General features: G+C 45.2%; 1 protein-coding gene across 2 annotated transcripts; it reads left to right on the forward strand.

Moving 5' to 3' along the window:
• Nucleotides 1-28,138: 28,138 nt before the first annotated feature.
• On the forward strand, nt 28,139-109,042 carry COL6A3 (collagen type VI alpha 3 chain). Of its 2 annotated transcripts, XM_082659023.1 has the most exons (44): nt 28,139-28,181; nt 39,536-39,653; nt 41,171-41,788; nt 47,043-47,645; nt 51,266-51,850; nt 53,529-54,128; nt 55,410-55,982; nt 57,408-58,016; nt 60,716-61,321; nt 62,674-63,288; nt 64,524-65,123; nt 65,766-66,103; nt 67,194-67,272; nt 68,274-68,419; nt 69,987-70,079; nt 70,591-70,644; nt 71,754-71,825; nt 72,971-72,997; nt 73,088-73,132; nt 73,252-73,305; nt 73,759-73,821; nt 74,420-74,485; nt 74,920-74,973; nt 77,169-77,204; nt 77,804-77,866; nt 78,361-78,423; nt 79,732-79,794; nt 80,683-80,745; nt 82,186-82,236; nt 82,426-82,461; nt 82,942-83,004; nt 84,257-84,319; nt 85,585-85,617; nt 85,699-85,735; nt 85,839-85,850; nt 85,948-86,441; nt 88,063-88,159; nt 88,779-89,477; nt 90,670-90,772; nt 93,263-93,804; nt 95,186-95,464; nt 96,497-96,595; nt 107,331-107,495; nt 108,251-109,042. In XM_082659023.1, the coding sequence occupies exons 2-44, from the start codon at nt 39,566-39,568 to the stop codon at nt 108,289-108,291; spliced, it is 9,690 nt and encodes a 3,229-aa protein (XP_082515149.1). In that variant the 5' UTR covers nt 28,139-28,181; nt 39,536-39,565; the 3' UTR covers nt 108,292-109,042. The 2 variants fall into 2 exon arrangements, with proteins under 2 accessions (XP_082515149.1, XP_082515150.1); XM_082659024.1 differs by lacking the exon at nt 41,171-41,788 and having other exon boundaries at nt 28,140-28,181.
• Nucleotides 109,043-144,179: the final 35,137 nt, after the last annotated feature.

The raw sequence follows: 144,179 nt of genomic DNA on the forward strand, positions 1-144,179 counted from the left end.
ATAACACCACATGTGAACACTTAAAAGGAATCGTAGAAATAAAAGAGCAGACACAGGATAAAGAAAAGGGGTGGGGGACAGTGGACCAGAAACACTGCATTATTCCTCAGAAGTGCTGACATTTTCTGTTTGGGGCTGTTGCTTAGTGAAATTCCACAACTGGGGCGTCATTCCTGCTGAATTCAGGCTTGTCCAGAAACCTCATGAGACCAACGGCTTCTACTATTTTAATATATGGGTCAATGGAAAACAGTTGGAAATCTGGTAGTTGGTTAAAATTTCACTGGCCAGGCCCTGTTTGAATAGACACATTTATACTTTAGTTGATGCTCAAATAAATTACACCGAGAGGCAGTTATAAAATTTGTCAGACAAGAATTTATTTTGGGGGGTGGAAGGAGTGGAAGACCCAGCAGCGTGGAGCTGAAGGGGCACTGGAAGACCACTGCCCCGCCCCCGGCCCCACTGCATGGCTGCTGAGGAGCTGAGGAGGGGGCTCCACGCTGAGGACAGGACTGAGACCCAGCCTCAGGTCTCAGGATCCCAGCCGTCCCCCTTCTGTGACAGAGGTCACAACCGGAGGCCTGAAGCACGTGTTTTGTTTCAAAGAAAATGTGCCCCAAGCTTTAAAAATCCAGATGTCACACAGAATGAGATCTCCAGCTTCTCCTGAAGACCTAGAAGTTCCGGCCGCATGGGGCTGGCACCCCTGCAAGGCAGTGGGATGGTCTCCTTTGGTCCCCTGGTTCCCACCTTGCCTTAACCACATGGAACTGTAGAACTGGGCTGTGGGAGAGCATTCTGGAGAGGGGTGGCAGGAGAGAGAGGGAGGCCAGCATCTAGGAACCCCAAACTTGTCCGTGGGAGGTTTGTACTGCACGTGGACATTCATACGGATGCACGAGCATATATGTGTATTCATGTTTGTCTATGTGTGTGCCTATCTATCTATCCATCTATCTGTCATCTATCTACCTATCCTGCAGATAAAACTGGTAGATCTGGAGCCAGCCTGGGAACCTGGGCTCAGGTGTGTGGACCCCCTGGGTGAGAAGAGCTGAGGGTGATCTCCTTAACCCCCCTGGTGTGCTAGATGGAACCTGTGGGGAAGGAAGGACATGGCCAGCCCGCAGCAGCTGGGCCTTGGCCTGAAATCCTTCAGGGCTCCAGAAAGCTATGGATACCTCGACCAGCACTTCCAGAGAGGAAACATCCCAGTAAAGATTGTACAGAACTGGTTTCTGAGAAACTACTTACTATATTTAATTAAACAATAAATCAATTAATATAATAATATATATTTAACACTTATAATTGTATAATATATAGTATAAAGTTATATATATTGTATTGTATCTTATTATGTATAATATATAATAATATAATAATTGATCATTTATATCCTGACGTTTTTCCTAAAGCAACTGAGGTTCCTTAGTGTGCACACGCATATCCTTTTATAGAAAGCATTTAAAATAAGAGAAAAGGCGAGATCAGCAGGAAAAAAGGGTTATAAGATAAAGACCAAGAGAGGTAATTATTTTTTGAAAATTAGTTATAGAAGGAACCAATCACATGGCTTCTGAGACAAACTTCTTGAAGTGTCAGTCTGTAGCAGAGTCTCAGTGATGCCTTTTGGAGCTGGGCCCTGAAGCAGCTGAGGGCATGTAAAGAAGGCTCTTGGTGGGGTCAGGCTGACAGAGTCCAGGAAGGTGGCTTTCTGTCCCTTGGGGTGAGGTGAAGCTGGGCTTCCAGACTGAAGAGCCACAAGTTCCGTCACCCCTCAGAAGGTGCCCCTGAAATCGTCTGATCTCCTCGGGTGGCCTGAAGGAGGGGATAGCTTGTCGTGCCACCGTAAATTCCTTTTATCAGGTTGGGATAGTGAAAGTGATGTTTAAAAACCTGTACGTTTCATCGCACTTTGCCATAACTCATGGCAGAGCTAATGGAATAACATACGTTAAGGTTTCACCGTCGGCCTCGTTCAGTTTCGGTTCCATATTCCTCTTTCTGACACATTTCCTAACAGGATTGTCGGGAGGATGGATCACTCCAGGAAAGAAGAGCTGTGAGCTTTTCAGGAGGAAAGCTCTCTGTACCCTGGAGACCGAGATGAGGAGGAAATCTAATCAGCAGAACAGCTGACGCTGAAAGTGATTTGAAGTTTGAAAGTTCTTTTTTCTGCCGGCACATTGGGCTCCTCTCTGGCCAAGGGCAAGGGGCAGCCCTGGTCTGGGGGCACAGAAGGGCTCTCCCTGGATAAGGGCTGTTCTTTGCTCTTCCTTCCTCTTTCCTTCCCTCCCTCCCCTACGGGTGCTGTAGTATTTTTATTTAAATAACACCATTACATGCCCACAGCATTCCGTTACGCAGATCAATTCCAATCATTTTGACATTACTCACTTAAAACAGAGATGTATGACAAAAATAATCCAAATTACAGTCTCACTTTTTTGGGTCTATTCCTGTGTTTTATTATATTTTAAGTTCTGCCGGGGCTGGGGCCGTGTCATCAGCTCCGAGCCGCCACTGGCAGATAGCAAAAATGCCTGGTAAATACTTAAGGATTAACGACGCATCGTTCTGATGCGCCTGCCTGGACCCCTCCTCTCAAGGATCCCTCCTGCAAATGATCTCAGCAGCTGTGGTGTCTGGAGAAGGTGCCAGCTCTCTGCATTCCTTCTGAGGGTCTGGGGAGGGCAGGACATGCCCGCCTTGGGATGTGAGGCCTGCCTTCTTGAGGGAAGCAGCCTCCACCTTTGTCCGGCAGACACAGCCCCTCAGGCTCCTAATGGGATGAGGGAGGGCAGGGAGGGAAGCTTCTAGAAGACACCGAGGTCTTTGGGGTCACTGTTAGGTTCCAGTGGCCTGATGGAGATGACTCGTGAGGCCTGGTCCCCCTGCAGGGCTTCATTCATTATCTCCTGGGTGATGTGGGGACAGAAGAAGACACAAGGATGAGGACAGCTGGCAGGATGGGAGCATCCCCAGGGCCTGTGAGAGCCTCCAGGTGTGGCCGGTACAGAAGCATGGCCATCCTGGGCACCATGAGTCACTTATTCCAGGTCCAGTTCATCCCAGGACCTGCCACCGCCCTCACGTTCCTGCCATGCAGAAATGCTCATAGACCTCTGCACCCACCATGCAGCTCCAGGGCCCCTGTCTGCTCTCACTGTCCCCTCTGCCTGGAATGCCCTTCTCTGCACCGCCTCCCCCTTTAGAAAACTCCTATACATCCTTCTAGACCCGGTTCGGGTATCTTCTCCAGGAAAGCTTTTATGAGCCTACCACCCTGGGGGCTTGTCAAGGATGCAAGTCCCGGAAATGACTGAACTAGGGGTGGCGGGTGGCACTCGAGGGGAGCTAGCCTTTTAGTAAGTCCTCAGGTGATTGTGGGGAGGAGCCAGGTTTATAATCGCTGCCCTGCTCAAAGTTGCCCACAAAGGCCACTCGAATTTATATGCTTATTTTTGGGGTAGACTTAATCAGTTCTTCAAACTTTCTCCCTGGAAACGAACTTTCAACCTCAGATACTGGATAAGACACCCCCAAATGAAAATTCTGGACATGAAAAATCGGTACCTAGCTGGTTTGACTGTGATGGTCTCTAGGAGGTGAATGGATGGACATTTGGTGTCTGCCACATGGCTCAGAGCAGGTCGCCTACTTGACACAGAGTGGAAAACAATGGGCACCACAAGGGCTTTCTTCGGGCAGGGGGTGTCCTAACCTTCAGGTGTGTTAACGCACACATGTAATCTGTACGACACCCATGTGGACAAGTACTTCCCATCCCTACTTTACAGAGGAGGAAACAGACTTGGGGAGGGTCAAGACCTGGCCCCAGGTGGCCTGGTGCAGCTGGGATTTGATACAGACGTTCGGGCTCACAGCTGGTTTAGGGCTGGCTCCCTGGAAACAGAGACCGAGATGGATTCTCCTGCAAATGACTGATGAAGGGGAGGCCCAGGGCACACCTGTGAGGGTGGGAGGATGGAAGCAGGGGACGGGGGAGGAAGGGAAGCCTCGATGGGTTCAGGACGTGCAGCCACGCGGGCTTTCACCGTCGAATCTGTCCTGTATCGCTTTGCACCCCTGCCTCTGTCGGTCTCTGGCTTTGAGCCTCCCCTCAGGAGTAGGGTGGAGGGGAACAACTTCCTGGCACTTCTGGGGAGGTGGATCCCATTAGTCAAGGGCAGAGAGAGGTGCAGGTGAGAGAGGACCTTTCTCAGCCACACCTGCAGCCGCTGGGAGATGGGCTTCCACAACCCGACACAGGGACCCCAGGGGCTGAGCAGGGAGCTCAAGGTGTGGCTGTAAGAGCCCTTATCCCTGAGCAGTGCACAGCAGTGTCACCCATTCCAACAGGTCCAAGCCTGGCCAGCACAATTCTTGAGAGGGGAGCGCTTCTGGGGTTTTTCCTGGGCTCCAGCATCTTGATTGTGGCAGCCAACAATAGGTCTGATCACCAGGCATCTCTACTGCTACCTGGAGGGAATTAGAAGTGATAAAAGGATGTCCTGAGACTTTCCAAGCCCTTCCTCTGTGCTGAGGGCCGCCTTGTGTCTCTAGCCCTGGCAGGTCCTGGCACAGGCGAGCCCTCAGGAAAAGCTTGCTTGTATGAGTGAATGAATGAGTGAATGAAGGAATGACGCCTCCAGGCTTGTTGCCATCAGGTCTGGCCTTGCTGCTGCTGGGGAGGCAGGTCTCGCTTTCTGCCCCTTCTCGGTCTTTCTGGGCAGGACTGCAGCCCACCCACCCCCTGTCTCAGAACTCGACTGGCAGATTCCACGTACGTCCGTGTATCTTTTCAAGTGTTCCCTGTGTGTTTCCTCAGGAAGCAGGGCTGCTGTGTGGGTGAGGAGTGGTGGGGCAGCTTCTGCGTCGTCTCAGCTCAGCGCTGGAGGCGTGAGGGGAGGAGAGGGCGAGGTGGGGACCCACGGGCATGGTCACAGTTACTGTTGACAGCATCCGGGCTGTAGCAGCCGGTGGAAAAAGGATTTCACCGTTGCCTGTAAACCATGAATCAGTGGCCGCTCTGGCCAACGGCTTCCTCAGTGAGTAGCCCATTCATTCTGCCCCGGAGGGAGGGCTGAGGGGGCACTGAAACGGTGTGCCTGTGCCAGTTCTGGTGAACGGCTGTCTGTCTGTCTGTTCCGCTCCAGATGCTTCATCGACCCCAACCCGGTGCTCGGCCCCTCCCGGTGTGTGGCTGCGGTGGGCGGGTGGGAGGTGACCTGGCCCTCCTTTGCTTGCTTCCACACTTACTCACTGCCCAGTCACCTTCCGGTGTCCCCACCCACCTGCTGATCGTCTCCTGGTCCTGCGACAGCCTCTGCAGGGGCGGGGAGCCCACCTTCCTCCCCGTGGTCTCCCATCTCTCTCCAGCCTCCCCCTAAAGGGTGCCTGGCACTCCCCGCTCCCTGTGCTGTCTGTCAGCAGGGTGCTGGGTGCAGAGAGGGGAGAGCCCGTGTGCAGGGCACAGAAGTGACAACACTGGGAGTTGAGCACAGACCCACTGGCAGCTCCCTGTTAGGGGCAGGGTGCTCTGGGGGTGCAAGGATGGCTGCCCAGAGGAAGTGACCATCAAAGGCAGAAAGGCAGAAAGGCAGAAAGGACAGAAAGGGGCTGTGAAATGGCAAAGCTCGTTACCTGTTACACCTGCTACGACTTCCTGGGGCCTTTGAAACTCTTTCATTTTCCCCTCTCCACCACCCCCCACGATAACCCTGTGAGACCAGAAAGATGGAACAATTACTCTCATTTTACTAGAGAGAAAACTGGAGCTCAGATGGGGTAACTGGCTCAAAGTCCCGTGGCCAGACAGTGAAGAGCTGTGTCTACCATCCAAGCCCCCTTGTTCAAGCCAGAGGTGGTGCCACTGCCCTGCGCTCTGCCCCACATTTGCTGACTGCCTGGTTGATGCACAGGACCTGTGTTATTCTGTCCTATTCTATTCTATTCTATTCTATTCTCCTGCCACACCTCCCCCAAGCTCTAAGCAACCACTAATATTCTTGTTTCTATAGATTTGCCTGTTTGGACAACGCATATAAATGGAATCATACAATATGTGGTCTTTTGTAGGAATGTAATTGCTGGCTCATATGGTAACTCTATGTTTAACCTTTTGAGGAACTGCCAGGCTGTTTTCCCAAGTGTTCAATAAATTGGTGATTTTTACATTCTTATCAGTAGTGTAGGAGGGTTCCACTTTCTCCATATTCTAACCAGTACTTACCATCTAAGCTATCCCAGTGGATGTGAAGGGGTATCTCATTGTGCTTTTGACTTGCAGTTCCCTGAAGGCTGTGATGCTGGGTATCATTTTATATACTTACTGGCTATTTGTACATCTTCCTTGGAGAAATGCCTGTTTAGATACTTTTCCCATTTCAAAATTTAGATTGTCTTTTTGTTATTGAATTTAAGTGTTCATTATATATTCTAGATACAAATTCCTCATCACTCCTTATGATTTGCAAATAGTTTCTCCCATTCTGTGGGATGTCTTTTCACTTTCTTGAAGATGTCTTTTGAAGCACAGTAATTAAAAAATTTGATGAGTCCTATTTATCTGTTTTTTTCTTTTGTTGCTTGTTCGTTTGGTCATATCTAAGGAACCACTACCTAATCCAAGTTTGCGAAGTCTTGCGAAGAGAAAGACCCCTAGTCTTTCTCTAAGAGTTTTTTTATAGTTTTAGCTCTTAGATTAATTTTGAGTTAATTTTTGTGTATGATGTATATGATAGGAGATAGGGGTCAAAGTTAATTCTTTTGAATGTGGATACCCAGTTGTCCTAATACGGATGATTGTAAAGACTATTCTTTTCCCTTGGAATTGTTTTGGCACTTTTGTTAAAAATCAATTGAACATAAATGTAAGGGTTTATTTCTGGACCCCATTCTATTCCATTAATCTATATGTCTGTCTTTATGCATGTCCCATACCATCTAAGTTTTAAAATCAGAAAAAATGAGTCATCCAGCTTTGTACTATGTTTTCAAGATGGTTTTGGCTGTCTGGATCCCTTGCAAACTTCTATGAGTTTTGGAATGAGCTTGTTAATTTCTACAAAGAAATCAGCCGGGTTTCTGATAGGGATTGCACTAGGTTGGTTTGGAGACTAGCGCCACCTCAGTAGTATTGAGTCTTCCAATCCATGAATGTGGGCTATCTTTCCATTTATTTAATTCTTCCTTAATTTCTTTCAATAATATTTTGTAGTTTTCAGAGTGTAAATTTTGTACTCCTTTTGTTAAATTTACTTCTAAGTATTTTATTCTTTTTGATGCTATTGTTGATTGCTTGGGATTATGTGCTTAATCATGTCATCTGTGACCAAAGAGTTCTATTTCTTCCAGCTCAATCTGTGTATCTTTTATTTCCTTTTCTTGTCTTATTATATTAACTATGACTTCCAGTGTGATGTTGGTAGGAATGGCAAGGGAAGACATCCTTGTATTGTTCCTGATCATAGGGGCAAAATGTCCAGTTTTTCATCACTGATTATGATAGCAGTAGATTTTCTGTAGTTTCCCTCTATTCCAAATTTGCTGGGAGTTTTTTTGGTTTTTTTTTTCATGAATAGGTGTTGGATTTCATTGAATGCTTTTTCTGCATCAATTGGTATGATCATATTATTTTTCTTCCTTAGCCTATGGATTTTCAAATGTTGAACAGACTTGCATTCTTGAAAGAAATCTCACTTGGTTATAGTGTATAATTCTTTTTATATAGTGTTGGATTAAATTTGCTAATATTTTGTTGGGGACCTTTGCATGTATGTTCATGACAGACATTGGTCTCTAGCTTTCCCTATAACCTTTTTATCTAGTTTTGGTACTAGGATCCATAGAATTGACTTAATAGAATTAGTTCTGAAGTATTCTCTCTGCTTCTATTTTCTGGAAGAGATTGTGGAGAATTAGAATCATTTCTCCTTAAATGTTTGGTAGAATTCACCAGTAAAACCATTTGGAACTGGTGCTTTCTTTTTTTTTGTAAAGTAATTAGCTATTGATTTCATTTCCTTAATAGATATAGGCCTATTCAGATGATCTGTTTCTCCTAGTGTAAGTTTTGGTAGTTTGTGTTTTTCAAGGAATTGGTCCATTTCATCCAAGTTACCAAATCTGTGGACATGAAGTTGTTCAAAGTATTCTTTCATTATTCTTTTAATGTCCATGGGATCAGTACTGATGATACCTCTTTCATTTCTGTTAGTGGTAATTTGTGTATTCTTTCTTTTTTCCTGGTTTTCAGCTTCTAGCTGGCTAGAAGTTTATCAATTTTATTGATCTTTTCAAAGAACTAGGCTTTGTGTTGATTTTCTCTATTTTTTTCCTGTTTTCAATTTCATCAATTTCTTCTCTAAGTTTTATTATTTCCTTTCTACCTAAGAAGAAAATTAAATTGCTTTTCTTTCTCTATTTTTCCAAGGTGGAAATTTAGATGATTGATTTTGGATCTTTCTTCTTTCTTAATATATGCATTTAGTGCTACAAATCTTCCTCTAAGCACTGCTTTTCACTGCCTTGCACAGCTTTTTATAAATTATACTTTCATTTTTATTTAATTTAAAATGTTTTTAATTCCTTTTGATACTTCTTTGACTCATGTTATTTAGAAGTGTGTATAATCTCTAAATATCTGGAGATTTTCAAGCTATTTTTCTGTTACTGATTTATAGTTTAATTTTATACTTTGTATGATTTATATTCTCTTAAATTTGCTAAGGTGTGTTTTATGGCCCAGAGTCTATCTCTGTGAATATTCCATGTGAGCTTGGGAAAAATATTTATTCTGCTGTTGTTTGATAGAGCATGTTATAAATGTTAATTAGATCGAGTTTATTGATAGTGACATTCAGGTTACCTATATCTTCACCTATTTGATTGATTAATTAATTACTGAAAGAGGGGAATTGAAGTCTCCAGCTATAGTAGGGGATTTGTCTATTTCTCCCTGCAGTTCTATCAGTTTTTGCTTAGTGTATTTTGATGCACTATTGTTAGGTACATACATGCTAAGGATTGTTCTCTCTCCCTGGAGAAATGACTCCTTTATCATTATGTAATGCCCCTCTTTATTCCTAATAATATTTCTTGTTCTAAAGTCTGCTTTGCCTGAAATTAATATAGCTAACCCAACTTTCTTTTGATAAATGTTAGCATGGTATATCTTTCTCTAACCTATTACTGTCAATTTACCTGTTTTTATATTTAAGTTGGGGTTCTTATAGAAAATATATAGTTGGGTCTTTTTTAAAAATACACTCTGACAACCTTTATCTTTACTTGGCACATTTAGACTACTCCCATTTATTGATATAGCTGGATTAATATCTACCATGTTTGCAACTGTTTCCTATTTATTGCACTTGTTCTCTAGTTCTCCTCCCCACCCCCATCCCCGGCCATTTTTATGCCTTGTCTGGTTTTAATTAAGAATTTTATATAATTTAATTTACTTTCTTGCTTCAGGATATCAATTACACATCTTTTTAAAAAGACTTATTGGTTCTTATAGAGTTCACTGTACACATTTACAGATAATCTGCGTCCACTTTCAAATAACACTATACTGTTTCACAGGCAGTGCAGGTATCTTATAACAGAGTATTTCCATTTCCTTCCACCTGTCCCTTATACTGTTGCTGTTATTTATTTTGCATCCATATGCTATAACCACCTAATATATTGTTTCAATTATTACTTTGAGCAGTTATCTATTATATCCATTAAGAATAAGAAAAATAAAATATTTTGTTTTACTTACATTTGTTCTTTCTCTGACACTCTTCCTTCCTTTATGAATAAACAAGTTGTTGATATCTGGGCCTTATTAAGCCCAAGGGATACTCTCTGGCTGGTACTGGAAGAACATTAAGAAAGCCAGGTACTATGGAGACAGAGGAATGGGGAGCAAGGGCTAGAGGTGGTGGAGCACAGCAGTCTGAGGTTATGGGCTCCAATGGGGCCATGGGGCCAATTTTGCTTTGTTGGGTGCTTCCCTCCTGGGATGTGGGTGAATTAAGGGTACTGACAACCCCCAGCATCCTATGGGGCTGTTGAGCAACCTTTGCTAAAAGTGCTTGCCAAGTTTGGGACAAACTCATGCTTATTTTGGGGTTAACGGAAGAGAAGAATTTTGCTCCCAACTCTATACTTATTCTGACTTTAATTTTTGTACATCAGACTTGGGCTACCTACATGTTCATTACCTGGGAGACCTGTGACCCCAAACGGTCTTCTTAAAAGCTGCATCAAAACTTCAAATGTCTTACTCCTGGATATGAACCCGGGGCTAGAAAGCTAGCAAGGAAAGGCAAAAAAAAAAACCTCATTTCTTTTCCCAGGAGCACTGCAGGGATTTGACTCAGAGCCACTTAGGTGTTGCAGATGACATGAGGAAAAAACCAGGGTTGAGTTGTTCTGTGAAAGAAAAATCTCATCACAGTGTATCTTCTGATGAAGATTTAGATAGTGAAAAGCTGTCTACATTTGGAGGCTGAAAATAGGCAGGATAGAGAAAAACTCAATGTTCTTTTCGGGCAGTTTGTGGTTAAGGGTGAGAGAATGTATCAGCCCACAGGGAGAACTGCAGAAAAATGAGAAAGTCATCAAGAGGAACCCTGTGACTTGCAGGGCTGGGGAGCCTGGAGCCTGAGTTCCAGGGCTGGCTCTGCAGCCAGATCTTCCTGTGGCCTGATGAGTCTTTTCTGGCCTCGGTTTCCTCACCTGTACAATGAAGAATTTGTGTTAGATGCTCTTTCAGGAGACCTTCAATTCTCAAATCCCCTAATGCTATGGATTGACACATTTTGACGTGAGGGAAGGTTTTCCTTTCTCTGTTGCACCAGTGGTTTGAACAGACTCATGGGGCTAGACTGAAGAGCAAGTTGAGCATAAGCATTTGTCTCCTTTGCTGACCGACAGCATCCAATTAAACTGTGAGGAGAAGTGGTTTTGTTTGGCAAGGCATTCGTTCGCACACCAGGAATTGAGGAAGCTTGATTTTCTTCCAGCTCTATTCCAGAACTAATCTCAGCAGACATCAGGATATTTTAAGAGGAGGGAGAAGGGAGGAGTTTTGAGAAAAAGTTATGAATGGAGGAAGAAAGCACAATGAGGGGCTGGGGCTGTGGGACTCTGTCTGATTCCCAAGCACCCTTAGGACTAAACTCTGTATCAAGTTGATGTCTTTCTTCATCTCCCCCCTTGGAAGAACGTATAGGGGCCAACTGCTTGGGTACAAATTTGTGCCCTACTGTTTATTAGAAGTGTGAACTTGGGCAAATGTCTTAACTGCTCCAAGCCTCAGTTTCTTCATCAGTAGATGCCAGTTATGACAGTGGTATCTTATGGGGTTGTCACGAGGTCAGAGGAGGCAAAGCATGTGATGCCCTTGGCGTTGGGTCTGTTCAATGCTGGTCATTATCACCTGAGGGTGCAGACATCCCCACAGATCTCTCAGACCCTATAGCAGATGAGGCTTCCTGATCTCGAGCCCCACTGTTCAGAGACTGGGCCCCCCAACAGCGACCCGGAGAGCTAAGCATGTGCTGATGACAGGGACACAAAATTGGACGTATTTAAGGAAAAGAGAAAGCACAGACTATCTGATGACAGGGACACAAAATTGGACGTATTTAAGGAAGAGAGAAAGCACAGACTATCTTCCACCATCTTTGGAGTACATACATACCTGTTGCAGTCATACTACTATCCTAGTCTAGTAGTCAGTTCTGCTGTGATAACAAACAATCCCTAAATCATAGGGCTTTCAACATTGATGTTTATTCTTTTTGTCATGTTGCATAAAAGTGGCTATGGGTGGGCTGTAGCAGCTCTATTCCATGCGTCCTCGAGCTTGGAGAAGCAGCTTCTCTCTTGGACACACTGGTTTTGTAGCTGATGAAAAAAGAGTTAGAGGGCTGCAGAAATCTGTGAGGCATTTCTTCTATATCATGTCCTCACACACTCCACTGGCCCAAACTAGTCATGTGGTCTAGCTTGACAATGGGATGAGAATTATAATCTGCAGGAAGGTAGATGCTGTAAATCAATGACCATTGGAGGGAACGCATACTCTTCTACTGGGGAAGATGATGAATATTAGGGGGACAATATACTCTACCACACCCAGCATGTTTTCCTCTCTATCTTGTAAACAAGGGAAGAAACAGAGAATACTGGGAATTTCAGATAGACTTTAAATGGTGGAGTGGGCTGTTCATTAGATGGAACCTTTACATTTAATGCAGTACCTACTGCTTACTAAGCGTTTGTTGAGTTAAATAATGACACAATACATATGTACCCGAGAAAATCACTAGTAGCTGTTTTATGTGTGTTGTTTCAAATATTTTGAAACACAGAAGCTGCAGTGAATTTCAACGATAAAACAAGGTACATTTGGGGAGCAGCTCTCAAGATTACCTTTTGACCTTCTTTTCTAAGCAAGGAAAATTCCTTGGAACACAGAAATGGCAGTTCATTTAGAATTAATGAAAATAAGATATTTATAGCAATGTTTAGAAGGGTTTGGAACCCTTCCCTGAATAAGCCTTTTGTCTTAGAAGACATTAAAGGCACTTTTTGAAGACAAAATGGCATGGCACAGCTAAAACGTCTCAGTCCATGTAAATATCAGACATGAGTTGTAAACAGCCCTGCTCTCTTTGGCATGCAGCCATGCTCCATATGCAGTACCCCACGCTACGCCATAAACATTCGCTTCAGATCACCAGGGAGGAGCTTTGCTGTTGGTTTGTGATGAGGTTGGACTCTGTTTCACAAAACACAATGTTTTAATCATGACAGAGGCTCAGTTGTAGAAGCATAGATGAGCGAAAAGCCTTTTCGATGAAGGTTCTCCTTGCTTCAGCCTCCTATAGGACAAATCCTTGAAGCTGAGACCTCAGAGACGGTGAAACATCCTTTGGTTATGTTCAGGTTATTACTCATAGTTACCTGATAAGGCTGTTTATGAAGTTTTGGATTTTAAGAAAGTGTGTCAACACTTCTTTTTTTAAATGATGGAAATGTGTATATAAATTTATGCCCCGAAGTTTTGAACTTTAAGCCAAAAAATCCATTCCTCCAAATCAAAAAGTAGTACTTGGGGACATATTAACTTGATGCTGGTGTTAGGGATCCTGCTCAGAATTTTCTACCCTTTAATCATCTTCAGAAATTTTGGAAACCAAGTACTAAACCTAGAGCTAAGTTACTTGATTTTCTTCCTGATTTTGTTTTTCTCTCTTTTTCAAAAAGGGGAGAAAAAAATTTTTTTGTAACAAACTAAACCCAGCAACCCTTTGTCCTACCCTCTTCCTGAAACCATTTTAACTCTTTTTTCCTTTCTTCTGATACTTGTCTCCATCTACGTGTAATGCTTGTACTGTTCTTCTCAGCTTTTTCATTCACAGGTATCTTCTGACTTCCTTCCGTGGAAATGAGTGCTCAGCTTTCTTAGGTCCACCATTCCCCCTCCCTACTGATAATTTTATCATGTGTTTTGCTTAAACAGTTCTTCCGTGTTTACATTTTTAGGAGAGTTACTAGTGACCTCTTCTTTGTTGTGCTAGTCTCTGTACCTATGCGTATTTCTTCCCCAAACTCCTTTCAATAATCACCCAACACAACATGAATCTATCTGTTTCCTAAGTTCCTGGGGGCCTCCCTTTTGGACCCCACCTTTTGTTCTCGTCCTGGCCCGTTAACTTCCAAGCTGGTTGTACAAGCTCTTGTTTTATACCAACTACCTGGAAATGCCCCTTTCCTGCCCTTTCTGTTAGATCCCTGTCTCCCAGAACCCTTGTTTCCCTCTTCCTGGTTTTCTTTCTCATTTTGGTGGAGCACATCCTTTAGTAGACTCCTGAGAAAAGGTACTGGAAAATAATTTTCTGAAATCTCGCTTAATGGTGTCTTTGCTCTTACCTTTGATTAGTTGGGTGTGGCATTTTAGGATGGAAATATTTATTTTTTTCCAGACATTTAAAAATTTTTTTAACATTTTAATTAATTAATTAATTAATTAATTATGGCTGAGTTGGGTCTTTGTTGCTGCGCATGGGCTTTCTCTAGTTGCGGCGAGCATGGGCTATTCTTTGTTGCGGTGCACGGGCTTCTCATCGCGGTGGCTTCTCTTGTTGCGGAGCATGGGCCCTAGGTGCACGGGTTTCAGTAGTTGTGGCATGTAGGCTCAGTAATTGTGGCTCATGGGCTCTAGAGCTCAGGCTCAGTAGTTGTGGCGCATGGGCTTAGTTGCTCTGTGGCATGTGGGATCTTCCCAGGTCAGGGCTTGAACCCGTGTTCCCTGAATTGGCAGGTGGAGTCTTAACCACTGCACCACCAGGGAAGTCCTTTTCCAGACTTTTGAAGGCATTTCTCCATTGTCTCCTTGTTTCTGGTATTAGTTTTGAGAATGTCTGATAGGTCTTCTGATTCCTAATCCTTTGTGCAAACCCCCAATCTTTTTGCCTTTTTGACTTTCTATAAGTTTTCAGGATCTTCTCTTGATTGTCAGTGTTTTGTGAAATGTGGCAAGAATGTGCCTTGGCAAGGATCTTTCTTCATTCATTGTTTCATTCATTGTCCAGAAACTCAGACCCTCCAATTCTGGGATTTTTTTTCATATTATTTATTTGATAATTTCCCCCCTGTTGTTTTCTGTTCTTTCATTCTGTGCTTCTATTTCTTAGATTTTGGGCCTCCTGGATGGGCCTGTAATTTTCTTGTCTTTCCTGTTTTATTTCCTCTCTCTTTGATTTTTGTCATACTGGCTGAGGGATTCCCTCTTGTTAATTGTCCAAAAACTTCTATCGAATTTTTTAGTTTTGCTATGATATTATTTTGCATATTACCACAATCAAGCTAATTAACACATCCATCACCTCACACAGTTACCATTTTTTTGTGTATGTACTGAGAACACTTAAGATCTGTTCTCTCAACAAATTTCTAGTGTCCAATACGGTTTTATTAACTATTATCACCATGCTGTTCTGATCCTCAGAACTTATTCGCCTTATAAATGAATTTGCACCAATATCTCTCCAACATCTCCCCATTTCTCCCAACACCCAGTCTCTGGAAATCACCATTCTACTCTCTGCTTCTGTGAGTCAACTTTTTTAGAATTCACATATAAGTGAATTTTGCTAAGGTATTTTTAACTACTAAACGCTTTCTTAGCCAGTAAATATTAAATATTCTCATTTAAAAGGTAGCATCCTTTTCTTGTTTCATGGATGCAATATCTTTCCTTGGATTTCTATGAATGCTCACCATTACTCTGTAGAAAACTTTGCTCCCTGCATTATCTTTGTTTCCTATAAGTTTAATTAATTTATCTGTGTTCAGGTAAGGGGCTTGTTGAATAATGGGTTCCACAGTGGTGTGAAGACCTGCCTATCTTCTCAGACTTTTTTCTTGGTCCAGTGAATTTCGTTACGGAGGAACTTTCTGGTTTTCTGTTGGGAGGGTGTAATGGGTTGAACTGTGTTTCCCAAAAAAGGGATGTCCAAGTCCTAACCCCCACTGCTTCACAATGTGACCTTATTTGGAAACAGGGTTGTTGCAGATGTCATTAGTTAAGATGAGATCACAGTGGAGAAGGGGGACTCATCCAATATGACTGGCGTCCTTATAAGAAGACAGACGCACACAGGGAGAAGCCGTGTGATGGCAGAGACAGAGATTGGATAGAGAAATGCCTGGGCACCAGCAGCTGGAGGAACAAAGGGGGGATCCTCTCCTAGGGGCTTTGGAGGGACCGTGGCCCAGCTGACAACTGGATTTTGCACTTCCAGCCTCTAGAACTGAGAGGGAATAAATCTCTATTGTTTTAACTTTACTTACCACGTCCCCTCATGCTAGTTCAGGGTCTCGCCCTTGCCCTATTCTGTGCCCGGTGTCCGTGGACCTGGAGTTCGTTGCTCTTGGAATTAAACTTCCCGTTCCTCTTGGGGTGAGGAAGGCGTGAGTCTCATGGGGCAGGGATCTGGGGCTGTGTCCTCCTCACTCAGACTCCCAAGTAGCCTCAACTCACTCTTGAAAAGTAACTGGAACCTCCTGTTCCTGAAGGACCTGCCTCCGCACACCAATGTCGCGTTCTCAAGTCCCGCAGCCAGAGGTCACATCTTCTAGGAATCCCTGAACCTTCCCAGACGGAGACGAGGGCGCCCTCTCCTGGCCTCCCCAAGCATTTTCTCTGGGCTCCCTTTAGGTCTCACCTGGACCATAAGATCCGGGAGGGAAGCCTTCCTGTCCGACGCATCCCAGCTCACCTCCGCCTCCCAACAAAGCGCTTTTCTACACAAAGGCCCCTCAGCACGTGTCTGCTGAATAAATGAAGGAATGGAGATGACCTGAAGCTAAAGTGAGGAGACATTTGACTTTATGACTAAGGCTAGGATTGTTAAAGAAAGAACCAGTGCACCCATTCTTTATGAATGGGAGTTTATATCTCAAAGCTGGAGAAATGGGTCAAAATTAGTGTCGTCTGATAAGTATAAGACCAAACATCTCCTCGCTAGAATTTTTGAATTCCAATCAACCGCAAAAACTTCCTTGGCCGCTCTCACAGTCGGGTTTGCCATCCTTAAAATGAATCAGCTGAGCATGGTTTACAGCTCACGAAGTTCTAGGAAGAATGCTATAATTTTAACTGGGCAATTTTACACAGATTTTCCTAGACCCAGCTCACTGCTGGCAGATTACCTCTACTCAGTGCATCTTCTTATTCCCCCAAACGGAGCCGGTTAACACGTTCCCCCAAAGTTACTTATTCAAGGTAAATATAACATTCCTCTTGTTAGGCAATTCTTTGCAAGAACGTGTATTGTTACGAGGTGTTTCCCGTGCACTTAAATTTGAAAACTCTCTTTAGGATGCAAAGCCCTCCCCCGTGTCTTCCTGGGTGGAGGCTTTGGAGAATCCACTGAATCTCTAGTTTCCATGGCAGGCTTTTGAGTCCATGTGACACTCAGTGACAACACTTTCTGTCTGTTTGATTAGAAAAATGGCTTTAAGAAAAATCAAAGAATTAATGGAAAAGAATCTGAAAAAGAATGTTTATATATTCAGATATATATCTGAATCACTTTGCTGTAAGCCTGAAACTAACAGAACGTTGTACTCGGCTATACTTCAATTAAAAAAAGAAGAAAAATCAGGGAAAATAAAGACGGGGTACATTTTTATTGCAGCAGATGTAATCATAGAATTGCCACGGTCATTATTGCAACGGACTGACTGATCTGCTAGCCTAGGACTTAAATTAGAAGGTTGCCCTGTGAACAATTTTTATTAGTGCATCAGGCAAGACTCTTTTGGTGGCAAGTCTTGAGATCCTAACTCGAGTTAGGGTAAAAATGAATAAGTTTTGGCTCACATAATCAAAGGGAGAGTTGGGATGGGTAGGATGAGACCAAACAAGGGTGTAGGCTCAGTCTTGGGGCATCTGGAGCCAGGAAGCTGATGGCACTCATTCTCCTTCTCTCCTCTCTTTTTCCTTCCATCTGGCCGCCTTCCTCCCCATGGCAGGAAATGTGGCAGCTCCTGGGATCCTGAGATGGGCCGGCTGTAGGAGTGAGCTGGAAACCCCAGGCAAGGGCTGTTTGGACCGCTTGTGTCACATGCCCATCCCTGCATCAACCAGTGGAGGTGGTGCTGGCAGGTTCTGCAGGAAGATGGCGGCTCCCTGTTGAAGCACATGATGAAAGCAGGGAAAGGGCCTTTCCCACAATAAGAGAAGCACCGGTCTAGACAAATGACACAACAGATGTCCCTCTACGACCCGCAGATATTTTCCTTTGTAGCCTGCTATACTTTATTTATTTTTAAAAAATTTTTATTGGAGTATAGTTGATTTACAATGTTGTGTTAGTTTCAAGTGTACAGCAAAGTGAATCAGTTATACATGTGTCCACTCTTTTTTAGATTCTTTTTCCATATAGGCCATTACAGAGTATTGAGTTCCCTGTGCTATACAGTAGGTCCTTATTAGTTATCTATTTTATATATAGTAGTGTGTGTATGTCAGTCCCAATCTCCCAGTTTATCCCCCCCACCCCCCTCCCCCTTATTACCTGGTAACCATAAGTTTGTTTTCTACGTCTGTGACTCTACTTCTGTTTTGTAGGTAAGTTCCTTTGTACCATTTTTAGATTTCCACATATAAGCAATATCATATGATATTTGTCTTTCTGTGTCTGACTTACTTCACTCAGTATGACAATCTCTAGGTCCATCCATGTTGCTGCAAATGGCATTATTTTGTTCTTTCTTATGGCTGAGTAAGTATATATGTACCACATCTTCTTTAGGCAGTCTGCTGTATTTTAGTAATTGGAGGTGAGGTGTCGTTTAGCTTTAGACTCAAAAACTGCTGCAACGGCATTATTTGAACAGTAGACCAGAGTGGTGGGAGGATTGCGTCAATGCACACGTACCAAGTACATGGGGAGCAGGGCGAAGGGCAGTGAGCCCACCATGTTTTCCGTCCTTGCCCCTGAGACTGGGGTTGGGTGGGGCTGAATCTGGAGGTGGAGAGTCCGAGTTTGCAGTCCGGGGCCAAGGAGGAAGTAGAGGCTGGAAATCAGGCCGAGGCAAATGTGCTGATGCAGCCCCAGCTTCCCAGGGACCGATGCTGGACCGTCCCGGACACCTTGGCGCACAGCTGCCCTTGGTCTACAGACGAGGAGGCTGAGCTGCCCTGCCCAAGACCTGCAGTTCATTAGTGGCAGAGAAGGACTAGGGCCTCGTTCCTAGCCGGGTGGCCCACTTCCCACGGTGCTGCTTATGGAGGCTGAAAGCCGGCATGGGGATGGAATGAGGAATCCCAGCCGCCCTCCAGCTGCAGGGTCAGTGGAAACCTCAAATCCTCCCCATTGGTTGGACTCACAATCCTTCATCTCTTGAAATAGTAATGCCTTTGTGAAAATTAATGTGCGGTTGGTGACAATGTGCTTTTCCTTTTAGTTTGGGATTCTTACGAGTTTTTAAGATCGGGACATAATTATGCAGAATTGGGATGCTTCTTTTCCCACAATGCTGTAGCCGCCGCATCTGCTTGTTATTTGCCGAAGCTATGGTCGCCTGTTGGGAAGAGCTTTTTGGTCTCGAGCAGCATCCTGGGGGCTGAGGACTCGGGGATGCTGGCTGTGACCCAGAACAGGCCTTTCCAGTGTGGAAGCCATCGAGGCACCTCCCGACTTGTCAAGGGACCGTGAGCTCAGAGGGCCAGGCCCCCGGATCACATATCTCTGAACTGGAGACCAAAGTCACAATGGCAGGCTTCCAGCTCCCGTCAACTCTGTTAGGGCTACCAGTGTCTATTATGGGATGCTGGTTGTTATGACAATGGGGGTTGGGGGTGGCAGTAGGGAACTGATCTGAAGGGGGTTATTAAAGATGTAAAGTGGAAAAGGGCTCAGCTCACATGCACTTAGAGAAGCTCACTCCTGTGAGCTGGGTGTGAATCATTCAACCCCTTCCTCCCAAGGCATCTGCCAGGGAAATTTCTTAAGATTCTCATGAGCTCCCCAGTGGTCCTTCTCAATGGAGATACCAGTTACAATTTCAGGGTCATACGAGTTGTGTTATGTACATTCTCCTCTCCATCAGCATGGACTTACTATGTTGAATTAAAAGAGAGAAATGGCACTCGAGGAGAAATGATTTCACATTTCTTCTAAAAATGTACTAAAATTCCATTTAAGTGTAGACTTCCACACGTACGATAGTATAGCTGAGACATTGTGATTCATTGTAAGAGTCTGTGTCCGTGCGGGCTGACTCCATGTGTTAGTGTGGTGAAGTCTGCAGATGGCAGAGAGAATTTATCAGCAGTAGTGCCAAGACAGAAGTACAAGAAGACCAATAAAGGCCATCTTCTTTTTTTTGTTTCCTATTTTTATTTTTTGGCCACGCCATGCGGCATGCGGGATCTTAGTTCCCTGACCAGGGATCAAACCCGCACCCTGTGTAATGGAAACATGGTGTCTTAACCACTGGACCGCCAGCGAAGTCCCTAAAAGCTGTCTTCTAGGGAAGAGACTCAAAGGCAGAGAGGCCACCAGTTACAGAATAATCTATGTATGACTGAGCCAGAGACTAATTAAATACAATATTACATCTACAATCTCATTTGGGCATAGTGCTATTTTCGTTTTGTTCTGTCATATAAAATATATAAGCACAGGCTGTTGGAACTGAAAGAAGCTTTAGAGCTGATGTAATACATCTGTTCCAGTCGGGGTTCCAGGCAGGAAACAGAAACCGCTTTTGCTACTGTGAGCAGAAGGGGATTCTTCGCCAGGAATTATCAGGAAGGGCCAGGGGAGTGGGTTTGAGGCGGGGCCTCCAGTAGTAATTCCCAGGGCATTCCAGCTTGATCCTCTGGCCCGTTCTGGGAGGGAGGGAAGCAGGGGGCTGCACTGCAGAGCCTGAGTTTCGGATCACAGCCGGCAATCCAGGGGTAAGGGAAGGAAGACGGGGGAGGGGCACTCCCCAGCCACCACCCGGATGGATGCTGGGCTGAGGGGTCTGACTGCCGCTGCTGCCTTCACAAATTCCCTTCAACTTACCCTCAGCACCTGGGAAGCTGGCGTCTCCCTTAGACCTTCCACACTCATCCCAGCCCCTCCAGAAGAGGCAGCTTCCAGCAGGAAAGAGCAGTCCTCCAAAAAGGGTGCTGTGTTCCAGCCTTGGAAGGGGTCTGGGAGGGGCTCCCTTAGGGCCTCCGCACTATACTTGCCAGGAGGGAAAAGACCAGCCAAAGTAGTAGAGAAATCACCATGCCTCTCCCCACCTTCCTATATATCACAGCAGTGCCTAGGGAAGCCCTTAACTACAGCGGAGCCTGGGAAACAGGGTTTGTAACTTTCTAACTTGTGCAGAAGGAAATGGGAAGAGGTACCCAGGTTCAACACAGCATTTAAGAAGAAACTGGACTGCGAGATTCTGTAAGGTCCCTTGGGTGGTCAGGCCCAGACCCAGGACCCTTGATGTTGAGGTCAGTTCTCACCTTTGAGATGGTTTCCTCTTGGGACCAGATGGCAGGAGGAACTGGTCATTTCACCGAGAATCCCAAATCCCGGTGATTAAGTGAGAAAACCATAGGAGCCATAATGCTCTCTCTGGTGTGTTCAAGGGAGGATGTGGGAGGTTTTTCACCAACAGCTGCCAGCTTCCAGAAGTTTCTGAGGCCACAGACAGTGTTGGTGAGGGTCTAGATTGTCAATGATTAGTTACAGTTAAATATTACAGAGAACCGTTCCTGCTTGAGCAGTTTTTATTTCTTTAAGTCTTGCTCTAAACGATGCATCACCCTTGCCATTGAAATAGTAGAAATTCCTAATAGCAAGGAATGTGTATTTCTAGCTATCTTGAAAAGCAATAGTTGTATCGGTATTTGGGAAAAGGAACCACTGAATGGAAGTACATAGGCCACACTTGTTCCATTAACCTCTCTGAGCGGAGTTGCTTGGGACAGAAAGTTGTAATCAAACGTTGCCTTAATTTGCAGCAGGCGATGTGCCTTGGAGAAATGGTTCTCTCCAGAGCTGAACTTGCAGATGCCAACCGATAGAGTGGCAGCACATGTCCCAGCTCCTCGGGTCCGAGTCCACGCCTGCCACGTGGAGTGGGGACTCTGGTGGGAGATGGGCTGCCCTGCATGAGAACATTGTCTTCCCACACGTCACACGGGCAATGTGGCTCCTACTCAGAGCCTCTGCTCATTTCTTCTTCCTCTACAGGTGATGGACAGGAAAACCCTCAATCCAGGTCTCCCTCCCCATTCTGACACTCTTTGAGCTGAACCCCCAGGGTGTAGAGAGGGGTTGAGTCTTCCTGTGGATGAGTAAGGGGACCCTGGAGCTGCAGGAGGGGAGCAGGCACTGTCTCTCCTGTACCATCTCCCCTTCCTCCCTAAATTGGAAGGACATCGTCTGTGCAAAGGAGTTAATAATACCTTTACCCTCAAACTTGGCTTTGGAAGGATCTCCAAGTCAAAAGTATCCTTCAGCTGTCTCTCTCTCTCTCTTTTTTAAAATTTTTATTGGCGTCTACTTGATTTACAATGTTGTGTTAGTGTCTGCTGCACACCAAAGTGAATCAGTTATACATATACATATATCCACTCTTTTTTAGATTCTTTTCCCATATAGATCATTATAGAGTATCGGGAAGAGTTCCCTGTGCTATACAGTAGCTCCTTGTTATTCATCTATTTTATGTATAGTAGTGTGTGTAGGTCAGTCCCAATCTCCCAATTTACCCCTCCCTCCCCCTTACCCCCTGTAACCATAAGTTTGTTTCTTCAGATGTCTCTTGGTATCTCACATGAACCGAATTTTCAAGGGGGGGCCGTGCGATGGGTGAACAGTGAGCAGTTTGGGGGTGTCCACGGTCAGGGTTCTGATCTGAGCTCTGCTACGAACCCAGATTCTTCTCATCTGTAAAATGAGATCATACTCTCACTTAAGAAAACATGACACATATGTCTTTAACAGGTGGAGACGTTCCTGGTACAAGAGATAACGCATATCAAAGTGCTGGGAAAGGTACAAAGCCTTGAGGAAACACAAATTCTTTCTCAAGAATTTTCCTGTAATTCTGAGCACGATAACCGTTCTTGCTCCTCTCGTAGGTGTCCTGGAATTGGGACCATTAGCTTCATGATCAGAATCATTATATACAGAATTACCAAAAAAAAAAAAAAAAAAGTAGTCTTTTTTCCTTGTCTTCTCACCAGCAAACAGAACTTTGGTTAGCAGAACGCCAAGGTGATTTTAACGGCTGGTTTTTTATATTTGAAAGGGGAGGTTATTAGGAGAAGTCTCAATTCAGAAACTTCAAGAAGAAATGGGAGGGCGTGGTGAGGGGGAGGCGGGAGACTGCATTTCCTGTTTTCCTTTCAGATGGTGTTGGAAAACACTGCAGCAAAACCATGGAGACCCACAGAAACATTCCAAAATTCATTCTCTTTGCGGCCAGGGACCCAGCCCCAAAGGTGATGAGTAGAAGGGGTGGATTTTTTTTTTAAGAGTTTTTTTTAAGAGTTTTAAAGTGATGAGTAGAAAGGGTGGATTTTTTTTTTTTTTAAGAGCTGCAGGCATCCAGCTACGGGCTCGTAGGGTGAAGACAGCCTTCCGAGGTGACATCAGCCCGTGGCTGGGCCAGAAGCAACAGAGTGAGAGTCTGGTTTTCATTTACAGTGTGGGGCAGGCCCGAGTGGGGAGGGGGAGAGGAGGGGCTGGAGGGAGCCTTGACTGTATCCCTGGACACGGTCCAGTTTGGAGCTCAGTCTTCCACCAAAGGCCGCTCAGCTCTCCCGCTCAGCAGCCCCCTGCAAGGACCACAGGGGGAGTTCTCTGCCTGCTCGGGGTCCCCTCTCCTGCAGAAGGAAAAGGAGACGCAGCCAAGTGGGGAAAACGTGTCAGATTCGCACATAATTGAATATCGAAGCCCAGGGACACACGCTTCTCCAGGTTTGCTCAGGGTAAGTGCCGCTTCACCCCTGTTCCCCCTGTGTTGGGTTTGTGGCCAGAGGGAAATGCTTTAAACCCCGCTGACCATTTCTCGATGGCTCTCAGGTTCGCTCCCGTAGAGTTTGTTTTCTGTACACGCCGCTGGTCTCTGGAAGATCCAGCCGACTTTTCTTTCTCAGTTTGTGCCACCTGGGTTTCCTTAGCTGGGCCTAGGCCCCGGCTGCCCACGAGTCGTGCCGTGTTCCCCGCTACCTCCCCCCCACCCCCATCACCCTCTGCTCTCCTGACTGCGGTGCTTTTCGGCTCACGGTTTATTTATTGGACATAAATAAACTGCAGCTCAGCTGGAATCTGAGAATCTGCTTTGTTCGCAGAAGTGTCTTTCCGAGGATTCGAGAGCTACCTTGGGGAGACTCTGAGTTCTCCCACGTCCCCGGGGCGTGGGCTGGTTGGGTATATCTGTCACCTCCGGGGGATTGCGGTGACCTTGGTGTCCAGGAACAGGACCCAGTCAAGAGTTACTCAGCTATTACCATCGGGGCTCCATCTTTTCAGGAATCTGAAGTTACTGCTGGAGCCTCAGTCCTCTGGGGTTGCTTAAAGGAGCTGCAGGGGTCAGAGGAGGAGAAGGAATTTGGTGTTTGGGCAGCACGCCCAGTGGACAGGGCAGGGCCCCTAGGGCCACGGGCTGGCCTGTGTTGCCCAGAAGTGGAGCAAGTACCAAGTCCGGAGGCCGGGAGCCTGTTCCCCAGCCAGGAGGGTGGGGCTCCGGCCCTCTCGCCCAGGATGGAAAGTGTTATCTGACAGTTGCCAGTCTACTCTGGGGACCTGTTTCAGGGGCTACCGTGTTAGAAAATTAGGATTGAAGCAGGGGTGGGGTCCCTAGGAGGCCCCAGAGGGGTACTGGGGGGTGTAAACAGAAACTGGCGTTTCACAGCCTGCCCAAGGAGCGAATTGAAAGGCTGGTCTGGACCCCACGAACAAGCTGCTGTAGGCGGAGGGGAGTGTCCCCCCCAGTGGGGACTCAGAGGGGCTGGCCCATGCCAGCCTACACACAGCTGCCTCCACACGAGAACTGCAGGGTCCTAGAGCTGCAGGGCTGCTCAGAGCTCATGCAGATAGACTATTCTCACACTGGGGTCCCCCAACTTCCCAGGGGACCCATTCTTAATACTTCAAAAAACTGCAGTGGCTTTAAAATCAGGTATTTTTTGTTCCTAAGCAAAATGATGTTGAAAACCACCAGTTGGCTGTTGGACATTATTGGAACTTCTGAGTTCTTTGCTGGGCTAAAGATAAAGGAAGAGATTCTTGGTTAGGAGGCACTGAGGTGTGGTTCCCTGGCTTTAAAGATGAAGGCTTAGGGGCTCTGAGATGCTCAATTACTTGCTGAGGCCACAGCACCAGTAGGTGGCTCAGACAGCAGTCAGATCTTTACCATTTCAGGAAAGCAGATGGCCCAGCACTGGAGGATCCTGAGCTAATTTACATCTAGATTTGGAACATACTGTTTGATTTGCTCTCCCAGAAGACAGTGTCCTCCTATCATATTCTACTAAAAGTGATGGGGAAATTGGATTATGCTTCCCGGGGCCTCCACCAACTAACGGGGAAAGACGTGCCAGAGAAGAGAGCTGGTCCCCAGGGACCGACACTGGCTTTGTGACCAGAGCAGCTGAGCAGGCATCCCTCATCCAGGCCACCTCTGGAGATGGGGGCCTGGAGGGATGGCACCAGCGTTTTGCTTCATTCTTTTTTTTTTTTTTTAATTTAATTTAATTATTTTTTATACAGCAGGTTCTTATTAGTTATCTGTTTTATACATATTAGTGTATGTATGTCAGTCCCAATCTTGTGTGGGCTTTGCTGAGGGTAAAGGCAGAAGGGTGGGGAGGTGAGGGGTTTTGTAGGAATTCAAGCTATACGAATTATGGTCTTGTGGTCTTCGTCTCTTCTTGGAGGAGGCATGGGTTTTCCATCACCATAAGGTTTATTTTTCTCTTTCCCCGCTCACGGCAGTGAGGAAGCCGTTGAGAAGATACTTGGTGGAGAGGAGAACTTGGGGAAGAATCCCATAGCAGGGTGGTGAGCGTGGGTGTCCTGCCCTTTTCCAGTGGGGGAATTGGAGGGTGTAGCTACTCCCACCTTCCTGGGAGGCAGCTGGGGAAGTCTCTAGAATGCTAGCCCTTGGCCCAGGCTCTTCCAGCCCTTGGGAGGATGTGTGCCCCACCCCACCATGCTTTGTGGTCCTTAGGTGACAGGATGTATGGTGAACGTCCAAACTTGGGGTCTTAAGGCTACTTCTGATGTAAGGCAAGAAGAATTCCTATCTTTCTGAATAGAATTGTTTTTATTTCTGCACCTCCCTCTATTTTCAAAGTGTTGAGGATTCCCTGCAGCTCATTCTGTCATCATAAGTGCTTTCTGTGATTTCATGCCTTAGAACCTGATACAACACTGATGATAAAGTAGGAAGAAACCCCTCTCTTCAACTGATGATTGATGATGGATTCATGACTCAAGGGAGGCTCCCCACCTGACCTTAGTTTTAGGTTAGGAGGTTACAGATGCCGCCGCTAAAGCCGGCTTGAAATCAGACCTCCTTCCCTTTTGAAAGTTAGTAGACTTTTGCCATGGAGGCTTCATCTGTGCTGTTGCTCAGAGTATTTAGACAACTGGTTACAGGGGTCTTTGTCATTACACACCTTTTAAAAAAAAATTTAATTAATTAATTAATTTTTTGACTGTGTTGGGTCTTCGTTGCTGCGCGTGGGCTTTCTCTAGTCGCGGCCAGTGGGGGCTACTCTTTGCGGTGCACAGGCTTCTCATTGCGGTGGTTTTTCTTTGTTGCGGAGCACAGGCTCTAGGCACACGGGCTCGGTAGTTGTGGCTCGTGGGCTCTAGAGCGCAGGCTCAGTAATTGTGGCGCACAGGCTTAGTTGCTCCACGGCATGTGGGATCTTCCTGGACCAGGGCTCGAACCTGTGTCCCTTGCATTGGCAGGTGGATTGTTAACCACTGCGCCACCAGGGAAGCCCTCATTACCCACTTTTATGTGAGATTCCACATTTAGGGTTTAAAATACACAGGCAGGTCACGAATTCTGTTGCATGAGACTGTCTTGCAGGTATGCTAATCACTTTAGGCAAAAGTTTTATTTGAAAATTAGTTCTTGTCACTGTTCTTTTTGGAAGAAACTGAGGAATTGTTATCTCTTGGAGAAGAATAGTGGGCTGGTTCCCATCTGAAGGGGACTTTGTGTCCCGGGCAGCCTTTCCACGGAAACCCACAGGAGCAAACTTTTCTTGGTGTCTTAGCTGTGGAAAGCAGGCTGTAAAAACCACACCACTGCTGCATAAATAGTTGACGATTTGAGGAGTGACCTGGCATTTAAAAAAATCCTATTAGTAGCTCTCACTGAGGAAAGGAAAGCTCAAAATGATTCAGGTTTTTAAGTAGGGAAGCTTTAAAAATTTCCTGCTTCTTCAGACAGCCTTGAGCGAGACAAGGAAAGGTTCTTTTCACCCACATTTCTAGATATGGATTCCCTCTTTCCAAAAATCTGGTAGGAGATAATCCTACCCTTTCAAGAAAAGACACTGCCTGTCCCCTCTAAACCATGGGTGATGACCGTGTCACACTCAGGGATCACCTGCGGCACCCTGATTTACAAACAGGGGTTCTTTTCAGGAATTCATTATATTAATTTTTGAAAACGTAATTTTAGTACCTTCTGGTCTCATCAGACTATTTAGGAAGCAGATGAAATTGTGAAGTAGCACCTTTGTCCTGGTGTAGTCTTTCCCGAAAGCGTAGAGGAAAGATGCATCGTCCTCTAGAGGACAATGCATCCCGCTGAGCTCCAGAAAAATCTCCGTACATCGTAGGGAGTCCCTGGGGTGGGGTTTCCGGGACCACAGGGAATCTGTTGATACACATCTCAACAGAGCTTGTGGGTCACTTTGGGACTCACCTGGAGACCGCTCCAATACAGAATTTTAAAAAATGTAACTGTAATATCTGAAGCAAATGTACATTTAGAATTTTATTTTTTCCTTATGCTCAGGTATGCATGTATTGAGGTGAACTTCTGCTTGCAATGAAGCATTCTGCTTTCTAAAATACATTCATGACAAGGGCATGAACCAAGCAAGAACTTTGAAAGGAAACGTTTTACTGATATCTACTGAGAAAAAAGTTTAAATTGAATGAACACAAAGGTGTTTCAGAACCAGATCAAGGCTGCCTATTCGTGCAATGCTGTATCCCTGTAGGAGTTTTGAAGTTTACAACTGGAAGAGATGTTGTTAAGATGAACTAATCCAGTAACTCCCAAACTTTTCCTTACCTGCCCTTGGTCTATGCGTCTCATATTCCTTTAAGCTTAATAACCCCCCTTGTGCTCCAGGGCGTGGAGCTCTGGCTCGAGGGAGGGGACAAAAATGACTAAGACTTAGGCCCTGCCCTCTGGTCGGCAAATATATGATTTCCGTTTGGCTACTGGAAATATCCCCAAATTACTACCTTGGTGGATGGTCTCCCCACGCCCTTGACACCTCAGATGAAGAAATGGAACACAGGGAGGTGAATTGCTGGTTTGAGGTCCCAGTACTAGAAGGAAAGCAAAATCAGCATTTCCTGGGCGCCCCGGCACATGCTCACGTGTTCTCCCAGGTAGGTGTCTAAGGCCAGGAATATCAAGGGAGTACAAGTCTTCAAGAGTATATTTTGGAGTTTCACGTGAAGAAAGGCACTTTTTGCCATCGGCCAGTCTTTTATAGAGTAGCATATTTTAAGTTTGTTTAGCAGAGAGGTAATTGTTGTTTCAAAAAATCTGGAAGGAGAAAGCAAAGCAGAAAAGTAGGACAAATATGAAACGTTCTGCCAAACCCTCTCCCAGAGGCAGGTTGTTAGTCTTTCGTAGGGGTCTGGCTGCGTTTTGCATAGCGTAGTCCTGCTGTCCTCCTGAATTTTAAGACTCATGAAGTACAGAGAAACATTTGCGAGGTAGGAATGGCTGGGGAAAGGTACAATGGCAAACGTTTCTGTCAAATCCCCCTGGTTTGACCCATACCTTCAGTTTTCATGGACCCAGAGCATCGAGAATTGGCCGCTAGATGGAAGAGCTCGTGGGTTGGTTGCATTTCAAAATTAAGAACTGAACAGCAGCTGGAGATGACTCAGGTCTCAAGAGAAGCCATTCCAGGAAACTGGTTTTTCTCTTCTGGAATCCTCATCATTTGATTCAGCAGTTCAGTGCCAGCACCCAGAGCCAGTTCAGCTAAGCCCACAGGCTGCCCCGCCGTGCACTGTGGGCCTCTCTGTTTCTTGTGGGGACAGCAGGAAACCCACCGGTGGTCAGAGCCTAGGGTAATAGATGAAAGAAAGCGGTCACAGAATCACTGCCGGTTAGAGCATCAGGCAATCAGCCTCATTTTACACGTAAAATTAGTGAGTCTGGGAGAGATTAACTGACCTTTACTGATAGAGACAGGAACTAAGTAGAATTTTTCCCAGATATTACACTAAATACAGTGTGGGTGATACGTTATCTGAGGTTTCAATGTCATTTTTTAAAAAGTCTCTTTTAAATAATTTTCTCTTCTAGACTTGATCACGAATCAGACTAGAAAACGAGATGTTTAGTTTTTCCTTACGAAAGGAGGACACTTTAGCCGCTGTGTTTGAACAGTTCTACAATGGAACACCATGGTTTTGGAGAGGCCAGTAGCCCCAAAAGTCCATGGCCAAGGCAGGAAGGGAGGATAGCGCAGGGATCTACCCTGGAGCCGACGGCCCTGTGTGTGTCACGGGGCAGGAATGGAATGGGTGTTTGTGCAATTCCTTCTGAAGCGTCTTCTAAGGCATTCTCTGCCCTAACATTAAATCTGAACTAATCTCTGCCTAATGTTTATAATTAGCAGGAAAAATGGAGGAAGTGCTCTGTGGGGCTGCCTTATATTTAAGAGGGTGAAATGTCCTTTACATGTGCATCGTGGTGTCTAGCTTATATTTAAGAGGGTGAAATGTCCTTTATATGTGCGTCGTGGTGTCTAGCTTATATTTAAGAGGGTGAAATGTCCTTTACATGTGCATCGTGGTGTCTAGCTTATATGTAAGAGGGTGAAATGTCTTTTACATGTGCATCGTGGTGTCTAGCTTTTCCAACTATAGCAGATATGGAACTTTCTGCTTCATGTTCATTATCTTGGACGCTAGGAATACGTCTTTAAATAAATTTCCAAATATCTGGGCAGTTAATCTGGAGGTTCTTCAAGTTGCCTTTATGGGGAGAAGGAAGGTAACCCCAGACGGTGCTCGGCACATCCTCACGTGACCTCATTCCGGGAGGAGGCTGACTTGTCAAGGCTCAGTCAAACCCTCCCCTTCTGGATTGCTCTGTTCTACTGCGTGAGCTGTTGAACAGTCATTGTTTATAAACAAGAATGACACTTAAAAAAAATGGAAGTATAGTTGATTTAAAATATTGTGTTAGTTTCAGTTGTACGGCAAAGTGATTCAGTTATACATATGCATATATATATATTCTTTTTCAGATTCTTTTCCATTATAAGTTATTACAAGATATTGAATATAGTTCCCTGTGCTATACAGTAAATCCTTGTTGGTTATCTATTTTATGTATAGTGGTGTGTATCTGCTAATCCCAAGCTCCTAATTTATCCCCTTTCCCCTGGTAACCATAAGTTTGTTTTTTATGTCTGTGCGTCTGTTTCTGTTTTGTAAATAAGTTCATTTGTATCATTTTTTAAGATTCTATATATAAGTGATATCATATGGTATTTGTCTTTCTCTGTCTGACTTACTTCACTCAGTATGACAATCTCTAGGTCCATTCGTGCTGCTACAAATGGCATTATTTCATTCTTTTTATGACTGAGTAATATTCCATTGTGTGTGTGTGTGTATATATATATATATATATATATATACACACATACCACAACTTCTTTATTCATTCATCTGTTGATGGATACCAAAAGTCTACAAATAATAAATGCTGGAGAAGGTGTGGAGAAAAGGGACCCCTCCTATACTGTTGGTGGGAATACAAATTGGTACAGCCTCTATAGGGAACAGTGTGGAAGGTCCTTAAAAAACTAAAAATAGGGCTTCCCTGGTGGCGCAGTGGTTGAGAGTCCGCCTGCTGATGCAGGGGACGTGGGTTCGTGCCCCAGTCTGGGAAGATCCCACATGCCGCGGAGCGGCTGGGCCCGTGAGCCACGGCTGCTGAGCCTGTGCATCCGGAGCCTGTGCTCCGCAGCGGGAGAGGCCACAACAGTGAGAGGCCCGCGTACCACAAAAAAACCCCCCAAACCCCCCCCAAAAAACTAAAAATAGAACTACTACATGACCAGCAATCCCACACCTGGGCATATATCCAGAAAAGATGAAGACTCTAATTTGAAAAGATACCTGCACCCAATGTTCAGAGCAGCACTATCTATAATAGCCCAGACATGAACAGACACTGTGTTACTTGAGCCAAAGATCTTGGGCCCAGTTCTGAGTGTCTAACAAGGATACCAGTAGGTGGCAGTGAGACCAAGTCAATACACAGGATCGCTCTCACAGAACACACCTTCAGAGCCTGGGTCGAGCAGATAATTGTTTACAGATGTGTACACGTGGCTGCTATTTTCTTCTCTAGCACAATTTCATAGAATGGAAATGCGAGATTCAAGCTGTAAAATAACTGTAGAAGAGCAGCTTCCGATGCATTTCTTTGGAGGAATCTTCTTAGAGTTGTTCCAAATGGATTGCTTTTGAGGATTCCCCCAAAGCTCTTTCAAGTAGCAATAACATGTTAAATTCCGCTCTCCTCCTTCGCTAACCGGAGGAGATTAAGTCCTCTCATAGCTTCCTCTCTGGGGACAAGAATGGGGGCTCTTTTCCCAGGATTCAGGCAGGAAAGAGAAGAAGGGTAAGAAAAAGAGAGAGAACTAGGGTGGCTGCAAGCTAGAGACCCCTAGGGTTTACTGAAATGTGACTTTTCATTTCACGGCAGGTGGGCATACTTCTGTCGCTGCAGTCTTCCACTATTTCTGCAGCTCCCACTTAAAATGGGACAGTTAGGAGTTAACAGAAGTCCTAGAACTTGTTAGGAGGACCAGCCTGATTCTAAAAAGCAGTGCTTGGAGAAGACCAAATAAATGACTTCAAAATGGGAGCTCTGGATGTATTTAAGTCTTTGTTTGAAAAAGATTGCCTTGTGTGCATGTGTGTGTCTGTCTTAAAAAAGATTTCCAGACATGGAAAATGAAAAAGCTTCTGAGGAGACTTAATGAAAACTAATTTCATGGAATTGCACAATGGCTGGGGAATGTCACTGGACTCTGAATACAATTTTGAGTTGAAGGCCCATGTAGAGCAGTCTTCATAATAAGAGATATCTTTTTAAGTTTCAAGTGGACAGCTACAGAAAGGAAAAAGGCATCTCAAATCCTTTTCAGAATGAGGCCGAGTAAAAAAAGGAATGACTAATGCTCAATAGAAAGATAAGAATTTCATGAACTTCTCTGATTGAATCTATTGCCTTTAGGACAGAATCTGTGACACAAAGCAGCTTGACACCCCACCCAACACGAGGGTCTCAAGCAGCCAATTTTGACTGTTTTCATATTTGAAAGATCAGCAGCAGACAAATGGCGTCTGTTGATACAGAATCTGTGGTGTGTCACCACCAAAGAAATTTAGTGTATTTTTTCCCCGAAAGATGTCGGGAGTTTCCTTGAGATTGGGGCCAAATCCGGCACATCCTCTTGGGGTTTCCTGGGGTTCTTCCCTTGGGCTTTGGAAACACAAACTTTCATTAGGATTCTGGTTCAATTTTTTTTTTAATGTGGCAGTGGGCAAAACGCTATACCTCACCTGCTTTCAGTTTCCCAGCTATAAGATGGGGGACAGTGCAGCCATTGGGCTCCTGGGAGAAGGGCGTGAAATCCCACCCACGAGACAGGGGCCCAGAAAATATGACTTGTGCTCTTTTGTCTCTATTTCTTGGGGGTGGGAGGGAGAGTTAAGGAAGGGTAATGGGAGGGTGACTTGTTCCCCCTTATTAAAATGGACAAACTGGGTGATCATTTGACGTCTTTTAAATCTAAATGAAAAAAATTCTCCAAGCTTTGTTGCCAGGAACTGCAGTTTTAAAAAGTGGGATGCCATGGCATGGTAAACACTAGGAGAGATTTAATTGCAAACAAAAACATTAACAAATATTCACCAGCTGGTCTAGGAACGCTTGAGCCCCATGACTGGCTCCTAAGCCCTGTGGCAGGAAAAGTGTGTGGATCTAAAGGCCTTTTCCCCACCTGGGAATTCAGCTCAACTGAACATGTGAGTCCATTAATCATCAGTGGAGCCTGGATAACTCATCATCCAACAAACATCATTTTCTGTCCTTCACTTTCAGCGTTGGAAGAGCTTCTCCCCTCTGCCCTCCTGCGCCCCCCTCTGCCTTCTCCTCCCCTCCCCCACTTCCCCTCTCCCCTCTTTCCCTTTCCTCAACATCTGGATAGGTTTTAGAAAAGATAATTCCAGTGCACTGAATGTTTTTTCATTACTTTGTGTCCCAATGAGAAGGAATTCATTTAGGGGTCTACTCTTTTATAAGATTAAGATCTTGGAAATAAAAATCTTTACATATAATTTTCAACCAATTTAAAATTCATTTTCCTTAGAGAATAGTTGAAGTAACTCATTAGTGCCTCAGAAAGACATTAAGACTTTGTTCTATCATGATTTTGATTTTATTGAGCTCTACCAAAGACTACCAAACTTTGGAATTTGTTAATAGAGATCCCACACAGGGATATAGGGATAGTATAGGGATAGTATAGGGACAGTATAGGGATAGTATAGGGACAGTATAGGGGTAGTAAAAACAAAACAAAACCAAAACCAGTGAAACCTACTCAGTGCACAATTCACCCATGTTCTCTGTCAAGGTTGTCTGCAGAGGAGCCTGAAGCTCGTCCCATCCCACACTCAGCAGTGGTCATGTCCTATTTTTTCCACATGGATTACATTGTCCAATGCTTTGCAGTGAGGTCCTATACTATTTTTTTGCCCTCATTCCAAAACAAAAATGCTACTTTAAATCCTGCCTCTTGTGCACGGATCCAATGTTTAAAACAATTGAACTGGACCTCCCGGAAGAACTGCATCAAATCTTTTTCTCAAAGGAGTGGTGCTTGAACTTTAGTGGGGAGTTAGAATAGAGGCGGTTAGAATCACATGTGAACTTGGATGCTATCCCCAGAGACTCCCACATACACAGAAACAATGTTGTACACTTTTGGGGGAGGTTGGCAGATCCTTTGAAATCTGTGGATCCCATATTAAAAAAAAAATCTGTGGATCCCACATTTTAAAAAAAGTTCTCGACCAATTAGAATATTACAGGCTGTCTTGGAAAGGACAGTATATATTTCTGGAAAGAATCCAGTAAAATTTAAATAATGTGGGCTGACAATTTTCCCACAAAAGAGTTTTCTAGTAGGATGCTTATTGCTGGTAAAGAAACCTGATGTTCAATTTTAATGGAAAGAATCAAGAATAACATACGTATGATGTACTTTTACGTTACTCTAAAGTGTATATCCTCAATTAAGAACACTTACAAAGACCACAAATACTGCATGTGCTTTTTTTTTCTTCAAAAGGCAAACTCAGGAACAGGTCTAGCAGAGTGTGGGGAAGAAAGGTATGACCGGATGGAAAGGCCTAGAAGACTCCTAGAGTAGAGCATGGTCTTGCAGGATTTCTAGAGAGCAATGGGGCAACATGGGGGCCGTGGCTTGGGCATTCATCCTCAGTGAAGAAAACAGACCAACCAGCCAAGCGTGGGTTTCTATACTGCCTGAGGGGACTCCCCTGAGCACTGGCCAGGACTTGGGGACGCTGGGGAACCAAAGCACGGCGAGCTGAGGACTGCCCTCCTGTATCGTGCAGATCCGTGCCTAGCACGTGTTGACCGTTTCAAGCCAAGAAGATTGGGCTGTGTTTTTGGAATGCACCATTATCACCACTGGCTGTCACTACACTGTAGAAAGAAATACATTCTCTTGATGACTGACCTTCTGAACATCAGAAAAACCTTTCCTTCTCCCTGTTGATACATTTCCAAGAGAAAGTTGTATTGACAGGTGGTTTTGTATTAGGTGCTGGGGTTGTATCTTCAAGCTTTCAGAATTTGAATCACAGGGTAAATTTGTTTTATCACAGGTGATACTTTCGGTTTGACCTCCCTGGAAAATCCAGAGCAACAGTGGGTCTTGGAATCCATTCTCTTGTTTATGGTTTTGTCTTTTTCTATCCCACCAATTTGGCTGACTGGGCTGGCCTGGGGCCCACACTCTGTTGTCTTGCTGTTCCTCACAGCTGGGCCACAGGATCTGGACCCCAGCTCCTCCCTCCGGGCCTGATCTCTGGCAGGAAAAATCATGGGACTGAGCCCACTTCATCCACGTCCTTGGGTGACACCTTCGATAAGGGGCTCCTTGGCCCTCTGTGCATCTTGCTAAGAAGTCCATCTAGACACGAGTCCCCTGCCAAGGCCAGGTCGCTAATTAACCAGACAGATTTTTCCTTTGCTGTCATTATTTCTGTTGCTCTAGATGGAAAGATTGAGAACCTTAGACCACCCTTAACATTGTCTTCCTTAGCAATGAGGGGAAAATGGGATTCCTGAATTATATATACAATGGACAACCACAAATAGAATCACCAGGCCCATGGAAGGCCTATGGTGAGAGGAAGGTCAAGGTAGGAAGGTCAAGCAGGTACAAAAGCCTAGGCCTTAGGCAGACCTGATTTTGTAGCTCTGATGACACTGGTTGGGGTAGAAATAACTTTTGTACCACATCTCAGTGTTCATATCAGATTCTTTTCAGTTTCCTGGGACTGAAGTCCTCTTCCCCAAACCTTAGTATTTTGCTGCCAAATACTTCTTTACTTCTTTTCTTCTTCCTTTCCAAATATTATTTAGGAGCAAGGACAAATGTTGTGTTATTTAATTATAGGGGCACATACATATGCTTTAAGAAGATATGTGCTGTTGTATTGTTTTCCCGTTTTAGCTCTTAAAGACTCATGCCTCAAAAAACAGATGCCACATTTATACCATTCCTGTTAAACTGATGGCCACATTTTAGATGTATGGAGTAATCCACACTTTAAAAAATCTCAGGTAACTTTTCTTATCCTTTGAAAGATTGTAGTAAAACACACATGACATAGAATTTACACAATTCTAAACTGTATATCCTCAATTAAGAAAACTTAGACCACAAATATTGCATGTGCTTTTTTTTTTTTTTTTTTTCAAAGGACAAACTCAGGAATAGGTCTAGCAGAGTGTGGGGAAGAAAGGTATGACTGGATAGAAAGACCTGGAAGATTCCCAGAGTAGAGGAAGTGAGCAAATTTAATCATTTTTAAGTGAATAGTACAGTAGTGTTATCTACATGTACCTTGTTGTGTAACTGATCTCTAGAACTTTTTCATCTTGCAGAACTGAACCTCTGTACCCTTTGGAAATTAACTCTCCTTCCCACCTCCCCGTCCCTCTAGCGAATACCATTCTATTTTCTGTTTCTAATAGTTTGTCTATTTCAGATGCCCCATGTAAGTTGAATCTTGCGGTACGTGTCTCTTTGCGACTGGCTCATTTCACTTATCATGATGTCCTCAAGGTTCATTCATGTTGTAGCCTATGACAGAATTTCTTTCTTTTATTTCAGGCTGAATAATATTTCATTATATGTATATACCACATTTTCTTTATCCATTCATCCATTGATTGGCATTTATGTTGTTTCCACGTCTTGGCTATTATGAATAATGCTGCATTAAACTTGGGTGTACATATATATATCTTCAAAATCTTGTTTTCAATTATTTTGGATATGTACCCAGAAGCTGGATTGCTGGCTTATATAGTCATTCTATTTTTAATTTTTGGAGGAACCTCCATACAGTTTTCTAAGTGGTTGCAGTGTTTTACATTCACACCGACAGTGCCTAAGAGTACCAATATTTCTACATCCTCATTAGCACTTCTTGTTTACTGTTTGTTTGATAGTGGCCATCTCAGTGGATGTGAGGCAATATCTCATTGTGGTTTTTGTTTGTTTGTTTGTTTTTACATCTTTATTGGAATATAATTGCTTTACAATGGTGTGTTAGTTTCTGCTGTATAACAAAGTGAATCAGGTATACATATACATATATCCCCATATCCCCTCCCTCTTGCGTCTCCCTCCCTCCCACTCTCCCTACCCCACTCCTCTAGGTGGACACAAAGCACCGAGCTGATCTCCCTGTGCCATGTGGCTGCTTCCCACTAGCCATCTATTTTACATTTGGTAGTGTATATATGTCCATGCCACTCTCTCACTTCATCCCAGCTTTCCGTTCCCCTTCCCCATGTCCTCAAGTCCATTCTCTACGTTTGTGTCTTTATTCCTGTCCTGCCCCTAGTTTCTTCAGAACCACTTTTTTTTTTTAGATTCCATATATATGTGTTAGCATACGGTATTTGTTTTTCTCTTTCTGACTTACTTCACTCTGTATGACAGACTCTAGGTCCATCCACCTCACTACAAATAATTCAATTTCGTTTCTTCTTATGGCTGAGTAGTATTCCATTGTATATATGTGCCACCTCTTCTTTATCCATTCATCTGTCGATGGACACTTAAGTTGCTTCCATGTCCCGGCTTTTGTAAATAGAGCTGCAATGAACATTGTGGTACGTGACTCTTTTTGAATTATCTCATTGTGGTTTTGATTTTCATTTCTCTGATGCTGAGTGTTTTTTCATATGCTTATTGGCCATTCGTATGTCTTCTCTGGAGAAATGTCTATTCAAGTCCTTTACCTATTTTTAAATCAGATCTTGTTGTAAAGTTGTGGGAGTTCTTTATGTGTTCTGATATGAACCCCTTATCAGATATATGGTTTGTGAATATTTTCTCCCATTCTGTAGCTTGCCTCTTCACTCTGTTGATTGTTTCCCTTGCTGTGTAAAAGTTTTTAAGTTTGATATAGTACCATTTGTCTGTCCTTGCTTTTGTTGTCTGTGCTTTTGGTGTCATATGGAAGAAATCATTACCAAATCCAATATTATGAAGATTTTCTCTTATATTTTCTTCTAAATGTATAGTAGTTTCAGGTCTTACATTTACATTTATAATCCATTTTGAGTTAGTTCTTTGTAAGTGGTGTAAGGTAAGGGTCCAACTTCATTTTTTGCATGTGGATATACAGTTTTTCCAGCATCATTTGTTGAAGAGACTATCCTGACCCCATTGTGTAACCTTGGTACTGTTATAGAAGCTTATTTGACCATATACTTGAGGGTTTGTTTCTCGGATCTTTATTTTATTCCATTGGTTGACATGTTTGTCTTTATTCCAGTCCCATATTGTTTTGATTACAGTAGCTTTGTAATATGATTTGAAATCAGGAAATATGAGGTCTCCAGCTCTATTTTTCCTTTCTCAAGTTTGCTTTGGCTCTTCTGGGTCCTTTGAAATTCCATATGCATTTTAGGATTTGTTTTTCTGTTTCTACCAAAAAATGCCCCAGAGTGAGAGGTTTTTGATTTTTATTTATACTGATGATGATTACCTTTTCATGCTGTAATTCCCAAGGCCACCTTCTTAATCTTCAAACCCTAACAATGAACTGTAAATTATGATGGTAACCCAATCTCTCCAGATGAAAATATTTAGGTTTCTTAAACCAAATGGGACTTCTCGCTTGACTGTAGTCTATACCACATAATTTTCAATATTAAATAGTACTGCTTGAAACTAAGGACAAGAAAAAATAACCAATAATTTTGACCGGCACGCCCCTCCTCTCTGATGCTGTTACCCAAGGCTCTGACCAGGGAACCCCTGCCAAGTCTGGGTGAGGGTAAGAAGAGTCATCGATACACATGCACAGCTGTAGCCAGGACCAGCTCCAGAATCTGTGGGCTCGATGCAAAATGAACATGAAGCGTCTTTGTCCAAAAGTTATTAAGAATGTTAAGACAGCAACAACAAATCATTAAATCAAGCATGGGGTCTAGTGGGTCTGCACAGGTCATATACCCAAGACCTAAGAAAGAGTTGGGGGAAACCAGAGCCTTGGATCAAGGGGAAGAGAAAAGAGGTGATGTCCTGCAAGGGGACCTAAGCCCAGGTGGAGAAGACCTAGGCTGGCTCTCTGGAGGGTCATAAGGAAGAGCGCAGACCCTCAAGCTGCTGTCACTGGAGATTGGAGGGTAAAGATGCTGACCTGAAGGTTTGGTGTGGGTCAGGGTGCTTTCAGATGTGGCATGGGGAGAAGGTGGTGTTTGCTTGAAGGGAAAAGTGATGGTGACACAGCCCACTGCGCCCATCCAGATTTGAGCCCGGCTGGCTGGCAGTTAAATTTGCATGGGAGACCACGCTATGTGGCCGTCAGCCCTCATGACTGGCTTCAACCTTGCTAATTCAGTACCCCAGGGTGTGCTCCATCCTGTGATTGGCGTTGGACACACAGCAGGTTTTTGGTGGAGGAAAAGTGCTAAATATTAACAGAGAATGAGGGCAAGATTCGAAATGGTTCCAGCTGCCATGGTTGTGTTGGCACACGTTGTGATTTGGATGAAGCCTGTTCCCTCCCTGAACGGAAGCTTCCCCACGGGATTCCTTTAGACACGATTGACAGTTGGGCTGGGCGTCACCAAACTGCCCCTTTGTGCCTCTGAGCACCTTTTCTCCTGACCCTTTTTCATCCTACCATTTGTTTCGTGATATACTATTTTTGCCTGCCTCAATTTGAGAGGAAAAAAAGTTGAACTGCACAATTTTTAGCTATGGCCAAAGTCCTACAATCACTAGATTCAAAAATTCTCATGTCTATGTTTGGTCAAAACTATTTTTCATAAAAGGGACAAATCCTTGATTCATTCGTTAGTAATCGGGGAGTCAATACCTGATCATTCTCCTTTGTCCTGTTTTCTCTCGTAGGTTCTCACTTGGTGCTTAGACAAAATCAAAATGAGGAAGCATCGGCATTTGCCTTTAGTGGCCATCTTTTGCCTTTTTTTCTCAGGCTTTTCCTTTACTCGTGCGCAGCAACAAGCAGGTAAGATCCAGAAACATCTCTTCATTTCATTAAAAGGAACAGTATTCTCTGATTTTAGATCTTAGGCATCATGTGCTGAATATAGAGCTTAGATAAGCTTTGAAGAGATAGCCAAGCCATTGACTACAGGATGTTCATTTATTTTACAGACTTTCTGCTCCTTTTTATCCAGTGAGAGAGAGGTTCTTTTTACTGAAACTTGGGTTTGATATCTTGGCGGTGGTTTGCAAGTGGTTTGTTTTTACCTTGGGTGTGAGCAGAAAGTTTGTGTCGAGAATATTTTACCGTCTGAAGAGCTTTCCCACATTTCTGGCACTGGTTGATGTCTGAACACATAAAACCCAGGGAAGACAATGGTTGAGAGCAAAAAATTATTTTCCCTGAAAAAACAACAAAAACAAACACAAATGTCGCCATTTCTTTCTCAGTCTGGACAGGAAAAGATGTTTTTCATCCAGAATCATCAAATCTTTAAATATCAGTTTCCCTAAACTACTTAAAAATGGATCCCAACTCATCCTATTAAGAACTTGCTTGCAGAGTTCTAGAAAAATGAGAAATGGTTCATGTATTATGAGCTGGGAAGGAGTGACTTGGGTCCCTCTCCTTTGCTTGGAGAGCTGAGCTTCTGATGGGGATTCTCCCTCTGGATCTGGTAGTTCTTAGATGGAGGCCTGGTGAGGACCACCTCAATGCCAGGGGAGCATGGCTTGGGGCATCGGGTCAGCCCCAGGTGAGTAGAGTCCAGGGGCCTGCTGTGCACAGCCAGCCTGGCCCAGTGCAGCAGGGCACTTCCCAGCCACCCATAGCCTGGCACCTGGAGCCTCTTGCTCCTACTTTTAAGAGAGAACTGGATTCATCTTTGAAAAAGATGAATACTGTTCAGCATCTAAGAGGGCTTGATGGCTCTGAAGATGTAATGATGACTTAGGGTACCTTTCTTCTTGCTAAAATGTCTGAAAAAATGAGACTTTGCCCTTCCCTACAGTTATACAAGTCTTCTTAAGATGTATTTATAATACTTATTTTTCTGGCAAATTACCCAAAGCATGGGAGGTAAAACTGTAGTAGATTTCAGTGTTCTATCTTGTCGGGGCCCAGTTTCAGACCCAAAGCTGAGGAAGGAATTTCCAAGATGATGCTTGGTTACCTGTGATAGGATATCCTTCCCACCTGAGCAGGTGGGTCTTGGGGTTCAAACTACCACAAAGAATCATCTAGAGTTAAAGGACATGCCAGGGAATGTTTTTCCCCATTGTGGAACCTGCTACTGGTCCATGTATGGCAGTCATTGCATATGGAACTTGGGTCAATGACTGGGCACCGGCAGCTGTTGGGTCCATGTGTCCAGGTCCCTGTTTCTCAGGTAAGTCAGCGTCCCCGCCTGTTTCACACATGAGGTGTAAATTATTTAGTAACAGCAGAGTGGAAACTGAATGAGTTGAGGAAGACTTTGCACTGATGGGAAGTCATTTCTTGAACAGGAGAAACATCTAAACCAATGTCTTTTTTTAAAGATGTCAAAAATGGTGCTGCTGCCGATATAATATTTCTAGTGGATTCCTTTTGGAGCATTGGAAAGGAACATTTCCAACTTGTTCAAGAGTTTCTATATGATGTTATAAAATCTTTAGCTGTGGGAGAAAACGATTTCCGTTTTGCTCTGGTCTGGTTCAACGGCAGCCCAGATACCGAGTTCCTGTTAAATACGTATCGTTCTAAACAAGAAGTCCTCTCCCATGTTTCCAACATGTCTTATACTGGGGGAAGCAATCAGACTGGAAAAGGATTAGAATACGTAATGCAAAATCACCTCACTGAGGCTGCCGGAAGCCGGGCCAGTGATGGAGTCCCTCAGGTTATCGTAATGTTAACTGATGGACACTCGAAGGATGCCCTTGCTCTGCCTTCAGCGGAACTTAAATCTGCTGATGTTAACGTGTTTGCAATTGGAGTTGAGGATGCAGATGAAGGAGCGTTAAAAGAAACAGCAAGTGAACCGCTCAATATGCATATTTTCAACCTAGAGAATTTTACCTCACTTCATGACATAGTAGGAAACTTAGTGGCCTGTGTGCATTCATCCATGACTCCAGAAAGGGCTGGAGGCACAGAGACCCTTAAAGACATCACAGGTAATGGCAACATCGCCAAGCTGCTGCCTGCCTCGCTCTTCTTTGGAGATAAGCTTGGCAACCGCTGGCATTAAGGCAATATTACGGCTAAAAGATGGTGGGCGGATTAGGAAGAGATGCCTGTTCACAGGTCTAAAAACAAAGGTTTGAATATTCTCTGTAGCCTCCTTCCAAAACGGAGCAATTCATCTACCGTCAAGAGGAGTTCTTTGCTTTTGAGACAATTAATTAATATTCTAACTCTAAAAAAGCACATCCTGATATCATGACCCCACAAGAGGTTGCTTCTACCTTCCTTGGACAAGACAGACTCAGCGTGGCTGGGCAGGTATCTAACAAAAATCCCTTCATTGTTCCTGGGATAGAGAGCCTGTTTCCTTTAAAGAAAGCTCCGTGTCTGAAAGAGTTTGAGTGGAGGGGGAAGGAGGGGGGGTCCACTTTGGGTCCAGTGAAGCAACACGCAGAGCTCCTCTCTTTGACTCAATGGGATTTATTTCAGAGATTTGATGGAATTAGAATTGTGAGAGGCCTTAGAGATGATCCAGTCCAAATCTATTTTGAAGAAATTGAGTTTTAGAGCTGGAGGCCCTTACATGTTGGCTCTGGAGTGGGTTTTCCCACTTCTCCTCCACGCTGTCACCATGGCTGTGCCCATAGAGATGCTTCTGAGATTCCAATGGTCCTCATCAGTGCCACTCTGGAAGTACCGATGATGCAGCGACGTTACATGGATGTGTTCATGCCTGGTGATGTGCATGGAGCTAATTGTCCGGCAAGTCAATTAACCAGTCACACCTATTAGCTCTCTTGCCAGTGCTAAGTGCCTAAAGACTGATAGGGAAGGAATTCCACAGGTAAATTTCAAATGTATTGCACCACAGCAATTCTGACCAGGGCTAGGCTTCCTCATCAGCGACAAGTAGGACAGAGGGAACTCCCTGTGTCCCCAAATGAGTCCATGTCGCCAACTGACTGTGGGTAGGAGAGAATTCTAGGAGAATGGGCAGAAAGCTAGGGTGGGAGAGCTCAAGCGAGAGATGAGCTCCAGAAGGAGAGATGTGTGTCCCACAAGATGAAGGGAAAGGAGGAGAAGGATGTCATATTTCTAAGATACTGAGGTGGAAAGGGGAGACGTTGAGAGTGTTCAGGTTGAGTAGGCATCAATCATCCAATAAGAGAAGATGGCAGAGGGAGAGAAGCAGTGGTGCTTGGGAGCTTGGAGGAATCGAAGTTATTTTTGAAGGTTGGAGCTTGCAAAGAGAGGATGATAGAGGGGCAAGAAGATCTTCTTGGGAAGGAAATTTATCATTGCTAAGACGGTAGCTAGTAAATTCCTGAAATAGCCCGCCTTGGGGACCTGGCTGGGCGGGGAAGCAGATGAGAGCTGGAAGGGGCTGGGAGACTTCTGGAAAGCCAGAGGAGCAGGGGCCAGGATGAGGCAGAAGAGACCTAGAGGCAGTTGAGGAGGAGTCCAGAGAAAGGCTTTCTGGATTATGATCAGAATAATGGTGTTTTTAGGCAAATAGTACTAGACATCAGTTTTTCATAAGAGAGATTCTGAAAACAGGGAGTGGGGAGCAAGATGGGTAGATGTCATTAGGTAGGAGCCGGGCAGGCAGATCGTGGTTAAGAGAAGGGTTACAGAACTAACCAACCCCGAGGCGTTTCAGGAGATTAAAATGGTTTCCCCAATGGTTATCCGTGATTTCAGCTTTGATAGGGGTGGGAGGGCTCATGACCCTACCAGTGGGTCTACTTCTAAGAGAGGGGTGATGCACAGTCTGGATCATTTGCATTAAACCTGAATAGCATTCCCTACTTCAAATGATGTGTCTCACCTCTGCATTATGACACTAGTGTCGATCCTGCCAGATTACAGGAAAAGAAGGTGGACCCTGAGAGCACCCCAAACCAAGCACTGCAGGTTACAAGGAGGTTACAAGATGGCAGCTCTAATGACCTTTTCCATTGGCTACAATGTGCTCAGCATCAATAATTCACTAATCATTGCTTTTCTGGATATAGGGATAATAACTCTTCCATGTCAAAAACAATGAAAGGGATCAGGTGAGAAATGGAACATCTTCTCTTTATTGGTGTTTTGGCCAATTTAGGAAAAAGGGTGGATGAGTTTGCCATTATGTTTAACTGTTATATAAATGGATAAACGATTAGATTACCATATGAATGCTAAATGAGCCTGTCAACATAGTCTGTTTCCACACAAATGACAAAACCTTTGTTTTTATGCCAAGAAAGCATCTCTGTCTTCTAGTGTCCAAGCCGCTAGCAGCACCGGGGTGGGATATTAATCCATTTATGTTGTCTTTTCTAATTAACTTCACTCTGCAATTCTGCCAGTATCATGTCCCACTGCATGTTCCATAGCAAAATAATAATAATAATAATAAAAATTCTCTGCTTATAGTTTTTGGGAAAGGTAGTCAGGAAGGCATTATGGAGACTGCTAATAAGTTAGGGCCACTTCTTTCCGTTTCCTGCCCACTAGGTAGGTAACTTTTCCCCATGAACATATATATGATGGCGCTGTTCTAAATGAACTGTACTCAAGTAATCACTGAAAGTTGTGTTTTTTTAAATCCCTTTTATCAATGGATATAAAATACAAAAGCTTTTCTAAAGCAAGAGCTAAAGGTGACCTATGTATCCGTGAGGATGAACTTTCTTTTCTTTGCAAAATATAAAGATTTAGAAAACTCGCAAAACCTATCTGCAGTTTTGTGTTTGCATAGGAAATACAAATGTGATCTTTTAAATCTTGCTTGGAAAAAGGAAGCATCCCATGAGCTAAGGAAAGCATTGTGCCCACACCAGTGTGCTCAGGAAAGTAGCGTTTCCAACGATGTTGAAGGAACCTATGATTTTTCCATGGCTGTTTCGAAACTTTTCCATAGAAAATGCCACAGATGGTGTGATACATGAGCCATAAAAGCAGAAAACCAGACAACTTCACATTTTGAATTTTAGAAAGACCTGATTCCTCTTAGAGTTAATATCGATCCCTGGTATGCCTTGCTGTACACAGGAACCGGTCTCTCTTGTGTCTGTCTGAGGCTTCGGCTCTCCTGGATAACAGCATGCCCTTGTGTGTCCCATCATTGTGTGCATAAGAGGACAACGTGGTTTTTTCAGTGATGACAAATTATCCAACATTTTTCTATGACCTGCTGTGGTTCAGCTTTTTAGAAGAGCAGTAATCAAGGGTTTTCCCTCAGTGTTTGTTTATTTTATTTATTCTATTGTGAACTGCAATCAAAAAGTAAGTAATAAATTAATAAGGAATGAGTCATCTGTGATTTAGGGATCGTTCTTCTTTTATTGATCTTAGGTTCAGAGTTAGTCCTTCCTTTAAAGGTCTCGGTTTGCTGAGTAAGGGGCAAATCTTCCTTTGTCCCTCAGGGTCATTGGTTTAGGCCTGGGAAGGGTTGAGGAATTTTGTGGTATGATTTGCTGAACCTGGAGCTCCCGGCACCATGTGGGCCATTTCTATGGCTTGCAACATAATTCACACTGCTGACACCGCACCATCCCATAAGATCCTTCAGGAACCTTACGGTTTGGTTAAAGAGTAGCAAATGCTTTGCAATTCTTAGCAAACGCTAAGTTAATATCTTATAAAACCTTACAAGATATTTTCACATTAGTATCTTTCCCTATGAAAGGAATCCCTCTACAAAATTGCTGTTAGGGGTTTCATGTATGTAAGGGGAGAAAGAGAGCAGTTCTGATTCCAGTAATCCCAACTGCAGCCATCCTTGGCTAAGATTCCCCAAGGGGAGAGCTTGGGTAAGAACATCATTTCACTATAGCAAAATTCCTTAATTCCATGAGACAAGATTTGTTTCCTGTTTCCATTGTGGAAATAAAAGCAATTTTGTTGGTACCAGGAAAAATTAATTTTATGTATAAAATGTTCACTGTCATTAAAAATATCAGAATGAATGATTGTCTATATAATATGACAATTATACTCCAAACATAACTTCCTAAAATCCAGAATATAAATACCATATATGCTCACATAAAATCTCTTCCTATTCCTAACATCTACTTAGGTTATTAAAATATATTTGCTAGAATAATTTTACTTTTCATATCGTTTAACTCAGCCAGATTTAAACATTCTAGCAGATGAGCCTTTGAAATATTCCACCCAGGTTCATAGTTTATTGATTGCTATTCCTTGCTCAGTGCTTCTGTGAAACCCCCATTCTCAGTAACAGAATGGAAGTGTCATGTTTGCCATTGTGGGGAGCAAAGAGATCTTGGTCAGCCTTTTTATGTCCATTTGTATAACTCCGGAGCTAATTCTGATTCAGGGTTTACTAGATGCCCATGGGCTTGCCAGGCACTCGGTCTACGATGTCATAAAAATAAGGTTGGATAATTATGTCATGACTGGTTTCATATCACTCTGCTTAACATTGTTCTGCATTATGTGATTGAATATAGAGGCAATGGCAAAAATAAATGAAGAGAACACTTAGCTGAATCCCAGACTTGCATTTGAGTTTCACGCAACCAAACGTCATTTGAGAAACAAAAATCAAACCAAAATGTATCAGAGCATTTTTGAATCAAAACCGTAAATGTTGTTTGAGTTCTCCTTTTCGTATTCCCAAAGTGGTAGATACACAGACACTTTGGTTTTTAAATAAAAAAGAAGGAACAACAGTTGCTCAAGGAATCAAGTGTTTAACATACTGGGACGATGAATCACCAAACCCTAAATCTGGGATTCTGTCTTGTGCTGTGGATTTGGACAAAGAAAATTCTTATAATGACTTGAGGATTATAAGAGAAACGTCCTCAAATTAGAAATCATCTTTGGACCTTTGTTAATATACTCCTTTACTTTCTCCTGTAGGTACGGTAATGCATAATTCCATGCAGCTACAGTTCCCTCCAAATTTAGTAGAAATTTTCAGAATATACCCAGAAATTGAATATGTGTTGAAATTTGACTACAAAGATGACACAGAAGAAAATTTGATATCAAATGCCCTACTAAACACCATCATTTCTGTTAAGAAATGATGTTAAGAAGTTGCCTCTTATCCATTCAGAATGCAGAACTAAAAGAGAATTTCACATTCCTTAATCAACGTGTGTTTTGTTTGTCCATATTTCGTGTTTCTTATTGGTTTCCCAAGAAACATGTCAGAACACTGAACGATGCATGTGGTCACTTGTTCTAATGCTTTCACATTTTTTGCATTTCTCTCTTTTAAAGCACAAGACTCTGCTGACATTATTTTCCTAATTGATGGATCAAACAACACCGGAAGTGTCAATTTCGCAGTCATTCGCGACTTCCTTGTAAATCTCCTTGAGAGACTCTCAGTTGGAACTCAGCAGATCCAAGTGGGGGTGGTCCAATATAGCGATGAGCCCAGAACGCTGTTCTCCTTAAACAGCTATTCCACCAAGGCTCAGGTTCTGGACGCAGTGAAAGCCCTGGGGTTCATCGGTGGGGAGTTGGCCAATGTCGGCCTGGCCCTTGATTTTGTGCTGGAGAATCACTTCACCCGGGCAGGGGGCAGCCGAGTGGAGGAAGGGGTTCCCCAGGTGCTGGTCCTCATAAGTGCTGGGCCTTCTAGTGATGAAATCCGAGACGCGGTCATAGCACTGAAGCAGGCTAGCATTTTCTCGTTTGGCCTCGGAGCCCAGGCCGCCTCCAAGGCAGAGCTTCAGCACATAGCTACCAATGACAACTTGGTGTTTACTGTCCCGGAATTCCGTAGCTTTGGGCTCGTCCAGGAGCAATTACTGCCGTACATTGTTGGCGTGGCCCAAAGGCACATTGTCTTGCAACCGCCAACCATTGTCACCCAAGGTACGTATGCTTTTCTCACCATCTGTGTGGTAGTGGGCTGTCTGTGTGTGTTTTTGTAGCAGTCAGGTGGGCACCTTGCAGAATGATTCGCCTCGGGAGAACCTGTAAGTACCCACAGCCGAGTCCTTCCACGATGAGCTAGTTCTTGGATGTGGTGTCTGTGACGGTTGCAGTGTTCCAAAAAACACAGAGATCTGTGATTGAGTGGAAAGTTCTTTTTAGAGCATGAGTTGTCAAGAAAGTGTGCTTTTAGGGCTAATTCGACAAACCTGTTACGTTGGTTATTAAACATCGTCGTATGATCTACTTATAATGCAGTCATCTTAAAAATGGATCTCTGGGGGTCATTATGGTTCTGAGACAGTTACTCCAGGATAATGGCATTGAGCTCTAAAAGTCAGCCCGTGAGAGTGTGCTGACATGTGAGAACTGTCTCCCCAAAGTCAGTTTTGTGATGCGTAGCAGGAGTGGCATTTCTGGAGGTAAGAAATAACAAAGCACTCGCTTGGGGGGATGTTTATGAAAACCGTTTTTCCTGTGTTTACTGAGTTGTAGAGTAGCTCTGTTGACGGAGAGATTATACACTCAGATGGGAGGCCTTTGGCAAAAGAGCCCGACTGGAGTCATTTTAAAATAACATATAAAGCTGAGCAAGTCACATAAGAAAACACATTTCACGGACGTGGGAGGTGGGAAGTGTATTTAAAAATTTCAGTAAGAACCCAGTGGTGCTTGATGCTGTAGCAGGTAAAAATCTGGCAGATCCAGGTGGACCAGGTTACATCACTGGTGATCTCACCCGTCCGTCAGGGATTTTATTATTAATGGTTTTAGGCATATTGCTGGGGGGGGGGTAAATTAAGAATTGATGCAAAATTACATCCAGAAAATTCTCCTGATATTTCCAGACTTCCCTCTGATTGGAATACAATCTATCAATATTAAAGTTTCTCTGGGCTTGCATGGTTTTGGAAACAAAAGAATGACTTCCATAGGTTTTGTAGACACTCAGAGAGCGCCATGGCTGCTGTCCGAAGAGTGGGCCTTTGGTCCCAGGTCTTATGTTAACGAGCTGTGTGATCCTGGGCAGCCCACACAGACTTTCTGGGCTCCAGTTTTTTTGAATTGATGACAGAGGATGAAAGGATATTTCTGTTCCAGGAGAAGTTTCAAGTTCATTTTTATCTATGGCAGTCCAGGCCCTTATTTCAGCTTTCCCTAGCTGACTTTCACTCCTCACTTACAAAACCGTCTTTAATCTTTGTGCTTCATCTGTAAATATTCAACAGATATTCTTAGCTCTCAGGTATGTGCTGGACACCAGGCCAAGCACTGGGGACCCAGACTGATGTGGCCACTGGCTCGTTGCAGTATAATGGGGAGATAGATCACGAAAACGTAAACCAACGACCAGAAAACTACTCCCAGAGCGTGACAGATGAGGACACTAAAGGGGGCTGTCAGGGAAAGAAGGGGGAAAGAGAGCTGTAGGTCAAGTGGCCAGGGAAGGCTGCTGTGAGGAGCTGCAGGACAGAAGCAGAAGGAACAAGGTGCCAGGTGTGGCGGTCAGTCGTGCAGCACGAGGGAACCCGGCCGCACCCAGGACTGTCAGGGGGAGGCGGGGCTGGAGCTCACTGATGCCTGGAAGCCTGGAGAAGCCTCTGGGTTAGGGCGCGCACATCACCAGCTTGGGTGAAGTCCTCCAGTGGCTTCTATCTTTTTCAGTGAAGCTGGGGGGGACAGGAGGACCTGCTTTATTGGAGGTCAGGGTCCCCAAGTCACTGAGAAGAATCACCTAGGAGTAGCCTTGAGTCACCCTAAGAGGAAGGTGCAGAGGAAGACAGCAGCGAGGAAGGGCGATGGGGGCTGGACGTTTGCCGGAGGAGATTTTGCTTGGGAACAGGAGCGTGGGAGAGCGAGGACTGCCACCGGTCCTGGGCTTGCAGGGGGCTTGGCGTCCTTGGGTCAATAGGGGGGTGAGGGCTGCAGCCGACTGGTTACAGGACCTTCAGGGTCACCGTGGTAAGGGCGTTCACACCCAGCCCCAGCAGAACCGTGTGAAAGAGGGGAGACGGCTCTGTTGGCATCTCGCAGCAGGAAGAGGAGAACTCTTACTGGAGGGGGAGGGAGGAGACGAGGTGGGGGTGAGTCAGCCCAGAGACCTGGGGGTGAAAGGGATCTGCCTTCCTCTCCATCTATCCATGTGTTGCATGCACCTTAGTGAATTCAGGAAGCTCTGCATTTATCGTTTCAACTCCTACATCCACGGTATGGAAGGCACGTTGTGAGAGTGGGTGTTTCCAGGTGAGCTCGCTCTCCTTGTATGTGTCTAGAAAGCACACATGTGGTTAGCTGCACAACTGTGTATATGGCTTTTAGGTGTATATGGAGAGAGGGAGAGGGAGGAAGCAGGGGGTGTGGCTCTCAGGGTCTCTCAGCACCCCCCGGGTAGGGAGAATCCACGTGTCTGCAGGCTTCGATGGAGAATTGGAGGACTTGGAGTTCACCGTTTACACCACGACTCAATGCCAAAGCAGTGGTCCCCACGTGCCTGTCCCTGAATGCTTTGTATCTACGGTACCTTAACATGTTTTCTCTTAAAGAGGAGAGTTTGGACCAGTGCTGTCAATATAATCAAACGTCAAGTGAACTGAAGTGTTACGTGCCATCCATCTGACTGCAGGGGGTAATGAGGCCTCCTCATATGCAGATGATCATTTAATAAATTGCAAACACTCCTGCCTCTGCTTGAACCATTTATGATCTTACGAGTCTTGGAAGCCTTCTCCGTTTTCTGGATGGGGTGCTGTGGTCCGATACGAGCCTCGGTTCCCGAGACTCAGGTGTGCTGCCTGGGTGTCGATACAGCAGGTGGACACAAGTTCATAGTCACTTGGAGGCAGTGATCTTGTTAAGGTGTTTTTGCTTTGTGAGTTGTCTTTGGGTTGTCATAACCTTAACATGTAACGTGGGACCTGCACAACGCCTCTCTCTTAAATGCAAATACTTCTGGGCCACTTCCTAGTTTTGACATTGATTTCCTTTTTATAAGTTTAGGATGCCAAATAATTGGTGTTTTTTTTTTTTCCCTTGCCTGAAAAAATCAAGACAGGGACAAGGGTACCAAAAGGAATAGAGGTGCTTATGCTTGTTCAAGTTTTGCACTTGGCAGTAGGTGTTCATGAAATCAGGATTGTGAAGCACAGGGCTCTCCGAGCAGACGCTGACTGCTTCTTTAATTATTTGAGCTATGGCTTCGTTCTCACCTCGAAAACCCAAGCTATAGATTTATGGTAGAAAAGAGCTTGCTGACATTTTTAGTGACAATAGGGTAAATAAGTGTTGAATAAATCGACGTTGATTTTTGTGCAACTGTTTTGTAAAAAGTACTAAGAGAGGGTGGGGGTTTGGGGAGCCCCACTTGCCAGCCGTAGGGAAGCTATAACTAGCGCAGCTATAACTAATGTGTGTGTTAGGACAAATTCCTCAGGGGCTCCCGTGGACTTGACATTGGCCAGGGCAAAGGGAACTCCCCTTGGGTGGTGTTAGCTGTGTAGAGAGTCATACTGAATGTGATGCGTAAGGCTATTCTACTCACCTTGTCACGTTGCTACCTACAGTCATTGAAATCAACAAGAGGGACATAGTTTTCCTGGTGGATGGCTCTTCTGCACTGGGACTGGTCAGCTTCAATGCAATCCGCGACTTCGTTGCCAAGGTCATCCAGAGGCTGGAGATCGGACAGGATTATATCCAGGTGGCAGTGGCTCAGTATGCAGACACAGTGAGGCCGGAGTTTTATTTCAATACCTACCCCACCAAGAGGGAGGTCATAACCGCCGTGAGGAAGATGAAGTCCATGGATGGCTCGGCCTCGTACACAGGCTCTGCTCTGGACTTTGTTCGGAACAACCTGTTCACGGAGGCGGCCGGCTATCGGGCCGCCGAGGGGGTCCCTAAGCTTTTGGTGCTGATTACAGGTGGTAAGTCCTTAGATGAAGTCAGCCAGCCTGCCCAGGAGCTGAAGAGAAGCGGCATCATGGCCTTTGCCGTCGGGAGCAAGGTGGCCGACCGGGCTGAGCTGGAAGAGATCGCTTTCGATTCCTCCCTGGTGTTCATTCCTGCCGAGTTCCGAGCCGCCCCGTTGCAGGGTGTGCTGCCTGGCTTGCTGGCGCCTCTCAGGACCCTCACTGGAACCACTGAAGGTGCGGTGGGGAGGGTGTCAGACACGTGAGAGGGCTGTCTCCAGGCAGAGTCTCTGGGGAAAAAGCAAACCCAAGTTTTATTTGTGTTCAGCTGAGCAACACCTTTTAAATGATGGAAACCATAGCAACCAAGATTTATTTCGGGTTTCCTTTTACCCTGACTTGAGAAATATATGACTTAAAACACCATGTGATACAACTGTATGTCTTAAAATGTCATAAAATAAGAATCGTGTGACTTAGGCTATAGGACCAGAGACTGCCTGTCTTTGAAGCTTCTGGCCGAGAGATCACCTTTCTGTTCTGATCCCTCTTGAGGTCTTAGTGTTCTGTCTCTACTGGTGACTCCTGTCCAGCCCCCTCCCACCTCCACCAAGATGAAGCCTGGCTCTTCCTTTCCCAAGTAGACAGTTTACTTCTAAACGGTCCAAACCTGAGCATTCATCCTCTGTCCTCTCTCTTTAAGGGATTTCCTTCAATGGGGAAGCATAATGAGGGGATGCGTGTGCAGATAAAAACCCAGTGGTCCTCCAAACCCCTCATTTATTACGGTTATCACTGAACAGTTATTTTTAAAGACAGGATAACAGTCAATGAGCTTACGAATTGAATCAGTGCAATTCACCGTCCTTAAAGAAGATGGATATCACAGAAACAAGCTTTTCTGCCTCACAAGCTTCACCCCTGGAAGGATGTTCGGTGCATGTCCCACGGTGCATGGATGCATGCTTTCTCCTCAAGCTCTCTGGTCTTCTAAAATCCACTCTCTCTCTCTCTTTTATTTCCTTAAGACTTCTAATCCACACTTTCAGAGCCAAGGTTCAATTTGACAGAACGTAGGATATAAGTAGTTGTTAGGCTTCCATTTTAGTGAAACGTCAGGGAAGAGATGGGAAAGCATTTGGTAGCATGTGTTGGGGAAAACACTCCGATCTGAGAATTGTACTTTCGATTCTTCATGAGCACAACGTCAGCCAAGCATAGCAAGGAGTCTCTTTGCATTTTAAGGTGTTTCCGTGACCCTGTGATCTCACTCAGGAGGAATCCCGTGGGCACTGGTTGGATTATTGCCCGCCAATGCCGTGACTCTTCTATGGGAGAGTCGGTAGAGAGTGACAAGTGGGCCTCCCTAGGAATATTTCAAGATGAGAACAGCCTAATTTTGCTGATTTTTTTTAGCCTTAGGGAACTCATGTTCTCAGGTTAACTTGGGCTCACCCTTCTAATCGATCTGTAAGTGGAAATTTATCTGTAACTGTGTAGAGGGAAACCCAGGGGGACCCAGTCTCGCCCAGGTAAACCTGGCTCTGACCGTGGTCATAAGGCGAGTGGTGCAGAAGGAGCAACACCCTTGCAGAATTCATTTCCAGGGAAGGAGTGTTCTGTTTCAAGGGTTCTGATCACTTTTGTTGGTTGTAAACATTCTAGCTTTTGGCACCGTATCTCTCTGTGAGCCCACTTGTTTTGTAATGTCGGCTATCAATTCTCCTCACAAACACCAGCCCCCACTGGAGGGAAATAAGCAGCTTTATGCCACATTTTACGAGATGGACGTGCTTGGCCTCACTGATGTTCTCTGTGTTCTACATGTTGGCATGTGTGCCTGGGCTGTGGGCACACATGAGGAAGCCCTCTGCGGTTGTGTATGTCTCACTTTGTTTTCTGTGCTCCACTGCAGTTCACGTAAACAAAAGGGATATCATCTTTCTTTTGGATGGATCGTTCAACGTTGGAAAGACCAATTTCCCTTACGTGCGGGACTTTGTCATGAATGTAGTTAACAGCCTTGATGTTGGAAGCGACAATATTCGTGTCGGTTTAGTGCAATTTAGTGACACTCCGGTGACGGAGTTCTCTCTAAACACCTACCAGACCAAGTCAGAATTGCTAGCTCACCTGAGGCAGCTGCAGCTCAAGGGGGGTTTGGGCCTGAACACGGGCGCAGCCCTAAGCTATGTCCATGACAACCACTTCACCGAAGCTGGCGGCAGCAGGATCCAGGACCGTGTGCCGCAACTCCTGCTCTTGTTCACAGCCGGGCAGTCTGAGGACTCTTATTTGCAAGCTGCCAACGCCCTAGCACGCGCAGGCATCCTGACATTTTGTGTGGGCACTAGCCAGGCCAATAAGGCAGAGCTTGAGCAGATAGCTTTTAACCCGAGCCTGGTGTATCTCATGGATGATTTCAGCTCCCTGCCTGCTTTGCCTCAGCAGCTGATTCAGCCCCTAACCACTTATGTTAGTGGAGGTGTGGAGGAAGTACCACTCGCCCAGCCAGGTAACGCTCTCCGACTGTTCCGGGCTCCCTCTTCCCCCCTGACACCACGTTGGCAGGCAGATGGCCCGATCTGAACTCCAGAGCGTGGCGATAAGCTATAGAAAGATGATGGGCTCTCTTTAGTTGAAGGATTTTGAAGGGGGGGCTTGAGACACTCTACCAGCAAGCTTAGATGCTCTGTCTAAAGGATGTTTGCCCATGAAAGAAAGTCTAGAAAATCCAGTTTACGTTCTGTCCTGGTTGTCCCACTCTTGATTCAGAAGCTTTACTTATTTATTTATTTTGCCCCAATACCTCTGAAGATTCTGGTGAGCAAATCCAGATGGAAATGGGAGAAAAACAGAGAAAGAGAGAGAGATGGATTCCCTTTCATACATGAGTATGCACTGGGAGCATTTAAAAATGGAAAGGATTTTCCTGATATGATATTTTTATGTTCCAAATCTGCTGTATCTAGAAAATTATTTGTCATAAGCCCAATGAAGGCTGTATCTTTATGTGATGGCAAAATGGAAAACGGTTTCCAAAGGAAGTCTGGGTGATGACGATGACTGCAAATTACTAGGGTGATGAGATACAGACTCTTAGATCTACCAGTCGCTGACATCACAGATGGGTAGCAAGATAGATCCCACTGAAACATAATCAAAATAGTTCTAAGAACCGTGTGTGCTGAAAATAATGTTCACATGACATGCCGTAGCCCCCTATGTCCGTGTTTTCTGTTGTCTGATCACAGCAGATTGGAAATCACTGACAGAGATCCTGACCCACAGACCGACACTGGACACTATTTTGGGTTCTAACCCATAAGCTCAAATTTAATGAAAAGAGAATCTAATTAGAGCATGTCTATGTGTCAGGTGGATATCCCATATCTGCCTTTGTCACTAGAGACAGATCCATTTTTAAGCAGAAGAACAACAGGACCATATTTTCAATAGTTCTCTTTATAACAATTTGAAAACACTGTCTGTTCTCCTAGAGTGGTTGCCACCTGATATAAGAACAGGACCCTCTGAGCTTTTCCTTGGCCTGCTTTGTTGAGGAAGCATGATGTTAGGTTGGGCAGACCGATCTAGTTGTCCTAATCCTGTGCATAGATAAAAGGGGGCATTTGAAAGGCACCTGGTGTGGGTTTTCTCTTCCCTTGCTGGTGCAGTGATACCAGATGAATTTTGTGAACTCCCATTACCAAAAGCTGGTGGTTCTGGGCTCAGGTCAGTTTGGTGCCTGTTGTGTTCTTGTCCCTCACTGTGTCCTAACTCTCCTTCCTTGTAGAGAGCAAGCGAGACGTCCTGTTCCTCTTTGATGGCTCAGCCAATCTCGTGGGCCAGTTCCCTGCCGTCCGCGACTTCCTCTACAAGGTCATTGATGAGCTGGACGTGAAACCTGACAGGACCCGGATTGCGGTGGCTCAGTACAGCGACGATGTCAGGGTGGAGTCTCGTTTTGATGAGCACCAGAACAAGCCCGAGATCCTGAATCTCGTGAAGAGAATGAAGATCAAGACGGGCAAAGCCCTCAACCTGGGCTATGCCCTGGACTACGCGCAGAGGTACATCTTTGTGAAGTCCACTGGAAGCCGGGTCGAGGATGGAGTGCTTCAGTTCCTGGTGCTGCTGGTGGCAGGAAGGTCATCCGATCGTGTGGACGGGCCAGCTCTCAACCTGAAACAGAGCGGTGTGGTGCCCTTCATCCTCCAGGCCAAGAACGCAGACCCTGCCGAGTTGGAGCAGATGGTACCATCCCCTGCCTTCATCCTGGCTGCAGAGTCTCTTCCCAAGATTGGAGACCTTCAACCACAGATTGTAAACCTCTTAAAATCGGTGCAAAACGGGGCGCCAGCACCAGGTAAGGCATAGAACTTCTGGTTGCTTCTGCAGCCTAGTTGTCCCATGCTTGAGTCGATGGTAGGCGGCTGGCTCCTGGTCTCTGGGTAGAAGCCCTCCTTGGGTTTCCAAGAAAGATAGGTGATTTCTGCAGGAACAATGGAATATGGCTTTTCTTTCCCCAAGGTGACTCTCTAACTGCTCTCTAGGGCAAAACAGGAGAATCAGGGTGATTATTTTTAAGGACATTATAAAATTTAGCTATATCAGTGGTTAAAAATAATCCTTTTTTTAAAAAAAAACACAGGTTTTACTATATATATAATAAAAGCCATATAACACGGTCACATTAGAGCTAACACGGTTTTCATCTTCATGTAGTTCCCCAATTTCTTATTTTAAGGGGGTATCCCTGTGTCATAATTCATTCTCTGCATTCATGAAAACCATAAAGCATGAAGAGAGGCAGGCACATTCCCATTATAAACGCTGCATTAAAGTTTCTCAGTACTCATCTTTGTTACCATGACTTCATGCTTAACCACTTTGCATTTGGTGATAAAACTGCAGCAAAAAGAGTAATTAACTTCACATATGATCCCTTTGATTGAAAATAGAGCATCTAGAGCTTCTCTACATTGGCTGTTGAGCACGTTCGCTGTGGGTTTCGGGTTGTAACCTGGACATCTGGGTTACATTTTCCCCCATTTATCCGCTGTGACTTGCAGTACATCATTTGAAACCTCTCATCTATAAAGTGCTAATGGTTGTGCAGACTCCGCCGACCATGTCTCTCTCCCTGCTCCCAACATTTCTTCTTGAGGACAACGTTGAAACTTAACAATACTGTTCAAACGTGGAAAAGTTCTAAAGTGAAAGGGCTATACCTTTATGTATTGGTGCATCAGTTTCCTAATCCTGCCTTAATAAATTACAATAAATTTAGTGGCTTAAAGCAGAATGAATTTACTATCTTAAGTTTTAGCGGTCGGAAATCCAAAACCTGTTCTACTGGGCTAAGATCAAGGTGTCAGCATTGCTTTCCTTCTGCAGTTTCTGGCCGATTACCCACTTCCTTATCTTTTCCAGTGTCTAGGGGCTGCCTGCATCCTTGGTCCACTGCCCCCTCCTCCATCTTCAAAGCCAGCAGATTTTCTCATATCTCTGGCCTCTTGTTTCCATCCTTACCTCTTCTCCCTCTAACTCTAATCCTCTTATCTCCCTTTTATAAGGACACGAGATTGATCACACTGGATCTACCTGGATAATCCAGGACAATCTCCCCACGCCTCTAACCCTTAATTTAATCACACCTGCAGATTTTCTTCCATATAAATTCCAGGGATTAGGAGTTGGATATCTTAGGAGTTATTCGGTCCACCACAGATTGGTATGAAATTATCCCTATTGTGTCCCGTGTGAGTCACAGGGGCTGTCTTCCTTCTAGTTTCAGGTGAGAAGGATGTGGTGTTTCTGATCGACGGCTCCGACGGTGTCAGGAATGGCTTCCCGCTGTTGAAAGAGTTTGTCCAGAGAGTGGTGGAGAGCCTGGACGTGGGTGCGGACCGGGTGCGCGTAGCTGTGGTGCAGTACAGCGATCGGACCAGGCCCGAGTTCTACCTGAATTCCTACATGGACCAGCAGAGCGTCATCAGTGCTATCCGCGGGCTGACGCTGCTGGGCGGGCCAACTCCCAACACCGGGGCCGCCCTGGACTTCGTCCTGAGGAACATCCTGATTGGCTCCGCCGGGAGCCGCATAGCAGAAGGCATCCCCCAGCTCCTGGTCGTCCTCGCGGCCGGCAGGTCTGGGGATGATGTGAGAGGCCCCTCGGTGGTCCTGAAGAGGGGAGGGGCCGTGCCCATCGGCATCGGCATCGGGAACGCTGACATCACCGAGATGCAGACCATCTCCCTCATCCCGGACTTCGCGGTGGCCATTCCCACCTTCCGGCAGCTGGGGACCATCCAACAGGTCATCTCCGAAAGGGTGACCCAGCTCAGCCGCGAGGAGCTGAGCAGGTTGCGGGCATCTGTGGTCCCTGTAACGAGCCCGGGTAAGGAGCGGATTCTTTGGCTCTTCATTCCTTGAAATATCTGGGGCTACTTGTTTGGCCTGTGTGTTACAAAGTATTCTCAGTTTTGTTTCCTCAGCTGTAGGGAGTGAAAACCAGAGTTACGCGAAGAATCAGGAACCACGTGGGCTTGGTGCCAGAAATGGCTTGGGAAGATGCTAAGATTCATGTTTTGGGCCAAATTCAAGTCTCAAAGATGGGCGTAGGCTTGGCTTTCAGCTCAGACCCCTAATTCTGCATAAAGGCTCTGTATAACCAACCGAAAAGAGAGGCCATCTAATTGATAGTTCCAGTTCAATGCCGGGTCCAGGCTTCCCCTGGTCGGTCCAGCTGGCTGCCTCCTGTGATCGAGGAGGGAGTGTGACCACAGGTGGCCTATCAGGCTAGAGCACAGTCTCTGAAACATTGTTATTTCCAGACCCAATGTGTCAAGATTGCTTTTTTCTTTTACATCTTTATTGGAGTATAATTGCTTTACAATGGTGTGTTAGTTTCTGCTTTATAACAAAGTGAATCAGCTATACGTATACATATGTTCCCATATCTCTTCCCTCTTGCGTCTCCCTCCCTCCCACCCTCCCTATCCCACCCCTCCAGGTGGTCACAAAGCACCGAGCTGACCTCCCTGTGCTACGCGGCTGCTTCCCACTAGCTAGCTATTTTACGTTTGGTAGTGTGTATATGTCCATGCCACTCTCTCACTTTGTCACAGCTCACCCTTCCCCCTCCCCATATCCTCAAGTCCATTCTCTAGTAGGTCTGTGTCTTTGCTTGGTGCAGAGAAGTAAGTGTCTTAACTGACAGGAAGGCCACCTGGCTGTTATGACCTCGGCTTATTCTATCTCCTCCTTCCTGTTCCCCTTTCCTAGGCCTGATACAATGAACTGGAAAGTGGAGGGAACCTTACTTGCTCAGAAGGAAGGGGGCTCAGATAGACCCACCCTTCCCAAAATGCCCACAGAGCGCCTGCCCTCCCTGGACACTCGGGTGGGGAGGGCACGGTGGTGAACAGGCACGTGCATCCTCACTCCCGTGTGGCTCACATTCTACAGAGCCGTCCACATCAAGGCTTGGGGAGGGGAAACTAGGAAGGGCTCGCGGGGAAGGGGGAGGGAAGAGTAAAAGCAAGTGAGAGGAAAGCCGATGTAGGACGCAGTGCTGTTTGGGTGGGTGAGGGAGGGAGGGTGACTGGCACGGTGCTGCAGAAAGGGATTGCTTCCCTCGCTGATGTCCACACAGAGTGCAGCTCGCCCTGCAAGGCTTCCCTGGAATGTTCTAGAGGGCTTGCCATCAAATAAATTTGGGAAGGCAGTGGGATAAATGAAGTGAGGGTCTTTTTGGTTTTGGTTGGGCCCTAATTGATATGTGTTGTGCATCCCCAGTACAATAAGGGAACACAGCATTTCCCAAACTTGTTTGGCTGCAGCAGTCCTTTTTCTTTTTTCTTTTTTTTTACTTTTTACTAGAGTCTAGTTGATTTACAGTGTTGTGTTTGTTTCAGGTGTGCAGCAAAGTGATTCAGTTATACATGCACATATATCTATTATTTTTAAAATTCTTTTCGCATTTAGGTTATTACAGAATATTGAGTAGAGTTCCCTGTGCTGTACAGTAGGTCCTTGTTGGTTATCTATTTTAAATGTAGTAGCGTGTCTATGTCAATCCCAAACTCCTAATTTATCCCCCCCGCCATCTTTTTTTACGGTGCATTGGAGGTACTGGTACTCCCAAGAAGACACTTCAGAAATGCTGTCATCGTGTGTGTGCAGCTCACTTATACACAAAAGCCTATGTTTCTACAACAGTACGACTCCTGGTCTATCGGCTCTCCCGCTCTTCAAGATGACTGTTTTCTACCTTCTCCTTCTCCTGTTTCTTCTACACTTCTCTTCCCTCAGCTTACTCTGAGCTGGTGATCCTGATTCCCATTTCACTGAGAAAATATAAGTAAATTGGAAAAGAACTTCCAGAAGCCTTACTGTCTGTCCCAGCATCAGTGTCCATGTCTCAGCTTCCTCTCGTTACTTGGGTGAACTGTCACTGCTTCCCTGGGCAGCCTCACCACTTCCCTACTCCTCTCTCCTGCATCATCAGTTCTCTGATGTACTGGGTGATTCCTTTCATGATACAAATGCAATGCCTTTTCTTTTCTCGTAAAAACTCTCCCTTGATGCCCTGCTCCCACCTGCAGCAGTGCTCCAGGCTCCTTTATAAAGTGTTGCTGTCTACAATTCTTCTCTGGACACACCCTAACCTGTTGTTTGCTCTCTCTGCTCCACAGAAGGTGCTCTGGTCAAGGTCCCTCCATCTGGCAAATCCCAGTAGTCAGTTGTCGGGCACTGTCCCACTTGACCTATGAGTGTCATCTGTCACAGGTTCGATCCCCTCCTTCCCCAGACCCCATCCCCACTCGGTCTAGACCTGGCTCCTGCGTGTCTAGGTTCTTCCTCCTGCTGACTTACTTTTCCTTGCCCTTTGCTGCTTCCTCCTCTTCCCTCTGACTTTTAATCACTGAAATGCCCAGGACTCTCTCCTGGGACTGGTATTCTAACTCAAATAGTCTGAATTAGGATACCTTACCGGTCAGGTGGAAATTCTCTGACAAATTGGGAGGCTGTTCATTAACACTAAGAATTTGGTGTCGGTGAAGCTGAAGCCCTATGGTAACGTTTGATTCACAGGTGTCGGCGGCAAGAGGGACGTGGTCTTCCTCATCGATGGGTCCCAAAGCGCCGGCCCCGAGTTTCAGTACACCCGTACCCTCATCGAGAGGCTGGTTGACTACCTGGACGTGGGCTTCGACATGACCCGGGTGGCCGTCATCCAGTTCAGCGAGGACCCCAGGGTGGAGTTCCTGCTGAACGCCCACTCCAGCAAGGACGAGGTGCAGAACGCGGTGAGGCGGCTGCGGCCCAAGGGCGGGAGGCAGATCAACATTGGGGGCGCCCTGGAGTACGTGTCAAAGAATATCTTCAAGAGGCCTCTGGGGAGCCGGATTGAAGAGGGTGTCCCTCAGTTCCTGGTCCTCATTTCTTCCGGGAAGTCTGATGATGAGGTAGACAAATCGGCAGTAGAGCTCAAGCAGTTCGGTGTGGCGTCACTTACCATCGCAAGGAGCGCAGACCAGGAGCAGTTGCTGAAGATCTCCCTGAGCCCTGAATACGTGTTCTCAGTGAGCACCTTCCGGGAGCTGCCCAGCCTGGAGCAGAAACTGCTGACACCCATCACAACCCTAACCTCCGAGCAGATTCAGCAGCTCCTGGCCAGCACGCCCTACCTTCCTCCAGGTAAGGTTGGGCGTTTCTTGTTCTTTGTTGTGTCTTTTCAAAAAAATATAAAAAATAACAGGCTCTAAGGCCATGGTGCTCACAAGTAAAATTAAAATAACGGGACACCTGAGATTGAACCAGCTGGGTCTATTGCTTGTGGCAGGGAGGAAGGACACACACGCTGGTGAGCCACAGGGCATCTCAGCGGGAGGGTGTTAGGAAGGGCTTATGATAGGACTTGAACTCATCATAGATGGCTTGAGGAAATGGGACTTTGCCCCGGATCGAATGCTGTCGAGAAGGAGTAATTTTATGATTGGATATCTTACCAAATCTCATGGCTAACGCTGAAATTGATACAGAAGCAGTGGTCACACCTATGATCCAGGATGGGGAGTGTCCGGTGATTTTTGTTTCCTTTTTGTCAGTGTTCAGATATGATCAGGGCGTGGCTGTCTCTGATACTGATGTTCTGTGAAATCTTTTATGTGCCACTGGAGAATCCAAGTCCTGGCTGTGTATGCCTGGCCAGCTTTTCTCTCTCTCAAGATAGATGGTTCAATTCCATGACCTGCTCAGCTTTTGCTGTGCTATGTTTCCACTATAAGTAGCCAGTGATTTATGAGGCAAATGTTGAATTTGTTGAGAGGCAAGATATGAGCTATTTAATAAATGGCATCCAAGAAGTACCTAGAATTCTAATCAATAGGAAGCCATGGCTCATCTTTCCTAGGACTTTTGATTAATTTTATAGTTAAAAATGGATTCATGCAAAGAAAATAGGGGCATAATAGTGAAAATAAAAACTTCGTATAAATGCTAGAGATATGTGAGAAAAAGAAATACTATGAATCAAACACCAGGAATGATGGTGTGGCCTGCTGGAGCGAGTTGGGATTCTCCGGGCTGTCACTAGCTAAGTGGTGGCCTTGGATGAAGTGAGGGCCTTTGTCCTCAGCTGTCTCTTTTCTTGCACAACAAAGATGTTGATGCTGGTGATCTCAATCCCTTCTGGTAGTAACAGTTCGTGATTCATAGATTATGGTAACCCAGGATTCGTTTCTAAGTGCTGTTTATATTTTTGAAATGAATTGTAACCCAGACACCAAAGCCAAAATTAAAATTGAGTAAACCCAGAAAGAGAAAGTTTTGGAGAACTTAAAATATTTCAAGAAGCAGAAATTGTTTTGATGCAAAAGGCCCAATTTGTAATGATTGATTAAAAAAAGCCAAAGAGATAAACACATGCACATCGGCTTATAATTTTCATGTCAATTGATATTTTGGTGCAACATAGAGCAAAGTTCAGAAACGAAACCAGATGCGTGCTAGTCTTGTACTGAGTTTTCCTTTTTCCTTTTCATCCACAGCCCTGGAGAGTGATGCTGCAGACATCGTCTTCCTAATCGACAGCTCTGACAGTGTGAGGCCAGATGGCATTGCACACATTCGGGACTTTGTTAGCGGGGTCGTGCGGAGACTTAACATTGGCCCTAATAAAGTGAGAATTGGGGTCGTGCAGTTCAGCAATGATGTCTTCCCAGAGTTTTACCTGAAGACCTATAAATCCCAGGCCAGCGTGCTGGATGCCATACGTCGCTTGAGGTTCAAAGGGGGGTCTCCGCTGAACACTGGCAAAGCTCTGGAATTCGTGGCAAGGAATTTCTTTGTCAAGTCTGCCGGGAGCCGGATAGAAGACGGGGTGCCCCAACACCTGGTTCTGTTTCTGGGTGGCAAATCCCAGGACGATATTTCCAGGTATTCCCAGGTGATAAGCTCCTCGGGGATTGTGAGTTTAGGGATAGGAGACCGAAACATCGACAGAACGGAGCTGCAGACCATCACCAATGACTCCAGACTAGTCTTCACGGTTCGGGAGTTCAGAGAGCTCCCCAACATAGAAGAAAGGGTCGTGAACTCCTTTGGACCCTCCAAGGTCACCCCTGCACCTCCAGGAGTGGACATGCCCTCTCCCTCACGGCCAGGTATGAGCTGTGGTACCCGTGATGGCAGAGCGGGACACCAATTTTTTTTTTAATTGAAAAAAAGCAGTTAGTATTCATTTTAATAATTTTCTTCTCTCAGGGTCGTGGCTGCCATACAATTAGAAACTAAATACGGGAAAAATAATTGAGTTGAAATTGTAGGAGGAATAGAAGGAAACGCATCTCAGAAAGCATATGGTCATTGATTCTTCCATGAGCTTCCACGAGGCTAATCATAGCCCCATTGAAAGGTTCTATAAAAGTGCATTGAGGGTTAGCCACAGACTCATTGGCTCTCAGAATAAAATGGCATCTTTGAAGTTGTTCAATCTACGCCCCTCCGAACATGATTGGAAGTCAGCCTCTCTCCTTGGTGGGGTCCTGGTCCAGTCAACCCTCTTTCTTTGGACTGGTATCATCGGGAATTTAGAGCTGTCCACCTATAGCTTTGACCTCATGCTCCTGGGTCTGACCTTTGGGGCTGCCAAGAGCAAACGGAGTCCCTCCACCGACCCACGTCTTTCTTAGCTCCTACCCCAGGTGATAGCCCCTCAGACATCTGGAGCAAATGATTAGGGCTGGTTTTCCATGGGGCATCTGCACTCCACTTAGCTCTTTCTTGTCTTCCTTCTGCGCTGGTGGTGGAACATCTCACAGTGCTCCAGATTCCCTTCTCTCTACTCCAGTCTTGATCCCTTGATTGGAACCAGGGAATTATCTCCAAATGTCATTGAGTGTCACAGGCTCCAGCAAAGCTCTTGGCATGCTGGCTGGTGATCCTCCAAAGGTGCATGGAGTCTGCTTCCCATTTTCCAATCTGTTTCTCCCAGCCCTCCCTTTCCCCGTCTCTAGCACAACTCCCCCAACTCCTTCCAGACACTATCATTTATTTTTGACCAGGAGGAAAGTGTGTAGTGGCATTTCCTAAAACCCCTGATATCACAGACTGTTGAATCCATGGCATAATCTCATTTTGCACAGGATAACTGGGACTCAGTTCCGCTGAGTTTTCATGTCTCCTTTCCTTTTGTTTAGGTGATTTATCATTTATCACCTAAACGTGTTTTGAGGACTGTGAATTCAGGAGCTCTAGAGTCATGGAACAGAGTCCAAGGTGTCCACTGTGAATGAATTACAGGAATGCCTTATTTTAATCATTTTATGTTTTGTGTTTTTGCTCTGGATATAGAAACTAAATTTCTCCTTTTTTTTTTTTTCATTGTAATCGTCTTTAGAGAAAAAGAAAGCAGACATCGTGTTCCTGTTGGATGGTTCCATCAATTTCCGGAGGGACAGTTTCCAGGAAGTGCTCCGTTTCGTGTCTGAAATTGTGGACACGGTTTATGAAGGGGGAGACTCCATCCAAGTGGGGCTGGTCCAGTACAACTCTGACCCCACCGACGAATTCTTCCTGAAGGACTTTTCTACCAAGGAGCAGATTATTGATGCCATCAACAAGGTGGTCTACAAAGGGGGGAGGCACGCAAACACCAACGTGGGCCTGGAGCACCTGCGGCTGAATCACTTCATACCAGAGGCAGGCAGTCGCCTGGATCAGAGAGTCCCGCAGATTGCCTTTGTGATCACCGGAGGAAGGTCGGTGGAGGATGCCCAGGAGGCGAGCCTGGCACTCACCCAGAGAGGCGTCAAAGTGTTCGCGGTGGGCGTGAAGAACATCGACTCAGAGGAGGTTGGGAAGATCGCGTCCAATAGTGCCACGGCGTTCCGAGTGGGGAGCGTCCAGGAGCTGTCGGAATTGAGCGAGCAGGTTTTGGAAACTCTGCATGACGCAATGCATGAAACCTTATGTCCTGGTGTGCCTGATGTTTCCAAAGGTAATGCCCTTTAGGTGCATATTTTCAACCATGTCCTGTCGATGTTGGTGAGTTACCTGTTTACCCAGATCCCCAGCGCTGGCCTCTGGGCTCCTACAGCATCTGGTGTGTCAGGCATTGACTTACATCCACGTGGGTTGGGTCCTGGTTGTCACCTACCACTGTGATCGGATGTGGTTCCAGGATAGGAGTGGATGTCTGTCTTTTCTTGCTCTTACCAGATTTACTCCCCATCCCCTACTCTTTAATCCCCTAAATAATTCAGACTGATTGATGCCTGTTTCTGTCTGTAGGTTTATCAGATCAATTATTTGAGATCAGAGGGTTTGCGTTCTCAAGTGTGTTTAGTCTAAAGCACAAACTCGGGATGCACTTAGATAGACACTGACTGTATACGTTGCCAAAGTTGATTAATATCAGGAAAGCAAACATACTGAATGGCAAACAATTTTGGCTCCGAAGAGTCAGTGTGAGTTCTCCCAGTGAGAGAGGCAGATCTAATTGCTTCTCAGAGCTCACGCACAGAAGGTCCCATTTTGCACTTGAGCGTGGCGTCCTGGTCCACGCCCCGAGCTGTGCCTGTAGGTTGAACACATCTCGGCAGCTCGACTTCGAGCTCACGGCCTGCTTTTCCCTTTACAGTCTGTGACCTGGATGTGATTCTGGGCTTTGACGGTTCAAGAGATCAGAACATATTTGTGGCTCAGAGGGGCTTTGAGTCCAAGGTGGACACCATCCTGAATAGAATTAGCCAAATGCAAAGGATCAGCTGCAGCGGCAGCCAGCTGCCCACGGTGCGGGTGTCCGTGGTGGCCAACGCGCCCTCGGGCCCCGTGGAGGCCTTTGACTTTGCCGAGTACCAGCCAGAGCTGTTTGAGAAGTTCCAGAACATGCGCACCCAGCACCCCTACGTCCTCACTGCGGACACGCTGAAGCTCTACCAGAACAAGTTCCGGCAGGCCTCGCCAGACAGTGTGAAGGTGAGGACGGCTGCCTTGTTTCCGCTTCCTGGGCCATCTCTGGGTTTTACTGGGCAGGGGCAAACCTCGATGCCCGGAAGCCCCCTCCCCAAACGGTTCTTCTATAGATGCTCTTCATGTTTGATGGGGTTGGTGATGCCTGTATGTAAGAGTCCTTTATTATCAACTGGGCTGAAATGGAATATCTTCTTCTAGTTTTACTAAAGCTCTAAAAAAAATCTTGGAAATCAGTAATTAAGCTTGAATGCATTGAATTTGTGAGTAATTCATGTTTAATCATAGTCCTGACCATTAAATGCATTATGTTCTCTATTTGTATTTACTTTTATCTCTCTCTTTCTCTGTATTGGTTCATACACACACACACACACACACACACACACGCACGCACGCACGCACAATCAGTTTGCTAGGGCTGCCATAACAAAGTTCCACAGGTTGGGTGGCTTAAACAACAGGAATTTATTCTCTCACAGTCCTGGAGGCTGGAAGTCTGAGATCAGAGCGGCGTCAGGGTTGTTTTTCTGGAGGTCTCTCAACTTGGCTTGGAAACGGCATCTTCTCCTTCTGTCACCACGTGTTTTTCCCTCTGTGTCCTAATCGCCTCATCTTAGAAGGACACCAGTCATATTGGATGAGGACCCACTCTAATGACCTCAGTTAACTTATTGGCCTCTTTAAAAGTCCTATTGCCAAACATGGTCACACTCTGAGGCACTGAGGGTTAGGACTTCAAAATATGAATTTTGGAGCACGGGCTACACAAACACACACGCACGCATGTACACACCCACGCATACACATGATTTCTAGAAACTACATCTCCTAAATAAGATAATGAGATAAACTTTTTATATCCATTGTTGACTGTGCTTTTTAATCAATCAAGTCCTACCCTATACCCATTTATTTTATACCTCATTTATTGCACAGTATCAAGGAACTATGAACATGGGGTGATTGTTTCTCAACCTTGGCCCCCAGTTTCCTCTGCTGTAAAGTGGAGGCTTTGAACTGGCTAATCCTTCTCTCAAGGGTCTGTGATGTTTCTTTTACTTTGGCTGGCGCTTGACGTATCTTTTATCTTCAGGTGGTCATTCATTTTACTGATGGGGTGGATGGAGATCTGGCTGATTTACAAAGAGCATCGGAGAAACTCCGACAAGAAGGTGGGTTCTGGGGCTTTCTATGGGAGAAGGAAACCTGGGTGAGGCAGGCGCACTGCTGGGCTAGAGAGAAACAACTCCACCAAGGGACCCTCTGGGAAAGCGGCTTCTCTTGGAGGACACCTCATCCTGGCATCTTGGTCTTCTGTCACCTGCCTGGGGCTACAGGATGGGGCAGCAAGGATCCCATACTTACACAGACAGCTCTATTACCAAGTCCTGGCACAGACCCCACGGGGTCTCAGGCTCATTCCTGTGGTAGGACATCTAGAAAGCATTGATGCTTTTGTAAAAGAACATGAAGTTTTGATTCATTTGGCTGTATTATATAAGCTAGGAATTAATTTTATAGCAAAAAATCTTGCTGTATTTTCCATTTGCAGTTATCACAGCTCAAAAATACTCCAACGTTAAGAAAAGATACACTTTCACATAAAATTTGGAAAGCATACTTTCCAAATTTAAGGTGACTGGTTTGCAATGATACCTGTTATCAGGTGTACTATTTGTTCATCTGCTTTGGAATTTGGTAGCACTGGCTATCAAAAAAGTGGATGTCCACACTAGAGGTTTAAGGAGAATTTGTTGAAGCAAATTTATCGTAAGAATGTTCTATTTATTAGCTTGCTTTTCCAGAGCAATGGAGATGAGACTGCTATCATCTGACTTGGGAGATGTGGGATTTCAATTCTTCCCACAACATACCTGTGTTACGTAAGACCAGAGCTTGAGAATTTATGGATGAATAAACTTCATGGTGGTGTTTCCTAGAGTTACATGAATCCATTTACTTACTGACAAATCAGAAACAATTGCTCAGAGGAGTCCAGAGTTCCAGTATTTCAACTCTTCGGAGCAGCTAATCCGTGTGATTAAGCAAGTTTCAGTTAAAGGCCAAATTTTATACTGAAGTTTTCTTTAAAAAATAAAAGAGAGTCAGGAGGAAAAGCACTGAGGCTCTTGAATGCCTAGGTAAGGCTTCTTAAGTGTACCTGTCCCCCCAGGCGTCCGAGCTCTGATCTTGGTGGGCCTTGAACGTGTCGCCAACTTGGAGCAGCTGATGCAGCTGGAGTTTGGGCGAGGATTCACGTACAACCGGCCCCTGAGACTGAACTTGCTGGACCTAGACTATGAACTAGCGGAGCAACTTGTGAGTGTTTTGTGTATCTACACACAAACTGGTTTAGATAGCACAATATTGGGCATCTCAGGATAACGCAGTCCGTCATCACCAGGCAAACGGAGGAGAGACCGCTGGGTGGGCAATTTAATTCATGTAATTTACTTGGGACCTACTTTGTTGCCATAACATGAGTCCTGGAAATGGAGCTATCTGAGAACTGGAAAGACGGCCACCCGGGCATGGGTGTCGAGGCAGCTGTCGCCTTAGAGTTTCCTCTGCTCCCTTTAAAGAGACTTCTTTTCATTTATAAGATTGTTGAGAAGCCATACATTGAGATTTGACCCTTCCCTCTGTAAACAGGAAACAGGGAAAACAAGAATATGCAGGAAACGAAAGACCATTTCTGGGTGGAAAGGGGCTTCCGTCGCCTTCTCCTCTAGTTTCCTTTGGAGCAAATGAGGGCTCCCCATAGGCTTCCTAATCCTCTTGGGTTCAGCCTCTCAGCAGGTGGGGTTAACGTCTGGGTTTGGGGGTGAGGCTGGGGGCTTTTGGGACGTGAGGGGGCTGAGCGTTCAACTCAGAGGCTCTTTGGAGGAGGCAGCGGTGCCCTGTGGGACGAGCTGACTCCCTCCGGCCCTCTGACCTTCTTCCCAGGGCTGCAATTCGGATTTTTTTATTGAGTGGAAGGAAGTTGAGTTAATTGACAAACCTAGGGCATGGGAGAAAGTGAAAGCTCTAGGAAATTCACTGCCAGAAAAGGCATTGACCATCATGAGTTTAGCAGGTAGAAATGTACTTTGAGTGTGCACTTTCCCGCATAAGGCCGGGGGCTGGGAAGGGAGGGAATGTCCAGGGTGTCTGATGGGCGCTGGAGTCATTGGTGACTGGCGGTGCAGTGCTTGTGGCTCAGAGGCAGGGATCCCACCCCGCAGCTGCTCCCAGGCTTCCTCCAGGCTGACGCCATGTTCCGTGACTCTGACCAGGGTTCTGGGGAAGGGCATACGGTCTCTGCTCTGAAACCACCTTCCATCCTGGCCGTCTGCAATGGTTTGTCAGGTTTTGCTTTCTGGAGCTTAAAAATATGTAAGCTGGGCTTCCCTGGTGGTGCAGTGGTTGAGAGTCCGCCTGCCAATGCAGGGGACGTGGGTTCGTGCCACGGTCCGGGAAGATCCCACATGCTGCGGAGCGGCTGGGCCCGTGAGCCATGGCCGCTGAGCCTGCGTGTCTGGAGCCTGTGCTCCACAACGGGAGAGGCCACAGCAGTGAGAGGCCTGCGTACCGCAAAAAAAAAAAAAAAAAAAAAAAAAAAAAAAATGTAAGCTATACTTAACATCTGAAGCTTGAATATCTATGTTGGAAACTTCTAGAAATAAGGCCCAGCCTGAGGTGACATTGTGAATAAGATGCATTATCTTTGGTGGTTCTTCAGAGTCCATTTGTGACACTGTATCACCCACCCATGGCTAAGCCTTCAAGGGAGTTGCCGTAGGAGGTGACTATCTCTTGCTGTGGAGGCCGCAGTCCTCAGACGGCACATTTATGCCTTTTTTCTAGACATTTATTGAGATCCGAACTTCGTTTTTTGTCTTGGTAGGACAACATTGCCGAGAAAGCCTGCTGTGGGGTTCCCTGCAAATGCTCTGGACAAAGAGGAGACCGAGGGCCCATTGGCAGCATTGGGCCGAAGGTACGGTGGTGTTACCCTTTTCTTACGCCTGAGACTAGATTTCAGAGCCGTCATTACTTTGGCTGGGGAATTTCTCTGCTATGATGGTGGGGAGATGGAAAAGGGAGGCGAAGGAACTAGCTGTGCTGTAGGACAGATCTGAGGTCCAGACCTTGTCCCTGTGTCTGCTCCCTCCTCCCTTTCCACTGGGTTCTTTTATGTGTTGGTTCTTCATTTTATAAAATTATGTTAAGACCAGTGGCATCATTGACTGGCAGCCTCACTAGGACGGCCAGCAGGGATGCTTCCCATTTGCCTCTAAGTTATAGGAAATGCACAGGATTTCTTGGTAGATCAAGAGCCTTAAATATCCTGATAGAACAATTGCACTGAAATAATGAGTAGGAAACTGTCATGTTCCAGGGACACCGAAAGCACCGCTCTACCAAATGAAGGGGGGTGAAGAGATGCTTAAATAGGAAACAGAGAAAACCACAGCATTTAACCAAGGAAACGATTGACTTTCTTCTAGGGTATTCCTGGAGAGGATGGCTATCGAGGTTATCCTGGTGACGAGGGTGGACCTGTAAGTAAAGGTTGTTTTATTCCTTAAGTCTTTATTCCCTCCTTGTTCTTTACACGTTGGGATTGAATTGTGGGGCTTCTCATCTGTTCCGTTTCCAGTCTTTTCCATCAGAAAAAAATTACTTTCTCACTTTCTTAACAACTTGACTCAGATTTCTACACTATGGAGACCAGCCTGAGAATCTGAGGATGACACGTGTGGGTAGGAAGTGCAGGTTTTTACGTGTTCCATCTCAGAGGGAGGGGCTAAATGGCTCCTGAGACAGAGGACCACTGAGGATGGCAAACCCAGCATCTACCAAATTCAGACATCCAGGCAGAGATGAGAGGCCGCTGGAGCCGGGGTGCAGGGGAAACCCAGTCAGGATTGCAGTGGTGACACCCTTTGAGGGCAGCCTCCCAGAGGGCAGTTGCCGGTATGGGTTACCAGTCACCAAGGGGTCCATTTGGGGGTGGGTAGAGCCTGAAGCGGGGCCTTCGGGAAGCAGAATCCTGCCCAGAAGTGGTTTGAGAACTTTTGAGACACTAGAACAAGGCCCAGCCCTGGGGTGGGGAGAGAGGGCCCCAGCGGGAGGAGTTGAAGCCCCCAAGGTCCCGTCCGGCAGTGCCAGGTGTCAGGGTTGAGCCTGGACCCCATAGAAGAGCTGGGAACCCAGGACCATGGCCAGCCCTGGGGTGGGGAGAGAGGGCCCCAGCGGGAGGAGTTGAAGCCCCCAAGGTCCCGTCCGGCAGTGCTGCGTGTCAGGGCTGAGCCTGGACCCCACTGGAGAGCTGGGAGCCCAGGACCATATGGAGAAGCAGCCAGCCCGAGGGTTCTCCATGGGCCCAGCCCCCACCCAGACCCAGTACCCTGAGGCCTGCTTATCCTCCGCCCACCAGGAGGTGCCCCAGACCCCACTCCCTCCAGGGGAGGGAACTGCAGGTTCAAGGCCCTGGGCAGAGGTCGGCCTGCGGGGCCCGCGGGCGGGGATGCTGGAGGCCCCGCCTGGCACATCAGCCCGCCAGCCAGTGGACTGCTTCCTAATGCACACCTTTCACGGAGCTCCCTACTCAGTGGAGACACGTGACAAGAAGTTCCAACTCGCAAAATGCCTCTGTTTCTCCTGACAGGGTGAGCGCGGCCCGCCTGGTGTGAACGGCACTCAAGGTTTCCAGGGCTGCCCCGGGCAGAGGGGCATAAAGGTACAGTGACCCCCACGTGTGTGTGGGGGACCGTGGCACCGGGCCCCAGCGGGGAGAGGGCGGTCGGTGGCGCGTACAGAAGGGGGACACTTTCTCCAGTGCCTCCTGGGGAAGGAAGATGCCTGCCCCAGCTTCTCTGCTCAGCGCAGACAGCCAGTGGCCTCTCACAGAGGCAGCCCAGGGCCTGGCGGGTTCAGGAGCGCACGCCGTGCCGGGAAGGGAGCCTGAGGTTGGAGAAACAGTTTCGCATGGCAGTGTGAAGCAGTCAGGACACACTGATGAGGACAGACAGGATGTGGGCCAGGGCAGAGAGAAGGCCGGTGCCCGGCAGCTTCAGCCCCTGGACCTGGGAGGAGTGAGGGAATTGGAGGGGGCCAGAGACAGAGGGAAAGGACTCATGTGCTGGAAGGTTCTGTGTGTGACATACTTGGAGTCAAGGGCTGATGAACCTTCTCCTCAATTTGCTGCCGTTTGAGAGACAGGCCACTGCAATGTTATAAAGGGGCCTCCTCGGAGCTCCTGTCCCGGGCCTTCACGGTCCAGCCCTCCTGCCAGAGAGCCAACACTACCCAAGTGCTCAGGTCCAGGCAAGTTAGTTTTATGATCCCCTCATGATAGAGAGAGAGCTAGCCAAACAGACGAATCTCTAACACTGAATTTTCAGACACTGACTTTTCTTTAATATAAATTTATTTTATTGATTTTATTTTTGGCTGCATTGGGTTTCTGCTGCTGTGTGCAGGCTTTTCTCTTGTTGTGGTTCGCGGGGCTACTCTCCGATGCGGTGCGTGGGCTTCTCACCGCGGTGGCTTCTCTCGTTGCAGAGCATGGGCTCTAGGCGTGCATGCTTCAGTAGTTGTGGCACACGGGCTCAGTAGTTGTGGCTCGCAGGCTCTAGAGCTCAGGCTCAGTAGTTGTGGTACACGGACTTAGTTGCTCCACGGCACGTGGGATCTTCCTGGACCGGGGATCGAACACGTGTCCCCTGCATTGGCAGGCGGATTCTTAACCAGTGAGCCAGAGGGAAGCCCTAGGCACTGACTTTTAAGTTGGGGACGGGGAGAGGGGAGCCCTTAGCCTATTCTAGCCTATTCTATTCAGCCTCCGGGAAGGAGCTAATGTTTCCTCTTTCCCTTCCCTTTTAGGGCTCTCGTGGATTCCCAGGAGAGAAGGTACTTAAGCTTGCTTTTCTTTTTATATTTAAAACTTTCCCAGTGTTTTGCCATATTTTACACTCACCTGTGTGTCTTGTCCCCTCACAGGGTGAATTAGGAGAAATTGGACTGGATGGTCTTGACGGTGAAGATGTAAGTGATTTTGGACTCTGAGTGCAAATTACTTTTGGTCCTGAAGATTCCAGTGACTAACACCTCAGTCTGTGGTAGAAGTTGTGCCAGGAATGACATTTTATCATTGTCTTTGGCAGGGAGACAAAGGATTGCCTGGTATTTCTGGAGAGAAAGGGAATGCAGGAAGAAGGGTAAGTATATTTCTGCATTGTTACTGTCATGGAAAAACTATGAACATTTCACTTAGGGATTATTTCTTTTACTTGTGTATGTTAAAACTGCTTCCTCCAGGCAGCCTTCCCTGACCTCCTCCTGGGGTGCATCCTCGGCATCTCCTATGTCCCTTGTCAGCTGTGACATATTTACATTATATTTTTCTTGTTTGGAGAGTCCCATTGGGCAAGGACTGAGTGTGTTTTGTTGAAATAGATCCCCAGCTCCTGGCATAGAGTGGGTCCCCAATAAATACTTGTGGGTTACCTGAAGTATCTGGAAATAATTTTACCTTCATGGAAAATGAGTAAATGCAAATGCTGAAACACTGTTCTTTTTAAGATTTGTGATTGGAAGAACGCAATTTTGAGGGTGAGATAACTATGTGAAACTCATCTAATTCTCAGTCTCTGCTTGTGGTTTTTATTTAGGGTGACAAAGGACCCAAAGGAGACAAAGGAGAAAGAGGGGATGTTGGGATCAGAGGTGACCCGGTAAGGGGAAATCCTTGTCACCGATTTGAGACTTGAGTCCGGGGAAAGGGTTTGTGGGGAGAAGTGGGTTGAAAGGAAGAATTTTACTCTTGAAATTGCTTTAAAACATGTTGGCAAAATATGTGGTTTGCCCTTTTCTTAGAATTTTGGGGTGGCTGGAGATGTCTTTGCCCTCTCGCTGCAAAGATAAGTCTTTGCAAAGCCTCTTATGTGAAGACCCGAGAAGTTTCCCTAAAATGTGGTCTCAGGACACTTTAAGTTCGCTTTAGGAAAAGGGAAGAGTTTGCAGTTTTTCTTGCTTTATGGGTCTATAAAACCTGTCAACAAGGGATCGTCACTGGGCCAGCCTCTTCTGGTCCAGACCAGGACAAGGCAAGAGCGAGCCTGGCCACCATCCTCCCAGGGGGAGGAAGAGCCATCTCCCCCCCTGTTTGGGGCTCAGAGTGATTGCTGACCCCATGGCAGGCATTATCTGGAGATGGGATGTGGCCAAAGTGACTGGCATTCAGACCACCACTAATATTTTCCTAGTCACTGACCCAGCAGCAGTGGCTTTCCCTGCACACGTGGCTTACTCCCCGACCTGTTCTCTTTTCAGGGTAACTCAGGACAGGACAGCCAGCAGAGAGGACCCAAAGGAGAAACCGGAGACATCGGCCCCATGGTACAGCACTCTGTGTACCTAGACTCCCCCTGTGCCGAGAGCCCGAGAAACTAAAGTCAAGCTGGTTCACTGCCAGCCCCGGAGGCCACAACGTGGTCTTTAAGGCTGTGGATGTACAAGGCTGAGGTTGGGAGCAGGAAGCCCCGGGAAGCCAGTGTGCACACGCGCAAAGTGGTCTCCAAGAGGAACAGCAACAGCCCCTCCCAAGAGGGGCTTCCTCTCGGCAGAGTTGTGCCCCATAGATATTTCCAGAAAGTGCTCATCAAGCCTGAGCCTTGTGGGGGGCAGAGTGCACCTGGGTCTAAGGCACCCCCAGAGTGTGCGACTGGCCCTGTGTGTATCCATTCCTTTTCCCCAGCGTCTTGTGTGATATTTGAGCTACAAGCTCTTCTTTGCAGACGAGAATCTTACGTTAATTTTCTTTCCCATGACAGGGTCTCCCTGGGACAGATGGGGTGTCTGGCGCGCCTGGAGAACCCGGGAAAAGCGTGAGTGCCTCTTGGGGTTTGCGGGGGCTCTGTGGTGATATTTACTTAACTCTGCTAGACACCCTTTGGGGCAGAGCTGCTCAGCAACGTTTTATTTAGGGAATTTAAGGCCATTTCGGAAACGATTGTCCCCCACGTGTTGCTGCTTCTGCAGACCCTTCATTCTTATTGTTCACTCTGGACTTCCCCGGCCTGCTTCCCTCCCCTTCCAAAACATACTGAATAGACGCTTTTAAAAGTAATATCTTTGCTGCTTTCGAATGTTTGGCCGGGCTTTATCCCACTGAATGTTTAAAAAAATCTAAACAGAAACACAAATACAGAGGGAGTGAGGGGATAAAGGGCGGGGAGGCTGATGGGGTGTATGTTTGCTTTGTTTGATAGTTGTTTTTCTCGTACTGCTGTAACTCCAGCAGTGAAACCAGAGTCAATTTTCTAGTGAATTGCATTTCGCAATTGCTTTTTCAAGACGTTTCAGAAAGGCCTGTTGTAGACCGCTCAGTGCGCGCTCCGTCTTTGTGTCTTGTTGAAGAACTGCTGAAGCCAAAGGGAGATGAATGATCTTCGGGAAGCTGTTTGAGTGCTTCCAGGGCCCAGGGTTACACGGAGCTCAGGCCTCCTAGCTGGGAGGAGATGTGTCTGGAAGTCTGTAAATTCTCACGGCTGGTTCAGGGCGCTGGTGGGTGCCTGAGAAAGGTGTCTGCTCAGCACCTGGCTGGGGACGGGGGCCAGATCGGGGCCCCCTCAACCCTTTCCCCCATGGCAGTCACATGGTTAGGGATCTGCAGTGGACGATCAGAGGGTGTGTGCTGACAAGGGCTTTTAAAAGCAATGACTCTCGGCCCCAGGCAAATGATATACTATGGGCATAACCTTGCTTTGAAAATTCAGAAGAAAACTTAAATTTTGAAAATACTATCTTAAAAGCTTTTGAGTATTATGTTTGAATAGTGCTGTTGATTTCTACAATGAAAAAAAAACATGAGGAAAACACTCCATTGTTATTATGTGCTGAACAGCTTAGTTCGTGAGTAGAGCCAAAGCTTGTTTCCATGAAGAGACTTAAAATACAGTCAGGCATACAGTTCGTATTAATTCTATGCACAGGGTGCCAGTTTGGGTTTGAAATCAGTGTGGTCAAGTTAGGGCTGTCTTCCCTTACGATATCACTAAGCCAGGCTCATGCCCACATGAAAGGCATCCTTCCCCTGGGCTACCTCACTCCTCACGTGGCCTGAGCGCAGGTGGCCTCTGGTCATACTCGGTGAGGTCCCCTTTGGAAGCGGCAGGCAGACTGCTACTCTGTGGAGAGTGGCCTGGCCGCGCCCCTCCCCCTCTCGTCCATGTGTCATCCCTGGAAGGAGGCCAAGGTCCTCCATTAAAGAAGCTGCCATTACAGTGAAGCAGGGCAGAAGGGTGGCCCCAGAAGATCATGGGGCTTTTCACTGGGTGAAGAGAAGGTGGTTCCTGGGTTGATGCAGAAGATAGGCCAAGCCTGTAACAGGCTGGTGCCTTACAGGCTCCAGCATTCAACCCCTAACCTTGCGAAGATATATCCAGGATGGATTCCCACCCCAAACCTTTCCACTGAAGGGGAAGCCGCCTTGAGGTGGGAATTCATGGATTACTTAAGAGCGAGCCCACGTTTATTTGCACTAAGGTTCACTTCTGGAGCATCGGGGAAGATACTGCCAAGTCATGAGCCCAGACCAAGTACAGCCAGGCTTTTAGGTTCACATACGCCCACGCTGAATACTTTACTTAACCGAGTGTGTGTTATATTTGGCCGGGACAGTGTGGAGAGTCTGGGACTCCCTTCCATTATAATTAACGTCTTACCTCTCCCTCCAGTTAGGAAAATGGAAGAAAAATAGACAGGTCGACCTTCCTGATTCACATTCCTTACTTGAAACTGTCTGGGGCCGTGCAGCCCGAGGGGTCCTTATTTTGGTTGGCAGGTCTGAAGTCGTCCTCAAACCTTCCATGTGGAGGATTGACAAGGGCAGCGTGGAAGGGCTGGGCAGGAGGGGAGTGCCGGAGGAAAGGTGTCCCTTCACAAGAGTTTCCTCTGGGCTGGGTAGGCACAGTGTCTGGGGCCTAGCAGGTGTCGTGAAGGTGCGGGTTAAGTCCCAGGGAGCCTGGCCTCCCCCAGCCTCCCTGCCTCCCTTTCACCGTTGGTGTGATTTCTTCCTCAGGGCGGCTTTGGCCGAAGGGGACCAGCAGGGGCTAAGGTAAGCCTCAAAGTCACCATCTCTTTGCTGTCATCACAATGTCAGTCACTGTGTGCTCTCAGGGGAGAGGGTCCCCACCCCACCCACAAGTTAAAAATTACTCTCTTCTTCAGCATCAAAGCTTGTAGCTCCCATCTTTTCTACTGTCTCCTTAAATGTAGCCTCTTCTATAAGACTTGCAGAAGCGATGATGGCGGTGGAAATGATTATCAAAATGAAAGTGACGGTGGGGAGGGGAGAAGGGAAAGGAGATGATTGGGGAGGCAGCGTCCTGGGGACCTCTTGCCCACGATGTGCCCACTTACCTGGTCATCAGCACGTCACCTGTCTTGGTGGCTCTGTCCTCTCACCTGTGCAAGACAGGTTTGGGTCCCAAATAGCTTCATGTCATGAAGACATCTTGAGGAAAAGGCGAGGGAAGAGTGAGAATCGATCCTAAGAGTGCAAAGTGGCTCCAAGTACTGAATGTCTCTCCCTGGAGTTATGGCGCTCTCACTTCTGACCCCTGGTACAGCTGTGACTGCCTCCCTGCACCCTTGTGCAGATGTGACTGTAGAACAGAGGGCTGACCCTTCCCTCCATCTTCTCTTGTTTCAAAGGGCAACAAGGGCGGTCCCGGCCAGCAGGGCTCTGTGGGAGAGCAGGGGACCAGAGGTGCACAGGTCAGTACCCCCGGTGTGGTTGTGTGCCTTGTGACATGTTCCCAGATGCCCTACCATTTTTAAAAAATTGAGGTGACCATTGCTTTTACAAAATTGAGCACAAAATTCATCTTTTAAGGTGGCGTTTAGCACATCCCCAATGTTGCAAGACTATCATCTCTATCTAGTTTCAAAACATTTTCATCGTCCCCCAAAGGAGACCCTGTACCCATTAGGCAGTGATGCCCCTCCCCCAGCTCCTGAGAACCAACTAACTTCCTTTCAGTCTTTGTGGATTTGCATATTCTGGGCCTTTCATATGAATGGAACCATGTAATAGGTTTTGTGTCTGGCTTTCTCACTCATCACCAGGTTTTTGAGGTTTATCTATGCTGTAGCCGGTGTCAGTGTTTGGTTCCTTTCCATGGTGGAATGATATTCCGTTGTGTAGACACTATGGCAGTCACGGTGTGCCACCTCCACACGGCACTTCCGTTGGCATTTTACTTTTTCAGGGTCCTCCTGGTCCCATCGGTCCTCCAGGCCTGATCGGTGAACAAGGCATTCTCGGACCTCGGGTAAGTCTGTCTTGATTCCACCCCTCTCTTTAGCTAAACGGGTAGCATGTTGCCCCAGCAGGGTGAGAGTTCCATGTTTCGTGAAGGGAGGAACAGGAGACAGACCCCTCAGCCCCACTCTTTGGCAGCACAGACCTGGGGCCAACCTCAGTCCTCGGAGCAACTGGCTCGTTCACCCTGAGGAAGTTAGAGGGCGTTTTTCTTGATGCTCCGGGGGCTAAGTCCCAGTGCTGCCCCTTCCAAACTTAGGCCACCTGGGAGGTGAGCAAAGGAAGGAGGGGCCTCCTTGCAGAAGTCTTAGGGTGGATCTGCAGAAAATCAGATGAATCGACCCAAATTCTCAGATTACTCTGTGTTATTTCATATTTGGCCCCTGGAAATTGCCCCTGCAGTTTGGTATTTGTGTTAAGGAGCTCCCCATCCTCAAGTTCGACATGGAAGATGTCCCTTAAACTTGCTGTCAATGCAAACATCAACATCTATCTTGGCTATTATCCATGATGAGCAGAAACGTGGTGTAGCTGAGCTAGGACCGGGTGCCCACACTCTGGTGTCCCTTGGGTCTACTAGGAACAGGGAGCCATCTTATAATTAGTTACAGAAATTAGTAAATGACTAATAAACTGGCAATGAACTGGCCTGGGGCGACATAGACGCGCAAGAATGTTTTACAGGGGAAGTAGGAACTTTGTGAGAGCCCCTATTTGCTTGGAAAGTCCTTCCCAAGTTTGAAATCTGATAAATACCTATTTCGTTTTAAATATTTATTTAAGCTCTGATTAGTCAAGACTTTAAGATGGTGCACGGGTGAGTTGAAGCTCTTCAAATAGTTAACAGTACAAACAGCTGCCACCACCTGGATCTGCCTGCAGGCTCTGCAGGCTGCACTGCTTTTGAAGACCTATGTTCCTTTGTTGACTTATTCACTCACTCGATGAGAAAGTGTGTATAGGTTTCCAAACCTGTAAAGTCAGGTGCTCGTTGTGGAGGTGTGGAAAGGGAGAGGAGGTAAAGCCATATAAATCTGGGTGTTTGTCCCCTAGTTGGTAACTTAGGACGTGAACGTTAATTACTGAGACGTGTGCACACCTGTGAAAACTGGTCACACTCATATTTTAGGTTTGCACAAGCCATCTCCATGCACGTTTGCACTGGGGTCTCCAGGGCTGAGAGTGGCAGAGAGCTGCAGGATCTGACCTCCACACAGGAGCAGCAGGGGGTGGGGTGGGGCTTGCGGGAGGCGGGCTTCCGCCGCTTTGGCTCCGAGGGTGAATGTTTCACTGACTCTCTCCTCTCCTCATGCTCCAGGGAAGCGGGGGGACCTCAGGTGTTCCTGGAGAACGTGGCAGAACCGGGCCCCTGGGAAGAAAGGTTTGTCTGGAGCTCGTGTTTCCCCAGGCCTGGGCCTGGCCAGACACCATGTCACCGCTCCCTCGTTTGTCAGTCTGTCCAGCTGCTTGGCTTGCATATCCCTTCTCCTCCCCTCTGGTCTTTTCCACCAGGCCTCCCCTGTTGACAGTGGCTGCGCCAGTGGGATCACTGTCCCCGCCTTGAGGGCACCCATGGGCTGTGTGCAGTGGGTCGGCCTGCGTTCTCATAACCAGAACTGCCAGCCGCTGCTGAACTGCCCTATCTTTTCGAGCACAGGCTTGTGAGGACAGCTCAGCATCCCCAGGGCCCTTGGAGCACACCAGCGGCACTAGGACCACTTCCGTATTGCACTGAATATTCTCCAGATATTGACGCTGTGCACAGCAGCCCCGCTGGCCATGTGCAGCTAATCCAAGGGTCCCAGAGCCCGGCTGCTTTGGATAACAGCAGCTTGCTATATGCAGGCTGCCTTTCTGTGAGCCTTGAGAACGACTATTCAGCATAACCAGTCTGAGAGGCAGCATTTTCTTGGGGAAAGCAGTGTGTTCATGTGACTCCAGCCTTGCCTCTCTGCCCCTCGTGGGGCCACTGGCTTTCACTGCTGACTCCACGCCTTCCTCTATCCCGTCTCTCTCTCTCTTCCCCGTTGGCACATCCCCGTGCCATGATGATGAAAAGAACAAACAGAAGGCTTCCTGGATTCTCTTCCAGGAGTCCACACGTGGACGTTGCAGTTTAAAAAATCATTAACATCAAAATCTAAAAGGTGAAGTTAGCAGCTTGTGGCAGCCCTACCGATGATGTCACCCAGAACAAGTGCAGGGCTTGGAATCACATTTTAAATTGTCCCAGACCCACAGGTGTCTCAGCCCTGTTTCTTATGTCTAGGGCGAGCCCGGAGATCCAGGACCCAAAGGAAGCATCGGGAACCGGGGTCCTCGTGGGGAGACGGTAAGATCAACACGTGCACGGGGCCCAGGCTGCCGCTGACTCTGCTGAGGTGCTCAGGAAGCAGGGGGATGTGGCCTTGTGCTGGGCTGGGCTTTGTCATTGCAACTTGGGTTGGTTCCACAAAGACACAGCTTGGTAGCTGCTTCTTATATTACTGGGGATGTGATTGAAAATAGTGAAACCTGCTGCTTGTAAGTTTCAAACTAATTTTTATTTCACTGGAGGAGGAGTGAATAGAGACATTTTTTCTTGATTTCTTTCTGAGAAGTGAATGTGGTGGTTTACTGATCCTTGAACCACCTTCATTTCAGGTCTTGCAAATGCTTTTGGAGCTCAAATAGATGGAGCTTTTCTGCAAAGAAATAAACGTCCTTGGTTTAAAATGGAATGGGCTTTGATAAGATCTCAATTCAGGTTGAAACGGTTTGTTTTGAAGGAGACATTCCAGCAATGGAAATTCTAACTTTGAGAATTCATTTTAAAAAGTTATTTAAAAACACCCTAACTGCTGTCTTGCAATAACGTTGTAACATACGTTTCTATCCGGGAAAAAGAAATCTCCAGTACATTGGGAATTTTTCTGTAAAATGAGTCATTACACCTAAAAACTACATTAAGTGGACCAGGTTGATCTGATTCACAACCCCAAAGCTTGAAAATACTTTTCTTGTGTTTGTAATTTCCCTACAGCTAACTGAAATTTAAAAATCCATGGCTATTACTGTCTCAGAAGTGGAGGGGAAAAAAAACCAGACTTTAAAATCTACTCAAACCATTGAATGAAATCTCTTCCTGATTCTGTTTCTATAAATTTGGGCCAACAACTCTTTAGCTGTTTAAAACTGTAAATTAACTAAAGAGCATGTTCTGTGCATGTTTTAGAGATATTAATGTATATTTCATGCAAATTCTTTTGATTCTTTTGAAATAATCAACAGTGTCCAGTTTGGAAAGCCCCCCAGGAGAGAGTGATAGGGGCAGATCTCCGAGTACAGGGAAGTGGGTTTGGGGAAGGAAGGCAGTCTAGAGGCATGACCTGGAAGGAAGGGAAGGGGCACCAGGGAGAGGGGAGTAAGGGCTGAGCACAGAAGACTCAGGAGGGTGCGAGACTGAGTCTTGCGTTCTTGCTTTGAAGTAGAAACAAAGACTCATATATGCATAGATCAAAGAGTCCGATCAACTCTAAGATTCCCTGGTTCCATGCGTCTTTGATTCTACAACCAAACAGCATCTTTACCAATAGCTTGTAGTGTTCTTTAATATAGACACGGTCTTATTTGCACTGGAGGGTGGGATAAGACTAGGAACTCTTCCTTGAGCTGTACCTTGATCTGGGAACATTCCAGGGACACAAAGACCCACTGCTCAGGGCTTTAGAAAAAGAAGGTCATGGTGTGCCTGACAGGGGCACCTGCAGTAACGCTGTCTTTCCACTCTTAGGGAGATGACGGACGAGATGGAGTTGGCAGTGAAGGACGCAGAGGCAAAAAAGTATGTGTCTGCCGAGGATTCTTGAACTTCTGACATGCTGTACTTTTAAAGAATTATCTCTCAAAATTGAATTGTAATGTAGTGAATTTTTTCTCTTGGCGATGCTACGGATATATTTTTTCTGCTCGAGAATAATTTGTTAGATGATTTTAAGTTGGGATCAAATATTGAGTCATTTATTTTTTATAGGGAGAAAGAGGATTTCCCGGATACCCAGGACCAAAGGTAAATATTCCCCTAGGGGGTAAACAGGATCATTGTTTTAGGATGAGTCTGATGTGACCATGGACTGAAGGTCACCATAGCTTGGGTCTAGTCTTCAGTCAGACACTTACTAATCAAGTGACCTTGGGAAAGGCCCACCCTCTCCAAGACACTCCCTCATCAGTCACATGGAGATGACAATATGCCCTTGTCATGGTGCTCGTGAGGATTAAATGAAGTGGCACTGCAATAAAATACTTTATAAACCTTAAGATGCTAGTATAATCTGTATGACGTTATCATTAATGTAACTTCTAAGTCCAAGTTCAGGAAGCTTAGACTGAGTCTGCAAATGCCACAGCTGCGCCGGTAACTTGGTGAAAAATCCATCAAAATTAGCCATTTGGCCACGCTGGGAAGTGTGGTCCAGAGGCCCCCAGGGACCCTCAGCTAGACCTGCCTCTCAGAGCTTAATGTGCTGCTTCCTGGCTCTCTTCCCAGGGCAATCCTGGTGAGCCGGGGACAGACGGAGCCCTGGGACCCAAAGGCATCAGAGGCCGAAGGGTAAGTTTGCCTGCACCTTCCTGGTAGCCGGTCTGAGCACTGAAGACTCCATTGCTTCTTTGAAAGTTACCCTTCTTCACTTGCAACCTGGCCAGAGATAGTATGGGGTGGGAGTAGAGGAATCCTAAACCTTAGACGGGATGTACTCAGGACACCCTGCGGTTGTGTCTGTGCTATCTTCCTTTGGTCATGCTCCCTTTAGAGGGAGGTCTGGAGGGCCCCCTCGTCTAATACGTCTCAAAGGTCACTAGCCCACGGTCCACTCCGCGCATGGTGCCGGGGGACTCAAGTCTCACAATGAATGACATCAGAAGTCTGCGCAGACATATTTGGTCATGCCCGCCAGATGGTGTGGAGACAGGATCTCATGAGCTGCACGAAGTGCTTACTAGGGTTCCAAGTTCAGGGGCAAGCCAGGCTGAGCCCATGTATTCTCTCGCCTCCCCACCATGAAAAGACTCCTCTTTCTTTTTCTTTCTTTCTTTCTTTTTTTTTTTTTTGAGGTACGCAGGCCTCTCCCGTTGCGGAGCACAGGCTCCGGACGCACAGGCTCAGTGGCCGTGGCTCACGGGCCCAGCCGCTCCGCGGCATGTGGGATCTTCCCGTACCGGGGCACGAACCTGTGTCCCCTACATCGGCAGGCGGACTCCCAACCACTGCGCCACCAGGGGAAGCCCAGACTCCTCTTTCTTAAGCTACTTTTCATTCTGGATTATTCTCCATAGTGGATGTTTACTCATCCTTTTAAGATTGCCCTGAGTCTTGAATTAGCAACTTGTGGCCTAGAATCGGGTAAAGGCTTCTAACAGTTATATTTAGCTTAAAATATAGTGAAATTCATTGTCATTATCCTGTTAATTTTCTCAGTGAGGACATTCAAACTAGATCATTTATTACTCACGGTAGAGTTTTAAAACATTGGATTGGTTATCTACATCGAAAAGTGAGCTAATTAATTGTCAGTTACTGCTTTCTTATGCATCCATAGTGGTCTTATTAAAGGCTCTCAGGCAAGCATCTATCTCACCTTGACCTGCCAGAGAACAGAGTTGTGGGAGATGCACATCGGTTTTGTCAGGGCCACTTGTTCCTATACCTGAGTTTTGGAGACACTTAAGTTCTCTTCAAGTGAGAGATTCCTTGTGGTGATGGGGGACATTAGACAAGATCATCTCCACCACCCCTTCCAACTGCAGAAGCTGAGAAGTCTCCAACTTCTGCCACAATTGAGCAATGTTTGTTCTGCTTCTAGGGAAATTCAGGACCTCCAGGGATAGCTGGACAGAAGGGAGACCCTGGTTACGCAGGACCATCTGTGAGTACCTACCCATTTCCAATCAAGCTGCCCGAGGGCTGGGTGCCTTACACATGGTCCTCCTTGAAAACTTTCCACTATCTCTTTTCCTCCCAAAAGAGCTGTCTGCATTTTTGTTGTTGTGGTTTCTTTGTTTGTTTTTTAACCACTTCCCTTCTGATACCACAGTGGAGAAAAGAGCCTTTGAGCTTTAGTGTACCAAGAAAATTTTAAAGCAAGTTTCACATGGAACTCTATAATCTAGGGTGTATCGTAATTTGCCTTTACAATTTCCTGGTGTAGGTTTGCTTGAGGTTTGTGCTGAGGACAAACTAAAGAGAACACATTTGAATACCTTTTGATTGCATCTTGTGGAAGGAGTATAGTATAGACCTCGGTTTGGGGAAGATTCCCTTTGGTCTATAAAATCCCCAAGGGAGCTACTGATTTGTGGTTGAAACCCCACTAGCGACCTAGAGCCAGGAGGGCACCTTTCTCCAACCCTTCCATATCCTTCATCATGAATGTCTTTGTTTCCTTGCTTGAATTTCTTCCTGTACTGTCTCCTGACGTTGAAATTGATGAGGTTCACAGAAGAATGGAAAAGGTAACTCAGGAAGTGGAAAAATCATCCTTAGAAAGAAAGGTTAGAGGATTGGATTGGTTGAACCCAGGAGAAGATGGTAGAGTCAGGTGTTGAATCTGGAGAGGAGCCTTTAATGGGAGATGGTTAGTCCAGTTGAAGTGGGGGACGGATGAGCAGGGGCCACTGGATGGAAAGATGCTGGCTAGCCCATGAGGTGACAGCTTGACCCTCGGTGGCCACACATTGGGATGAGATGCCGAGGGCAGCCATGAATGTATCCCTGGGGTGGAATCCCGGGATGCTTAGACCTGGAGCCTCAGGGTAGCTAAGTGACTCCTGGGTGTCCCTCCTCTGACAGGATGTAGGAAGCCAGCAGGGGAAAGGCAGCTCTTCTCTCTGGAGAAGCAGCGTTTAGACTCAAGTTCAAATGTGTGACTTACGTTGATTTGCAATGAGTATCCTGGATTCCAGGGCATGGAGCTATTTATCTTACAGGGGAAACACTTCTGTCCTCAAAGTCTCTCCTTTGCTCTTCGAGCAGTTAAATCAAATTTATAGGGAGAGCCTGTAAATGATCAAGGTCAGTCAGGGCCCACCTTGTTCTCTCTGTCATGCGTCTGTGGGCCCCGGGCTGTTCCTTGGTGGGAAGCTCCACAGCCCTCACATCTGCGAGGTCTCAGCCCCCGTCCTTGTTTTGCAGGGTTACAAAGGCAGCAGAGGTGACTCGATGGACGTAAGTTGCATGTGTGCCTCGCGAGCCCTTGCCCTGTGAGCTTTCTCTGTCTGTTCTCTTACATCTTCTTTCCTTTTCCAGCAATGTGCCCTGGTCCAGAGCATCAAAGATAAATGTCGTAAGTACACGATTTTCTGCCGTCTGTGCCTCATTTTTATCCTTATGTGTGAAATTCGCACCTGGTGGACCAGGCTTTCACTCTCTTCTCTGTTCTCTTCTAGCTTGCTGCTACGGTAAGTCATTTCAGTAATTGAACTTCCTTCCAAGGAAAGCAGAAGATCCCTTTTCCAGGAAGTAGTTTGTCTGTGAAAACCCTCCCCTTTCCCACAGGGCCCCTGGAATGCCCTGTCTTCCCGACGGAGCTGGCCTTCGCCTTGGACACCTCTGAGGGAGTCACCCAGGGTGCATTCAGCCGGATGAGGGATGTGGTCCTGAATATCGTGGATGACCTGACCATCGCCGAGAGCAACTGCCCGCGGGGTGCCCGCGTGGCCGTGGTCACCTACAACAATGAGGTCACCACGGAGATCCGCTTTGCTGACTCCAAGAAGAAGTCCGTTCTCCAGGACAAGATCAAGAACCTTCAGGTGGCTCTGACGTCCAAGCAGCAGAGTCTGGAAACTGCCATGTCCTTCGTGGCCAGAAACACGTTTAAGCGGGTGCGGAATGGATTCCTGATGAGGAAGGTGGCGGTTTTCTTCAGCAATAAACCCACGAGGGAGTCCCCGCAGCTCAGGGAGGCCGTGCTCAAGCTCTCGGATGCTGGGATCACACCATTGTTCCTCACGAGCCAGGAGGACCGGCAGCTGGTCAACGCCCTGCAGGTCTGTGCTCTGGGCATCTCTGACTCTGAGAAGGTGCTTGGGTGCAACTGTACCCTCCCTGATGGGTTTGCACCCCTTAGCTTCTAGATGAGGCTGGTCTCACTTGCGAGACTTCCAGAACATCCTGATGGCTCTGGCACTAGATGGACATCCAAATAAATGCCCATGACTTATTCCCACTAGGTCCCTCTTTGCTTCTTGGATGAGACTCTCCCAGGCTGACCCTGGAGGCCTACAGTCTCCTTGGGAGGTTCTCCAGACATCAGCCAGCCCAACACCCAAGCTGCATCCCTGTTCAAGTATTTCTCAGCCAGGCTGGCATCTAACAATGAAACAAGTTATTTAAGCATAGGACGAGGAAGCATTAGCTTCAGCCTATGAAGCAGCTAAGTGTTTCCTTATTCTTTGCTTAAATGACTTGTATAATTGTTATACCACTAATATATATATATAAAGATTAATTAGTCAATTAATATTTACTCAGTGCTGATTGTGGCTTTGCAGTCCAGGATGGGTGGATGATGGGTAGGAAGGGACACAGCGGGACCAGGAGTGAGGAGGTCTTGGCTCTAGTGCCAGTCCAACCACCTTCTAGCTTTAAGTCACCGAAAGTAACATGGCCCTGTCACTTATGCTCTCTGTGCCTCAGATTTCTCACCTGTAACAGGGGCTGGTGGATGAGATGGTCCCTAGCGTCTTCCTTTCCAAACCGGATGTTCTACAGTTTTATCACTGCCACGTCAGCAAGAGACAGTTGGGTCACTGGCACCATCTCTTAGGGTTTATTCTGCCGAACTCCAGGCCAATTGGAGAACATAGTATTGGGCTTTCGGCTCCGGCTTGGGCTACCAGCCTTACGTTCCTATTAGGGGATCATGTATACATCTCCCTTGTGAGGGCTGAGTGATCCAGAACCACGCATGTTTCCTAAAAAGCATAGTTTCAGCAAGTTCAAAAAGTCAAATATTCATTCATTTATTCAATTTAATGATGATGTGCCAGGGGCTGTGATGGGCAGGACATTCTGAGTCTTCTGGAAGTGATTTCATAACTTGCTTTGTTGTTAAATTCCTTTCTAGACCTGGGCCCATGGGAGAGGGACGGACTGAATATTTGTTAGTCGCTATTATTATTGCTAGATAACAATGACATTTAGGTCCCTGCTCTTTGGTAGAGGCTATACCAGGTACTTTACATACATTATCCAATTTAATCTTCCAAATAACTTCGTGGGAATTTACCATTATCTCCACTTTGCAGCTAAGGAAACTGAATTCCAGAGAAGTTAAATAATTGTGCTTCACGTCCAGCAGGAGTGGGATTTGAACTCCGGTTCATCTCATTGGGAGAAAACCTGTTTTCCTATCATAATCAGTGCCTTCCTTCCTAACCCCGCTTCCCAAGAAAGAGAAGATATTGATCTATTGGGGGGTTTATTTAACTGATGTGTTTATTAAATAATTATTTAATTTAATTATTTAATAATTATTAAATAATTATTTAATTGATGTGTTTATTAAATAATTGTGTTTATTTAATTGATGTGTATTCTTCGGCTGCATTTTCAAATGGTAACTTACCCTGTGTACTCCTACTAAGGATTTCCTTTTGTTTAAACCAGATCAATAACACAGCAGTGGGTCATGCCCTTGTCCTACCAGCTAGTGGAGACCTCACGGACTTCTTGGAGAAAGTCCTGACTTGTCACGTTTGCTTGGGTAAGATGCTTCTCTAAGAGAAAAAAAATCTGTCCGGCTGCAATTGCAAAACACACTATCTACAGAGGGACATTTGAGTGAATAATCATCATCTGTACAAAGAGCTTAAGTTAAATGAAGATTCACATAGTCTTGTATTTACCAGTGTCTATGCTGCGTGAGTAGTTTCCATCCTTAAAGCCGACTGCCCCCAAACAGAGCCTCTCTCTGTGAAGAGAATGATTAGTTCCATAGGTAACAAAGGAGGAAGTGGGCTCTGCTTATATTTTGACCTTGGAGTCCAGAATTTTATTATCTGGTTTTGTTTTATTATCTGGTAATGTGTTTCTGGAACACATTTCTTCAAGGAGTGGCAAGGAAGCCAGGTAGTTTTCTTTTCTTTCCTTTTCTTTCATTATGCCAATGCCACAGTATGTTAACAAGGATTTCGGCCTGATTTGTTTCCTCTAGTAAGTGCTAGGTGATGAAAACTGAAATCTGGCCATGATATTGTCAGCAAGGTATACATAGGTTTCTACATTATGTGACAATTCTAATGACCCCAGGCTCCCTGCAGACTGATGTGCAGTATCTCGCCAGGAGAGTCACAGAATAAACGGGCTGCCATGCTTCTTTCTAGACATCTGCAACATCGACCCATCCTGTGGATTTGGCAACTGGAGGCCTTCCTTCAGGGACCGGAGAGCAGCGGGCAGCGACGTGGATATCGACATGGCTTTCATCTTAGATAGCTCCGAGTCCACCACTCCGTTCCAGTTCAATGAGATGAGGAAGTACATACAGTACCTGGTCCAACAGCTGGACATGAGCCCGGACCCCAAGGCCTCCCAGCACTTCGCCAGAGTGGCGGTCATGCAGCATGCACCCTATGAGTCTGTGGGCAACGCCAGCGTGCCGCCCGTGAAGGTGGAATTCTCCCTGACTGACTACGGCTCCAAGGAGAAGCTCCTGGCCTTCCTCGGCAGCAGGATGGCACAGCTCCAGGGGACCAGGGCTTTGGGCAGCGCCATCGACTATACCATTGAGAACATCTTTGAAAGTGCACCCAACCCACGGGACCTGAAGCTCGTGGTCCTGATGCTGACGGGCGAGGTGCAGAACCAGCAGCTGCAGGAGGCCCAGAGAGCCATCCTGCAGGCCAAATGCAAGGGTTACTTCTTCGTGATCCTGGGCATTGGTAGGAAGGTGAACGTCAAGGAGCTGTACAGCTTCGCCAGTGAACCAAACGACGTCTTCTTCAAACTCATGGACAAGTCTGCTGAGCTCAACCAAGAGCCTCTGATGCGCTTCGGGAGGCTGTTGCCATCCTTCATCAGCAGTAAGTCCTGCGCACACTTGGCCCCCAGGGGTGGGGCCTCAGGCATGGGAATGATAGCTAGTGTGCCCATGTTGACCCGTCCATTCATTCAACAAGTATATACTGGCACCTACCACATCCCAGACACACTGTTAGGAGCTGGGGTTGGCAGTTGACACAGACGGGAATCCTGCCCTTGTTCACTCGTTTATTCAACCAGACTTGACTAGACCCCTCCCAGCCATGGACTGTGTCCCTGGGAGTTTATAGTCTAGGTGGGTGAAGGGGTCAAGTGCACATTCATTAGGCATGACATGATACGCTGTTATGTCACACTGAGTGTGCCCTGATGGGGATCAGGGAAGCTTCTAGAAGGAGCAGCATTGATCTGGGCTTAGCCCCCAACCATACACTTGGATACCTCTGAGCCTTTACCCGATATGGCTCTCCCTCCGCTAAATGATCTCCACTTTCTTCAGCAACAAACCCGCATTCATCTTCAAAAATTATCTCCAGACCCCCTGCTCACTGTGATGGTCCCCACTCCCAAGGCTCGGGCATTGTTAATCAGGATGTTGTCCTTACCGCATCTATCACATGGCCCGTTGGTCATTCATTTATGGGTATGTGGTCCCAGTAGACTGCACATCCTGGAGGAGGTGTGTCATTCATCACTGCCTTGATGGAGTCAGGCGCAGAAAAGCATCTAACAAATGAGGGAGATTTATAAAGTATGACCTGTCTCCCTAAAGTTTTAGGGGAAAAATGTGAAGCGAGGGTAGGCCAGCAAGTTCACCCAGGAGCCACTATTACCGTCTTCGGACAATTAAAACAGAAGTTTTGTTAAACAGCACTGAGAAAATGTTCAAAGTAATTCTATTATAATGTAATGTCCAAGAGCTTGGAACTTGGTACATTCTGCACTTGATTTTTCTTCTATTCCTGTCTTCCCTCACATTGAGGAAGTGTTACCTTTAACTTAATCACCCAAATATTGCCAAATAGGAGATACTGGCTTGAGACGTTTTATGGATCAAGCACCATTATGCTTCATGTTTCGAATCACTGGACTTAGATTGTCTGGAAGAATGAATTAATTCAACAAATATTCACGAACTACCTATACGTGATCCATTTAACGCCTTAGCAGATTGATTTTAATTTGCATGTGGTTCACATGCCCTTAAATATTTCCTTCTCTCTTTTTCTCTAGGTAAAGATGCTTTTTACCTGTCCCCAGATATCAGGAAACAGTGTGATTGGTTCCAAGGGGACCAACCGGCAAAGAATCTTGTGCAGTTTGGTTACAAACAAATGTAAGTGATTATAATAACTGTCTTAGAAATTAGAGCGCTAGAGGGAATGCAGAGGTCCTTCAGCCAACGCCTAACTTTATGGGGTGAGGATGTTGAGATCCAGAAAACATGACTTCCCAAATGTCACGTGGAGCATTTCAGGGGAAGAGTCTGTTGTATCCATTAGCTTTTACTGTGTAACAAATTACCTGAAACTTAGTGGCTTACAATAACAACTGTTTATGTAGTTTGAGATTCTGTGGGCTGGTGGGTTTTGCTTGGGCTCAGCTGGGCAGTTCTTCTGGCCTCTACAGAGCTCATTTTCATGCTTGTGGTCAGCTGCTGGTCAGCTGTGGACTGGTGGTCTAGGGTGGTCTCATGTGGCAAGCGTGGGTTTGTGCACAAGGAGACTGGGAGGGTTCCGTGAGAGAAGGTGGAGGTAAGCAAGGCCTCCTGAGGTCTAGGCTAGAGCTGGTACACTGTTACCTGTGCCCTATCCTATTGGCCAAAGCGTGACCAAAGCTGGCCTCGCTAGATTCAAGAGTGGGGAGCTGGGCTTGTTGGGGGAACCTGCCACATCACATTGCAAAGGGTGTGGGTACAGAGAAAGTGGGCCACTGGGACCATATGTCCCAACAGTCTACTATAACTGGTGTGCAATGATTTCATACAGAAAGATTGGATACATTAAGCAAGAAATGGACTCGCTGTCTCTCAAAATGATTAATGCTGTAATGACACAGGTGATGGTGTTAGCCAAGGGAGGGGGCATGCATGGTCTCCTAGGAAGACCGATGAGATGGATGGGAGGTGGGTGGGGCTGCAGTGCCCATGGTGATGCTGGCTGCTCGGCATATGCTCCGTGGCCTTATGTCCAGTGCCATCGTCGGTGCCAACTCCAGGAGTAGACAGGAGGGCACTGTGGCTGTGTGACAGAGGGCTGGGCAAGGGGGACGTGGTGGCCGGAAGTGAGGTCAGGCACTGACCAGCAACTGTGTCCCTCAAGAGAAGGCCACAGAGGATCATGCTTTGGGAGAAGGGGAGGTTTTGCCTGTTGCATTCAGATGAGATGCAGATTCGAATTATGCCTGTAAAGGGCCTGCCTGCCTGACGCTTGGCCGAGCCCAGGGTGGCCTCTTCCGGCCGCCCATGCCTCTCCCTACACCCCTTAACTCCTTCAGCTCTCGCCTTTGTCCTCAGAGGGCACGCTTCCCATTTCAGCCTCGTAGTTGAAAGTCATTCCCAAGGCAGCGGCGACCCTTCTCTGGTGCTGCGACGCTCGTTCTGCTTGATCTAGGGTCACAGGTTCTGTTTTTCTAGCCTTGCATTATCTGTATAATTTCCCTGGAACATTCCATCAGGTTGGCTCAACTTTATCTTTAGGAAAACAGAATGAACAAAGCAACCTAGTATCTGAAGTTTTATGACAGCAACTTGAAAGTATGCTGCCTATGCCATATAGCATGACATTTCTATAAAATAATGAATGTTCATCTCAGGGCAAGTAACGAACAAAATTGGGTCTGCGCTAGCATGTCTGATGGTTATATTGCTGTTCTCTTTAGGGATTCACAGTAAATCAAGAAATTGTGAGAAAAACAACCACATACACAAAAATTAACACAAACAAAAATATACAACACGCCCTAGGAATGAAAGCGTATGCCGATTTGATCATTTTCCAGCTCAACACAGCATCTTGCTTATTTTTTTAATTTAAACTTTTTAATGGAAGTATAGTTAATTTACAATGTTGTGTTAATTTCTGCTGTACAGTAAAGTGATTCACTTATACATATATACATTTTTTAATATTCTTTTCCATGATGGTTTATCACAGGTTATTGAATATGGTTCTCTGTGCTATACAGCAGGACCTTGTTATGTATCCATCCTGTATATGATAGCTTACATCTGATAACCCCCAGCCTCCCACTCCATCCCTCCCCCAGCCACCCCCCCCCCCCAGCTGGGGCAACCACAAGTCTGTTCTCTATGTCTGTCTATTCCGTAGATATAGCTTCACTTAACACAGCATCTGGTTGAGCGGCTACTTTCTTATAACGCACGTAGCTATTAACTGATCTTAGTTTTTGGTGTATGCGTTTCAGTTGGTCAATTTTTATAATTAGAGCATTATTTAAATATTCTATCTTTACTATTTATTATGAACAAAAAGTATTATTATTATGACAATATTTATTTCTGTTTCTTTGCTCTCTTCCAGCTTTTATAAATTGAAACTAAGATTTCAGGTGTATTTATAGTACAATAGAGGCTTCATTTTTAATAATTCTATTTTTTATATGCTGTTCAATGTCTTTCTGTGACACAGATCCTAAAAGGAAGGAACTTAGTATATGCAATGCTATATGTAATATGTAAAAGCCACTGCATGCATTTTGGTGAGATAGCAAATTTTGTATAGCGCATGGAGTTATGTCTGTGTCTATTTTAGATAGCAGGAGAAAATATGTATGAGTTGAAATAATATTTAATATGTTTTAACAGAAATGTTCCGAATAATGTTACTTCAAGTCCTACATCTAAACCAGTGACCACAGCAAAGCCAGTGACCACCACCACCAAACCAATAACAGTGGTAAACCTGCCAACCTCAAAGCCAGCTTCCACGAGACCTGTGGCCGAGAGATCCATGGCTGGGAGACCCATGGCCACCAAGCCTGAGACTGTCAAGTCCACGGCCACCAAACCTGAGGCCGCCAAGCCCGAGGCCGCCAAGCCCTTGGCCAAGCCAGTGGCCACCAAGCCCGAGGTCGCCAAGCCTGTGACCACCAAGCTTGTGGCCACCAAGCCCGAGGCCACCAAGCCCGAAGTTGCCAAGCCTGTGGCCACCAAGCCTGAGGCCACCAAGCCGGAGGTTTCGAAGACAGCCACAGTCAGACCCGCACCGGCCGCGAGGCCCGCAGCAGCAAAGCCGGCCCCTGCCAGACCCCCTGCTGCTGCCAAACCCATGGCCGCAAAGCCCGAGGCCCCCAGGCCCCAGGCAGCCAAACTGGCCGCCACCAGGCCAGCCACTGCTAAGCCCATGGGTAAGAAAGCCACCTACCTGGGATGTCTCATTTACTGTGTCCAGGGCTTGTCCCTTGAAGGCTGTTTACAAAGCAATCCAGACACGGTCCTTGATCTGCAATCTGACATCTAGATGATGTATTTTGAAAGGTGCTGGTTTGAGCATGGAATTACCAAAACATCCCTCTTTATCTATATTAGAAAGTAATCTTTCTCTTCCCCCCCCCACCCCCCGCCCGCCGTGAGGCTGGTGAGTTCCAAGCAAAGAGCAGGTGAAATACCCACCCCTCCGCCGCCTCTGCTGCCCGTTTTCCCACTCCCCACCCCAGCCCCAAACCCCCATCGGGACAAGCATGGGAGCGGCTCATTCTCTCAGGGGTGTCAGTGGGCGGCCACCACCCACCTCTCCTGGAAATGCAACTGTCTTCAGTTAAAGGGATGAGTTCTAAGTAGACGTAGGGTTTTAGACCCCGTCGAGGGAGTGAGAGAGAGAGAGAGAGAGAGAGAGAGAGAGAAAGCCTGCTGTCAGCTCTTAAGTGGTGAAGCTTATGCTTCTGTGCTATAGTTCTGGAGCCAGACCCGCCTCCCTTAGAGTATGACTCCCGAAGGTCTGGTTGGAGCTTTGTAATTGCAGAAGCCTTGTCCCCGCTGGGAAGCATGTACCCATAGAGAAGAGGCCCAAGCCTCGTGCTGTGGCAACATTGGGGCGTTGCGTTTAGCAAATTGAAAAGTTAGAGCCCAGACGATTGTTTTGTCCCCACAGACCGAACTACGTGCTGGTACTGCCCCTGGGAAGAATGCATTCCAGGCTGGATTAGATATGGGGGTTGGGGGTTGGTGGGCTTAATGGGACTCAGACTGTGTTATTTTATTTTTCCCACAAAGAAGATGCTAGAAGTTCCTATAGAGTCACAAACTGTATGGAAAAGTGAAGGCAGGATGTATGTGCTCCTGAGAAAATGGAGATTGTCTTCATTTTATGAAGAGAGAGAAGCAGGGATTCCTTGAAAGAATTTCATGTCATACCCTAAAGTTCCATGATGTATATTTAATATATTTTAAATTAGGGGCCTCGTTCTGTCTTGAACGCTTCAGATTAAGCACCCCGAACCACACAGTTTCAAAGTATTTCCTTAATAAGAGAGATTTTCAACAGGAAAAAAAAGAGTAATCGTGTACCTGGCCGATGAACAATGAGATTTTTGATTACTGTGAATTTCACGTTTCACATATGCTGGTGGGTTACAAGATCAGTATTTCTCTGGAGCTTGAAAGAGAAGCTAGTTGTCTGCCTCACCTAAATTTCAGATCGACCGTGTACTGGTATAGCTCTTTTAGAGTTCATCTCCGGCCTGTGTGTTACAGTCATTTAGGGTTTTATTTTCTGTCTCCTGCTCTCAGCACTCCATCTTGCAGTTAAGGCACCCCGAGAGGTCCACGTGTCTGAAATCACAGAGAACAGCGTCAAACTCCACTGGGAGAGGCCCGAGCCCCCCAGCCCTTATTTATACAACCTCACCATCACCTCGGCCCACGATCAGTCCCCGGTTCTGAAGCAGAACCTCACGGTCACAGACCACGTCATCGGGGGCCTGCTCCCTGGGCAGACGTACCATGTCACGGTGATCTGTTACCTAAGGTCTCAGGTCAGAGCCATCTACCAAGGCAGTTTCAGTACAAGTAAGTGCACTGTCGGTTTAAGGAAGGTTGGTACCTATCTCTGCGTGGCATATCCAACGGTGCCATAAAGGGAACAGTGCTTATTCACTGACCTTTTCTGAAACAGCAACAAGGTTAAAGCGAAATCCTGTGTGTTTTGGTTGCACCCAATTGATAACTTAACGAAATGGAAAATGGGTTCGTTGTGAACTGTTGTCCTGCCTTGAGGGTCCTGGGCTACTTGATGCAGGAAATCAGATCCGTGTGGCCCGAGTGCGGCCCCTTCCCAGGGAGAAAGAAATACGGCCATGGAACCTGGCTGGGTCTCGGCTGCCCACCATGTCCCGTGTCGGAAGCATGTTTCCATGGTCAGTGAACGGAAAACACCACTGAGTCATGGCTCCTTAGGGAGTCTCATCCCAGGGGCCACGGGATGTCCACAGGCACAGTCGAAAGGGCACCAGCGTTTCCCTCCCCTGGTCTCATCGTGTTCAGGCTCTGCCCTCTGCTGTGTTGGCCCTGTGGCTCCTTTGCTGCCCTGAGTCCTGGCCTGCATGATTTCCCAGCCCCGTCCCCAAGTTCTCCTGGACCCTCACCCCCACCCCTGACTCTTCTCGACCCCCTGCTGTTCCTGGGACGTGGAGGGGAGGCTCCCATTCTTTTCTCTTGGGCCAGAGTTATTCATATCAAGGAACTATGACTGAGGAAAGGCAATTCCCATCAGTTACCATACAACCCATGAAGGTTTGAGTCCAAAGACCCTTCAACCCCAGGGCTCTGCTTCCTTGGAAGGAAGCAGAAGATGTTATGTGGAAAAATGGGAGGATCTCTTCCAGGTTCAGAAATTTCCTCCGTTTGCTCGTTGAGATGAATCAAACGTGCAGACAACAGACATACGCAGTGTGTGTGGAGACTTCTTGGGTCTCTACGTTTCAGTGGCCCCTCCTTACATAAGACATGACCCAGAACGGCAAGCCTGCCTCAGTCCCATAGGGTTCCTAAGCCTTTCATTTTCTGAGTTACCTATTAGTGGTGTATCTTTTTCTTTTATAGAGAAAATTCAGCCTCCATCTCCGCAAACGGCGAGGTCAGCTTCTAGTTCAACCATCAATCTAGTGGTGACCGCAGAACGGCTGGCTGGGAGTAAAACAGGTGAGCTGTGAAACTATCAGGTCCACTGCAGCACTAAGAAAGCATTCTTCTGAACAGTTTAATCTGCTGGGGTTCTAATTCTCAGACCAGGAGAGACTTGTATGGAGAAAGTTTCAAAGTGGCTCTGTGTGGCCCCTCCTGGGCTTATTCCGCACATTCCAAGTTGCCTGTCCCCAGGATCTTAGAAAAAGTTGAATGAGGGCTGCTTTGGGAGCCGTAGCCAGGAACTCATGTGTCCCTTAGTCATTTCCCTGGTGCCTCATCTTGGGACTCGAGTTGATTTGCGGCGTGTGATGCAGCGAAGCATAAGATTTCATCCACTTGGTGATTTAATCTAATAAAAAACTGCTTAGAAGAATACAAGACAATTCAGACTGGAATCCATGAAATAAATGGGTTTGGAAGTGACCCATGGGATCAATGTTCTGGTCCCAATTTCCTAAGCACACGCCCTGGCTTAGTCTAGCCTGCCATTCTCTATGTGTCTGACCCCAAGCATGTGCACATTTTATGTGAAATCCATGATGAGTTAGATGTGTTTCTGGAAGTGACAGTTGTGACTTGCTTTTGTCCTGGGCAGTGGAACGCTGGGGACCCGTAACCTCTTCTTCAGGGGAACATGAGCTATGATTGTTCTGTGGGAAACTGGTTATTGAAATAGCCGATATGCTTTGCTTAAGAGTATTCTGCAAAAGATATTGGTACTAATTCCACAGTCAAGGGTATTTAGATATCTTATTGTTTACAGACCCCAAAGCAAAGGGTTTCCACGAGTTATAGGGACAGTTCATTAGTTTTTGATATATTGGCCACAGTCAGGAGGAGGAAGGCATATCTCTTTATGTTGTTAATTTCTGCAACGGATTATGACGAAAGCCGTATATCGAGTGCCCAGCTGCTTTCCTACAGTGCTAGATTTAAAAGCAGCTGTGCTTTCTCGATATGCCCTGCATTGTCAGAAGCAGCAACACATTATGTTTTGAGCTGTTGGCAAGGATTCCCTATTTTACTCTTTCCAGTTTAAGTTTTAAAGTGACCCTTGTTTCTCCACCTCATCCTTTTTGTAGAGTTTGCATCGTATCTCATCAGTGTTTAAATGAAATTGGGTGGTTTCTGACTCCACACACCCATCTCTTTGGGACCACTTGGAAATACAGTGCTCTCAATTCTTTTAGTTGTTTCTAGAGGGAATCTTCTCTATTACCAGAATAGTATTTTTCTTTAACATCTTTATTGGAGTATAATTGCTTTACATTGTTGTGTTAGTTGCTGCTGTATAACAAAGTGAATCAGCTATAAATATACATATATCCCCATATCCCCTCCCTCTTGCGTCTCCCTCCCACCCTCCTTATCCCACCCCTCTAGCTGGTCACAAAGCACCGAGCTGATCTCCCTGTGCTATGCTGCTTCTTCCAATTAGCTATCTATTTTACATTTGGTAGTGTGTATGTGTCAAGGCCACTCTCTCACTTTGTTCCAGCTTACCCTTCCCCCTCCCTGTGTCCTCAAGTCCATTTCCTACACCTGCATCTTGATTCCTGTCCAGCCCCTAGGCTCATCAGAACAATTTTTTTTTTTTAGATTCCATATATATGTGTTAGCATACGATATGTGTTTTTCTCTTTCTGACTTACTTCACTCTGTATGACAGACTCTAGGTCCATCCACCTCACTACAAATAATTCAATTTCGTTTCTTCTTATGGCTGAGTAGTATTCCATTGTATATATGTGCCACCTCTTCTTTATCCATTCATCTGTTGATGGACACTTAGGTTGCTTCCATGTCCTGGCTATTGTGAATAGTGTTGCAATGAACATTGTGGTACATGACTCTTTTTCAATTATGGTTTTCTCAGGGTATATGCCCAGTAGTGGGATTGCTGGGTCATCTGGTAGTTCTATTTTTAGTTTTTTAAGGAACCTCCATACTGTTCTCCATAGTGGCTGGAATAGTATTTTATTCCATTGATGGACTTTCCCTGTGTCCATGTATACATGGTTGATCTATATCTGTACATCTACATTTATCTATCTACCTATCTATCTTTTAATTCATCCACAACCCATACTGACATGTGGTATCAGGAGTTACTAGAAAGAAGATGATGAGTCAATGCAGGAATTATGAAACTATTACATACACAGATGTGTGATAAGGGTCAAAAAACCAACTACTGATAGAGCTGCAAAATGTTTTAAAATAGTTTACTTTTAGAAACAAGTTTAGGAATTGGTCTGTGTTCGAGACAGCCACGTGTTTTTCAGACTCCTTTTGCCTTTCCGATGGAAAGATTGACAGAAAACCAAGAAATTCTCTCCTCTTGACATAAATTTATGGGAACAATTCAAGAATTCATGGTAGATTGGGTAATTAAGTTTTAACTTAAGAGTTGTATAAAAAGATTTTATAAAAACTTTTAATGCTATGATTTTTAAATCAAACTAAAAAAATGCCAGTATGGATGTGGCATGGTGGTTTGGGATGGAGAAGAAAACAAGTCTCAACCCCTTTGATTTCTTATTTTTTAATTGAAGTATAGTCAATTTACAATGTTGTGTTAGTTTCTGGTGTACAGCAAAGTGACTCAGTTATACGTATATATATATATATTCTTTTTCATTTTCTTTTCCATTACGGGTTATTACAGAATATTGAATATAGTTCCCTGTGCTATACAGAAGGACTTTGCTGTTTATCTATTTTGTATATAGTAGTTTGTATCTGCTAATCCCAAACTCCTAATTTATCCCTCCCCTGTCCGTTTTCCCCTTTGGTACCCGTAGGTTTGTTTTCTATGTCTGTCAGTGAGTCTGTTTCTGTTTTGTAAATAAGTTCATTTGTGTCATATTTTAGATTCCACATATAAGTGATATCATAGGGTGTTTGTATTTCTCTGACTTACTTCATTTAGTACGATAATCTCCAGGTCCATCCATGTTGCTGCACATGGCATTATTTCACTCTTTTTTATGGCCGAGTAGCATTCCATTATGTATATGTACCATGTCTTCCTTATGTATTCATCTGTTGATGGACGCTTAGGTCGCTTCCATGTCTTGGCTATTGTAAATAGTGCTACTATGAACATGGGTGCATGTATCTTTTTAAATTAGAGTTTTCTCAACTCCTTTGATTTCTGCTCATAATCAAGGGACAATGGATAAGCCTTTGTCCCCTGCACTGAGGGTTCCCTGCAGGCCCTAGTACACCCCAGCTACCTTCCTGAGTCATCTTCCAACACGATGCTTGAGCTCAGAGAAGCCACAATGGACCTACTAGAATTTCACCAAAGATATGGGTCAGGACAGATGACATTCTGACTTCAAAGTCCCTGAAATCTGTGCATATTATTTGCCACTTGCTGGTAACTTCACCCCTCACAGAGTGTGGGAAAAGTACAACTTCTAGAAAATTCAGTGCTTCACTGAGAGAAAATGATTAGGAATAAATTACACGTGAGATTTGGGGATGTTTTTGGTTCTCTTATGTATGGTCCACAGGGAATAAGAATATATAAACAGTGTTGAGTTAATATAAACAACACAATCTTTAAGCAAGAATCTGGCTGGGCTGTCTTGTTTTTTAAGACTGAGTCACAGATTCAGACATAGGAAGGTGTTTTCAATCTAGACCTTCAACACTTAGGTCTCCTCTCTTCATGTGACAGACAGAAAAGAGATTTTGAGACCGGGGCTTTTGTGTCCTTCAAGGCGATGGGTGGTAGTTACATACAGATGAGTCCAAAACCTTTCTCCTTCCTTCTGATCAGTACAGAGCCCTCAAACCCAGGACCTGAATGTTCTTTCACCCTTCCTTTCACGAGTGTGTGCGCACACACGTGTGTGTATTTCCCCCCTAGTGATTCAAGTCAGCCTGAAAATATAAATTACTTGCTCTTCTTCTTTTTTTTTTTAATTTTTCTTTATTTTCTTTATTTTTATTTTTGGCCGCATCGGGTCTTAGTTGTGGCATGCGGGCTTCTCGCTAGTTGAGGCGTGTGGGCTCAGTAATTACGGCGGCACGTGGGATCTTAGTTCCCCGACCAGGGATCAAGCCCGTGGAAGGTGGATTCTTAACCACTGGGCTACCAGGGTAGTCCCTTACTTGCTCTTCTTAAGAACAAGTTTCTGCATAATTCATCTCTAGCCTGCAAGTAACAAAACAGCGCTTTGAAAAAAAAAAAAACCCAGCACTTTGCCTGGAGAAGTCGCTTAATAAACATCTGCTAAATGAACATATGTAGGTGTACACACACACACACACACCATTTTGAATGCTCTTCTTCAATGAAATTAGTTGGATATTTACTTTAAAATGTATAAATTGAAAATGGGTAAACAGGATTAGGAGATGGAAGCTTGTTTTCCCTCCTCCCTACCAACCCCTCCCGCATATAATCAAGGCATCTTAGAAATTTTTTCCAGGGGGTGAAACATTTTAATATATTCCTATTTTTGCAGATAGAAAAGGAGTAACAACAAATCATTGTTTATAAGAAACTTTAAAAATATACTAACTATATTTTTGCTCAGTAGTTTCAGGTATATTTCACATCTAAATATCAATGGCCACAATATGCATTATTTCTCCAAAGATGTATTTTCTAGACAATTCAGGCAAAAATAAGTTTTAAAACTAGCTTTATATGTGGACGTGAATGCAGTTGAATTCCAGCACCAGTTCATTACAGTTCATCTCTGTAAGCACAAACACAGTTTGTGCTTACAGAGATGTGTTCCTTTCTTAGTTTTAAATGCTAGATACTATTTTTGTTTTTTGACCTTGGCATGCGGCTTGCGGGATCTTAGTTCCCCAGCCAGGGATCGAACCTGGGCCCACAGCAGTGAAAGCACCGAGTCCTAACCACTGGACCACCAGGGAATTCCCTAGACACTCTTCTTTGCTTTTTTACCTCTATGAATAAAAGATTTACTGGGTTTTGATTCTATCTTTAGGAACTGAATTTTGTCATAGTTTACCACTTGGGGTTTAGGAAACATGGTGACCAGTGTTTGAATCTATGCAGGAATTTGTGGGCAAAAATCCTGTGAGATAAAAGGTCTTTGGTCCATGGCATCCAAGGGGGAGAAGATGGAGCAGTACTAATATTTGAGTTTTCATATGTTAATATTTGCCCCTTTTGAAATTCATATTTAATAGGTACTTCTTTACCAGAAATTTGACACAGGCATGTAATGGGAGGATAGCCTAGCGGGGGGATTTTTTGTCCCCCATCTGAGGCCTGGCCCTGTGTCACATGGAGTGTGAGGTGTGGCAGTAAGGCCTCAGCTTGAGATGAAGGTTGATTACTACAGCAAACCAATAGCACCATTACTAACCATTCAGGATTCCAGACTTTGCAATACTACATGCTTCCATTTTAAATGGTTAATACTTGTATTTTCCTCAACAAAACAAGCCCTGCAAAAAGAAAAATCCCACCCCACTCTTTGCTTTCCTCAGCACGTAAGGGCAGCACACCCACTTTTCTGAGATACATTTGCTGCCTGAAAATGGCAGTTAGCAGCAATTAAACAAATCTTTCAGTGCTTATCACAGTCTTAAAAAAGTATTGACTGTGCTAGGCATTTTTGCAGTATGTTTTGTGGCTGCTAGTTTTGAGGATGCTGTGTTGTTGCTAATGTTGGTTTTAGGTTTTTGTTACCATCTCTCTCTTTCTCCTTCTCATTTTTGGCCAAAGAAGACTTGGATGAATATTTTACACGCATATGATTAGTAAAGCTAAGACTCTGAAGTTTCTAAACAGCAAAAAAAAAAAAAAATTTAACTCAGAAAAGAATGAATCCTAAATTATTGGCCCACCCATGTGTGAAGAAATGTTTCAATGCAGAAGAGAATAAAAATAACTAACACAACGTGTAACATTCTTTTCTACTCACCCTAGAAATTAGCAATCTGTAGAAATGACTATATTTTGTCTGATCAGGCATTCCTGGGTCAGTTACACAGCTCTGAAGGAAATGAGTTCAGCAATGTTTTACTTACTTTGTTGATTCTAAGATGTATAATTTTCCCCATTGTAGTGCCTCTGAAATTGAAATGTGACTTGACATTGATGACATGTCATGGCTTATTGGCAGCATTTTCTCTTACTTAGTGGATTATAAAACAATAGTACATTATAAAATTAAGATGTCTTAGCTTTGATGAAATCCAGTATTTGCTTGGCTGTGTTCCACCATGAATATACAGCGTTGGCTGCCATAAGACGATGTGATGGGGAAAATATATGACTTTATGTTGATAATAATTTAAAGAACTAACTTAACCCCACAAGTTGAGGTACATTCAATGGCTACAAATATTTTCTCTACTTTGAAGAGACGTAGCCGTCTTCAAGGCTGTGTGTTTACTGCTGCATGAGAATGTAGCTAAGTCAGCTACCATGTTTGGGTTATGACGGGTCTCCAAGGGCATTTGGTATTTTTTTATTGTGAGCTATAAAAGTCTTATGAAATAAAAGTCTATTGGTCAAGACCTGAAACTACATTTAAAATGCAACTACAGCTACATTTAAAATAAAGTTAAAAGTACAAAAAAAGTTTCTTTGGTAATTTTTGAGCCAATCCACACTCAAAATGTAGACACAGGAAAGTTTTATTCATTCCTGCCAATTGTATCTGTTTCAGAGGTTTGGAAGCACTTTATATCATGTCAACAATGTCTGATCCTAAGGCAATTAAACCTTCTTGTTTTGAAACCATTAAACTAACGAGGAACATATTTACACATATTCACAACTGCAGCCTAAACCCTTTCCCCTCCTCTCAGCTCCCACGATTTTGCTTAAGAAAGAACTTAAATACTGATAACTTGCTGGTTTGGAAAATGTCAAATTGATGCCTTTAAAAATGCTGCTTTGAAATAGAGACACAGACATAGAGGATAAGCGTACGGACACCAAGGGGGGGAAAGTGGGGTGGGATGAACTGGGAGATTGGGATTGACATATATACACTAACTAATATGTGTAAAATAGATAACAATGAGAACCTACTACATAGCACAGGGAACTCCACTTCGCTGTACGGTAGAACCTAACACAACATTGTAAAGCTATTGTACCCCAATTTAAAAAAGAAGTTTAAAGAAATAAATAATGATAATTTTAGAATCACAGAACTAAAAAAAACTGCTGCTTTTAGACACTATACAAATCTCAACTGAAAAAAGGCAAGATTTTCCAATTCAACATGTTTTTGGTTTCAAACACTTTTTCTAGTAATAACATAATAGATATTCATTGTGAAGAATTCAGGACATACAGAAGAATGTAAGGAAAATATGATTCCCATAATCAAACACTGATGGCCATTTATGGCCACCATTAATGATCCAATGCATAGCTTTCCTGGTTTTTCCCATGAATATTACATGTGCACACACACACGTCTTTATTGCAAAAGTAGGCTGTGTTTCCTTGGGTGCCTTCCACCCCATGGCTGTTGTTCCAGAATGTAGGTTGGCTCCTGTGGTTTCTGTGAGCGTGGGATTCCTCGGACAGGGTTTCTCCAGGCACCACGCTTGCATCAGTTTCCTCTCATGTTTGGAAGCTCACTGAAGCCCAGTAACCGTTGACTATTTCACCAGGAAGTTTCACCAGATGGGGATCTGAATCAGGCAGCCTTTCAAGTCTCTCTTTTAAAATGAAACTTATTATTATTTTTTATAAATTTATTTATTTACTTTTGGCTGCGTTGGGTCTTCGTTGCTGCGCGCGGGCTTTCTCTAGTTACGGCGAGCGGGGGCTACTCTTTGTTGCGGTGCGCGGGCTTCTCATTGCGGTGGCTTCTGTTGTTTTGGAGCACTGGCTCTAGGCACGCGGGCTTCAGTAGTTGTGGCGCACTGGCTTAGTTGCTCCACGGCATATGGGATCTTCCTGGAGCAGGGCTCGAACCAGTGTCCCCTGAGTTGGCAGGCAGGTTCTTAACCACTGTGCCACCAGGGAAGCCCTAAACTGAAACTTATAAAAAAATAAAAAATAAATAAAATGAAGCTTATTTACATTGTTATTCTAGGCAAAAGTGAACCAGGAAAGGTTGGTGATAATTCTCACTCCCCATGGTCTCTTAGGCTCTGGTTGGGTTCTCAGTATGAGGAGGAGAAAATCAATGAATGTGTAGCCAGACACTTCTCTTGGATCAAGGACCCCAGGCTCCCCCAGGGCTGGGCCCCAAGGGGAAAACTCTTTCTGGAGGGAAACATACATAGCTCTCATGTCCAAAGACTTGTTCTAGGGAAAAACTCAATGAGATCCAACCATCCTTCTTTGGACTATAGGACACTTTAATGTTGTAGACTTTGACACCGTTGTTCTAGCATAGGCAGACATAGCTTGGGTGAGTCCAGCCTGCATGGGTCTCAGAGATCAAATGACGGGAGTTTAAAACTTTCTCTTCTTAAGAACAGAAAACCTCCCATTTTCATGCTTTAAAAATGGAGAACCCCAGGCTCTTGTCTTTGCATAAAGTTGAGGCCCACATTAACATATTTCTCTTGGTTCTCCAAGAATTTACGTGTCCAGAGTAGTAGCATCCTCATATTCCATTAGTAAACCTTAAAGGTCTTGGCAGTAACTCCTGCTGGAATAAAGGATGTAGAATGCAAGAGCCGTACTTTTGTACCGGAGACTGAAGGTGAAAATCAAGGGAAATTGGAAAAGCCAGTTGGTCAGGGAGCAGGGTCCTGCTGCTGGGCTGCCTCCAGGCTGGGTGTCCTTGGGTCTGGGAAGACTTCTGTTGCTTCAGAAGAGCACAGGGGAGTAGGACCCAAAGAGCTGAACACAGATGGCCAGGACGGGGTGCACTTGGGACAAAGTGGAACCAACCTGGGCCACTGGGGGATGCTCTGGGGAAGAAAGGGGAGGGGATGAGGCGACCATTTGGCCAAGTTCCCACGCTAACAGGGGACCCACCGGCAAACAAGGGATGTGTGTTGGTGCTTGAACGATCTTGCCTGGCTCAGTCCCCTCATTCCTTCAAACCAGGCCTTCTCCTCTAGTGTTGGCACATCTGAGAGGAAGCAAGTTGTTTTTGTAAGTTGTCATCATTTTATCCTGGCCTCATTTGGGTCTTCAAAAGCTCTTGGTAGCACTGCTGACCTTCTGGGGCTCTGAAAGTGTCTGCAACTCAGAGATGCTGTAGGTGTGGGGCCACTTTCCTCCTGGGGGCGGGGGTGACAGCCTCCCCAGAGTCACCAGGTAGCGTCTTAGACCAATTCTGAGCCTCAATCCTGTGCCTGGAAGTCTGGTCCATTATGCTTGACCTGAGCTTTGGTTTTCGACCTGAGCTTTGGTTTTCTACCTGAAGACCTAGATTTTCCTTTTACTTCTTGTTACCCACCATCCCTGAAGATGCCTACCACCCCTGCCATCCATGGAGCTGGGGGAAAGGCCCCCGGAAATGTCAGCCCTGTGTGGGGAGGGCCGGTGATTCACGGGTGTTAGTTACGCACATAAACATGTAACATTGTCCACTCCAGGGGTTTGTTTTACGTTTTTCAAACTTTCAGATAACAGTTGATATTAATGTTTCTCTTTTCCAGCCAGATCTAGAGTTTGCCAGAAAACACTGTAAACAGAAGTTTTACTGTGTGTGAACTGTAAAGTTTTCTTTTTTTCCAGGCGTGGTGGAGAATGTAGCTTTTACTCTGCAGCTGGACTGCATCAGAAGCATGCATTTAAAACAAAAACTTCCTTAACTGGAAAAAGAATGCTGTCTTCAGAATAGCTTTGCTATGTGACATTTTTGCTTCTGTGAATTTTGCATCAGTGTTAGCTCTTCTTTTGGCTTGTTAAATTTGACTGGTCACAAAGGTAGTAGCTACACACACACAGACACAACACATGTGTGCATATACACACATTTAAAAATTTTATTTATTTATTTACTTTTGGCTGCATTGGGTCTTTGTTGCTGTGTGTGCGCTTTCTCTAGTTGCGACAAGCGGGGGCTACGCTTCGCTGTGGTGCGCGGGCTTTAGGCACTCGGGCTTCAGTAGTTGTGAAACGTGGGCTCAGTAGCTGTGGCTCACGGGCTCTAGAGTGCAGGCTCAGTAGTTGTGGTGCACGGGCTTAGTCGCTCCGTGGCATGTGGGATCTTCCCAGACCAGGGCTCAAACCCATGTCCCCTGCATTGGCAGGTGGATTCTTGACCACTGTGCCTCCGGGGAAGTCCCTACACACATATTCATAAAGGATTTTCTTTTTGCACTTTGACTTTTGTTTTTAATCTACCTGGCTTGTAGTGAAATGGAGAGTCTTGTTTTTGAATGACATTCTGACAGAACTTAATTGTTATTTTGCAAGGAGTAGAAAACTCCAAGGTTTTAAAATTAGGTTTCTTCTCCGGGGGTTGAGCATTGAAAGAACCGGAGACTAAGTGACCCAGTGATTGGAAAGGGGAAAACACAGTTCATTTAATCTGAAATCATCCAATAATAATTGCCAACATTTGGGATTCCAAGTGTAGTTTATGAAGTCCTTTCATCGATAAGATTGTATTTATTGCTCTCAGATCTGTAGGTGATTAGTATGTCCACCTGACAGTGAGGAAACTGAAGACTGGGGAGGTAAAGGAAGTTTTCCTCCTGGAAATTCTTCTGTTTTCTCTCTCTGACGGCACTGTGATTAGAGCTTCAGCCCCTCACGCTGGGAGCACAGTAACTTACACGTTCTCATAAATCCTCTTTCCCCATCTTGTTCTTCAAGATATATGTAAGTTGCCAAAAGAAGAAGGAACTTGCAGGGACTTTATATTGAAATGGTACTATGACTCCGTTACTGAAAGCTGCGCCAGGTTCTGGTATGGAGGCTGTGGTGGAAATGAAAACAGATTTGATTCGCAGGATGAATGTGAAAAGGTTTGCCCTCCTGGTAAGTGATTCTTCTTTTGTGTTGGTGGTTTTTGCAGGTAAGGGATCCAGGCCAATAATTCACCTTTTAAAGATATTTGAATGATAATGATGATGATAGATTTGAAAAAGAAGATAAATTGAATTTTCAGATGAGGAAGGTGTACAAATAAAACACACGGGGTTAATTTTCTGAGTTATTATGGTCTCCTAAAAACATACTTGTATCCTTGTATTTTTGCCGATGAGGAAACATACGGTGGACCACGCCTCACCCTTCAGAAATATTACTAAGTTTCTGTTATTCATAAAATACTGTAACAGACATGGTTATTAGGAAAATAATATAATGAACAATTAATAATAACTGCTATATAGTCTATTCAACTTTAAATAATCTTGCTTCCTCTAAATGATAATGTGGACCGCCAGGCCATGCGATATCTCCATTATGCTGGGCAACGTGATTGGTAATAAAATCAGAACAGCTACACAGAGATTCTGGGGCGGAATGGGAGCGCTGGGTTTGCTTAAAGGCCAGGCAGGTGATGCCAGGAGAGAGAAAGGGCTCAGATGGCACAGAAAGCCCCAAACCCCAGGCCAAGAAGCTCCAGGGGAGCCACTGAAGGAAATGAACTGAAAAGTGAGATTGGTGATGAAAGCCAGAGGCCATGGATATTTTCATGAGAAATACAGTGTCCTTTTGGGTCAGTAATGTGACTTTTCCCCTCCTCTTCCTTTCCACCCTCACCCGCCGCCCCCGCCATCCATGCTCAGTGCTCATCAAGCCCGGAGTCATTGCTGCGATTGGGACCTAAGCGCGGCCGACCAGTGACACATACCTCTTGAAGAAGAAGGAGTCCGCCATCGCCAGTCGTCTTTGTAGAAGCTCTGTGTATAGATTCCCTTGCACTGTACCATTTCATGCTTTGATTTACACTCGAACTTGGGAGGAAACGTCTGCTGCATGACCTATCAATATGGTGCTAAATGTGTCTGTGGAGTCAACCCTCTTTGTCTCCGGGCAATTACATTGTATACTTTGAACGTTGTGTAATAGTTATCCACTGCTGGTGTTTATGTGAACATTCCTATAAATTCAAATTCCCTCTGGAGTTTCACGTTATGCCTGTTACAGGCAAGTGTAAGATCTAGAAAATAACCCCCAATTTCACAGCTACTCTATATACTTCTGCTTGGTTCATTTTTTTCCCCTCTTAATTAAGCATGACTTTAGATGGAAAGCCTGTGTATGGAGAAAAAACAAGAGTCTAACTTTTCCATTTCCCCCCCAGTTTCCTGGATTAGATTTTGAGCGACTTTCCTTTTTCTAGAGCTTCTAACAAACAATGTAGTTAGAGGGAAGCAAAATCCCCTAATCTTTGTGCACTGTTGTGGGACCAATGCCTTAATTAAAGGATGTAAAGAAAGTCATAATAGAGATTTTTTTGGCATTCCTCTAATGTTGTGTCTGTGTTGTTTTTTTTGGGGGGGGGGTGTTAATTTTAATTTTAAAATTTTTAGGAAATTTATACAAAGAAACTTTTTAATAAAGTATATTGAAAGTGGTGTGGGTTTGGTGTTCTTGGCTGTGTCGTTTCCCTAGCACCTGTTGTCAGAATCACCCCAGGACAGGGGAATTGGAGCCCGTTCAAGCCCCCAGTCTTGGGTACCACCCTTTGATTTCCAGCGAAGGGGCAAGGGCGCTCTGTCGACAGTGGGAAACCCGGTGGATCCAGCTCTCCATGGCCGGGTGGGTCACGTTCCTTGCTTAGGGCCCCTGGAGTCTTCCTAGTCTTAAGAACCAGGCTGGCTTTCATGCTCTCCTTTAACTTCTAGCTGTGTCCCAGAGATGTGGCCTCCTTCCCTGCCCCTTTAAGATAATTGTTTCCTGGGGGTTCCCTTTGCTCCTGCCTACAGTGGCTGAGAGGTGGGATGTCACTGGCCCAGGAATCCCCAGTCCCCTTTCTGGAGTCTCAAAGATGAAGCATAAAGTTTCTTGTTTCTTTAAAGACCCTTTTGCTCCTGTCTTCAGAAATAACACAAGAAACAAATAAATACATATTTAGGTGGTACCTGAACTCCACTTGGGAAGGAAACTGAATTTGTTTGATAAAACACATCTACTCTGACAAGTGCTTCCGGCCGAGCTCTAGGGACCTTGGGTGTGGACAGAACGGTTTTATGTAAGATGGGGAAGGATCTGTCAGTTAATTTGTTGATCAGAGGTAGGGAGGAGGAGAGAGAGGGTGTGTAGAGCCACGGAGATGGGTGGGGAGAGGCTGGGAAGTCACAGAGACCACTCCTTGTGATTTCCACCCAGATCTTTGGGTGCAATTTCTAAATTCACAAATGAGTTCAAAGTGAGCACATCTGCAAAGCAATTGGAGGAAGAACTGAGCTTTGTCCCCGAGTCGGTGTGTCAGAGAATGCAGCCAAAGGCAGAGATGGAAGGAAGATGCTGTGGGCAAAGGACCCCTCTGCTGGAATCTGCAGGAATCTGGGGGAGGACTCAGCACTTCACAATCCAAGACGTTGGGCACCTTGTCGGGATGGAGAGAGCCTGGTTGAATATCAGGGTAGCCCAGGGTAGATTGCATGGCTTTGAGGACTCCTGAGAAGCTCTCACAGTCAGGGGGCCCCTGGACCACGTCCGCCCTCTAGGCCATGCTGACTGCTTCCCCACCTTTGAAGGGCCCCCTTTTTAGCGTGAGGCCAAGCCAATGGAACTACCAAGGGCCCCGTGATGGCCATGAATCCCTTTCAAACAGGTACTCAACCTGGGTGGGAAATGTTCCTTCTATGGCTTTCTTAGAGATTTTTCTCTCCAGCCCCACAGGAGCAGCCCCCTTCCACAGAAACAGGCCTGCGTGCCTCCCCTCAGGCTGTGGGTAGTCAAGCCAAGCGCATCCCATCCCACTGGAGCAGAGAAACATTTGCAGGGGGATTGGGAAAGGCAGCTTCACTGGTGTAGTGGATGGGACAGTCTGTGTGCATTTGTCCTGGGGCTGCCATAACCAAGTGCCACAATCCAGGTGACTTAAAACAATAGAAATGTATTCGCTCACAGCTCAGGCGGCTGGAAGTCCAAAATCAAGGTGTTGGCAGTGCCATGCTGCCTCGGAAACCCATAGGGCAGTCCTTCCTTGCTTCTTCCTACTTCCTCGTGATTCCCTGACTTATAGGCATGTGAGTCCAATCTCTGCCTGTTTTCACATGGTCATCTCCTTATAAGGGCACCAGTCAAACTGGATTAGGGATCCACCATACTCTGGTATAACCTCATCTTATCTAACTATATCTGCAATGACCCTATTTCCAAATAAGGTCACATCCTGAGGTCCTGGGGGTTAAGACTTCAGCACCTCTTTTTTGGGCGGGACACAATTCAACACATAACACAGTTTTAGGGTTTCCAATACCAGTTCCCAACTCTGATCTGTCGATCCACTGTTAACAGCAAGGTAGCAGCTGTAGTTAAGAGATTTCAGTTGAATGCTGTCACTTCCTCACTGGCATTGGTTATTGAAACCATCACTACTGGATCTTCAGGCTGGGTCTTATTCATTTCAAAACTTAAATCCCAGATGCTGTGCAGACCCTTTTCCCTGTAGACCAGTGCAGGTACTGGATGATTAGAGTGGAGAAGCCCATGGCTTGTTCCCTCCCACCTTCCTTTTTCTCCCCAAGCCTGTGGAGTTCTGGGCTGGAGCTCCTTCCCAGGCTCCATAGGTGAACTTGGAGCTGACTATCTGTTGGCTTCTGTTCTCTCCTTGACTCCTTTCTGTGGTAGGGTCCCGTGCTGACTCTCTCGGGGTGTATGTCGGTTCTCTGGCGGAAGCTGAGGGGCCCTAGCCTGGCAGTTCTGTGAACCTCTTCCGCCCCTCACAGCCCCTTACTGGGGGTCATCCTCTTCACAGACCCTCGGTGCTGGTGTCTTTGTGCAGGAGAGCATCCCCTTGGAGAGCAGTGTAAGCCAGTTGGCTCAAGTCCAGCCACCTTCTCGGGTCACTTAATCCATAGGAAATGCCCATGACCTTGCCACATCAACTGCCACATCCGTCTTTCCACTCGACCAGGGGTCAGGGGTCCTGCGGGTTCAGGGGTCAGGAACATGGTCAGTGGAGAGCTGGTCTCCAGCCCCTGACTTGGTGGTGGTGGGAAGGAATGATTCAGACCATCATCTCCAAGTCTTGAGTGTTTCTTTGTCTTCAGGGACAGGGTCCGGTGGACACCCCTTCCTGATGCCGCAGGGAGTGAGGGAAGAGTGTGGCCTCTTCATAAGCGCTTTGTTGCTCTCGAAAGTCCCCCCCCCCCACCTCTCCCTCGGCCCTGTTTTACCTCATTAGTGACTGGTTACTGTGCTCTAAGCTGGGGCCCTTAGCCGTCAACTCTGGGAAAACAGGATCCACCAGGCACCCACCACCAGCCTCTTGTAGGAACTTGATGAGTGGAGAGCTCTGAGCCCCAGATCTCTAGTGCAGGCTGAACACTGCTTTTCCTCCTCTGCCCCTCGATTTCCTAGAAGTGAGCCTTGGCACCCCAAGGCACCCCACTGGTGTGTGTGAGTCTGCCTCGCCACACGTTAGTGACTGAAGTCTCCTCGAGGGGATGAGGGAGAAGGCTCATCACATGTCCATGGTTTGGCTTCACACACACCCTTTAACAAGCTCTCTCAGCCCCAAAGTTCCTCTGCCCAACAACGACCTCAAGTCTCCCCTCCTCTTCCTTCCCCTGCTGCTTGAAATCCCCTCCGTCCTTACAGCAGTTTCCAGGTCTTCCCCTCAGTGGGGGCGCTTCGACTGGGAAAACCAAAGCCCGAGAGAGGGCGGAATGGTGGGCATCTTGCTTCCTGCACCGTTCACGTGGGGTCGGTTCACCCCATCACATTAAAAAAAAAAAACAACGTTACGTACAATAAAATGCATCCACTTCTGTGTGCTGCTTGATGAGTTTTGACAAATGAATACATGCACAGAACCCTCACCACACTCGTGATGGCCATCATTCCCTTAGCCCCATCCAGCTGCGTGTGCGAGTGAACAGCATTTAAAGTTATCATGACTTTTCTCCCAGTAAATTTATCCTAAGGAAACAATCGGAGATGCACAAAAATTTATGTTTAAGGATATGGCTTTATTTGCAATGACAAAAGTGAATGCGAGATCATCAGAATGACCAACAAGAAAAGGATGCTTACATACATCCTGCTTCACCAACAAAAGAAAAACATAGCCATTAATGTGATTGATATATATACACTACTATGTATTAAATAGATAACTAATGAGAACCTACTGTATAGCACAGGGAACTCTGCTCAGTGCTCGGTGGTGAACTAAATGGGAAGGAAAACTAAAAAAGAGGGGATGTATGTATACAGATAGCTGATTCACTTTGTTGTACAGCAGAAACTAACACAAAATTGTAAAGCAATTATACTCCAATAAAATTTAATTAAAAAATACATCATGATGCTGGTAAATGGTCGATGCCATTAATCAGTTGATATATATGATATGATGTTAAAAAGATAGAAATCTGTATATTTAATATGATAGTTTCATATATATGTGCACATGCACACACCTATATTTCCCTTTTGTGAAGGAAAATAACAAAAGCAAATACAACAAAATTTAAGCAGCGGTTGTTTCTGGCGTGGTGATTTAAGTGTTCTTTAAATATTCCTACACTTAAATTTGTTTCTAAAATAAACCTGTGCATTACCCTTATCAAACAGTTATTTTCAACTTGAACATATTTTTATATACGAATTGCACTATTCATAAATTTTAATTGTTTTAGAATCTGTGTTGTGTGGATGTACCTAACCACTCATCCTTCCTTCCTTCCTTCATTCCTTTGTTCCACAAGTCTTTACTGAACATGTGTCACATGCTAGATCCAGGTCTAGGCACTGGAAATGCAGTTCCGCTGGAACTGACCTACTGGGGGAACCAGGCAACACAAATGCATCTGTAAAGCATGAAGACGTGGGAAGAGCTGAGGAGAAAAATAACCGCAGCTGCCTTTCCAGTTCCCTCGGTTTCTTACCCTGCCCTCGTGCATTTAGCATGTGGTTCCCAGGAAGAGAAAACGTGGACTTTAGGAGAGCTTGAGGGCACACACATCACCTGTGGCCCCAGCTTACCTCCACACCCAGGGGTGCTCAGATGTGCAGAATCAGACACCACTGGAGGGAGGGCTGTGGTCCTAGAAACCCCATTTGGCCACCAGACATGTCCCCTACCCAACTACAGCACTTACCCTTCCCAGTGTCTAGGCCCTAATCTTGAAGTTGCATTTTACCCCGATGTTAGTTATAAAATAGAGTGGAAGAGTCATTAGTGGGTTCATTCCACCCCTGGAAAATCAGGCTGATTTTGCATCTCACGCTAAGATCCCATTTCCACATAATTCTGCCTTGTTCAGTGGAGACAGTTGGCTACACTAATTCATTTGACACCTGAGCACATTGTATGTGTTCCTCTGGGCTTTTAGGATAAAGTGTTGAACAAACCAGACAGAGTCCCTGCCCCCGAGGGGCTTACATGCTGCTGGTGGGAGACAGAGAGAATGCAAGGACCATGAAGAAGAAGCAAACGGTAGAAGTGCTTTTGCAGGAGGTGACGAGGCTCTGGGGCAGGGAAGGTGGGGTAAGGGGCAGGCGGTGCTGTGCTGGGGCAGCCACCATGTTTCAGTAGCGCGATCACCGTGGGCCTCGCTGAGAAGGAGACTTTGAGAAACACCTGAAGAAGGTGAGTCAAGGGGGTAACTGAGGAGAGAGCTCAGGGCAGATGGGACCCCTACAGCAGCGTGTTCCTCGGATGGAGGAGAAGGCCCTGGGCTGGGTTCTGTCAAGTGAGGGCGGGGGCCCAGGGGCCACTGGTGGCCCGGGTCGATCTACCGGCTTTTACTCAGTGACCTGGAGCCATGATTCAGCAGCTCCATCAAGGGACCGACAGGAACGTCCTTGAACTCCACAGGATCCACTAGCTGCTCTGTGGGGACAAGACCTCAGGCAATGAGGCGGTGACACCAGTGATGGGGTGGTGACATCGGTGGTGAGGCCATGGAAGAAATTCAGGTGAGACGCGATGGTGACCAAGACCAGAGCAACAGCAGAGGAAATGAAGTGTGGACTCTGGGTATATTTTGGTCTAAAATGTGCAAGAATTGAGGTAATGTCTGTGTACAGTTTTTTACCCATTATTTCCACAAAGGAACTAGAACCAAACAGATGTTAGATCATCTGTGCTGACTTTGTGTTCAGCAAAGCGTGGTCTGAGCTGCACTCCTGACCTGAGACAGCTGTGGACCTCTTTCTGAGGCCTGTTCTTTGTCAGACGGTGCCACGGTCTCCACATCCTTGCCTGCGCTGTAGCGTGCCCCTGACCCGAGGGTCCACCCAGTGCTTTATGGGGCAACCTTGGACAGCTTCCAGCCTGGCTGTGTGCACGGAGGTGGCTTGCCAGAAAAGAACACCTGTTTTGAATTTTGTGAGCAAAACTAAACTTCTACTCGGGTAATGCACTGAGTTTTTGGGCTGTTCTAGAAGACGGTGTAATCTTAACACAATTTACCTCTACCCAGTAGCAGTTGTGTGTCAGGCACTGTACTAACTGCCTCACCCACATTATCTCAGGCAGTGCTGTCTGGTAGCGGTCACTATACTAGTTCTTTAGATGATGAAACAGAGGGTCAGAGTGTTCCAGTTCACCCAGTTACGACCTAATGGAGACTGTATCTGAGAAAGTCAGCATGACCCAGAAGCGCTCCCTGAGCTCCCAAAGGTGTACTGGTTCCTGCGGGATCCTCGCTGTCATTCCCCAGGGGCTGTTTCCCTGAAAGTTGGATCTAATCTCAAGCTCCGTATCTTCGTCCAGCAAAAAGCACGGCCTACCCAGTCCCTTTCTAAGACCTTCTGAAACTCTCAGCGGGCAGAAAGTCCCTCTCTCCTTTCCCTTTCCTTTAATGACAGTTTTCCCATCTCTTTTTCATTATCCGGAGCTGCTCAGGGGAGGACTTAGAAAAGCTAGCCGTTCTGGGCTTGTGCCTGGTTCTCCGAGGCCAGGTCATTGAGACATCTGTTTGGACTGTACTATCAGCACATTTCGATCCTTTCGTCAGCTTTGCTGGATCTGTGAATATAAGTGCCTTCTACTCCTCCCCCCCGCCCCCACCCCCTTTACAACATTCTACATAATTTTTAAAAAATCACAAGGAGTGTGAATGGGCACCAGTCTTCCTGTAGGAAGCCAATATCCTGAACCCTCAACATCAGGTTGAGATTTCTCCCCCACGGTGATTCATTTTTAGGGAATTGTTCAGATTACACTGCCAAATTTCCCTCGTTGTCACATTTCCAGTTGGACCTGGCTGTTGGTCAGGTTCTCGGAGTCCGGCCTTCTGGGTGTGGCTTCCGGGGAAATTGGGGTCTGCTGATGGTGCTGAGCTGCTAGGCCCCGGTCCAGGGGCTGCCCAGGGGTCTGCTCCTTCTCCGATTTTAGTTCAGGGTTCTGACTTTTGATGTTGTGTGTGCCTCCTGTCTCTCCCTGGAGCTGAAGTGCTATTCTTAGTGCCATCGGATTCCCAGGGGGGTCTTCCTGTTTGTTTGGAGTCAGGACTTCAGAATTGGACAGTCCTTCAGAGGTCCCGAGGCCCAGCGTGAACAAGTTCAGTGATCCCTTTCCGCACTATTCCTGATTCTGCGACTCACGTGGTGGGCATAGAATTGCCCGAGAGTGAAACACTGAAGAAGGAGTGTTTAAAAACCCAGTCGCTCCAGCCCAAAGGCACCTGGTAGAGGGTAATGGGAAACAAAGAAGAAAGGGACTCTGCATAAGGGTGACACTTTCCAAGTAAGACTCAACCTGGAAAGCACGTACGATTTTCCTGCCTTAAATAAGAGGTGTCTATGAAAACTTTCAGGCTACTGGTACAAAAAGTCATCTAGTGGAAGGGATTCGGGGAGCTGCAGAGAAAACCAGCCAAGCATGTTTGAATTCAAGAGGAATGCAGAAGTTCCAGTGTCTGCGCAAATTTTCCAGGAAAGGTTAGACAAAGAAATAGTGAGACAATACGAAAAAACTGGTGGAGCCTCTATATATTCGAGGGAAAAAAAAAGTCTATTTATTTACTAGTTCAAACAAGTTTTTTTTAAAACATCTTTATTGGAGTATAATTGCTTTACAATGGTGTGCTAGTTTCTGCTTTATAACAAAGTGAATCCGCTATACATATACATATATCCCCATATCTCCTCCCTCTTGCATCTCCCTCCCACCCTCCCTATCCCACCCCTCTAGGTGGTCACAAAACACCCAGCCGATCTCCCTGTGCTATATGGCTGGTTCCCACTAGCTATCTATGTTACTTTTGGTAGTATATATAAGTCCATGCCACTCTCTCACTTCGTCCCAGCTTACCCTTCCCCCTCCCTGTGTCCTCAAGCCCATTCTTTACGTCTGTGTCTTTATTCCTGTCTTGCTCCTAGGTTCTTCAGAACCACTTTTTTTTTAGATTCCGTATATATGTGTTAGCATACGGTATTTATTTTTCTCTTTCTGACTTCACTCTGTATGACAGTCTCTAGGTCCATCCACCTCACTACAAATAACTCAGTTTCATTCCTTTTATGGCTGAGTAATATTCCATTGCATATATGTGGCACATCTTCTTTATCCATTCATCTGTTGATGGACACTTAGGTTGCTTCCATGTCCTGGCTATTGTAAATAGTACTGCAATGAACACTGTGGTACATGACTCTTTTTGAATTATGGTTTTCTCAGGGTATATGCCCAGTAGTGGGATTACTGGGCAGTATGGTAGTTCTATTTTTAGTTTTTTAAGGAACCTCCATACTGTTCTCATAGTGGCTGTATCAGTTTACATTCCCACCAACAGTGCAAGAGGGTTCCCTTTTCTCCACACCCTCTCCAGCATTTATTGTTTGTAGATTTTTTGATGATGGCCATTTTGACAGGTGTAGTTTTGATTTGCATTTCTCTAATGATTGGTGATGCTGAGCATCCTTTCACGTGTTTGTGGCAATCTGTACATCTTCTCTGTAGAAATGTCTATTTAGGTCTTCTGTCCAATTTTGGATTCGGTTGTTTGTTTTTTTGATGCTGAGCTGCATGAGGTGCTTGTAAATTTTGGAGATTAATCCTTTGTCAGTTACTTCATTTGCAAATATTTTCTCCCATTCTGAGGGTTGTCTTTTTGTCTTGTTTATGGTTTCCTTTGCTGTGCAAAAGCTTTTAAGTTTCATTAGGTCCCATTTGTTTATTTTTGTTTTTATTTCCATTTCTCTAGGAGGTGGGTCAGAAAGGATCTTGCTGTGATTTATGTCAAAGGGTGTTCTGCTTATGTTTTCCTCTAAGAGTTTTATAGTGTCTGGCCTTACATTTAGGTCTTTAATCTATTTTGAATTTATGTTGTATGGTGTTAGGGAGTGTTCTAATTTCATTCTTTTACATGTAGCTGTCCAGTTTTCCCAGCACCACTTATTGAAGAGGTTGTCTTTTATCCATTGTATATTCTTGCCTCCTTTATCAAAGATAAGGTGACCATATGTGCATGGGTTTATCTCTGGGCTTTCTATCCTGTTCCATTGATCTATCTTTCTGTTTTTGTGCCAGTACCATACCATACCATACTGTCTTGATTACTGTAGCTTTGTAATATAGTCTGAAGTCAGGGAGCCTGATTCCTCCAGCTCCGTTTTTCGTTCTCAAGATTGCTTTGGCTATTCAGGGTCTTTTGTGTTTCCATACAAATTGTGAGATTTTTTATTCTAATTCTGTGAAAAATGCCATTGGTAGTTTGATAGGGATTGTATTGAATCTGTAGATTGCTTTGGGTAGCACAGTCACTTTCACAATGCTGATTCTTCCAATCCAAGAACACGGTATGTCTCTCCATCTGTTTGTATCATCTTTAATTCCTTTCATCAGTGTCTTATAGTTTTCTGCATACAGGTCTTTCTTCTCCTTAGGTAGGTTTATTCCTAGGTATTTTATTCTTTTTGTTGCAATGGTAAATGTGAGTGTTTCCTTTATTTCTCTTTCAGATTTTTCATCATAAGTGTATAGGAATGAAAGAGATTTCTGTGCATTAATTTTGTATCCTGCTACTTTACCAAATTCATTGATTAGCTCTAGTAGTTTTCTGGTTGCGTCTTTAGGATTCTCTATGTATAGTATCATATCATCTGCAAACAGTGACAGCTTTACTTCTTCTTTTCCGATTTGGATTCCTTTTATTTATTTTTCTTCTCTGATTGCTGTGGCTAAAACTTCCAAAACTATGTTGAATAAGAGTGGTGAGAGTGGGCAACCTTGTCTTGTTCCTGATCTTAGAGGAAATGGTTTCAGTTTTTCACCACTGAGAACAATGTTGACTGTGGGTTTGTCATATAAGGCCTTTATTATGCTGAAGTAAGTTCCCTCTATGCCTACTTTCTGGAGGGTTTTTGTCATAAATAGGTGTTGAATTTTGTCAAAAGCTTTTTCTGCATCTATTGAGATAATCATATGGTTTTTTTCCTTCAGTTTGTTAACATGGTTTATCAAATTGATTGATTTGCATATATTGAAGAATCCTTGCATTCCTGGGATAAACCCCACTTGATCATGGTGTATGATCCTTTTAATGTGCTGTTGGATTCTGTTTGCTAGTATTTTGTTGAGGATTTTTCATCTATGTTCATCAGTGACATTGGCCAGTAGTTTACTTTTTTTGAGACATCTTTGTCTGGTATCAGGGTGATGGTGGCCTCGTAGAATGAGTTTGGGAGTGTTCCTCCCTCTGCTATATTTTGGAAGAGTTTGAGAAGGATAGGTGTTAGCTCTTCTCTAAATGTTTGATAGAGTTTGCCTGTGAAGCCATCTGGTCCTGCATTTTTGTTTGTTGGAAGATTTTAAATCACAGTTTCAATTTCAGTGCTTGTGATTGGTCCATTTATATTTTCTATTTCTTCCTGGTTCAGTCTCAGAAGGTTTTGCTCTTCTAAGAATTTGTCCATTTCTTCCAGGTTGTCCATTTTATTGTCATATAGTTGCTTGTAGTAATCTCTCATGATCCTTTGTACTTCGGCTGTGTCAGTTGTTACTTCTCCTTTTTCATTTCTATTAGAAATGAATTTCAATTCCATTGATTTCAGTCTTCTCCCTTTTTTTCTTGATGAGTCTGGCTAATGGTTTATCAATTTTGTTTATCTTCTCAAAGAACAAGCTTTTAATTTTATTGATGTTTGCTATTGCTTCCTTCATTTCTTTTTCATTTATTTCTGCTCTGATGTTTATGATTTCTTTCCTTCTGCTGACATTTGGGTGCTTTTGTTCTTTTTTATCTAATTGCTTTAGGTGTAAGGTTAGGTTGTTTATTTGAGATTTTTCTTGTTTCTTGAGGTAGGATTGTATTGCTATTAACTTCCCCCTTAGAACTGCTTTTGCTGCTTTCCATAGGTTTTGGGTCGTCGTGATTTCATTGTCATTTGTTTCTAGGTATTTTTTGATTTCCTCTTTGATTTCTTCAGTGATCTTTTGGTTATTTAGTAGCGTATTGTGTAGCCTCCATGTGTTTGTATTTTTTACAGTTTTTTTTCCTGTAATTGATATCTAGTCTGATAGCATTGTGGTTGGAAAAGATTCTTGATATGATTTCAATTGTCTTAAATTTACCAAGGTTTGATTTGTGACCCAAGATATGGTCTATCCTGGGGAATGTTCCATGAGCACTTGAGAAGAAAGTGTATTCTATTGTTTTTGGATGGGATGTCCTATAAATATCACAAGTCCCTCTTGTTTAATGTGTCATTTTAGGCTTGTGTTTCCATATTTATTTTTATTTTGGATGATCTGTCCATTGGTGAAAGTGGGGTGTTAAAGTCCCCTACTATTATTGTGTTACTGTTTATTTCCCATTTTATGGCTGTTAGCATTTGCCTTATATATGGAGGTGCTCCTATGTTGGGTGCATAAATATTTACAATTGTTATATCTTCTTCTTGGATTGATCCCTTGATCATTATGTAGTGCCCTTCTTTTCCTCTTGTAATAGTATTTATTTTATTTTATTTTATTTTATTTTATTTTATTTATTTATTTTTGCGGTACGCAGGCCTCTCACCATTGTGACCTCTCCCGTTGCGGAGCACAGGCTCTGGACGTGCAGGCTCAGAGGCCATGGCTCACGGGCCCAGCCACTCCGTGGCATGTGGGATCTTCCCGGACCAGGGCACGAACCTGTTTCCCCTGCATTGGCAGGCAGACTCTCAACCACCGTGCCACCAGGGAAGCCCTATTTTAAAGTCTATTTTGTCTGATATGAGAATTGCTACTCCAGCTTTCTTTTGATTTCCATTTGCATGGAATATCTTTTTCCATCCCCTCACTTTCAGTCTGTATGTGTCCGTAGGTCTGAAGTGGGTCTCTTGTAGACAGCATATGTACGGGTCTTGTTTTTGTGTCCATTCAGCCAGTCTATGTCTTTTGGTTGGAGCATTGAATCCATTTACATTTAAGGTAATTATAGATATGTATGTTCCTATTACCATTTTCTTAATTGGTTTGTATTTGTTATTGTAGGTCTTTCCTTCTCTTGTGTTTCCTGTCTAGAGAAGTTCCTTTAGCATGTGCTGTAAAGCTGGTTTGGTGGTGCTGAATTCTCTTAACTTCTGCTTATCTGTAATGGTTGTAATCTCCATCAAATCTGGATGAGATCCTTGCTGGGTGGAATAATATTGGTTGTAGTTTCTTCCCTTGCATCACTTTAAATATGTCCTGCCACTCCCTTCTAGCTTGCAGGGTTTCTACTGAAAAATCAGCTTTTAACCTTACGGCGATTCCCTTGTATGTTATTTGTTGCTTTTCCCTTGCTGTTTTTAATATTTTTTCTTTGTATTTAATTTTGATAGTTTGATAGTCTGATAGTCTGATAGTTTGATAGTTTGATAGTCTCGGCATGTTTCTCTTTGGATTTATCCTGTATGGTACTCTCTGTGCTTCCTGGACTTGACTATTTCCTTTCCCATGTTAGGGAGGTTTTTGACTATAATCTCTTCAAATATTTTCTCAGACCTTTGCTTTTTCTCTTCTTCTTCTGGGACCCCTATAATTCGAATGTTGGTGCATTTAATGTTGTCCCAGATGTCTCTGAGACTGTTCTCAATTCTTTTTTCTTATTCTGCTCCCTGGCAGTTATATCCACCATTTTATCTTCCAGCTCTCTTATCCATTCTTCTGCCTCAGTTATTCTGCTATTAATTCCTTCTAGAGTATTTTTAATTTCAGTAATTGTGTTGTTCATCACTATTTGTTTGCTCTTTAGTTCTTCTAGATCCTTGCTAAATGCTTCTTGTATATTCTCCATTCTGTTTCTGAGATTTTGGATCATATTTACTATCACTACTCTGAATTCTTTTTCAGGCAGGTTGCCTATTTCATCTTCATTTATTTAGTCTTGTAGGTTTTTACCTTGCTCCTTTGCCTGTAATATATTTTTTTGTTGTTTCTTTCTTTTTTTTTTTTTTTTGATGGGTGGTGTTATATTCCTGTCTTACTGGTTGTTTGGCCTGAGACATGCAGCAGTGGAGTTTGCAGGCAGTTGGATAGAGCTGGGTCTTGGTGCTGAGATGAGGACCTCTGGGACGAATCATTCCGATTGATATTCTCTGGGGTCTGAGGTTCTCTGTTATTCCAGCGGTTTAGATTCAGAGCTCCCACCACAGGATCTTGGGCCCGACCTCCAGCCTGGGAACCAAGATCTCGCAAGCTGGTTGCTGGGGGTTCTTCCCGTCCCCTTAGGCGTCCATGGTCCCCCACTGGTGCCTGGTATGTGCCTTAGTTGTGAGGAGACATGAATTCCACATCTTCCTAGTATGCCCTCTTGATTCTGCCCCCTAAAGAGTTGATTTCTAAGTTAACACCCCAAAGGCAAGAGGGAGCCAGGCACAGGGAGACCTGAGTTCTGGGTTTGGAGTAGAGCTGGGTCTTCTGAGTCTGACACATTGAGTCTGGCATGTTGGAGAACGAGCAAGGTGGCTAGTGGGCCTGGAGCACACCGGGGAGGGGTGATTCGGAATTGCAGCCCTGGTTGGAGAAGACAGAGGACGTGGAGAAGAGAGGGTGGGTTTGGACTTCTTTTGGGAGCAGAGTCAATAAGACTTGCTTACGAATTAGACACACGGGGAAGGAAAGGGTGTTAAATGGCTGATGAGATGCCTTTTACTGTGATGAGGGCAAATGAGGGAGAAATGGTGTTTTTGGTGTGCCATTTGCTTCTTTTTAGAAACGGGTGTAAAATCAAGAATTCCCTCACATGCATCATAATTTGGGATGCCAGTTGAACTTCTGAGTCAAAATGTCAACAAGGCAGTTGAAGTTCAGGGCAGTGACTGGGGCTAAGGGTATAGAGCTGGCACTTGGGGAGAGCATAGGATATTCTAAGCCACGGGTCCAAAGGAGATAACCCAGCTTGCGAGTGTACATAGAGAAGGGAAAGGAGGTTAGCATAGACCTCTCAGCACACTGACAGTTAGATGGTGAGCAGAGGAGAGGGGCCCAGGCAGAGTCTGAGAAGGAACATCTGGAACAAATAGAAGAGAACCAGGAGAGAATATGGTATCTTGGAAAGTATGAAAAGCAACTATTTCAAGAAAATAAGCATGTTCAGCTGTGTTGAATGCTGCTGAAATGAGGGCAGGGGAAATCTTGAGAAGATTCGTGCAGATGTTGACATGCGTATTAGGTGGCCTCAGCAGCCAGGAACAGAATCCCCATATCATATTAGCTTTGCCTATAAAGATATTTTCTATCCCCACCTCACAGGAAATCCAGAGCATGGGCTGTAGGGTCAGTCAATTAGATGGTTGAATGATGTCATCAAAGACCAGGTGCTCTTCATCTCTCTGTGCTATTTTCAGTGTGGGCTCCACCCTCAGGTTGGTAATGAGATGGTCCCCTCACTTGGACACAGCAATATTTAATGGAAAAGGAAGACCATCTCTTTCTGTGGCTCTCTCGGGAGTGACAGCGTGTTTCCCAGCAGCTCCCCCCCGCCCGAATTCCAATGTTTAGAATTGGCTGAGGTGGCCTTCCTTGAGCCAATCATTTGCAAGATGACTGACGTTACTCCCAGACAAACAAGCCCACTTCCCTTAGGCCCGTGACGAAGGTCAGTGGGGCTCTGGTCAGGGGGATGGGGGCTGACTGTATTCATTGCTGTGCGTGCGTAGGTTTGTGAGTGTGTGTCCACGACAGAGCAATGTGCCATTTAACAAACCGTGTGTACTTCACCCAATGCCGTAATCTTTATTCTTCTAAATTAACTCCTGATAGTTTCCAAAGCAAAACAGAGCAGCAGAAACAAAGTTCTATAGTTTTCATTAAGGAAAGCACTTGAACTAGTGGCGCTTCCTGACATTTCCTGTCTATTGTGGTTCCCTCACTGTGGTCCAGGAAAAGTCATGACTGTCAACTTAACTGTATCAGCAAGGCAGCTGCTTCGCTGCATCTCTCACCGTGGGTGTCAGTGGTCCGTGCCCCACGCCTAATTCCCCACCTTCTGAATTTTTCTGGTGGCCTTAACTCATCCCTGCACCAGACCTAATGCTCGTGACCCATGGCAATGCTTGGAAAACAGTAGGTGAAAAAAGACTTCAAACATTTCTCCATCGTTGTTTTTCTCTACTTTAGTGAGGTAAGAGAGGGATTCGGTGTTAGAGTGTTTGGCCCTTATTCATGTACAATAAATAGTTGGTTAGATTTCCCACCTCATCAAGGGAATTTATGCTACTCATGATAAGACACAACTTCAGGATAATAAAAATAAGTATTAATCATTTCCAGAAACAAAAACTTATGCACGCTTTATACTATTCAGAATAAGGGTCCTAAATTAGAATATATTCTAATTCTGTTTTATTGTCTTCTACTTTATTCTATTCATTTTATTCTATATTAGAATACATTCAGAAAACTGTTTCTTTCTGTGGGATTGCCCTGGGAAAGGCTTGAGCTGAGACTGGGTCTGTTTAGCATCCAGCTCTAACCAAATGGCCAAACAGCTTTGATTTGTAAAGTAAATGTCTGAAGGGAATTTCCATGAGCGGCTCTCAAGTCTCTGCCACAAATGAATCACACAGGGGCAGTCTTTCCTTGGACGACCAGAATGCAACATATATATCAGCTCAAATTCTCATCCTGATTTCAGTTTCAAAATGAAAACCGGTCTTCACTGAAAGGATGCTGACACGCAGGCTCTTGTTAGTTTCCTGGTCCCCAAAGAGCTCTCTGAGATGGAAATTCGCCGTCCGCTTGGAGTCCACGCTCCTGTCCCTGTAGCCGTCGGATTTGACATTCTCATGCCTTTTAAGGGAACACTCGGCCGCTGGAAGTGGTCCAGTCTGCACACATGGATCCCATTCCCTGCCATGTGGCAGCACGGCCTCGCCAGCGTGGCAGAGAGGAGGCTAAAAATAGCAGGCGGGGTGAAGCAGGCTTCGCTGCGACAGCCATTCTCAGCTGTTGTGAAAATATAGGAACCACTGCTGGGTCTCGCTGGGACTCTGTGATTCCCTTGTTTGGCAGAAGTTGCTACTCCAACCCCACCCCAAATTAATTTTTGCTTTTCAGAGAAGAGCTTCACCAGCGTGGGGCTCTCAGGCCACGCCCTCTTGTAATCGCCGTGACAGTGAGGCTCACGCCTTCCTAGGCTTCTGGGCCCTGGGGTCCCCACCCTTCAAAGTGGACAGAATGGGGCAGTGCAGAGGAAAGGTGTCCTTTCAAAGCAGCCAAAGCAGCCACCATGATGCATCAGAGACCTACCCTCAGTCCCAGCCCCCATATCTGTTTGGAGCTCATTCAGTATGTGGGGTGGGTGGTCTCATGGGCACACATACCTTCAAGGCCTGGCAGGTTTCATAGGTGAGCAAGGCCAGGGGAGGGACTGCTAGGGCTTAGGGTGTGGAGGGGGGAATGTCCACCTTACGGGCATTCGGGTTTATAGCTTTAATACGCTGCTATACCAAGTCAACTCGGGCCACCACTTTGCAATCTCCTGTTTGGAGGCACTGAGTTAAAATTCATTGTTGCTGTGTCTGTTCTGCTGTATACGACTATGCAAGACGTTGAGCTGTGGCCTGGAAATACACCCCAACTTGACCTCAGAATCATTGGATGTGACCCCAACAGGAGGACAGAGCAGATGACAAGGTCTGCAGGTCTAATGGTGAATGCGTGCCTGACCGTGAGAGTTGTCAGAATTGTCTGCAGATTCCTTATGTTCAGCAAGGCTGTTTTCACAGAGAACAAACAGAGTACATGATACAATGCAGGGAGTGTCCTGGAGGGCATTCAGGGTCTCGAGGAAAGAGGAGGCCGACCTGTCACATGAGCCAAATGCTTAAGATGTTATCATAAACGAAGTGCCTGGAGGAAGAAGCTTCTGGAAGGGAAGCTCAGACCTGCTCCTCCTTCTCACTCCAGCCTTGGGGATTTTTCCCTTTTTGGTCATCATCATACCTAGTAATTACAAAATCCAAACAGCTCTAAGAGCAGTCATGCTGGCGTGCATGGGGGTACGTGTGAGTCTGACAACTGGTTTGGTGCGTGCCGTCAGACCCTCAGGGCTGGGGCTGTGTGTGCGTCGCTCAGCTGGACTCTGTGTTGACAGCAGTGGAAACGCTGGAGTCGTCTTCTGTCTGGTCACGTAGGGGAGACAGACACGCACACAATAATCGCAGTGCAAATGAACTTATCTACAAAGCAGAAGTAGAGTTACAGACGTAGAAAATAAACTTATGGTTACGGGCGGTAAGGGCGGGGAGGGATAAATTGGGATTGACACATACACACTACTATGTATAAAACAGATAACTAATAAGGACCTACCGTATAGCACAGGGAACTCTACTCAATACTCTGTAATGGCCTATTTGGGAAAAGAATCTAAGAAAGAGTGGGTATATGTTTATGTATAACAGATTCACTGTCCTGTACACCTGAAACTAACACAACATTAGTTTGTTAAACATAACTAACATAAATCAACTGTACCCCAATAAAAATTAAAAACAAAATATTCTCAGTGCAATATGGCAAAAGATTTTTTTTTTTTTTTACTGTACAGCAAAGTGAATCAGTTATATATATACATATATCCCCTCTGTTTTGGGTTTCCTTCCCATTGAGGTCACCACAGAACACTGAGTAGAATTCCCTGTGGGCAAGAGCTTTGATAAAGGCATGCACGCGATGGACACACCGCTGCCATCGGGCCCTGAGAAAGGCGGTAGGACGAGAAAAAGAAACACCTTGGCCATGGCTCTTAAATAGCATTTAGAGGCCAATGTACAGACAAGATACAAGATATTTGTTCCAATGGAGGTAAGAACGCTGTGTGTCCGGGAGTGTGTGCAAACACTTGATGGCTTTGGAGAGAAGTAAGTGTTCAGGGGACGTGAACTTTGTTATTGCTGGACCTTCCTGAGATGGTAGAGATGAGGCTGGACTGAAAGCCAGCTAGTAAGTCTTCAAGGGCCCTGCTGTCACTCAAAAGAGTGTGTGTTTCATACCTTCAGTGTCCTCTGAAGGCAGAGGACACTGTCTTGAAATGTAAGCAGGGAAATGACACGATTATATCTCAGCACAGCTGCACAATCTCCTCCCACTTTCTGTTGTTGAGAACTGTTAGGTTTATGTCAAGGGGAGCAGGGAGGTAGGAAAGGAGCCTATTAACAGCTCTTCATTTTGTAGGCAGTGCAATGGAGGCTCAGAGAGGTTTTGTGATCACCCTTAGCCACACAGCTGCTAGTGGACAAACTGGCTTTTGAATTCAACATGGTCTGAAAGTCTGTCTTGACTTCTTGTCCTCTTTGCCTGTTTTCCTTTTGGCCTATTTATTGTTGTATTCGAAAGATTTCTTTACGTATTAAGTGACTTTCACAGATGCTGCCAGTTTTTAAAGTACTCACCATCTTCCTTTCATTTATGAGGCTCTACACTTTTCTGAACTCATATCTATCTTTATTTTCCCTTATAAACTTCATCTTTGCTACCATACTTATAAATGAAATCTCTATTTCAGGTTATAAAACTGTGCGTTAGATGCTGCTTGGCCATCTGCCCAGGCCCTGGGCCCCTTCTATGACAACTGCTCTGTGACCTGATCCCCCCAGCCACAGGGTCAGAAGCCATATCTCACTCAAGGAACCACAGCAAAGGGAAAAAACCCCAGACCAACTGTTAACCAGTAGAAGCAAAGTGGTTTTGATCGTTGCGTTAGGCAGTCAGGGGCTTAAGAATGGCTGGCTCAGAGATGTCCTGCCGTGGCACAGACACCACAGGTACCACAAACGGAAGTTGAGAGGCAGCTCACCAAGGGTCTGTAGCCAGGGAAAACCCAGGGCTCGTGAACAGAGGCCTTAGGTCGCTCAGCATCTCGGTCATCCTTGGGCCCGAGAACCAAGTGTCTGACCCCAGCTCTAAGTGGCCTGCATGTGGAGAAAGAGAGTCCTCTGGAAATGGGGCCACAGCAGCAGCAGCACCATGGCATCACGTGGCTGCCCAGCCTCCCCCCTCTCCTGGCAGGATGCCCAGACCAGGAGCACATCTTCCTCTTTGCTTAATGCAGGGCATGGCAGAAGTGGTGCCTCGTCTGTCTTCTGTTTCTTGACTCTGACACCTCAGAGTGTTGGTTTCTTTTCCTTTTGGTAGGGTCTGGAAGAGTGCCTTACTTGGTTGAAACATGCAGGAGCATGGCTGCTTGTAAGTTTCACAAGCAGCCCAGAAGCCTTTCTGAAGAAGCTCCGGACTAGCTAGTGTGAGGCTGTATCTTATCGCTTGTTCATGAGAGGTTTTCTCATTCATCACTGCGCACAGTCTCCTCCCACACGCTCTTTACATCGTCCAATTAGACTCTTCATCCTCCGCTTCTTCCCTGCTTCCCAAACCTTTCCCCTGTGTCTTCTGAATCATGGCTACCATCAGCAAACTCCCCTTGTAATGTCAATAAAGTTTTCAGAGTGATTTTTTTTTTCTCCTATTTGCCTTACTTGAAGACTGGTTTTCTGCTCTGGGGAATGCTCTCTGCTTCCATTCTTTCAAGGGTTTTTTTTTTTTTTTTGAATCCCATTGATGCCGGTGCCGGAGGATGAGTTTGCTGTCTTTGCTCCCCATCACCACCTCCCGGGGCTGTTACTGCCCTGCCCCCAACCTCACGAGAACGCCTCCCTTCCATCTGATTTGTTGTCATCTGCCCACCTCTTTATCACTGTCTTCACCACAGTCTCCTCCGTCCTAATAACTGTGACCACTCTCAGAGATGGCAGAGTTGATCCTCAGAGCATGTCCCAATAAATAACCTTTCTGCTGGCAAATCTCCACCTCAGATACAGGTCTGGTGTCCCTGACCTGTGGCAGTCAGGAAGCACTCCGTGGTTGGGTACCAGGAAAGAGATCTGGTGAGCAGGTGTCTGACTTTTTCAGTGAAATGCTCTGTATGTAATGCATTACCTCTTCTGAGCCAAAAACATTTGAGTAAAACTATAACATAGGAATATCAGTTCAAAGTTGGTGTGGACCCAAAGCAAAGACCCTTTTCCCATGCAGATGGGAAAAGCTCAAGGTCAGAGGTCAGTGGGGGTGAAGAAAGCAGACATTTGGGTTCCAGGAATGTTTGTGTATAACTCTTGTTCCTAATCATTCCCTGAGTCTTTGGGAGTGAGGTTTGGATTAGTTCATGTGTGTGTCCCTCGTGACCCACAGGACCTCTTACTCAACGCGTATGCATGGAATGGAGAATGCGTGGAATAGCAGTGAAGGCTATTAGGACATCTCTCGGGACACATGCGGCTATGTGCCAATGTCCCGCTGAGGGCAAAACTGCCTCAACCACCAAGGCTTCCAGCTTCCAAACCCTTGCTTGTTCAAAGGCAGGGGGACAAAGTGTTTGATTGGATGCCAACTTGAGGACATTGCCTGGTCTCCCCTCTAAACTGGAGGTCAGAGGGTCCATGTAGGCCATTTGAAGGGTCCTTCAGTGGGTTCATCTTTGTCAAGTAAAGCATTCGAGTTTGAACTGCCGTCTTATTTCATTACTGTCTTTCTGCCCTTTTCAGCTTTATTCCCTAATCCTCCATCTTTCAATTATTTTTATTTTAATCCTCTTGAATCATTTCAAAACTGTGTCATTTTTAAGTCCTTTTTAATAGCATCTTTGTTGTTCATAATCTCAGTTTATGCTGCTTCATTTTTCCTTTTCAAATGTAAAAGCTTTTCAGGTTGTTTATTTACTCTTTCCATTTCTTCCAAAATTTACTTTGTAAACTTCAGGCCTTGGATCTTTTAAATTTATTTTTACAGCTATTCGCTTATTTTCTTTAAAGACTTTTGAGTTTATCATAAGACAAACACATGGAACCAGCATATGGGGACCAGCTGTGAGGCCCTTATGTGTGTCTTTGGTCCAACATAGCCTGTCCTCCCCAAACGCTCCGTGGACATGAGGGAGCTGTGAAGAGCCAGTGACAACCCCCCAGGGGATGGAGTCACCACAGAATCCCATGGAGATTGGAGGCATCCCCACCCCCTTGACGATTGTAAAGACTCTCCTTTGGAAACAGCTCCTGTCATAGTAGTAAGTGCAAGGTGACAATGCCACCTAGGTCCCCAGTCATGAACCAGCTGTTTCCCAGCTTACCTAGCCACCCACCTAGTCAGATGTGCTCAGCATCACTCCATCATTCAGTGGAATATTTGGGTCAACACAAGCAGGTCTGCAGACACTGGACCTTGGCGTGAGCAAGTAGCTCATGTTCCTACTTCTGCTACAACGGCACCACCTCTTCAACCCGCACCGATAACAGTTTACGGAGAGGAAAAATAGAACATGGTGTATAGATGTTTCTGCAAGAAGTGTCAATGCCATGTGACAGTGGGTGGATGCTGTGTTAAGCTCTTATTTGGGGTGTCCTCAGCAGAGAAGGGAAACCTTCCTACAGGCAGAACTCTGAACCATTCCCTTATCCACTTAGCATGAAGTCACCCTAGCAGGGAGGAAGGTAACTACCAGCAGTCATGTGCTAGGTACCACGTCCTCTTCACATTTACTTCTTTCGTGGTAACCAGAGGGGAGACAGGGCAAAAGATGAGGCTCTACACTGATCCATGGACCACAGAGTGAGAGTCATCGACTCAAAATGAGCATGCCTGGAGGATTAGAGACAACGACACCTGGAGAAAAAGGTTGGACCTTTTGAGATGAGCCCAGAAGCTCAGACTATTCACATCCTGTCTGAAAGCCCACCCAAAGACCCTGGGGCATCTTCGTTAGCTTCTTTCCTCCAGCGATCAATGGCTGAACAAACCAAGTGGCCCTGGAGCTTGTGATAAAGCCTACGTGTGGAAACCGTGGTGTGGGTTCCACTTCATCAAGTCTGGCCATTGCTGCTGTTGTGTGGTCTACTTGCCAGCCAATGAAGGCTGACCCCAATCTCCTGATGTGGCATCTTGAGGGACCAACCAACAACTCCATGAGGGTTGATAGCACTGGTCTCACTCCACCACAAGGGAGCAGTGATTTGTCCTACTAGGAACAGACACTTGTTCTGAATTTGGGTTTGCTTTTCCTGGTTACCATGCTCTGCCAGCACCACCATCCATGGGCTTATCAAATACCTTATTCATTGTCACAGGATGCCACACAGGCTTGCTTCTAAAGGGGAGCTCTTGGGAATTCCCTGGCGGTCCAGTGGTTAGGGCTCCGTGTTGCCAATGCAGGGGGCACAGGTTCAATCCCTGGTCAGGGAAGTAAGATCCCACAAGCCATGCAGCATGCCCCCCTCTGAAAAAGATAATAATAATTAAAAAATTAAGGGAATCTCTTTATAGCAAATGAAGTTTCACTACTTTCATCATGTACCCCATGGCCCATAACAACTGGCCTTTAGAGAGGAAATGGTGAGTCAATTAGAATGGGTTAGGTTATGGTGACATAATCAACAAGCCCAAACATAACAATGGTTTATTTCTCACTCACATTTCAGGTTCAACTCAACCTGGACTTAGGCTGACAGAGGTTTCATCTTGGCAAATGTGTCTACAGTTATCGAGGTAGGGAAAAAAAAGATAAGGCAACTCACACCCTGGCATGAGTTATCTCTTCCCATTATATGTCATTGATCAAATCAAGTTACAAGGTTAAACTTGACTCCCAGGGCGTGAGGAAGGACCTTCCTACTAGGTTTCGGGAAGGAGAGGAGAACCAGAATATATGTGATCAACCTAATGATTAAAAGAAATGTCTTACTGAAGATCAGATCTGTCCTGGCTTGTGATTTTGAACAGCTGACCTTCAGCCTGTGTTAAATTCTCTTAGCCAGAGACCAATATATGCTGCTGTTTCTTCTGCAGTTAATAAATATGAATCTAAGAACGATGACGTGAAAAGGGATGTGCAGTTTCCCACAAGTATCCCCGATAACCTGACTGCCTTTTTCTCCTTTGTGTTACATGACTCTGGGATATTCTGGGTTAAAGATTTCAGTACCCTAGGAAGGACTGAGTAAGCTTTCCATTCTTTCAATAATGGTACATCCACTGAGTAGGAAATATTGCTGCCACTTGGCCATTCAGGACTCCTCATGCTACTGGATTAAAGCAAAGAAGGGTTACAGTGCCTACGTGATTGATCCTGACCCTCAAGGGTAAAAAGCTGTTTGCTACATTTAGGTGGAGAGGAGTACGGAGGCAGCCCGCGGGATGTTCTGCTGTGCCTCATTGAACCGCCACGTACAGTGATTGAGGTCCACTGAAGACGATTGCTCTTCCATGGAGGCAGGACCACCAAGGGCTCAGACTCCTCAGCCAGGAGAACTAAGGCTCTTCCCTGGCTCAGAACCTCAACCAACTGAGTTCATCATTATAACAAATGCACCATGTTAATAGTAAGGGAAGTGTGTGTGTGTGTGTGTGTGTGTGTGTGTGTGTGTGTGTGTGTGTTGGGGAAGGGATCCAAGAGAATTCTCCCCAATATTTTCTGCTCAATTTTTTTAAAACCTAAACCTGCTTTAAAAAATAAAGTCTACTAATTAAAAAAAACCAAACAAACAGAAAAACCAAAACCCCAAACCAAATGACATCCAAATAGGAAAACATTAACTGGGAGTGTTGTTCTTTGGAGAAGGCCCCTGTCGAGGGTGCATGGACGGTGCATAGCTGAACAGCTTACTGCAGTGCATGGTTGTTGTTTGTGGACTGCCCAGCATTCTCTGCTCTTCCAGACAGTCATTTCTTTCTTTGCTGTTGGAACAACAAACCTGGTGCTCACCTTCCTCCATGGTGGCCAAAAGGGGCAAGAATTTCTCACTGTCCTGGTTGGTCAGAGGGTGGCTGTGATGTCACTAAAGTCCATCACAAGCCATGGTACAGTTGACCTTCTTTGACACTTGTAGGCTGGGAGTCGCCACATCATTGGCTTTGGCCAACGTTAAGGTGGATGGAATCGGCAAGCTCACTTTGAAGCAGAAGTTGGAAGAGGGCGCGATGGCCTGACTCCTTTTTCCTGCCTCTACAATTGAGGAAGTAAATACAACATGGGTCTCCATCAGCCTGGATCCCAAGGGCTAGGGTTAGGAGAGTTCCCTGGGTAGACACATTGCATGAGTAGGAAATATGGTGGCTGTAGTTAATTTGCAGCTTGGAAGCATCAATTGCTACTTAAGCTCAACTAGTAAACTACGAAACTGAGAACACTTTCCAGTGATAGATCCTGATTAAAATGCAACCTTGAAGGATCAAATTAAGGGTAGAGCCATGACTCCCTTTGAAAATGCAAATAAACATACTTAAAAGCAGGAAGGAAAGGCTCACTGCAGTACTGTCCCTGGTTTCAGGAAAGTAGGGGATTTTCGTTTCTTCCCTGCGTGTTTCTCTTGGAAGATTCTGTTTTATTTGATATTTTCATATATTGTTAATCATGGATTTTCTTGCATTTATTTTGTTTTTAAATATTATTTATCTTGATTGCTGAGGTTTTTGGTTCTCCCTTAAATTTTGTGACCAAAGTGAGTGACTCATCTGCCCCACCCTGATGTCATCCTCCCTCTGCCCATCACCAATGTCCTTTCACGGCCTGTACATTTCTGTGGTGGCAGAGACCAGACTGCTTCCCTTACCATTGTATAAACATCACCTGGTACAACCCTTAGCTTGTTGTAGGAACTCAATGAATCATTATTGATCAATAGACATATAATTCTTTAATAATAGTGATAATATTAATAATATAACAACAACAGCAATAATAATAAGGCACAGTGGTCACAGGGCAGAGGTGAAGAGGTGATGCAGGTTGGATGAGTTCTGAGTTCCTTCTTTCTTGACCCTTCCTAGCTGGGCTCACTTTGACCTCCTGCCTTGGGTGGATCAGTTCTCATGCTTTCTGGGCCAGTTCTGACCAGGGCAGGGACTCCGTCAGCATCCTTGGCTCCTAACCTGGCAGGATCCTGACTTATTCTTCTGCCTGGTATCCCATGCCTCCTTCCCCAGCCCCTAGTGAGACGCACTTGGAGTGACCGTGGCTGCTCTGTTTCCCTGCCTGATGTTGCCATTCACCCTGAGTCTGGAGCTCAGCCTCAACCCCTGTCTTGGCTGAGGTCTTGACTCCTGCCTGACCCCGCCCCCTCCAGGAGCACTGGGTCTTGGTTCCTCTGCTCCAGACCCTGGCTGCAGATGACCTGAGCCCAGTGCACAAGGAGCTCGAGATCCTCCTGTTCGGGATGTGAGCGGACCCACATGCGAAGCAACCTGATGGCTCTTCCTTGGTAGCCTCATTGGCCTCATTTGGATACCTCTGAATGCATTTTCCCCATTTGGACAAGAGCCATGGGGCTTCCTGGCTTCCCCCAGCCATGTCCTATTCCCCTCTAACTCCACAACCTGTGTGACCCGTATCCTCATCTCTCACGTCCGAGTACTCTTCATCGTAACCAGACAGGGAAACATCAGTGGAGAGAGCTCAGGGAGGCATTTTCAGTAAAAGTCGATGAAAATAATCGGAAGCTGTCTATAACAAAAGTAGGGCAGTGTTTTTTATCTGAGCCAAGCTGAGGACTACAGCCCGGAAGCCAGCCTCCCAGGTAACTCTGAGGAGCTGTTCTGGAAGAGCACGGTTTTCAGCAGAGTTGCATACCTTGTCAGAACAGAGAGCATCAGACGAGTCAGGGAACCACCTAAACGTCCACTGACAGATGAATGGATAAAGAAGATGTGGCACACACACACACACACACACACACACACATATACATACAATGGAATACTACTCAGCCATTAAAAAAGAAAGAAAGAATGTCATTTGCAGCTACCTGGACGGACCTAGAGATTATCATACTAAGTCAGAAAGAGAAAAACAAATACCATATGATATCACTTGTAAGTGGAATCTAAAATAAGACACAAATGAACTTATCTATGACACAGACTCACAGACCTAGAGAACAGGCTTGTGGTTGCCAAGGGGGAGGGGGGCGGGGGAGGGATGGATTGGGAGTTTGGGATGAGCAGATGCAAACTATTACATAGAGAATGAATAAACAACAAGGTCCTACTGTATAGCACAGGGAACTATAGCCAATATCCTGTGATAAACCATAATGGAAAAGAATATGAAAAAAAAGAAAGAAAAAACAATGTCAGGGATACATTTCTTCAAGGTTTCAGAAAAACAGACCAGCATGTACACAGAGAGTCAGCATGGCCTTGGCCCTGGGAAGGGAGTCTTATCACTGAAGGAGAACCGGCATCGGCGTCCCAGGAAGGGAGGCATTTCATCTTTATTTTTAACATGGACATTCTTTACTTCTGATCAATGCACCCTTTTCTTTAATGATTGAAGCAGATGTACAATGTACGTTTGATAGATTGCTTTAGTTAGCATAAAATTCAAGTTAGCTCGTGTATAAGCCAGAACAACTTCCCCAAACCTCAATACGTGGACATTGCTTTTATCAAGTAATAGGGAAGAAAGTGGCAAGAGGTGACTTAAGAGCTTGGAGGCAGCTTGGTGTACAGGAAAGTGTCTGCTGTCAGAGAAGAAAGGCATGGGCTTTGGAGTGGAACAGATTGGATTCGGGTTTCGGCTTGAGCACTGACCATCTGCGTAGAACTGAGGAAGCTTCCTAACCTCTCTAAGCTTCCGTTTTCCCATCTTCAGAAGGGGTTCACTGAGCTAAGGTGTGTGGAATGTTCTTAGTAAATTGCACAGATCAATATATATTTTTTTGTTTTAAATCTTTAGTATTTACTATTCTACTACAGAACACTAATTTTCTTCGTTCTCAAAAGATATTATACACACTACTATGTATAAAATAGATAACTAATAAGAACCTGCTGAGAACTCTACTCAGTACTCTGTAATGACCTATATGGGAAAAGAATCCATAAAACAGTGGATATATGTATATGTATAACTGATTCACTTTGCTGTATACCTGAAACTAACACAGCATGGTAAATCAACTATACTCCAATAAAAACTTTTTAAAAATAAATAGAGAAATAAATAAAACTCAAAAAGGTATATTACAAACATTACCATTGAAGCTGGAAGCTACTCTGCATGTCTGTTATTTCAGATCTTAGTTAAGAGTGAATGGTCTCACTGCTCCCTACTTTTAAGCGACTTCTTACATTTGGGATTTTGTTAGTGCAAATGCAGACAAGGTCAGTTTATTTGGAAGTGCTTATACTTCCAAGTATAAAAACAAGGTTTCATTTTAGCCCAAAGTGGGTATGCTGGGACTGTGGTATATTGACTGAAATCTCTGACACCACCATGAATGGTAAGATGGAGATCAAAGGCAATGTTCATCTGTGGAAGTTGGTCTTGTATGAATTAGCCATGGTTCATCTCAAGGAAAACATTTGTTGCCGTGTTAGTCTTGGAAAATCCTGTGGTCTAGCCTGGCGTTGGCGTTGGCAATTTCATATACATTATTTCACTTAACCCTCACAAAAGCTCTATAAAGAAGGTGCAGTGTGGAGAATGCACAATGAACCTATTTTACAGATGAGGAAATTAAGTTCTGAGACTTGGAGTGGCCCCATCAAGGTCACACACTTGATGAATGAAGAGTGCTGGTCTTTTGCCTATTATGTTTGTTTCACCACATTTCACACACCTCAGGTCCCTGCTCTGTGTGTTTAGATGAGAGTTGGAGAAAACACACCCTCATTCTCTGTGTTGGTCATCTCTCTGGTTATTGAATGGTGCTAAACTAGCAGGTGTGACCACACATGTATGAAAGGTATCCTTTCAATGTGATTGGCTAACTCTTTTCTTTGGACAAACCAACCCAAGGATGCCACAACTACGGCTTAAGCACTTTCACAAATACAAATTCGGTTGTGAATTAGAAATTGTTCTATTAAAAGGATTACCTTTCTCTTGGGATTAGTACTATTAAAGTTTTTGGCTATATGAATTGTTTTTTTTTAATTGATGTATAGTTAATTTACAATGTTGTGTTAGTTTCACGTGTACAGCAAAGTGATTCAGATATATATATATATATATATATTCTTTTTCAAATTCTTATCCATTTAGGTTATTACAAGATATTGAATAGAGTTCCCTGTGTCCTTGTTGTTTATCTATTTTATATACAGTAGTTCTAGTTTCAATAAGTTCCTTAAAACTGCACCTACTACATATGAACAGTTTGGAAGTTAAGAGCAATTCATATAATAAAACATAAAATACATGAATTGTTCTTAACACTCAAACTGTCCATCCGTAGTAGATGCATTTTTAAGGAAATTATTGCTACTACAATTCACCTGAGGTTTGCACCCATATGTATGGCGTTCCCAAGCTGGTTGAGGATAATGAGGCAGGGCCGTGAAAGGTGTTCTCGGATGATGTCAAGGTCACCTTAAATGCATAGTGCTGTGGCTTTCACAGTGCAGGTTCATTATCTTGGCTAAATTGATAGTCACCACAGCCCAGGTAGACAGGCACAGCAGATACTACGTTCGTTTCATTGACAGAACACTGACATGTCCAAAGGCATCGAAGGGAGACTTGGTTATATGACTCTGCTCTTTGATTCTATAATTTCCACAATATTAAAAAAAGATACTTGTAATTTTGTGTAAGGTGACTGGTTTGAAAATATTTCTACAACTGCATGTCATTCACTGGAAGATCTGGGGAAAATAGCTACTCGATGTACAGGGTCCACTACCCAGATCTCATTTCTTTCTTTCATAAGAGTTTAGCTGGGAAATGTTGTCAGCATAGTAAATCATCTCTTCCTTGTCAAGGTATTTGACCAGTTTTTATGATCTTCTTGTGGACATGCTGAAGAAATATGGGGTGGAGTCTGGGACAATGAGGTGAATTACTAGCTGGCTAATGGTGTCCAAAAGAGTTGTTGACTCAGTCACCCAAAGGCTTTTGGTCTTTGTGTTGTAGAACTCTCTCCAATTCTAGACTATTGAGCATTTTTATCAGTGCCATGGACGGAAACAGAAGTCACTATTTTTACATTTATAGGTAGCGTGAAACTGGGAGGGAGACCTTGACTGAAGGGGGCTGAATCTGTAAAAATCCACTTTAATAGGCATACATGTGAATACTTCTGTTTGGATCTGCTCATCCAAATCACACAAATAAACTACCTTCCAATATAGGATAAAGGAATAATAGTAATAGCATGTTGCAAGTATCTGAAGGACTCTAATCAATGTTACTATCAGTTAAATCTGAGTAAACACTATGAAATACCCACTGAATAGCTAGTTTGATCTCACATGAGTTTATAGAAATATGGTGTCTAGGTGGAGGTCTGGTTAGACCACACCAAAGGAATTGCTGCTCCATAAGGAGCCCACTGGTAAACTTGTATGTGCAGGAGAGAATGCCCACGGTGTGGAGGTGGTACCAGTCCCTGGCCTGTGAGGATGCCTGGAGGAAACAGAGCTCTTCTACGTGGCAAAGAGAAGACGTGGGGTGAGAGGTCATTGGTTATTTCCTGCATATATGTGAAAAGCTTTCCTATAGAAGAAAGATTATTCTCGTTCTTTTCACTCCTAAGGTTTAAAACCAGATGGGTAGGTGGTAGAAGATGAAGTGGCCTGCGTAAGGCTGGGTTCCAGTTATCCCAGACTCTGCAAACACTTGGAAGGGAAGATTACAGATGCGGGTTTGACCATGGCTTTGGTGCTCAGGAAATGCTCCACGGCAGAGATGAAAGTCACGCTGAGTTTTGAAGAATGAAGACGTCTTGGATGCAGGCTTGAAGTGTCCCAAGAAGTCATTCAAGGGGCAGAAACAGCAGCATGGTAACCAGATGAGAGGCTGGAGAATGTCATGGTTATGACTATGAGTTTTGTAATTGGACTCGTATTTGAATGCAAACTCGTTTACTTGTTAGCTGTGCAACGTTGATGCAGATAGAATGATGGACCCCCAAGGATGTCTACATCCTAATCCCTGGAACCCGTGACTATGCTCCGTTACATGGCGAAGGGGAATTGAGATTTTTGCGGATGGAACTAAGTTTGCTAAACAGCAGATAGGGAGATTATTTTGGATTATCCCAGTGGGTCCAATATAATCACAAGGGTCCTTAAAAGTGGAAGAGGGAGGCTGGAGATCATAATCAGAGAGTGAGGCATGATAATGGCAACAGGTCAGAGCGATACTGTGTGGCTGGCTTTGAAGGTGGAGGAAGGGGCTATGAGCCAAGGAATGCTAGCAGCCTCCAAAGAAGGAGAGGCCAAGGGGCCAGACTCTCTCCTTGAGATCCCAGGAAGGAGCCCAGCCCTGGGCTGAGACGTTGCCCTGGACGTGGACTGAAAAAGACAGATTTCCTGTGTGTGTGTGTGTGTGTGTGTGTGTGTGTGTGTGTGTGTGTGTGTGTGTGTGTGTGTGTGTGTGTGTGTGTGTTGTGTAACTAGTCATTCTAATCCATTTCCGAGGTGCATGGAAGATCAGGAAACATGGGGGTGAATCCTGGAAACTGATGGAAAAATCTCAAGACTCTTTTAGCTAAGCTGGAGAGTTTTCTAGTGACCTATGTACTTAAAATATTGCCAAGGTTCCTTTCTCTTCTATTTTTGGGGTATACACTTGTAAATCTTTAACGCCAGAAATTTTGGATAATCATGATTTTTATTCGTCCGGCCCCCTAAAGGGAACTGCCCATACTCGGGCAACTCTGTGGCTTTTGAATCTCCTTAGTTTTGAATTTAATGATCTGCGGGAAGTACACTTGGGGAGATAAACAGGGTGTGAGTCTGGGGGAGTTTGTTCTCAAATATGCCCTGGACTGTAGCCCAAGCCTTCTCAGGTTACATTCACATCAAATTTACTTATGTTCATATTTTCCTTCATTTAAAATGAATTTATCGAATGTCTACTATGTTCTAGGCATCGTCCTAGGCGTTGTGCATATAACCATGAACAAAACAAAGTTGCCGTTTTCAAGTAACTTACATTTTAGTGGAAGAACATTCTATAGAGATTGGAAGCTGTTCAGCAAAATCCAGTCTTCTCTTCTTTGGATGCACACCAAAACTCTGCTTTCCAATGACCCTTAAAGTTATGTATGGACATATGGCCAAGTCCTTCCCAATCAAGAACTAGAGCACAACTCACTGCCCTTTACCTTAATTCACATTTTCATTTTATTAGTTTCCTCTGAAATAATTATGACCATAGGAGAAACATCTGATTGACTTGGTCAATTTTTAGGTAAAAATATTTTGACATTCATTTTATTTCTCTTATGAGATGTTGGTTAAGAGAAATCTATGCATCACATGTTTCTGTGAAAAATATGAAAGTGGAAATAGTTTTTTAAACTTTAATTCTATAGAGAAGAATTAAAACACTTCTTGGAAATTTAGTGTAAACCTAGACAGAGAGTGCAGCACTGAAATATACCAGAAGTATGAAGAAAAGAGACAATGTTTAGAAAAAGTTGAAAATAGCTACAATGGCTTCATTTGCTGAACTTCTCTGTGCCTTGGTTTCCCCATCTGTGAAATGGGGATAAGTCTATAGTTGAAGAAAATAAGACGCAGTTGAATCAGCTGTCTAAGAAAGTAGGTTCTGGTGCCAGACTGTCTGGAGTCTCTTCACACGACTGGCACTTACTCAATGTATGGGCAAGGTATTTAACTTTTCTGGGCCTCTGTTTCCTCATCTGTAAAACAAGGTTAATAGTACCTGTTCTGAGGTAATGTTGTGAGAATTAAATGAGTTAACATTCTAAGCACCACCTGGCACATAGCTATGATCATGTGTGAACACCTCTACTTCTGAAAAGTTTAAGATATCAAATATCTTATTTTATTAACACAATATACGTGGACCTCCAATTTTTCACTACTTTTATTATCATAAAATCTCACGTTCTGTCAAACTCGAGTTTTGATACAATTTATTTCAATACCTTATCAAAGGAATTCATTCTCCTTTTGTCTACATTTCAAAAATAAAAATTGAGAAACTTACCAACGTAGAAGATGGCAGCCAACTCGAAACAAAGTGGAAGGGAAGCAGTTCTTCTAAAAAAGGAGATACGCTGAGTAAACAGTCCCCAAAGTGGTCCTGAGTGTGTTCCAGATGAGTCATGATTTATGAACAGGAAATCTGGGTCGGCTGGGCTTCAGTTAAACAGTGCAGGGAGATGGAAACCAGATGTTTAAACTTCATCTCAGAGGCTCACAGAGCGAGGGCAGCATAAAGAAGAGGGCGAAGGAGGGAGGAAAGGGAGAGACCAGCAGACGGGAGACCATGGGGAACACATGTGGCAAAGGGAGCACACGGAGAGGAAGGAGGGGGTGGGAGAGAGGAGGAGAGGGGAGGGAGGAGGGGTGGCCAGGCAGGCAATGATGGAAATGAAACTCCCACCCCCCCAAAGTCAACTCATAAAATGTTTCATCAGCCAGAAAACCTGGTACTTGTTTAGGATATACGTTTTGTTTTCACCTGTGTTCCCATGGAAACCTGGAAACCAACTGAGAAAGCTTGGACATTTTTGTTAACTTGGAGTACAGAGATCATATGCGTGTGAGTGTCTGTAAATATACACGATGTATTTCAAGTTATTTCAGTGAAATACCTCTTCTCTTTCAATTACATCTCTGAAAGAGCCCAGTTTCCTGAAAACCTAAAAACAAGATTGACTTTTAATGGGAGCAAAGAGAAGAAAGTTTAAGTGTGCATTCTTCTTGATGCCAAACTGTCTAATACAAAGGAAATAAGAGAGTAGAAGACATGTCAGCAAACTATAGCCTTTGGGTCAGTTTGGGCCCCTAGACTGTTTCTGTATAGCCCACAGGTTAAGAATTTTAAAAAAAATCTTTGAAGAGTGGTGAAAAAAAATAAAAAGAATATGAAACAGGATTGTGTGTAGCCCACATGGCACACAATATTTGCCATCTAGTCCTTTACAGAAAAGTTTGCTAACCCCGGATCTAAAACGCAACGTCATTGCAAGTGAAGCCAGGAAATAAGATAACAGGTCAGCCTGATGATAACTGCCACAAACAAAACAATCTGAGACATATTTTTATAGCCCTACGCAGTGCTGATCTGGTTAAAGCTCATATGATCCCTTCATGCAAATCCACTGTACCCCATCCTCAAAAATGGGCAAAGCTAACAGGCAGCACACATGGGCGGAAAGGCAGGGATGGAAAGGCTCTCTGGCTGCATTGCAGGGAAAGCACATGACGCTCTGGGTCTGCACAGAGCTATCCAGTTTCCAGTGTCAGAGCTGGCACTCACCTTTCCGACCTCAGAAAGGAGAATGAGCAGTGAGTGTGAAAAGTCACAGAAAAATGTGCCTGGCTCTTTGGAGAGACCCAAGGAATAAGGCAAAGAGAAGCAGTTACCAGATTATACCTTTGCTGACATAAAAGTGGCTCTGATCAAATAATAATGAAAATAATAATGTAATAAACAAAAAAATAATAGTTAAGCTAACGGTAACTACAATTTATTGGGTGTTTATAAGGGGCCAGACATTTTGCTAATCACTTCCCTGGAATTATAGTTAATCCTCATCATAAATTTCTGAAGATGAAGAAACAGACTCAGAGTCAAAGTAACATTTCCAAAGTCAAAGCTGTTAAGAGGGAGAGCCATGGACTGAGAAGAGTCTTAACCACTACCTTATTCCTTCTTAAATGTAGAAAGGCTCAGTGTAAAGTGTTTGAATACAAATATGCAGGGTGCAAATGGAACTGAAAAATAAATCTTTATTATCCATATTCTATTTCCCTTTTCTTTTAAAAACCACAATAATAAAACTCTAATCATTGAGAGGTCACAAAATTTCATTCTAGATTTTATTTCCCATGGAGTCTGAAATGTGCTGCATTAGGCCAACCTCAGTATTCTGGACTGGAATACCTCTCCTTCCGGGATACTCTGATTTTGTCTTTTTTTCCTGCTGGAAAGTCTATTCTTTGGTGCCCAGGTCAGCTGACTATATAATGTATTTTGACTTGACTGCACTTGGAAATGAAATTTAATTATCAACAGCATTTTCTTCTGTAACTGTTTCAGAATGTTCCCTTATCAAATAAGTGTGCAAAAGCCCACATGTGCCTCTCAGTAGAGGCCCTGCATGGGAGAGTCACTCCGTGCTTGAGGAGGGGTGAAGGTGGTCACTCTGTGAGAGCCATGAGTCAGCTTGACACACAGAGCTCAGAGGATAGTAGTCAGCTGCGACAGTCAAGATCAGTCTTTCTCTCACTCTGTGGCAGTTACTTTGCATGGTTTTCAACAAGAAGTCCCCTGATTCTCATCTCTGTTCTTATGTTGGTCATGTATCTGTATCTGATGCCTCCAAGGTTTCTTTCTTTATTTTCATTTTTAGGTGGTTAGAATATGATGTGTCTATGTGTGTTTTCTCTTTGTCACTGTGGGATCCTTTCAGTTTCTTGGATCTGTGGTCTAATGTCTTTCTTTCACTGTTTCAATAAGTCTTTATCCATTATTCCATCAAATATTTCTTCTGATTCTCTCTCTCCCACTCTCTTCTTTCTGGGATGCCAATTACACTTATGTTAGACTTTTCGATATTACCCCAAAGCTTTTGGGTTCTCTGTTCTCTCTATTTTTTCCATTATTTTTCTATTTGTGTTTTAATTTGGTAATTTACTATTGAGCTTCCATTATGTTCAGTGATTCATTGGCTGTGGGTATTTTATTTTATTTATTTATTTATTTATTTTTAACATCTTTATTGGAGTATAATTGCTTTACATGGTTGTGTTAGATGCTGCTGTACAACAAAGTGAGTCAGCTATACATATACATACATATATCCCCATATCCCCTCCCTCTTGAGTCTCTGTCCCACCTTCCTTATCCCACCACTCTAGGTGGTCACAAAACCCCAAATTGATATCCCTGTGCTGTGCGGTTTGTTCCCACTAGCTATCTATTTTACATTTGGTAGTGTATATATGTCAATGCCACTCTGTCACTTCGTCCCAGGTTACCCTTCCCCCTCCCTGTGTCCTCAAGTCCATTCTCTACATCTGCATCTTTATTCCTGTTCTGTCCCTAGGTTCATCATAACCTTTTTTGTTGTTTTTTTAGATTCCATATATGTGTGTTAGCATACAGTATTTGTTTTTCTCTTTCTGACTTACTTCATTCTGTATGA

This window comes from Grampus griseus (assembly GCF_964374135.1).
Source record: "Grampus griseus genome assembly, chromosome: 7".
Taxonomy (NCBI): Eukaryota; Metazoa; Chordata; class Mammalia; order Artiodactyla; family Delphinidae; genus Grampus; species Grampus griseus.

Coding starts and splice junctions, on each gene's coding strand:
- COL6A3 (XM_082659023.1), top strand. CDS start 39,566: ATGAGGAAGCATCGGCATTTGCCTTTAGTGGCCATCTTTTGCCTTTTT. Junction 70,645..71,753: donor CTGGTGACGAGGGTGGACCT/GTAAGTAAAGGT, acceptor TTCTCCTGACAG/GGTGAGCGCGGCCCGCCTGG. Junction 72,998..73,087: donor GTGGATTCCCAGGAGAGAAG/GTACTTAAGCTT, acceptor GTCCCCTCACAG/GGTGAATTAGGAGAAATTGG.